Source organism: Armigeres subalbatus, chromosome 2, assembly GCF_024139115.2.
Source record: "Armigeres subalbatus isolate Guangzhou_Male chromosome 2, GZ_Asu_2, whole genome shotgun sequence".
NCBI lineage: Eukaryota > Metazoa > Arthropoda > Insecta > Diptera > Culicidae > Armigeres > Armigeres subalbatus.
This window is the reverse complement of record NC_085140.1, coordinates 220,060,020-220,185,943: the sequence shown is the minus strand read 5'-3', so window position 1 is coordinate 220,185,943 and position 125,924 is coordinate 220,060,020. Positions and strand designations below refer to the sequence as shown.

The 125,924-nt window shown below is 39.8% G+C and overlaps 1 protein-coding gene across 1 annotated transcript; it reads left to right on the top strand.

The window, feature by feature from the left end:
* Positions 1 to 22,648: 22,648 nt before the first annotated feature.
* LOC134211687 (homeobox protein araucan) lies at positions 22,649 to 77,243 on the top strand. Its single transcript, XM_062688816.1, has 5 exons — positions 22,649 to 22,747; positions 46,114 to 46,433; positions 65,041 to 66,214; positions 66,320 to 66,582; positions 75,303 to 77,243. The coding sequence occupies exons 1-4, from the start codon at positions 22,671 to 22,673 to the stop codon at positions 66,357 to 66,359; spliced, it is 1,611 nt and encodes a 536-aa protein (XP_062544800.1). The 5' UTR covers positions 22,649 to 22,670; the 3' UTR covers positions 66,360 to 66,582; positions 75,303 to 77,243.
* The last annotated feature ends 48,681 nt before the right edge of the window (positions 77,244 to 125,924 follow it).

Sequence of the window (125,924 nt, the reverse complement as noted above, 5' to 3'; positions counted from 1 at the left end):
AGAAGTTACGTATTGCTAACCACCTACCGGTATAGCAAAACTCAAAGGCTTGGAATATGTGAGTGCTTCCTTAGAATGGTTCCGTACATACATGAAGCTGGATGCCGGTCTGTCGGTCTCCGTCAGCAAATGCATGACGATTACCCGGCTAATCAGGAATACCTACACGGCAGAGCTCTCCTAGGACTGCTGATTTTCTTATTATGCTTCAAATGGCGTAGACTTTCGAATTAAATTCTTAAAGACTTCCCACGCTGACGATTTGAAGATGTTCCTCGGATCAACTGATAAACGATGGTCGCTTTTGCAGAATCAACTACCTATTATTTTCTGGCTGGTGTTCTATCAACCGAATGGTGGGTAACCCGATAAATACTCTGTGATTACGTTCACCCGGAAAAAGAACCAATTTCATTTCGATTTATAAGCTACTTGACTTCACACGATCAAATGGAGGACGTAGGTGAAAGATTTAGCGTCACTCGACTTCCAACGGTACAAGCTGGCAGCATCTCATATAGCCGAAAAGGCTTCCAGAGTCGTTGGGAGTTTTTCTTTCCACTATCTAAAGGACTTTTCGATATTTATTGTCTGAAGTCGTTGCACTCCTCTTGCTGGTACGTTCTATACTGGAAATATGGCTCCTGCATTTGGGAACGAAACAACGTTCTGAATAGAACTCGAGTCGCAATGCCGATTCCATGACGTTTGCAATTGGCTAAGCTTCATGGGGAGGGATCCTAGCATCTGTAAGCTATGAATCGCGATGCTGCAGTTAATACATTTGCACGCTTCGACACCGTAGGGAACAAACTCAGGCCTTCTTATTGCCTGACATCTTGTACAGGCCGATGTGAGTCTTAAGCCTATCCGATCACTAGCATCAACGTCCGCCCAGGCACGCTCAAATCGGCGCAGCTAGAATGCCTTTCAGCCAAATCCAACTACAAGCATGCACTGGTGCTATCAGCGGGTTGCAGAGAATCTTCAATCGTGTCTCAGCCTTGTTGACTTAACATTTCCCGACAGACGCTGGCCACCATTTCTACCAGTTCTTTTCAGCACAGTAGACTACGCATAAGACTGATATGTTTTTGTGTAAATTGTTTAAATGTATAACTTGGTTTTGTTATGCTTCCCTCAAAGATTTTTTTATCACACCATCATGCGGACATATTGAATCATTTGTTTGAGAAACGTGCATAGAATCATTTTACACTATTTCCAGAAAACAACAAAACTGTTTTGTTACAAATTTCACCAATCTTTGATTTCGATACAGATCAAGTTTTGACAAAACCAACACCCTGGGCACTCCAGTTAAAAAACTAAGCAGTACTCCACAATTGATCTCAAGAGCTAGTGGACATATGTAGTTTCTCAAAAACGAAAAAAATTCTACATTCCTGCACAAAATTTTTTCGTATTTTTTTCAGAATACTATTTTTGGACGAGATTCGATATAACCAGAAACTTATTTTGGCCAAAAATGTAACATATGCAGTTTTTCAAACAAACGGTTCAATTAGTCTCTGTTGATGTAGCGTTATTATTACAAAGTGATTGGTGGCTCCGGTGACGAACGAAAAGTTACTTGCGGTGGCCGAATCCCTGGTAACGACCAAAGCTCCAGGGCTTGATGGAGTTCCGAACAGCGCTCAATCGCAGCAATCAGCGAACGAACATGTTCAGGCTAGCTATGCAGAGATGCCCAGATGAGCTAGATTCGCCCGAAAGTTAAAAGGTCGAAAATTAGTAATGATATGGAAACTAATATCATCTTCCAAACTTGGACGATACATGTTCAAGATAGCATTAGAGGCGAAAAAAAAGCTAAGCAAATTGACTAGGTTCGAATTAGGATAGCTAAGGCATGAAGAATGTTTTTTATGAAGTCGATTTGAAAGGAGCGGAGGGCAATATCTGCGATGGCACTTCTGCCTCATTTCCTTCTTACAACTCCCATATGAAGGGATGAAGAATATCAGTGTGGAAGCTAGTATATCTCCACTGGCTGATGTAATTTCAGGTGTTTGTTTGCGAACAAAGCCTACATATTTATCGATTTTTCTAAACAGAGATAATTTTAAGCTAATTTCTGGAAGGAAATCAAACCTGTCCGAAACGTTCATGGGACTCTTATGCGAATCCTGGCATTAGTGTGTTACCTTCACAACCTCGTTGTCTGCAGGTCTCCTGACAAACACTTATTGTTATTGGTCAAGGCAAAATTAGTTTATGTTGTATAGACTAGTAGTTTCAACTTGCACCCTGATACGCGGGGCAACGAAACGATGTATAAAAAATTTAAATATACAAAAATATTTACAATAAAGTTTTGTCAAGGTTGCTTATATTTTATGATAGTACATTCTTCGGACCAGAATTGCAAACATCGTACAAACGATTCCAAATATATCAAAGGGTGATTTTTTACAGCACTTTGAATTTCAACTTTGAAAACAGTCAACTTACCCCGGTGTACCAGGCACACGACGCAAGTTAGCATCCTCCACTGGCCGACCCTGCTCCAGAGCGACGAACGGCCTGTCGGCTAATCAGGTCGGATTTTCGCAAGGAGCGTCCACGTTGGCGCTATTAACTCGGTGGTAAAACCGCCGAGACAGCGATCCAACAGAAAAGGCGAGGTATTCGATACCGTGCTTAAGTTCCACGTATTCAACAGCGTACAAACTGATGATTCATCGCGTCTCGTTACACTGGCTGTACCGGATTGTGGAAAGCATTTCCAGAACCGTAGTGCTATTATGACGGACTCGATGCCTATCAGAGAAGCGTTCCTATTACGCAGGATTCCGCAAAGGTTCAATACTGGGCCCGGATTATGGGACCTTTATGTGTGACGAACAGGGTTCACAAGCTAAAGTTCTCCGGTGCGGTGATCGTCGGCTTTGTCGCTGACGTAACCGGGAACGATGCCGGGGTGTTTCCGAAGTAGGCAATGCGAAGACACGCACTAAGCTATCGGGCGGATTGATGAGCGTTAGAGGTCTGGAGCTCAACTCATCATAAAGGAGGATGGTTATCGTCAACAAACCGCAAGTCAGGACATACAGGATTCACGTGACTAAAGTCGCGTTCGCATCAAAGCGAGGTTTGAAGCTCTTGGGGTCGTAATGACGCAAATTGATTCTTTCCTAACAGACATTATAAATTTACTGCTGGTTATGCAACTCATAGTGACCAGATCCAGTCACAACGTTGTGGTAACCATTTTTGTCTAGCTTGTGTTGCCTGGGTCGCCAGCATATCGACTATTGTGCAAGAGGGAGTTTCTGACTGCTGTTACGGCATTATCGAGGATGATGTCCAGAACCTTCAAGGAATGTGCTAAGAAGTAGCAGGTTACAGCGGCATCGTTGCCGATCCTATTCGGCCTGTCCTGGCGGTAACCAGTTATCCACGAAAGCGAGGAGCACGACCTTGCTTTGATTGTCTCAGAGTGATATCTGCCTGCACCGGATATCATGATGCAACCTGCGTGATTGCGAGCATGATGCCATCAATGGACTGGTCATCCCGGGAAGACGAGGGTTCGAGCTACGTGGACACAAGATGGCCTGAGAAAGCTACATCAGGGTACTTCGTGTCAGATGGCAGCGCGAGTGGAACTCTAAAGGTGGGTGGACCCATCGGCTGATATCAGCATATCGCGTTGCGTGGGGGAGACCCCATGGGAAGTTCACTCTCACAATTCCGTTGTAGGCTATGGCTGTTTCTCTCCGGCAGTACCTTCCATCAGGTTTAGCGGGCACGCGGAAGCCGCGATCTGGCCTGACATGCTCCAGGTGTTGATGAAACTGTTCGGTATAGTACCCCGTTTCCAAATCGAAAGAAGAGCATGCAAGACGCTCATGAGTCGGACACAACCCCGGTCCTTGTCCGAGGATGCTGAAGCGGTGGAGCGGATGGAACGCAGTTCGATGCAACCACTCAGACGCCTTGATCAGGCGATCATCAACAACTAACTTGATGATTGTTAAGTAGCGCAAAACGGCTGACGCGGGGGAAGTGAATGAGAGGGTTTGCTAGCACTGTAAGTAAAGGTGTCAGCTGGATGGCAACCTCAGTCGCCACGAGGCATGGCAGAAAGTGAGGGCATGGGTGTAGTATGGACTGCTATGCCAGTGGTAGAAGGTCGTAGCGTAAACGTTTACTATCGCTATCGACGCGTCGAGGCATGGCAGCAGAGTCAGGGTGTGCCAGAAGGTATAGCCAGAAGACCCAAGTAAGCCTCCTCATATGGAATGGAGTGCCTGCGTGAGCGTGAATGAGCGAGGACGTTACAATGTACCCATCCCTGGTGATAATTTCAGGTGTTTGTTTGCAGATTTGCCTTCATCCCTCTATAAAAAAAAACACACAAAATGGTAAATTTTGGAGCCCTAAAGGTTGCCCGGAAATTTGCTGAAAATTTTACCAGCACTGGATATAACTTAAATTTACCATACCTAAGCTTCTACGCAATGATTACAGGGTGAAAATATTGCGGTAAACCAAAATGATTTCCCTGACAAAAAAATATTTTCAAATATCTTGAAAACTCAACTTCATACTTTTGTTTTGTCAAATAATGCATTTTGCTGAACATTTCATCAGTCTACAACCTATAGAATTATCTTGAAAAAATACAATGTATGGAAATGCTATCTCTTACTTAGACGCTCATGTTCAGATAGAATTAGAGGTGAAAATATGATTGATAGTTCCATCAGGATACGGCAGGCACGAAGATATGTTTATGGAAGTGATTTGAAAGCGAGCGGAGGGAATATTTGAGATGGTATAAATCTCGACCATCCTTCTGAAACTCCCACTGAAGAGGAAGAGTATCGCGGAAGCTGATATCTCCACTGGCAATGGAAGGTGATTTGATTCCATCATATGCCATCGGTGCGAAAAGAAAACAGAACTCCAATGTGCCTCCATTCGACTAGATCTGTGTTTATTAGTAATTAGAGTCACCTCCGATAGAAACACTTTCCGCATGCGATCGGAGCTTGCAGAAATAAGGTCGTGAAAATAATGCCTCTCGCTCGCTTTAAAATCCACTTCATAAAACCGCCGAATAATGTCTGCAGCACTTGCTAAATACTCCGAAAGCTTCCGATCAGCCTCCTTACGGTCATACTTCATGGACATATAAAACCACCGAAAGAATCAGAGTCAGATCCAGAGCCAGCCAAAGAGGCTGAAAGTCTCGCTAATAAAGACATTCTTGAAATATACCCTGCCGTCGTATTCTTCCAGCTTTAGCTACTTGGTACTGGGTTCGCCGTAGAGCTGGGCAAGCTCTTGTTTCATCCTTCGCTGCCACAGCACCATTCTCTTGCACAACGTCAAAAATGGCCCTAAGCACGCTTTGCCGTTATTAGAACCATAAATATTTACAACTAACTTATCTTATCTTAAGTATGTTTTGTATGGCTAACTACTCTGAGTTAAATATAAGTGTTGTTTCCATAAACAGAATGAGAAGTAAAATAAATTTAATTTAGTGTTTATGTTCATAATGAGAAGCAGACCAGAGTTCGTGTAGAATAATAGCAGTTAGAAGCTGATATACTCATCACAGCACTTATTAACCGATCTTTACTGCCAAATCTTGTCGAAGTTCTAATGATATTGAAAAAGCGTGGTTGATTCTCAGCCCATGCCAACCTTTAACCCTGGCGTTGGTCGCCAGATTGTCAGCCCAATAACCCGAATCCGCAGCCCTACGGTGGCGTTTGGCCTTACCGTTACGGCTACCGATGACGACTGACAACTGTTCTTCTCGAGGCATTCTCAACGTTACCCGGATTAGGCAAACGTGAACAATGCAACGATCATTGAATACAACATGGACAAACGGACACAATGGACTCACGATGAGATGGACTGGCAACGACAATAATAATGGTATGGAAATCTGTAATAGATTCTGTGGACTTGCAGAGAATACCACAGATCTCAACGTAGCATGGCTTAATAACACAGCGTGCCTAACAAATGAATAAAGGAATATAAAAAAAAAACCTATTCCGGTACCTCTACAGGACTCTGAAACATGATAATCAGATATGGTACTAGTGTTAATGGAAGCATCGGTTTTCCAGCTGCTAGCAAAACCATCAATTGCTTCCTCTAAAACCACTTTAATAAAGTATTTAAAAAAAATTGCTTCCTTAAAACCATGTTCGAGTTTCAATGAGCTATATCTTGCGTACACTTTTTTGAAATTATTCAAAACCTGTGATTGAAATATTAATTAGAAAATTTAATGTTTAAGCAGAGTAACTCTACCGTGACGTAATCCGAAGATCGGACTGTATGAACTCTATGCAATTGTTGATGCCTCATCCCCTAGCGCCACACATGTTTCACACAGGTTACAGTAACTCATATGTAACCAGATTTAGAATAAAGATGTTGCTGCAACCATTTTTGTCTGACTTGAGCTCTCGGACTGACTTGGTTTACCTATAAATTTACTCAGCATGGCGCTTCTCGAGCAGCTTTAAATCATTATTAATAATTCCGAACTAGATGCAGTGGCGGAGATAAAGAGTTCATTTGTATTTATGTTTTTAAAAGTTCAAAGAATATTTATCTTCGTCAAAAACCCAAAAATATGCACAAATCTCTTTCTGTATTTTCTGATGTTTTCTCTTGGTTCTCGAGATCTCATTCTATCCGAGATCACCTTTTGAAAATCTAGCTTTTCCTTACCCCATCTTTGAGTCATTACCAGTCGATGATCTTTTGTGGGAAAATCTCAAATTTGATAAAGCTCCGTCAATTCAATTGTTACAGCATCTGACGAAGATCTAACCATATATAATGCTAAACAACTACCTAATTTAAATAAATCTTTTAAGTGTTGGATTTTTTAATCAATCTTCCGTATCTCAATCTTTACTTCTAAAGCTTGAATACATTTGTGAATACAATAAAAATAAACTTTAATCTGAAATGGCATTCAACAAAGAATCTGCACCTGTACGGAATTCATGAATGGTTCTGAACGAGAGGTAGCATTCTTGAAGATAGATGTTTAAGCTTTACAAAAACATACCTAAGTCAGTTTGGTGAGTTTAATCAGTTGTAAAAAATATAATTTAATACAGGCAACAAATGCAAACTGCTGGAAAACAACTTGACCACTTTTGACGGCTTTGGAGGTATTTGGGGATATCTGAGATTAAAATATAGAATCTTTTGAATTTCTTAATTAAAACTTCAAATTAAAATTTCTAGGATTCAAAAAATTGGTCCGAGGTGCAGAATTACCACAGGAATGAGCCCTGTACCTGGTTTGATGAACATTTATTTTATAATAACGGTCTATCTGGCGCACCGTGCTAATTTCTTAATTCTAATAGAGGTGTCATGATGTTTATATATCTGCCCATCCATTCTCTGTAGAATCGTTAAGGATGAAAGGCATGCTACAAAATCTCTGAAATTTCATGCAACCCTTCATTTGATCCGTTGTTGATTGGCCCTCACAGACTCACTTGGTATTCGCGACGGTTGACCTTCAAACGGTCTTAATTCCTGCCGCCTATATATCAGAACATAATCTAAGTGGACGCAAGTTACCATTGGTCTCCAGGTGTGTTTGCAGCGAGAAATTTACTACAGTAGGGCGTTGTCATTGGTTTGGTAACGGAGAGAATCGTTCTCCCTACCATTAGCTATTATGGATCTCACCCTACTCGCTTCATCTAGTTGTAGACGACTCTTATTTTGTCGACGAATATTAGTTATTCAGCTTCTATGAGCTTCTATGGAAAATTAAGCAAAATCCATTAATTTTATTTAAATTTCACGATTTGATTCTTTCATCACCTGTTAGATAAAAAGTTCATTTTCGGACTGAAAATGATAGCCTTTATTGGTAAAATTTTGTGGTAATAGAGAAAGGAAAAAGGAAAGAAAACAGTCATTATTGAAGTTCAAAATATGATTTATGAGTTATTCTACGCTAATTACCGTATTCATTCACTCAAGTGTATCGTATTTAAAAATGTCCACTACTGTTAACTGAAACAGTGAAAGAAACAATTGAAACTATGAAAGATACCAGCATTCATCAACATCTCTGCTGCATCATGCAATTTTGAACCCTTCAACACTCTTTATGGTAGGTAGGCACAGTATGAATGGTCCATTGCGTTGTTTGTAGTTACATTCAGTAAGACAATAAAAGCAAGACATTGTCTTCGCTATGGACAGTTATGATTGTTGTTCTTGCGAAAAGCGATGGTGATATTATTGCGCACAAAATCTCTACCTAAAATGCATTGACCATTGGACTGGTGAAAATAATAAAAAAAAAACAAACAGCGATGTATGCGGCCTTCTTTCCATATTTATGGAAGTTATACAATTACGATGTGTTCATGGTGAAACTGCCATCAATAAGTACCATTATTTTTCTCCGCTCTGGCTCCAAAAATGACAAGTACAAAAAACTGCCTTTATTGAAAGTTGGACTGTTGAAATAGATCACGGCAAGTGTAAATGTACGCAAGAGTGGAATGTGGCTCATTACTCGAATGAGGGAATTGTATATTCACCAGAGGTCGCAATGTCTTAATCTATATCATTGCATTAGTGAGGATATTTAATGATGTTTTTTGAAGTCCTTTTTGGTCGTTTATTCGCATATTACGCTTTTAAATTAATAACGTTTGATGAGGCTCACGAAAACGTTGAGTAGTTATCAGAAAGACGGGTTGATGATCTCAAAAGGATGAATAACTCAAAGCTAGGAGAAGAAGATTTAGAAAGAGATATTTATGTTTAGAAAAAGGATTGATAAAATCTGTTGCGAGCGTTATTATTGTATCGTTGGTCAGGAGAATAACTTTCTTCATTTCAGTACTTGTTAATAGACGCTAATGACTTCTATCTTCATCATTCAACACAATAGCGACCACATAGCTAACGAAGCATACGAGTCCTTTTAATGGTGTACTAACTGAAATGGTGTTCGATCGGAAAGATTGCATCATGGACGTTGAAGCCGTATTGGACCTACGATGATGTAGAGACAAACTAGGATTAGTCGAAGCCCAAACAATTGACACTTTTGTGTAAATAAAACGGCATCAGATTCATGAAGTGTCAATCAAACTGCAGTTTGTGTTGAGATAGGAAGCGGAGATCCGGTCCACTAATTAAATTCATCTCTACGCAACTTCGGTGGCTAGTGGATTTATAGACCATAAATCATAAAACATAAAATAAGATCTCATAAATCGGCAACAAACTGGAAAAAGCTTCTAGGATGAAACCTTTCCGCTGTTTGGGAGGCACAGACCAATTGGTGGTCAAAGGTTGAATGGAAAACCGTCTCTCGGTGCCAAGAAGAACGCTCAATTTATTACACAAATTTCTCTCCTTTACTCCGTGCCGCAATGAAGCGAATTCTAGTTCAAATCAAACTGCATGTTTGCGTGTGGCTCAAGACGATGAATGGGAAATTAATTACGTGTTTTGAGTTTTGCCCTCCTGCCAAACGATTTTTATTGTGGAAGCTGGAAGACGACCGGAAATATTTAGATAATGAAATTTAAACATCACCGGAATGAAGGAAATCCTATAATCCAAAGTAAATGGGCTTTTTCTGCTTTGTGCAAATGAAGGAAAAGTTACATCGTAGCAAAAAGCAACAAAACCACAAAACTTCATCTGAACAAATATTTGCATTACACAATCTTGTTCCTCAGACCATATCCCAATCTTAACACGTTTGGGATTTATTTTGGCTGTCGATGATCCTTTTCGGGTGAGGTCCTCACAGGATTTCAACGGAGCGACAAAGGAGATAAACGTCCTTAACTTTTGTCTCTCCCTCTATTTACTCGAGCCACGTAACACTGGGCTTTCAAGGTTTTAGTTACCTGACCTTTTTTTGCTTGCTTTGCTGGACACTGTCTTGATGCATTCTATTTCACCGCTTCGGATGTCTCATTTTTTGCTGACTGGCTGGCTGTCTGTCTGGTTCGGAAACCGGATTTCTTATCTTAATCCCATAAAAATTTTGAGTTATGACTGATCTGGGGTTAGATTTCATTGAGCATTTGATGTTACAATACTAGCTAAAAAATTGAAGAAAATCATGACAAATAGGAAAAAATACATGAATTTTATATGTAATATGTTTGTTTAATAGCTGATAATTTTCATTTCAAAACGTAATCGTTATTTTCAAAATAAATAAATAAATAAATAAATACAAAATAAATATACTATATGACCGTTCCTTCAACAAAAAATATAACAGTGGGACCATCCTGTTCAGAATTATCGATTTTCTTGGATCATTTGTGGCATTTACTAAAGATTTAATTATCGCCGATTGCTTATTATGTAAATCTGTCAAGATTCTATTTATGGAAGTTTAAACTTGGTATAATAGAACACATTTTCATGACGAAACGAAAATCGTACATTTTTTGTTGGTTTTTGAAATGTGATATTCTCTGCGTCATTAGTAAGTGAATTGTTTAATAGCCATGACTAAAATTTTGCTAACAATTACAACTATTGCTTCATGGCTTCGGTTTGGTAACATGAAAACTGAGTTGTTTGTATAAACTGATTTTTTTGGGCTACAGGCAAATTCGGAAACAAATCTTCTTCTTCTTATTGGCATTACATCCCACACTGGGACAGAGCCTCGCACTTAGTGTCTATTAAGCACTTCAGTTATAACTGCGAGGTTTCTAACAGGTTACCATTTTGCATTCGTATATCATAGGCTACATGATGTCCAGGAAAGTCGAGAAATTTCAATCGAAATTGCCAGACCGGCACCGAATCGAACCAGCCACCCTCAGCATGGTCTTGCTTGTAGCGCGCGTCTTACGCATGCTAAGGAGGCCCCAACAATATCAACTCCGTGGTACTTATGAGGTGCTGGGTCGGACCTTCTTTCGAAGCCAGAAGGTATTCCTCGTTGGACATAAAGAGTCCAAGTTATGTCTAAATTCCAAGAATAAATTGAAGGACTGGAATTTAAAATTCACAAACATAAAAAAAGCAAGAACGATTGTATGACAATTATCGAAAAACCTCGTCAATTTCCCAAAGAGCAAGTAATATAAATATTTAGTTTAGCAGAGTTTCACAGAGCTTATACGTTATGAAGGATAAGTTTATATGGTCCATTCATTTATGACTGACAATTGAACAATATTATGCCAAAAAACATTGTGTCATTTTGAGTAATTTGTTTTCGGAAAAATGTTATTTTCGGAGAATTGTGTATCTCAAAAACCTGTATGATATAACAGTTGGGAAATTTTAATTATGCATAACTTCCATTACATGCCTTTTACTTATTTAAAAAAAAATAGTTGTTCATATGTATGGCGAAACTTAGTACCCACCTATCATACATACTGGTACATACATTGAACTTTTTTATTAATTCGTAATCTGATGAGAATCCACTAGAATACTGCTAGAATGATCAAGTTAAAAGTAGGATAGAAATGAAATGGTCAATTTCCTGCTCTATAGCTGGAACGTGGAAAATTTAGGAAAGATACAAGTAGAAGAATGTAACGGGCCTGGGATTGTATCCGCGGCCTCCTGCGTATTAGAGATATTTAGCCAAACAGGTTGTCCAATAAAGTATCGCTCAGCGGATACATTCCAACTAGTTTTCCAGTATATGTGTTGGTTTCGTATCCCAACGGCTGTGTAGAGGGCAACTTCATTAATATCACATATCCGGAGATATAGCCAAACTGGTGATCGACTGCATTAGCATCACTTGTGGATAACTCTAAACTAAATAGTTTCTCAACATATTGGATTCCGATCCCCGAACAACTTTGTAGAGGATGGCAACTTCTAAATCTCATAGATCCCGAGATATCGAATCAAACTGATCTCTTATATCACTACAGCCCTGGGGATGAATTTAGAACTAAACAATTTCTCAACATATTGGTTTTCAATTTCAGATCAACTTTGCAGAAGTCGGCAACTTTCTAAATACCACAGATCCCGAGGTATCGAACAAAACTCATTTCTCATATACACTGAATACGGATGAATTCTAACATGATTTTTTAGGGATTTCGACTGGATTAGTTAAATTGAGGATTTCGACTGGATTAGGAATTTCAGGATTTTCGGTTTCAATTACATGGAAATGTTGATGATTTGAAATTATCAACATTTTCATGTGACTGAAAGCCGAAAATCCTGAATATTCTAACATTAATAGTTTTTAAACATATTGGATTCCAAACCCCCGAACGACTTTGTAACTCCTACAACTTTCTAAATCCTACAGATCCCAAGATATCTAACCAAGCTGAATTCTCGTATACAGTAGCACCGCCTTGAGGACGAATTCCAAATTAATTAGTTTCTCAACATATTGGTTTCCAACCCTCGAACAACTTTGAAGAAGACGGCAACTTCCTTAATCCCAAAGATCTCAAAGTATCGAACCAAACTGATAGTTTATATACACTAGCGCGCCAAGTGGAAGTTATAAATCAATTATTTTCTTGACTAACAGGGCGGCATGGGATCATTCTGGATTAAGCATTCGTTATAGAGAAGGTCGCGCCGTTTATTAAGAAAATTGACTATTTTCACCGGTATTACGTTAGTTCCGTGATCTTGTGGACGACCAGCATAAGATTCAATGGACTTAAAAATATTCTCAATTTATTTCCTTCATTATTTTCGAAAATTTACCTGGATATCATTTCAATTGGTTTATTTGATAATATTGTTTGATTAAATCATGGCTTCGTGGCGTGCGGTTATGACGTCCATCGTCTAGAAGCATATGCTAAAGGTGGGTTCGATTCTCACCCGGTAAAGGCAGCTCACACCTCGAATTTGTCCACGATTTTCCCCATCTCTCGCTTAGTTTCTATACAGTTACGCTCCTATGAAACTAAGCGCGAGCCAGAGCGTTTTACATATGCGATATTTTCGGATTTTGACGGAAATCAAAATCTCAGCCAAAATACACGGGTCTCAATATCCGGCGGAAAGTTTTTACAATGGGTGAGGCTACCTTTCAGGCCCATTTGTTCTAAGCGGTATTACGCAGTAAATTTGATATGTTCCATTTGTTTTCGTGATTTATAATGGAGAACAAAACAAGTTGAAAAAATTTTTCGGATGTACAGATCATCAAACTGTCCTTGAGTCCGGAACTTGCGATCTACAGTTAAATGAGCTTTTCGTCACTCAAGCTTGGATATGTATTAAACCATTCAAAACATATTACTAAAGATCAAAAGATGATTTGGGACATCCTGGGTTATTCAAACCTCAACTATCGATCTACAGCCCCCATTTTATTTTTCCGTTGCTTGATTTATATTTTTCGTGGCCCAAGCTTGGATATGTATTCAACCATATTTATAACATGTTCGTGAATATCAGGAAACATGGTTAAATATTTTTGTGATATCCTGGGTCATCTAAACTGTCCTTGAGTTCCGAACTTGCGATCTACAGTTACCACAGTAGCTTTTCTCGTCACTAGAAACTTGAATATGTGCAAAAGCATGTGCATAACATATTACAGGAGACCAGGAAAACATGGAAGTTGGTTTGGGACATCCTGGGTTATCAAATCGCTCTTGAGTTCAGAACTTGGATCTACTGCCACCGCTCTAGCTTTTTCGTCGCTTTAAGTTTGGTTATGTATTCATTCATATCCATAATAAATTCCTGAAAATCAAGGGACATGTTTAGATGGTTTTGGGATATCCTGGGTCAAAAGGCAAGTATTCGTTAGTTTCTGATAATTCTGCTTCTGATGGATTTTTTTGCGCACTTTTCGAAGCTGATCGAAATTGTCATCCTCTAGTTGGAAAGCAGGACGCACGGACAAAAGCACCATGAAGCTCTCACTGCTCCGACACAGTCGAGCCGTTAAGTCCCACTACACGCCTGTTTGCTCCTGCCATCTGCCGCCCTAGTCCTGTGGTCGAGATAGGTGTGAGAGTCTTCCGCCGTGCTCTCAGGCAAGTACTCGACGTTGGCTCCAATTCTTCTCCTGATCGTCCTTCGCTTTATAGCACGCTCGTCGCCAGTGAAGGATATCTAACATGGATCGCTTACCTTCTTCATCTGAAACAGTTCAACATGCTCAACAAGTTTCATCTGTATGTGTTGGATTTGCTAATACCTCTCCTTTTCCGAATGTAAGACCTCCGGTGCGCCAATTCGTCATCAGCAACTAATTCGAATTGCACATATATTATCAGAATGTAAGAGGGTCTCCGAAAAATTGATTCGTTTTTCCTAGCGCCAGCTGATTCAAATTACGATGTAATTGTGCTTACTGAAACTTGGCTCGATGATAGTATCCTCTCAACTCAATTGTTCGACAATCATACACCGTTTTTAGAACAGACCGTAACGTCAGAAATAGTCGAAGACGCGTGGCGGAGGAGTATATGATTGCGTTTCCTCAAGATTTTGCTCTTTGTTGATCCGACTCCCGTAAGCGATTTACTGGAACAGTTGTGGGTGAGACTGAAAATCATCAATCGTTTGGTCAGCATGGTGTTATTTATCTACCGCCTGATCGTAGAGCGATCTGATGCTTATCCAGAAAACATGTAGAATCTGTGGATTCCATCATGTCTACTGAACCAACACGACGTAGTCCTTCAATTTGGCGATTACAATCAACCAGAATGTACAATGGATTCCGCTGAGGATGGCGGACTTAAAATTGACCGAGCAATTTCTCTTAACTCCAGCAGGTTGCCTTTGCAAGATGATCTTAGTTTCATGGTTCACCCAAGTTAACTCAATTAAGAACTCCAACTCCGTATTCTGGATCTAATTCTAGTAAATGATGCACATTATCCGTGCAATACATGCACTGGGTCATGAGTCATCCTCGTCAGTGACACTGCTCATCCTGCTATAGATGTAGCTGTTACTTTGTCTTTGCCACCAAGCTTTGAAGAACTTGGTTCGTCAGGTACGTTTCGGCGTGCTGACTACGATCTGTATAGTGAAGCACTATCGGCGGCCGATTGGGGTTTTGAACTCTCATCAAAATGTTGTTATGGTGCAACATTTCAATAATGAAATGCGAGTGGTTCAAGAACATGTTCCGGTCCAACGTGCCTGCGAAACCACCTTGGAGTAACGGCCTCCTACGCAACTTAAACGTCGGACGATCTGCGCTTCGTCTTACAGGCGTAACCGCTTTCTACATCTGATGTGCTGCTTTGTATTAGCCAGCAATAAGTATAAACGTACAACCGTCTTTGTATAATCGATACATTGAACGTACACAAAGGAATCTTCGATTGCACCCTAAACGATTCGGTCGTTCGTTCGAACGAAACGACAGGATGGATTGCCGTCATCTGTATCTTGGAGACATCTCGTCGATGACTCTTGCTCGAAATGTGAACTGTTTGCTGATCACTGAACGTTCCTTCTCCTTGCGCAAGCACATCATCTCAGACAGAAGCAGCAATTGGCGATACTCCGCGATAGTTTCGAGTTCAAATATTTGATATCACTGACGATCATATAGAAAATGCGCTGCGCAAACTCAAATATTCGTATCGCCTGGCCGGATGGGATTCCGTCGACTTTGCTGAAGAAATGTCTACTTTACTGAATCCATTGAAAAAACTGTTCAATTTGTCGTTGCAACAGAGAACCTTTCCTGCCGCATGAAATCATCTCTCTTTGCAACATCTCTAACAACCGAGTATTTACTTCGTTGAGTGCTTGCTCAAAACTTTTGAAATCATCATAAACACCGCACTTTTGAAAAATGCAAAACTATATCTCAACGGCGCAGCACGATTCTTTCGAAACGTTCCGTACCAAATCTAGTCGAATTCATCGCTTTGCACGATCAATGGATGCTGGATTTCAAGTGGATTGATATACGGATTTCAAGGCCGCCTTCGATCGCGTTGATCTAGGATACTTGCTGTAAACTCGAAACTCAGTGTATCTATTGGACTCATCAATTGGTTTGAATCGTACTTGACGGGAAGATCGATGAAAGTAAGGTTAGGTGCAGCGCAATCCAGCACTTTCGCACACGTCAGGTGTTCCAAGAGTAATTTGAAGGGTATGCGATAACACACTTTTCCTAACGAACAGAAACGACGAAATTTAAAATGTCTATGTTGATTCGGATCGAAACGAAACGAAATATAGATTTCTTTTCGAGACTTCGAAACGATACTAAATCAAAGTTCATATAATTCGAAATTTTCGAAACGAAACGAAATTTTGATTTTTTTTCCCGAATTTTATTTTAATTTTTTGTCATTATGTACGCAATTTGATTTCACTTTTGAAGTCAACTGTTTTGATGCAAAAGAGTTATAATAATCTGAAGAGGCAATCTATGATAGTTCACATTCTCGCCGCATATTACCATTAGCGATAAGGCAATACCCCAGTTGCTTTCGAATCAATTCATCGTGAGCGTGTGTCGAATCTGATCAATTTTATATCAGTGTTATATCAGTAAGCATAAAATAAATAAAGAAATTGTGGGATTTTTTCATATATGGATTAAATTTTGTTTAAACTTAGTTCACCTAAGAATATGTAATTATGCTGAAGCATACTTCATATTGTCTTTTCAGCTGCTTTACAGATTGACTTTATCAAAATTTAAAAGAATTCTTAGATATTTTTTATTTGGTAGGATATAATTAGTATCCACTTATGCCAGGCGTATAGCAGATATAGAATTGATATTAATAGATCAACATTTGAAAAGGGCGTATATGTCAAAATTTATTCCTTCTTATTCTTCGTCACATAATTTGCTCACTAGAAGAATCTTACTTCTCTAAAATGCACAAGATATGTATTTCAGATTGAATTTGGCAGGGCGCTACATATACAGATGTGCTCATTGGGTTAGTGAGCATAGTCTTATATACAATCAGCTGACAAACTGAGCTATTGTGTGTGTCCTTGCATATAAGAACAGCTGTTATGGTCAGTATGTGCTGAAAGCAATCATATAAAAATTCTCAGCAATTTTAATGATCTTTCAACCCGCTCTGATTTGTTTTTTTTTGAAATTTCATGCGAAGATCTAGAAATGCCCACAAATCTGCAATGTGCCTCACATATTGAAAAGTCAAAGAAAAGCTTATTATTATTGTACATCATAGATTGCTAATCATGATTGGCGAGAACACAAATATGACAGCTCACCAATTAAATAATATTCTTGGGATACAAAAAGTTATTGTACTTGCTTGAGGTTTCCAATTCTTGACCAATAACGATGCTGGTCAGTGCTTATATTCAAATAAGATTAGGAGAGGAAAATTAGTTTAACACTCATTGTTTTAAGAGACCGAGGGTGATCTGCATCTCTGTGAGCGCTACGAAGAAATCGTTAGTTAGTTGAAGGTAATTATGAAGCCCTTGATAAGCGACAAAATATTTGTTGTGAACAAGTTATGTTGAAAACATGAAGAAACTATGTTTCAAATGAATCAACGCAAGATCAATGTGCTTCGTTTAATAATCTCTACAAACGATCGATTCCGCACTAAAATTTTGTACTCTTGATCCCACACTAGCTGGCGTGATCAGCATCAACACGATCGATTGCCACTGGTTAACAAATTTCTCACGCGAGGTGATTTTTTCACTTCATGTTCTACACTAGCTGCCGCCCATCAGCAACACGATCCATTCCATTCATATTAAATAAGAAAACAAAAATATCACAAAATTTGAATCAGCATTGAAGACGGTTTATAGAAGAAAACTACTTACGTATTTGTCGACTAAGACCCCATGGGGTTATGTAAAAGCGTTGATGAAAAAATGTATAACCTAAAGTTTGAAAACAACTAATGATTTTGTTCAGCGGCGCAGCCAAAATTTTATAATGTAAAGTATGGGTTGGTTTCAATTCTTTCGAAATTCGCGAATTCCGTTAAATTTCGTTAGAAGCTAGTTTTTCTAGCGAAATTGTAATTTTTACGAAACGAAACGAAATTAAGAAATCAGATTTCGCCATTCTCAAATTCGCTGAATTGAATTCGTTTTGTTCACCTGAAACGAAATTTTTCGAAATACCGACATGCTTGATTGGGTCCTCTCTTTTTCCTGTTCACTCAACGATGCTGCTCTTTATGAGGAAACGCATCTTCTACGCTGATGATTGAAATTTATTCCATCAAAAACATTGAAGATTGTCTGGTACAGAATCTGTTGACCTTATTTGAAGAATGGAGCAAGCGAAACCTTCTCGAGCTTTGTGTGGCCAAATGTAGATATAATCGTATACCAGGAAAAGACAGCTATTCTATTCAATTGTGCTTGGTCGGACATAGCTTTGAAACGCCGCATAGTTAAAGATCTCGGAGTTTAGTTGGATTCTGAACTATCGTTCCGCCCTCATTATGAAGATGTGATAGCTGCGCAAATAGACAGCTTGTTTTATCCTGAGCTGATGGGTTTCGTGACCCGCTGTGTTTGAAATCCCTCTATTGAATGCCTCTTCGCTCATTGTCAGCAGTGCTTGTCTGGTGCCCTTAACAATGGATTGACGTTTGAAGCAATTCAACGAAATTTGTCCACAATGCTCTTCGAGGCCTTCCTGAGACGTTTAGAACCTATTTACGATGCACTTTTTATCAAACACTAGAAAGAGAAGGTCAAATATAAGCCGTTTTCTTAGATCCTAGAATGAGATTGATGCCCCTGTGCTCAATGAATTGAATTATAAGTAGAGCGATCACGATGCGCGTCAGTCTCTTTCAATTATGGCAGGAGCAGTCGTTATGGACAATTTGAGCGATAAGATTCATGATGTCGACTTTTAACTTTCTTCGACCGCTACGACTTTGATATCAATGCAGCTGATTTCGGACTGATTAAACCAAAATCCGTGAATAATAATTGTAAATTATATAGTTTTAAGATTGGATACTTCTTGAATGTGTTTTATTTTTTAACTAATTATTTTTGTTATTTTCATTTGTAACACTGTATGCTAAAAAAAGATGGTTTTTATGCCAATTTTGGCTTTTCCTCAGAGTACCAAGAGAAATAGTCAAATGAAGATATACAAGAAAATAAATAAATAAAAACCGTCAACCGTCAAAACTGTCGGGTATCCGTCATCAAACCCGTCTTTGAATTCAGAACATGCGATCTACATGCATGGCAGTAGTTGAAAGCGTCTATAACGCTGTCACAGTGCAAAGATGCTTTTTCCTGGCTTAAAGAGCCTGGCTTATAAATATTTATATTGCCGAAAGGCAAATGTGCTAATGTTTTTGGGTACGTCACCAAACCTCTATATATCGGCACCATATTCAAAGTTACTATATGGATTATTATAAGGTACCTCAGAAGTGGACCTAAAAAAACGCAACAGTATTAACTGCATACTTAGAAAACAGGTTATTTCAGAACAAACCACATCTACCATTATATGTCCATTGTTGAAGTGTAGAGGTGTTAGACCAATTACAAAAATATTGGTTGTACAGAAATAAATTTTTTATGACCCACTCTCCTCAAGGGGACAAGTGGGACCTATTCATTTTCATGAACGAAATTAATTTAAATGAAGATATACTAACGTATATTTAGTATTAGTATTTTCAGATCATGGATGGAGATTAGGTTGCATGTCGGACTTTATTTTTGCAACAAGAGGGATTATGGTATAGATAGCATATGAAAACAAGACAACAGCCAGATTTACTGTTTATTTGCTGTTGTCTTGTTTCCATCATCTTATTTTGTACCAAATGTTTTAGTGGCAAGGATAAGCAAATTTTTATTCACTTTTCAATAAATATTTTCTTTTAAACACAAATTTTAATAAAACAATACTGAAAAACGTTTTATTCAGTGATGCGCAGATTATACATTGTTGATTTCATCAAACCTGTATGAAGGGCAAAATGGGTATCTATACAAAACACTTATGCTGAACTGATTGAATAGAGAATTTCCAGAAGAAAGTTCAAAGTACAATAAATAATATAATCTCAGCCCTCTTATCAGATTGACCTCAATAGATTGGGGAGAAGAGCCTGTTTCCTTTATCCACAGATGTTACAAGACGAAGTTGGCATCTCACCTTCATCCAACGCAATTTAAACGAAATTAAGCTTTGAGTACTGAAAAGAGCTCTATGCAACTGTAGATCATATTCCGAACGCAAGGAAGTTTGGATTGCCCAGATTTTCTAAACTATCCATCATATCCGTTGACCTCGGAGGTATAATGGATATATGAACAAATATTGAAACTTTGATACGTAAATCGCTTCTAGGCAACTCGAGTTCTCAAATCCCAAACTCAAGGAATGTTTGGATGGTTCTAGGACGTCCATAGGAACTTAAAAAATAGTAAATTGTACAACACAGTAACTCTACCGCAACGTTTGAATAAAAATCTTATTTTGGTATCTCAGAGTCGTAGTCTTGATCGCCCATGCCTGATATTTTTCCCTGACAGGGAGTTAATTTCACAATTTTGCTGAAGAGAGTGTTCACTTTTATCCATCGTGATTTTAATATCCATTTTCTGTTAGGGCCATATTACCCTGAGGGCCTGAAAGTTAGGAGGAACCTTCGTGATTGAAAAATTCTCCATTCACTGGTGTTATATGTCCGTCCATTATCCATGCTAGGTGTTAGTGTTCAGTCTGACATGACCTCTGGTCGAAGACGTCTGGCACTTTAATTTTTAATTGTTTTTACAACGGATTTTGTGACTATGTAATTTTTCAATGATTGCGTTCTGAAAATCAAGTCGCTTTGAAGGTTAAAAGTGGCCTACAAACATAAATAAACAGAATGCGGAGACTAAACCTGAGATGGCGAGTATCCGTCTGTCAAAGGATACATTTTGAGTAAAACAAATTATTCATATGCGATTGTAAACAATTTTATTTGAGGTTTGCTTATTCATTTACGGCTAATCCTATCAAATTGCGATTAACAATCCTCAACGTTCAATTGTATAATCCGAAAAGACAAATTTCGTCCCTTGTTCTGGCCGTTACTTGCCATTTGTATACCAACAATACCGATCTTTGCGTCACTGTAATGTGTCTTCATTTCTGCGACGGAGATTTGTCTAAACATTCTGCATCCCCAACAGTCATCCCCAACCGACAGCGACGCACAGATGGAACCGCGGAGGTTAATTTTCCCTCAAGCATCGCCCATTTTTCTGGAATTTTTTCTTCATTCCACTTTCCTTCCAAACGACCGAGTGGTTTCACACTCAGCTGTGCAATTTCATCCCGCAGCTCAGATCGGAGTTGGAAAGGGAAAACCAGAGATCTGTTTCAGTGACATGGAACAACACTTACCTAGAGTGCCCTCGCTGCATTGTTTCAGTGGATGCTTGTCTCAAATTTCATTTTGACTACTCACATCATGACTGCTCGTTAACAGTCTATCATGAGAGGAGCTACTGTGATTATTTACTTTTAGATTATTTTTACTTAGGATTCTGGGTATTGTTCAACGCTGTAATGATGGCTCTTGTTTTAAATATATCTTTTGAATTCAAGCATTCAAAATATGAAAAATATCTACCCAGACAGAACTAAATAAAACGTCATATGTAATTATTTTGTATTATCTTAAAATGAATAAAACGTAGCAACTTGTTTGCCACTGAAAAAAATGGGTCGTTGCTCAGTTATTATCAATAGCTAAGCCAGATATGTTTGTTTCTCCAGAACTCACTATCTTATTTTAATGTCAAGATCATGGATAGTTTTCATTAGGCTATATTCGTCAGGTTTCATACATTCGTACGTTTTCCTTCTCCCTAAAATGTGGTGGGTTGAAGACCTTAATGTTCAATCTGATTTGCATAATAATCTTGTTTCCACTAGTCTCGTCTCGCCTATCAGTACATCTCTTAACAACAGCTGCGAAAAAGTACACTTGTCGCATCGTTCTATGTGGAATACGCACGTGAATTTAGCACTCAATCTCCAGCCTGTTTCTCCACTCTACAACTTGGAACCTATAGTCATGGGCTACAATTCAGTTACGCGTTTATATCGCTTTATCCGGCCTCAACGTCAAGGGGTTGTTGGCGCGTGTCCACCTCTGAGTTCAAACACGGTTGCATCCGATGCAAAATTTGATTCACTAGCAACACGTACTACGGTGCAATCAAAGGCGTTTATGCACTTGCGAATTCAATGCTGAAGGCATTAAATGCACGAATAGTGACCGATGATATGGGTGAGTCATTGCATCAATTATTGCTCTGGTCGATGGGTGATACTGCAATGAAAACGAAAAGATTCGCTACCAGCAACCGAAAGACAATTTTCTTCCGCAAATCGTTTCACTTATGCTAAACTTAAATCATCATCTATTATCTCGAGGAAGATGATCTCTAAATACTATGAGGTGTTAGCCGCATAATAAGCGAATACGAAATAGCGCCTACCAATTTTATAAGTTTAAATGTTTGTTAGTAGTTAAAGCATTCCTTCAGTACGATCTACCAATATTTGTGGATGGGACCTGGTAATCTTACTGTTTTCCAGAAAAGTGTTACAAGGTATACAAGGAGTAGGTACATGATTTTGACGCCAAAATACCTACACTTGTTTTCGAGAAGATTATATACCAAGTGGACCAACTAGTGATATGACCGCGTGGACATCCGCTGGCCTGCAGCCCACGACCGGATACTACCCGTACGATCCCACACTGGCGGCCTATGGGTAAGTTCTTGCCACCAACAGCGACAACAAAAACCTACAGCAGCGAGACCAAAAAAAAGCCTTCGCACCCTTTTATTATCGTGACCAACCGCACCCGGATATGACGGCGGTGGCTCGAAACTGCGAAAAGTCACGCCGTTCCGGAGCTTCCGGGTTACCGAATAAATGCCAAAACACACTCCCATCTTCACTATTCGGAAACCATTGGCAATTGGCCCCGAAACGTACTGCGAAGTAGTTACTTCCTTCCTTCCTTCTCTTTTATGGCTGTTGCTCTCTCGGCTTTTGTGTATTTTTATCATATTTTATTACGAATGCTCAAACAAGCAATCCCTTTGCCGCCTCTTCCTTATGAAGTGTGTTAACCGTTCAGTAAGTTGGGCAGACACAGAGGAAAATCTGCGGTCTACAATAATTCATAAAAAGTATATGTTTATTGTGGGGGTGGTGGTTGCCATTATCGTTGGTTTTCTTGCGTTGCAATTTTCTTCCACTCGATGCCGGGGTAGTTTTGGTCTTTGGTGAGTATGAAGTAGCTGGGAGGGGTCATATGATGGCGTGACCTTTTACAATTTTTCGACTATTGACGCCTCTTTGTGACCAATAATCAAGAACGTAAATAACTCTGGGATTAACTTTCCCGTGCATTATACGTAGGACCACGACATATAAGTTGGAAAAAAAAGTTTATATTTACCCAACCAGCGGATGGCAGATTTAATTACAGTTCTGAATAAAAGTGTTACAAAATCTGTATAGAACTTTGGCATATAAAAATTTGGAAGATTTTAATACAACCATTTTATTGAAATATTACATTTTCAGGTCGGTCCTTTGCACCACCGGAGGAGTACTGGACCCATAAGTAAAGTAAATTACAAGGTTGTATTATTTAATTTACATTATTTAAAAAAAGCTTACTTTTTTTGTATTAAAACCTTATAGAATTGTATACGTCAAATTTTTTTACAAGCATTGTGAGACACCCAGACGGTGTTCAAATTACCGGAAATATTATTCCAAATGCCACTTCGAATTTGGTTAATAAAATTGCAACAGTTTATGTCAACCATGTAGATTAGATCAAAGATTGTAAATTATCAAAACGTTATATGAAAATGATTGATTTTAGGAAACTGATATATTCTGTCTAAAAAAACTCCAAATAATCGAAATATCATTCACTGAAACTGATCTCACTACCTTTTAATAATACGACACATCGCCATATTGCTTCATCGGGATCTCATCATTTATGTATATCGGCGTTTCCTCCAGGCGATAATAAAATATCATTCAATAAACGACTGGAAATGAAGAGAAAATTGAAAAACGATTTAAGTGCCCATAAAAAATTCAAAAACTTCTACCTTTCCTCAGCAATGGAGAACCTTCGACCTCCTGAGTGCTTTTTTTTAGTGAAAAAAAAACTGGAAGCAACCAGTGCTTTTGCCAAGGGGAAAACGCAAAGAGTGTGAGATCATTTCCGATTCAATAAAAACCGGAATAGAACCTATCAATATAGTCTTGCCGAACACGCTGTTCTCAGCCCAATGCGATGCCTTTGGCCATTATTGGCCTCGTTCTGTCGCATGCAGTGCGCATTCTACCTATGGCTGGGTGTGCTTGTTCATGTGAGTGAACTTCAAGGAGAAAGTGCCTCGTGTATTCGATGACAACAACGGCGGACATTTCCTTGGAAAAAAGTTCTGCTTTGCAAAACTACTAAAACTTTCGGAAGTAAAAAATGCATCTATTGACAAGGGGACAATAGTGTGAGATGCGCCTTTTCTATCCAGCCAATCTGGAGTTATTAGTGTTCTTGTTCACAATTTAAAACATACAATTTAAGAGAAATGAAGATTAGAGAATTTGACAACTTTTTCTATCAGTACTAGTACAGCCATCTATTCAAAACAACGTGAAACAATGTCCAAAATTCTAAGAGTTAATCGAATGTTCAACTATTATTCAAATTTTCTTATATTATTATGCCAAAAAAAGCTATGGAAATCCCACGACGCCTTCGGTTTTATTTTGTCGCATCATCCCCAAGACGAGAATGATTCACTTCTGTCGGTTTCGCACCAGAGAATGAAATCCACCTGGAAAATGTAAGGAATCTGACAAATTATCAATGCTCGCTGGGAAAATCTGGTAGAGCATGCGATGATGGATGGCTGGAACAGCCTGGCTGGCAGTAGCGAAGGTACCAACCTACCTACTCGCTAGGGGATTCGATTCCTTTTGTGAGTGAGCCATTTTTTTCCACTCCGTCTCTCGAGTGTGATTGCAAAAAAATGAATGAATGCGAATCGTTCGGTTGTTGGCACGCATAATACATAAAAGTTGATAAATTTCACATTTCTCCATCGCCACCCACCCTCACGGATTCTCTGGGTAGTTGGGAAGTTTAGCGAGGATACCAAAACAGGAGGAATCAACATTTACACCCCGCACCGAAGGAAAACCTTCTGCTGCGGTAGACGATGATTGGAATCGAAATTGATGGTGCTCCCCTTCTTCGTCGTTTGTCGTTTCGTGATTTAATACGTGAAATGGTACTCGTAAATGGGCTTGTTTATTCTGCTGCTCGCTTTGAGGGTGAAATCCTAAGGCTGACAATTCACTTGAAGCGGGAACGACCCAATCCGGTGGTGGATGGTTAACTCAATCGAATTTCGGGTGAACTTTAGATGTGGAAAAAATAGACTCCAGGAGTGATAAATCAGTTTTGGGTATTTCGTTAGGAAACATTGACTTCCTTTTTTGCAGCAGACTGAGAATTGCGGTGTTTAGTCTATCAAGCAAGATTATGTTGTTAATGGAGCATATTTCTTATCGAGTTATTTGAAGATCAATTAGCATAATTAAAACTGTTGAGGTATATATTGATTATTGAACAACTTTTAGCCAACTACATTTTTCTTTTAGCTTTTTATTTGAAAACCGTCGCTTTGGTCTAGCGGATAGCAAGTGATGAGCTTCCAGCTTTCAATCCATTCCCTAAAGCTTCCCGTACCGTATCAGTACAGTATGAGGTGGACAATGTGCCTCAGGTGGGATTGTGACATCGCTCTCACAAACATTATGTATGTCAGAATACTAAATCGTTCAAAACGGCTTCTCATATTTTTGTTTTCCTGTTCTAAGAGAAACATTGATTCCATTATACAGCCGTTGTGAATTGTTAAAGAAAAGGTCCATTTTCACCCAAAATAAAAAATCCATTTTCATCCATTTTGCCCATTGTAGCAGTATTTTCACATTTAGCCACTGTGAGCCAAGTTCTACCCATGCTTTCGTATGCAATTTGATTAACAAGAATGCTCTTATGTCGATTAAACTCGAGAAAACATTTTACCCGGAAATTTCCCAGGCCAAGCCAGGATTCCAACCCTGCTATGTTCTGGGAGTCGTGCCTAAGGACCTTTCACCTGGGCTTACCTTGTAGCCGTACATCTTACATAAATATACAGCCCTAAAAAATTAAAATCGCAACTGCTGGAATTGATTGGTTAGAAAATCATTCTGAGCTTTTAGTGGAATGTCTTTACTTGTCATAAGACGAGTTCGTACAACTCCATTTAATTCCACCACTTGACTTGATTGTAAGAAACGCAATATTCCGGAAAGCATGATCGAATTTAATTAACGCATCGGAACATGTTCATCAAATGTTCGAAAATAATGAACGACACCCATCTCTCCATCCATTTCTTTGCACCTTCATTATTCTACTGCATATGTGAGCCTGCTCATGGCCAAACAGTATGACGGCAAGCCTGACATTTAAACAAAGCGCTCGCGTTTAATAAAATGTAAGCAGGTGCGAAATTTTTTGCACTCTTTCTTGCCCCACTGACTGCCGAGTGTGTGCGCCCGAAGCTGCTGCATTTAATCTAAGAAGCATTTTCACTTTCGAACCTAATTTTGCGATCAAACGCAAAAGCGCAATGGCCAATTAATCTGTTCAGTTGCCGCCGTGAGCCTTATCTCATTTGTACTGCAGTTGATATGCCTCTTAATGCTTTTGCTTTTTCGCGCGATTTCGTTTGGCCAGCTAATTAATGTGCGATAAATGGATATTACGCTGCATTCACGCGTATCAATGTTTCTACGTTTTCGTTAAGGTCAATCAAGTCAGAACCCAAAACAGCTGCTACAGAGTTGTGACGGACTGCGATTTTTGATAACACACATCTCAATTTTTAAACGTCCTTGCGTACGGGGTTTATGCATAATTTTTAAATTGGATTTATACCCGTTTCATCTTAACATAGTAATATTTAGTTTGCTTAAGTCAAAGTCAAATTCTCACTTTTTGTCAAAGTAATTCATTTTCATAGATTAAAGTTCAGCTGTTTTAGCATATATAAATCGAACGCTCAGTGCTATAGAATAACCCATAAAGTATCAGGCAATGTTCAACACCCTTGCTTCCAGAAATTAACAAACTTCATACAGTTGCTATTCTATTGTAGAAACAATTCAATGGTTATTATTATCTTAATCATGAGGTTTCCAGCCCTTGGTTTGCCTTTTACAATTGAATTGTGTCAGTGATTTCGAATGCAAAACTGAGTTCTGACGCAGTCTTAAAAGTTTCCCTAGAAAACATTACTTGCAGGCATTTGATTGACATATCACCACCTGCAGTGGGCCTTCTAATCACTTCATAAACACAAGTTTCCTTGATCACACAACGACTGGTACATCCACCCTACCACTCTCATCAGCGTCTAGACAGGCGCGTAAGCTTGCGAATAGCGCCGGATCAAGTCAGCCATGACTTGCCGTTGATGGGTTAATGCGTGCGTGCGTGCGCGGCTGCGTACACTACATTGTCTGCCGTGGCATAGCATTGGGCCGGGTGGCGTAGACGAAGGCGTACTTGACGCAGATTGACCGGGGAAAAATGCGCAAAGGGTAACAATTCAAATGCTTCACTAGAAACTGGTGAAAATATTCAATGGCGAAATTGTTTGTACAATTTTCAATAACATGCTTGCAGATTGAGGCGATTGTGTAAGCGTTCAGGGTGAAACATACGCACGATACAACATGCGTTTTATGAGGCTGCTGACAGGAGAGGCAATGTCAATTTCCACCTAACAAGGTTGAATGCGATTTCTCATCATTACCTGGTTGGAATAGTTTGTTATCAATTTTGTACATATTAAGATAACAGTCTATTATAAGTCGATGTGAGGCTCAAACTAAAATACATCATTTCAAATTACCTGCCAAAATGTGAATACGCGAATTTTATACCTATTTGACTCTAGAAGCACGCAAACAGAACTTAAATAAAATGCCAATAACTTAGCCAGATTAAGTTAAATCCTCTGCAGCTTTTGGTTTAAAATTTGGCATACAATCTTGTAAAAGCAGGATGGAATCGAATGAATTACTCCAACTCTCATTAATTACTGAATTTTGCTTCCACTTTAACCAATTTGTATAACAATGAGCCACGACATTTCAGTGCTTCATAAATGTACTATTTAACATAAAAATCCATTATTACTCGATGAATTAAACAGTAAAAACATGCAAACCACTCCTAATCTCAATTCATACATTGTAGTTGGGAATATTACCACTGGGCTAAGAAAGTCTCTAAAAAATATGTCTACGAATAATAGACACCCTGGCAGACGTCGTCGTCCAAAATGCGACAAGCAAACACGTTCACAACGTATAATTAAACATTATTTATAAATTTGCCTGCGTGAACATGCATTTCTCATGTTTCGATTATTAGCATATAAATACAAACATTTCGCTGATGGGGCCTTGCGTCGTCATTGTCGTCGGCCGGATCATAGGTGTCCTCATGAATACTCATAAATTGGCAAATAGAGTTCCAGAGAATTAAGAGACTGCTTGATTGTAGTACGTAGGCAGCAGTATAGACGAGTAAACATAATCAGCGAAATTATGTATGATATGCGGCACATTCTGCTTCCGACCGATGCATGCGATGCTATCTATGGGCGTGGGTGGTGGATGTCTGTAGCGAAAAGAGTGGCGATGAAGCTAATTGTATGCACTTTTAGTGTTTAATTATATGGTGATGATCCACAGTTTGCTCTTCTAGTTTCTCTCTATCAACCGAACGCACTTTGCCGGCACTGATCTCTCATCCTGAACCCCACAATGCTTTCGAGTCGGTCTCTATTTGACTAACATGCAAAACAATTAGCGTACAGGGCCAAATTCTCTTATGCCACTGAAGGGCATAGGCAATCGCCAGTCCCAGGCTGCATCCCTGGAACGTCGTATCCGAACGCTATCATTTGTTTTGCACATACTTTTGCCTGCCACTTGTCTGATGTCTATCCAACTACATCACAGTTTTGCACCAGCTTCTGTGACCGCCACTAATAACAGTCATAGATGCACTGCACTGGAGCCACCTCAGAACAATGTGAGTATCGTTATCATTGCGCCTCCGGGAAATGCACATGGGAGGAAAACAATGCGGTGAAAAGTGGGAGATCATGTCTGTGTCCACCCCGTACCTAGCAATTATTATTATTCCAGGCAGTCTGGATGCAAGTGCACAACCGGTTTGGTCACATAGGTATGAGCAGTACTAATGAATTGCTGGCCCACAATTCGGCAATCGACCTACTGACCACCGTGGCTGCCATGCCAGTTGCCGCACATTACAGGTTGATTCAAACATTATATCGATTCTCCAAATTCTAGCAAGAACGAAAACATGGATGTTTACTGTCAAAATATGTGACACATACGGACTGAAAGTCTCATTCAAAGAATATACAAAAATGCGACACATACAGATGCTGTCGGAAATTTTCTAACTGAGCTTGGATAATCATTGTTCTTAATAATAAATACGCATGAATAACACCAACCACTCATCTCGGTCTAATTTAACACCGACCATATCAACTGAGATAAAAATCTCATTTTTCCGAGTTACCTTCTGTACAATAGTCTGTCTCTGTAAGCGCATTGTGATGGGATCATTCTCCGACGGGTCGTCGTTGGTGGCATGGACGTAAAAATTTTCAGCGCCTCATAACATGCGTTTGATTTGCCTGTTTAAACGCAGCACGGTTAAGTCATAAAATAAACTATCATAAATCTACCGCGCATTCTGCTCTGGCTTGTTCCACGTGGCGGATCTAGTTTCCAGTTTGTGGCGTTGTGGCCCAACACTACTAGCGTGTGACATCCTGCCTGCGCTCGTGTGGTCGTGCGACAAAGATTTTTTTTCTGTTCGACCAGACTGGAACTGGAAGTGGCGCGGGGAGGTGGATTCATATCTCTGACATGCAACCGCTCGTGATGCGTCCGTATCAGTCACACCGCTCTGCGGGGACGCAAAACAGTGGCCAGAATTACCACCACAAATCATACAGTCAGTAAAGTTTTATTGGTGGAAAAACAGTGGTTTATTGCTGGGTACATGATATGAATATATTAGCACTAACAATTCAATAAATCACAGGAAGGTTGAAAAAAGTTAGCAAACCTACCTGAGGAAGCAGTTTCGATATGCGAGGGACCTTCATCGGATCCCAGCAATCCAATCAATGCAAATAGTTCCTCAAGTGAGTTTCTCGTTTTGCATACGTCCCGGGGATGACCGAAATGTCTTGATTTTACTCATGCTCACTCCATGGTTCCTTTGTCATGCACTGAAATGGATCACATTATCCTCCGGAACAGGTGCAGGTTGTGTGAACAAAGCAATCGACAAGCACTCCTCTGGCAGCCGTAAAATAAAATGTTACAAAGTTTCCGTAAATGTCCGCAAACGACCGCTTAGCGCCACCGTCCATTAAAATTTATTACATTACCCGGATCGTCAATTTAATTCTCGTTTTTCTTCGTCAACTGCATCTCGCCTGCTGCCGCCTTTCGGTTGGTTGGTTGGTTGCGTCGATGCGAAAAACGCAGCTCTTAAACAAGATTAATTGATTTTTGATTTGTGCTTAACTTTGCCAGGTAAAACAAATTTATGTAAAAACTTTTCGTCTTTACTTCTGTCAAGTCAGGGGCTCGTACTCATAGATTAATCTGGCGCGATTACGTTTTCCACCCCACGAAAACAAGTTTCTTGTTCATTTTTCTTGTCTTGGCTCCGGCATGCGAAGAGTATACCTGAAAATCAACTGTGGTATTGCATGAGCTTGTATTTACGATTATTCGATAAGTTTTTGTTTCACTTTCCGTCCACGGCACATACCGTTCCACCTCAGCCCGACACCGGTCACAGTTCTGGCTGAGAATTGCCAAAGCAGAACTAATTTATGCATGAGCAAAATTCAATCCTCCCGGCGATGCGGCAAAGGGTAACGGGACAGAAACGCAACAGAGTGTATAACGTAAACGCATTTGCCAGAATGGCCAGTTTGGCGCGACATCGATAACGACATCGATGGCGACACTGTTGGACGGGCTGACCAAAACTAGGAACACTGAGTGTCTTACCTGATTCGGTTCGGTTCGGTTGGTCCTTCTTCCACGCTGCTTGCTTCAGGTTGTTGATGGGAAAGTCCGGGATGTCCACACACATTTATCATTTCGGTCTCTTCGGCCGCCCGGCGCAAGTAAGTATAATGTTATTCAGCATTATCATAAAATTTAATCGATTAGGCGCCGCCATTTTGTTTCACATGTTTAAATTGAATAAATTTAAAGTGATACCGGGCGCAACGTTGGTGACGGCAAAGTAGTAGCTTGCCATGCATGTGCAAAGGGAAGCCCAGGAGGCAGCAGCATAGGCCGTGAGATAAAATTGCGCTGATGAAAACGTTCCATGTGCAGAACTGGCAGTAACGATATGTGTATGTGTGTTTGACTATAGAAACTAGGGTGAATGCGTGAGTAATGGATGTACAAGTACGTAAGAGTTTTTGAATTTATAGTTTTGATATTGGAGTCGACTGGAAAGAGTTTTCATGAACTATTTGACCATTTAATGATTTTAAGAAACTGCGAAAGCCACAATGAATTTTCCTATGGATAGATTTTCATGATTATAACCATTTTACCTACACGTGAACATGAATATGCAGTTCAAGATCATGGCATATAAAAGAATTATGTAAGACTCATCTGCAGTTAATTGGTTTTGATTTTTTTAATATTCTTAATTCAATATTAAAAATTATTGATCGTAATCGTTGTGTTGTCAATATAAATTTGATTGCGCAATTGCCAATTCCAATCCAAATCCAATCCAAATGTAATCCAAATCCAATCCAAATGCAATCCAATTCCAATTCAAATTCAATAAAAATGTAATCCAAAGCCAAATTTAATCCAATTTCAATCCAAATTAATCCAAATCAATCCAAATCAATCCAAACCAATCCAAATCAATCCAAACCAATCCAAATCCAATCCAATCCAATCAAATCCAATCAAATCAATCCAAACCAATCCAAACCAATCCAAATCAATCAAATCAATCCAAATCCAATCCAAATCAATCCAAATCAATCCAAATCAAGTCAAACCAATCCAAATCCAATCCAAATCAATCCAAATCAATCAAACCAATCCAAATCAATCAAATCAATCCAAATCAATCCAAATCAATCCAAATCAATCCAAATCAATCAAATTCAATCCAAATTCAATCCAAATCAATCCAAATCCAAATCAATCAAATCAATCCAAATCAATCCAAATCAATCAATCCAAATCCAATCCAAATCAATCCAATCAAATCTAATCCAAACCAGCAAATCCAGTCAAATCCAATCAATCCAAATTCAATCCAACTCCAATCCAAACACAACCCAACTCCACTCCAACCCAACCCAATCCAAATCCAATCCAATCCAAATCTAATCCAATCCAAATCCAATCCAAATTCAATCCAAACCAATCAAACACAATCCAAATCCAATCCAAATTCAATCCAAATCAATCCAAATACAATCCAAATCAATCCAATCCAAATTTAATCCAAATCAATCCAAATCAATCCAAATCAATCAAACCAATCCAAACCAATCCAAATCAATCCAAATCAATCCAAATCAAGTCCAAACCAATCCAAATCAATCCAAATCAATCCAAATCAATCCAAATCAATCCAAATCAATCAAACCAATCAAATCAATCCAAATCAATCCAAACCAATCAAATCAATCCAAACCAGTCAAATCAATCAAATCAATCAAATTCAATCCAAATCAATCCAAACCAATCCAAACCAATCCAAACCAATCCAAATCAATCAAATCAATCCAAACCAATCAAATCCAGTCAAATCAATCCAAATTCAATCCAAATCCAATCCAAATCCAATCCAAATCCAATCCAAATCCAATCCAGATCCAATCCAAAACCAATCCAAATCCAATACAAATGCAATCCAAATCCAATCCAAATTTAATCCAAATCCAATCCAAATTCAATCCAAATCCAATCCAAATCCAATCCAAATGCAATCCAAATTCAATCCAAATACAATCCAAATCCAATTCAAATTCATTCCAAATCTAATCCAAATCCAATCCAAATCCAATCCAAATCCAATCCAAATCCAATCCAAATCCAATCCAAATCCAATCCGAATTCAATCCAAATTCAATCCAAATCCAATCCAAATCCAATCCAAAACCAATCCAAATCCAATCCAAATCCAATCCAAATTTAATCCAAATCCAAATTCAATCCAAATTCAATCCAAATTCAATCCAAATCCAATCCAAATCCAATCCAAATCCAATCCAAATCCAAATCCAATCCAAATCCAATCCAAATCCAAATCCAATCCAAATCCAATCCAAATTCAATCCAAATCCAAATTCAATCCAAATCCAATCCAAATCCAATCCAAATCCAATCCAAATCCAATCCAAATCCAATCCAAATCCAATCCAAATCCAATCCATATCCAATTCAAATCCAATTGGAAATTGAATCGAAACCATTTTTATTGCAAAACCATTGTTTTATGGCAGTTCCGGCACAAATCTAATTATGTATAAAAATTCCAGCAATATACCCGAAAACATCCTGTACAGGACCGAGAATCGAGAACTCATCATCTTCGGATTGGCAATCCTATGGCAGTGTTCGCTAAACTGACTGGAGATCCCTAGTATACGAGGAAGGCAAAAATGTGTTGTTTTTATTTTACCAATTCTAAAGCCTTTCGTTGCCTACCTTAAAACAGCCGAATTATATAAAAAGGCATCAAAAATATGCTCCAAAATACTATGAAGACGTCAGGTTTTTCAATGAAAACAAACTAATTAATATCACGATCTAGTACCTAGTTAGTTCTTATCCATAGCGAAATGTGTTATTTTAATTACATTTCGGTGCCAATGTTTAAATTGTTGCATATTGCTACAGCTCTAATCTTAAACAAGTTCATATCATGGTTCGTTTTTTAGTGTTTTACTTCTGTTCGACAAAGCAAAGTTTAAGCACAGCATAAAGCGTTCTATATTTTACACCTTACATATCTATTAGATCACTTACCCTAGATATTCTAAAGCCTTCTTCTTCCACATTTAATATTGGGAACAATGTTGGAGACGTGCAAAAACAACATACAGTCTTACTCCCGATTGGCTCAGTCTTAGGTTGGCATAGCATGTTTGATGGAAATTTTCTGGCTATTTCAGCGTTTCTCAAGTGCTCCCACCATTTTGCTTCGATATGCAGGATTGTATATTGTTATCGGTATTGCCGCTTTAAAATTAAATTAGTGATTGTTTGTGTTTCAAATAAGTGAAATGTGCACACTACCAACGCTACCAACAGTCAAATTGGGATATTATTTCACCGACTTACCAATTAAGAAACACCCATCATAGGTGATTAATCTAAATATCATTAAATGTCTCCAAAATCGAAATATTCAAACACGCATTGTTTCAACTTCATAAAATGTATTAATGATTTCTTTTTTGAGTGAAATTGAGTTAGAAGCAGAACCCTTCAGTGACAATGACCAATCGAAAATGATTAGTTTGGTGGAAATGGCAAGCTGTCTACAACTTCAAATAATATATTCCAAAATTATTTTATTCGTTCATAAATCTTATTTTCTTATCAGCAATGAGTGAAGCACTTTTTCCCAATGGAGACGCTTTAATTGAGAATCACTGGCCTATCTGTTGTTCACCCCAAACTGCCTCATCGTAGTGATTCCTTGAAACCTCACGACAAAGTGAGAAAAGGGCAGACTCTCAGAAGGGAAAATTTAAATTTTGTTGTTCCACCACTTCTTACGATATGCTTTTTTTCGGTTTTGTAGAACACACTCCATTTGCTGCCATACCCGGCCGTCCATGTATACTTTGTGTACCCTCGTAGCACTTAGCACTTAGTACCGATCAACAGCGCTACCGATGACAACCATCAACACTGGAAAACGGGCGCTACCGGTACAGCTCTTGGGGCCCTTCCATAAATTACATAACGCTTTAGGCGGCAGGGTATCTGTCAGAGTGTTGTGGTTCATATAAATTTTTGAACTCTTCCTTACAAAAATGTGGTACGAGGGGGTACGCGGGGGTCAATTTTGGCGTTATGTAATTTGCGAGTGAGCAGTAATGCTATTCTCTTGTGTGAGTCTGGTCCCCGTCTCACGTGTGTCGTGTCTGGGATCTATGCTGTTCGGAATATCCAATTGAACAATATTCAGAACATAAATGCGCATGACTATTTCCTATCCAGTTTTATGCTGCCGCTGTCTCGTTTCTGCTCATGTCTGACTACCGGTTCGCATCTGATTTCCCTCCCGAATGGCCAATATAGAACGGAGAATGGCTTGTCACTTACTTACTAACTCTCTCCTTGCGTTTCGGAGACACACCAAATTTTCAATGGCCCCACACCGATGTCTATGTGGATCGTTTTGGCACGGGCTATGAATGTTATCCCGGGTGAAGTAAATACGTGCAAAAAGTGAATGAAAATGTTTTACCTATATCGGTAACAGCAAGGAAAAATAAAAAAACAGATCGTTCTATAGCAAGTGCAAACGAGATAAACATCGTTGTAAGCAAATGTTTAAATGACGTTAGATAAAATTCAACTGCCCTGACAACACCGACAGCATTTGCCCTTCTCGGCTCGTCCCGGGAATGCGGGGCAATCTCGTGCTCTGCGTTATATCTAGGCCAATTTGCATGACAGGCGCTTTTGAATGATAATCACATTATCAAGTGACCTTCGCTAGATATTTTACACTTTCTATCTGTAGTTGTTGTGTTTTATTATGAAAACTTTTCATTGAGATAAATCAAAATTATATATCACAATATATTTTAATTTGACTATTGTCTAGGGTACTGAGGGTCGTGGGTTCGAGTCCCATCGAAGGGAAAATGGTTATCTCCAATACATTTTTCAAATCAATATCTTCCACATAATGTACATATTCACATATAAGTTTTCACAACATAATAAATTAATGTCCAAGTCAGGACGGCTGATCCCCGGAATATAGACAATTAACTTTGATTGAAACTAAGAGAATTGTTCACACTGCAGTTTGGAACGTTTCCATTACGATTTGACATTACTTGTCCAGTACCGCGTAATAAAAACAAAAAATCTGCTCTCGCTGTTCTTCTATTCACCCTGAGAAAATTGCTTTGAATTTCAATGAGAAATCCTTTTAAAATGAATTTCCCACAACTACCTAGATGATTTTTCCTGCAAACCCTTGCAGAACCAAAGAAATCGGTTTCGATCATTCTGTCCAACCTCTGACGAAGAACTGCTCTAGATTTGTGTTTCATCTTCAGCTAGAAAAAAAAAACGCTTTGACTCTTTTTAGGTTTAAAACATCTAGGATGAGCCTTTGCAGGACTCATGAACTGCCCGTACCTGGATTACTTAAATATTGTCGTGACCAGAATGAGGTTTCAAGACTTGACCCATATTTGAGCGGCACACGGTCGCTTTGGTGGATAAATGCAGCTTTTTGCCTTTCTCGTACAACAAAGTTGTACCAGAAGGCTATAATTTCACTCCAAAAGCTAAATTTTGATAGAAGGCTCGGAGACCCATAGTGTTATATACCAATCGACTCAGCTCGAAAAACTGAGTAAATCTCGCTTAACTTTTCAAAAGGACCTAAGTAACATTTTTTTCATGAATTAGTTTGAATACTAGAATCAAAAGCTTTCATGTTGTTCTGTTGATTGCGCTATTCAAATTAATTCATGAAAAAAATGTTACTTAGGTCCTTTTGAAAAGTTAAGCGAGAAATGTCCGTTTGTGCGTGGGTTTGTATTAGAAATACTAGAATAAGAGATCGGCGAAGACGCCATCTTGTTTCCAATCGATCCGTCAAAAGCGGTTCCATTTCGACTTGTTTACTTTTTGCACCCATAAGACGCAAGCAAAAAGTTCAAGTGCTGCCATTATCATTATCACGATATCATGCATTTTCATACGTTGCCATTTCGACAGTTTTTCACTCCGCCGGTCTCTGGTTATAGGGTTGCTAGTTTGTATGTGTGTAGCCCCGAATTTTTTTTTGCTAAACACGTTTCATATAGGACTCGACCGATTTTAGTGCAACTAGTTTCATTCGACGGAGAAACTTTCCTATATGGACACTATTGGTTTTATTTGCTAATAACTCATGCGGTTTGAATGATATTTCTATTTTTCTTTAAGCAAATACGCTGTTTACATGCACACTTTAAGTCATTAATCAATTTAGCCGTGACGCAATCCATTACTCTCATAGTTGAGTAATTCTTAAGTAGCGTGATATAACCGCATCGAAGCTTTTAACCGCCAAAATGTAGGCAATTTACGTTGCATTTACCATACTAATTCGAATTCAACACATTTAATCGAGAAAGGCATAATCACCACTGGGGGATAAATTTGGTTTTTTTTATAGAAGTTTAACAGAGCCCTCTGTAAAACGCCACCACATTCTTGCTGTTAAGGTGATTATACAATCAAGCATTGTGGTGAATTTTAAATTCACCACACGGTTTTCTACTCCTATCATCAAAAGTTCAAATCAATTAAAGTCAATTGTTTAGCATAAGTAAGCAAACTATCTACGGATGTTTCTTCCCCATGGGCGTTGTGATTATCTTAATTCGTGCTCTTGAAAAAATACTAGAAAAAGCACGTGGTTTCCAAGATGGCCGATTTGTGGCTTTGTTGTATAACCACCTTAATTACTCTCAGTCAAACACCAGAAATCTATATCCTGAAAATAATTAAAAGCAGTAGTGAGTGGTGTCCTTACCAATGCGCGTAAATCGGCTGCGTTGAGATGTTGTGCCGCCATTTTGATATTCTGCGTCAACCAAGATTCTGCAAAAAAAGTTTATTGAAGCCAAATATAGAGATGAGTGACGTTTTGCGCTCGCACACTAATGTGCAATTCATCATGTGTAAATACATGTTTGTTTTCCTTCTGCTCATAACTTCAAAAATGATCGGGTCATCACAATGATTTCAAAAGAGTCAAAAAATATATGAAAATATACTCATTTTTACCCAATCTTTGCTGAGTTGCACCATCTAGGAGTGTTTGTTTTCCTTTTATCGCCACTCACACATTCGGACGTGAGAATCTCACATTGAGGATTTTCTCACTCACTTTTGCCTTGTTTTGAAGTTGATGCTTCAGGGACCTTTCGTTTTGGTGGCATTTTGAAATTAGTTTTTGGATTTATAAAAGTATATTTTTCACACTGTGAGATAAAAAGAAAAACCTGCTGCTTGGAAAAACTGTTTGCTGGCGACAACGCAACACTCAATCAAAAGGTAATGCTCTGAGCTCTTCTGCTACAGCGAAAGTATGCACTCATACTAAAGCACTGTGCCATTTGTCAATCGAGGTAATACACTGTACAGGACGATTGTCGCTGTGGTTCCCTTTGTTATCGTTCCCAAACATGTTGGGTACACAACTGTCAAAACGTACTGATTCTTCCTTGTTTTCATTTAGCGCCCTATCCTCGCCAGCAAAAGATGTTTCGCCAGGGACGACAGCGACCATCTTCCTCTATAACTTATTACCTCTAGATAGCTTATTCTATTTTATAGCTATTCATGTGTCATACTGTCGAATATTAGTTTTTTCTTTAGATTTTTGTTTTTGATTTTAGTTTTGTTGGAACCTTTCGGATGACAAAATTAAGTCAAATACCTAGATGTAAGAATGTGGAGTTGATGAGAAAAACAAATCGAAGGCTTACAGATACGTGCTACCTTTCTCTGTAGTAGGTTTTAATTCTTATGTTTACGTCTTACGAGAATATCGTACTTTCCCATCTTTCAAAAAAAAAATCTTATTTTTACATGTTTTAATCGCTATGCGAGTGCGTACCTATCATACCTGAAACTGAAATATATGCTATTGTGTTTGATTCCCAACCCAATTGAAAATTTTACATCCACATTCATGTAGATACATTACGTCCGTCATGTCCAGTCGTTGTAAATCGAGGAAAGCGATCTGATAACAAAGTGAAACGATAAACAGAGGAAAAATATTTGTTCCTAATAATATACAATCAAATACACGAAAGCTAGTGGCGCTTTTCCCGCTTCATTCTGTCGTGCGTCTATGTCGCATACCGGGAGCTTAGCTCTATGATTTTCCATTATGCAGCTTCAGGTGCCAGAAGAGGCCAGAAGGAACTATGAGACGCGTGATAATAATGTGTCGCATGCTTCCCATATTTTTTTTTCGGTGAGCAGGGTTGTAGCGGATGGCACGCAAGCAATTCTCGTCGCCGATTGAACATGCCGATTTTAGCCCTGCATTCGTAACACTCGCTATTGTGGAGGAAATCTATCGTCATTTATTGTAGTGCTGCAATTAAGCCCTAGTCTGGTATGTGCGCAATTAATTGCTAATAAAGTATGATAATTTGCATGTAGCTGGATCTGGAAAATCAGCGCCGATACAGAAAAAGGCAAACAATCAGGATGGAAAAGAGCTTTTCGATGTCCATCACGTAGCTATAAATGCAGTGCTAACGTGATCGCTTGTCGACTGTAAATAGCGTTTGCAACACCACCCCACATTGAGCCACAACCTGCCTCATGAGCAAAAAAAGGAAAAAAGCAAGCAACCGATGGGATCATCGTTCGGGGGGATTCAGCAGGGACCAAACGCAGACATATAGAACCGGAGAAAAAGTGACAAAAGGAAAATAAATCCTTTCTGGAAGTGGGAAATCGTTACGATTGTGTTCAACATGCTGTTCGTAGCTATGGGACAATCGAGGAAAAACGATAAACCGAAGACATATTTTCCCCAAGTGTATCGATGTTCAGACTCTGGCGAAGCATTGACTGGCTTTCCTTGAAGAAATAGATAAGGATTATGGCTCGAATGGATATCCCAAAATTCATTTGCGGATCGGCATTGCGATTCATTTGCACTGCTTCAACTCTGTGGAGTGTCCTACTTCATTCGTTGTTTGTAAGAAAACAAGATAAACATGGTGTTTTTAATACATGTTCACAATTAGGAAAACAGGTTTGGGATATAAATCTTGTCGAAATATTGAAAGTTCTAACTTGATTACATGCCATTTGGTGTAATTTGATTAGAACAAGTTGTCGCACTGATGTCGCTGTGCTCATGCAGTGTAGCACGTCTGAAAGACATTTCTCACTAGCCATCCATTGAATGAGTAGAAAAACTAGTACTCAGGTTCAGCAAAGGTTTGTTATCCAACAATTATATAATTATCGAAATTGCTAATTAACAACTCTAATAACACTACCAGATAATGATTGTCGCTGAGCTCTAGCTGCTAGCAGCTAATTTGTGAGCTGGAGATAGTAAACTTTTTACGAATACGACTGCAACCAAGGCCGGCGTATTGGCTCGAGTGCATGCATATGAAGCGCGCGCGTACTCCGACTTCCATTGCAGAAAAAAAGCCTAATAAAAACACATATCGCGCGTACACACCATTAACATGCATGTTCATAGAATTATAATCGCAAATGAATATCATTTCGTTTCTACGTGTGCGCAATGGCTTGCGGTCAGTCGTTCGTTGCTGTCGTCTGCGAGTGCTTAGAAGGCACATGCAACCGAAATCTCACTGCACCCTTTGCCTACTGTTACAGCGTGAGAGAAGCAGCGGGCGACAAAGTGACCGTACGGGATCGTCGGATAATTTATTGCCCAAACGCACTCTCAGTATTTTTACGGTTGAATATATTGCGGTATTTCTAACTGGTATCAAAAGCTTATTTCAAAAAGTTCCAATCTTGTTAAATTAGGTTCAATTTGTGTCGGTAAAATAATTTAGGTATTTGTTAATATTTTCGCTATCTTTCATTAGTAAAAATAGAATAATAGTGAATTCCAAAGAACCTAATGGGAAAATACACACAAACAGATATGTGGATATCGTTCCAGTTCATCACTTTTTGTCAATCCTGATTCAAATAATTTAATGTTCTTCTCTCCAATAAAATCTGCTATAAAATCAGCAGTCTGAAATTTTTCAAGTTCCACTGTAAACAATCCGCCCAAGTTTACCTTTAATGCAAACACTTTACCAACTCATGTCCTTAATGCTATTGATTATTCAAACTCCATTGAAGGCAAGACAGAAATCGGAGCGAGTGCCCGAGAGACAGGCAAATGCACACGGAACAAGAATTTCATCTAAAAGTTTCTTGTTGGACCAATTTTCCCTACAGAACAGGAATCCACTCGTTCGCTGCTCTGCTCGGGATGTCTCCCCATGCAACAACCGCCAATGGTTGTTTCAGACAACCCCAATCCAATCCCCTACTCGAGCCATCTCCCGCCATCGAGGGAAATTTTAAAACAAGAAGCGAAGCGAGCACGGAACTAAATTCATTTTCCGGAGGAGTAAAAGTTTTCCTTTCGCACAGGAAAAGTCACTTCCTGTCTCCTCCGAGTGCTCCTATCAGAACTAGTAACAAACAGCTTCCTTAATAAATTCTATCTCCGTCTCGCTTCCGAACCGTCAACTGGGTAGAGCAGCCAGTGCAAAAGCAAGCATACTCTCGGGCCGTAAAAATGAATGTGAAACAATAGATTTAATAGTGATTCTACAGCTACTTCTACAAGAAAAACTTTCTCCGTTGTTCTCGTCGCGGCGACGACCAAGATGACGACGATTCCGTCGTCGACAGCGAATCCGACGGAACGGCTATGGGGAGCTTTTGACATTTTCTATAAATTTCAATTAAGCTCTACACATGTATCATCCCTGCACGATAGTTCTATCCCGTTTTGCCTGCTCTCGACTGTGTGGCGGGAGTTCGCACGCGCGCACTTTAAATTCCAACATGGCTCATATCACACATCGGTTCTCGTGTTGAACAACTCCGCCGGGGACAGTAAAAAAATCAGCATGCCGTCACAGCAAACCATGGCGGCGACGCGACGTATAGTCACATCTCGGCATACTGCGATGAGTTTGATTTTATTTCTGAGCAACCGGGGAAAATGTCTGCTGAAGTGCATCGGTCGATCAGTAGATTGGTTTTAATTTTAGATAAAACTATGTCATCGTTTTTTTTTATCGGTGTCGATCACGTTCGGTTTTCATCAGCGTGACGACGACCTGCAGCGCGCTGTGATCTGATATGCACTGGCAGAGTGCAATTGAGCGCGAAAATTCGCCTGACCTGATTGGCGGATGTGTGCTGTTACGGTCACAAATCTGTTAGTGGTACATCTAAACAAGCTAAATTTTTCACCCCTGTTGTTATGCAAGCTACAAACTATGAGCGGATTTTCCTGCGGCTGACCGAACTGCTACGGAAAGTCAGCGGTCGCTTGTTTAGCAAAGCTGATAATCACATTTTTGGCAGCGCCGTGAAGCATCATAGAGAGTCTGGGCAAATCGGTGCCGTGAAGTACATCGTGTTGCTATTTTAGAATGCTTTATATGCCGTGTGCATACCGGAAGCGATTTTTATTTTGGGATTCTGCGATTCTGTGAATCTCCGAACATGTTTTATTTTGTTTCTATTTATTTAAAAGTAATCATAGAACGGAATGTTTGCATGCGCTCGGCGTAGAGTAATGTAAAAGATACACAATTGTATATAGGCGTATCTATCTAATATGAACTATATTAACCTCTTTTGTATTATCTTTCTTGTTTCAAATGTTTCACAACCTAGAGTATTTGATCCATTATTAATAACATGCTCCTAAATCAATAACATTCGCAAAACATACAATTTGTGTCGTTTTTTGTTGTTATCTGCTGAATGCCGAAAAAATAACAAAAATGAGAAACAAAACAATTTGCGCTCCAATTCTTTGTTTTCGAATGTTATTGATTTGGGTACATGGAATGAATTCAAGGAGCAGTTCCCCATATTTGGCGTTTAAATCATACCAGAGAGAAAACCTCAAAAAACCAATAGTGATACTGCCTTTATCGTTTCAATACAAGACATTAACCTTCAAAATTATTTACACCAGAAATTTTGAGCATTACACGTTTAAAATTTGAAACTTTACTGCTCTATCTATGGCTGCAGATCTATAGATAGATATATAACAATCAACAAAAGTAGGCAGCAAGGGATCGAGAATACTGACCTGGCGATGATTCGATGACGCTAGCGATGATTCGTGTGCATCGGAGCTCTCTCCACTGGTTGGAATGTCCTCGCCGACAGATAATTGTTGATGGTTTTCGCCAGGTAGCTGGGAAGATTGTAGCGATGTAGTTTGTACGCCAGGACATCATGCCATACATTGTTGAATGCTTTCTCGACATCGTATAAGGCCATGGCAGAGAGAAGGTTAATGGGGCGATAACTTTTCGGATGAAGGATCCTTCCAAGCATCTGGATGGGGATGACTTTGGCTGACTTCCAGGACGAAGGGAACTAGCTGAAACGTAGACACTGCTCGAAGAACGAAGAACTCATATGTTTGAGTTGGAGATTCAGGATGCTGTCGCAGCCTGAGGCCTTCGTGTATTTCAATTATTTGATATAGGCCTTCAATTCACCTCCTGAGATCTTCAACTTCTCCGAGAAGTTGTTGAAAGTAAAATAGAAGTGAGTAATGAGACGTCTCACTACTCACTACGCGCTAGTCACTTTATAAAATAAAAATAAGAAGTAAGAAGTGAGATGTCTCACTTCTCACTCCTCATTTCTCACTTCTCACTGTAAAAAAGAGTAGCGCGAAGTGAGTAGTGAGACGTCTACTCACTTTGCGCTTCTCACTTTTTACAGCGAGAAGTGATAAATGAGGAGTGAGAAGGAGACGTCTCTCTTCTCATTCCTAATGACCCTTTCTCCCTAATGACCCATTCGGTCACTCTTCCGGCCTATTGACCCTTTCGGCCAAATGATCCTTTCGGCTAAATGACCCTTTCGGCCAAACGACCCTTTCGAACGAACGATCTTTTCGGAAAAAATGACCCTTTCGGACAAATTACTCTATCTAACAAATGACCCATTCGGCCAGATGGGTTTCGGCTTAATGGTTTGTTCGGCCTAGTGGCATTCGGCTGAATGGGTTTCGGCCAAACGACCCATCCCCTTTTGCATTCGTATATCATGAGGCCAACACGATTATACTTTTATGCCCAGAGAAGTCGAGAAAATTTCCAACTAGAAAGTTTTACTATATCGGACAGGGAATCGAACCCAGCCACCTTCAGCATGGTCTAGCTCTGTAGTCGCGCATCTTAGCGGCTAAGGAAAGCTTCCAGTTTATTCACAACACTGCAAAATAAATTAATTCGAAGTACAATGACCGATCGTATTAGAAAAATTTGATAGAACATTTTGCGATCAATCGTACCAAAAGAATTGAAAAGATTGTCAAGAATATTTTGTACATGAATTTAAGCTGGATCACATATCTTAAATTTCGAAATAACTCGAATCAGTTAACTTAATTCAAGCTGAGACCCAACTTCGTGTAGCACGTGAGTTTGTCCGATCACTTTTCATTTGCTGTCTTGACGAATGATCTTGATTTCCCGCAAGGTCGTGCGACAAAGATTATCCCGCGTACCAGCTCCCACCCAAGGCACCATTGCACGGGCTTAATTAATTGTGGCTCATTATTGTTATTAATCTGCTTTTTGTGCATAATCGACACACGAATTGTGGACCCGATGCCACCCGATACGAACGGTAGCTGGCCGACTGGCTCCGCGGTGGGTAGACCTGACGGTCGCCGTGCCTGTTGTTCTCGTCTTTCGACTTGTTTGGCGTCAGCGTGTGCGCGCAGAAAGATGTGAAAGAAGAGTCCTGCCAGAGCGGAGCACTTTCTTAAAGAGTTTGTCCTTATCTCTGATTGGGGCCACTGTGAAGTCTACAGAAACTGAGACCCCTTTCAATCGAGAGCAGGCAGCGGCAGCAGCAGTAGCTGCCCAGATTTCATGAATACAATCGAGATAACATCTGTATTTAGTCATGAATTGATACTCATTTGGTTAATCATACAAATATAATGTTCAGGGTTTGAACGAGGAGCACAGCACGAATCCGAGTGCGCACAAAAAAGGCAAAATCTCCCATGGTGGTCCGGACGAGCCATTGAAAGAGCAAATTTTCACTTTCAAATCACAAGACTCAAATCCAGCTACCGGGCTTTAACCGGGCAACAAGATTGCTTCATTTGTCTTCCACATTCTTTGGACACTCGAAACCCGTTGTTAAGAGATTATAGGGGATCTCCTCAAACAAATTATGATTGAGTAATCTCTAAGATCTTCTGTGGCTACTAGATTTATGCATATTTCTGTCCAACTAGAGCAGAGCGAGCTTCATAGGCCACTGTGATCCAGCGAAGGAACGTCCAGTTCCCTTCGAGCGATGAAGATTATCGTTTCTATAGCTCAGTAGTTTCCAAGGCCAGTGGGAAGAAATGGAGGAGAGAGAAATATTGTAATCATTTGTTAAATGATGATGAATTTATTAGTCACGAGTTGACCTAAAAGAAATATTTCAAATAGAATAAATTACTCAGTTCTGGTGATATTTCATTCCTGGCTGAAAAAAAAGCATTCGTGTATATTTAGAGAGGCAAAACAGAGCCCGTCGCGAGGAGAGCAAACAAATAAATAATTATTGTTGTTGTTATTTATGAGGTCTCTCTGTGTCGCGCCAACTCCCGAAAGTCGCGCTCCGTGTTGGGACGATCTGTAAAGGCTCGCCTTTTGGGCTACAAGCGGAGAAAAGACATATTACTCTTATGATTTATTACAATGAATATTCAAAAAAGCACAGTAAGAGGAATATAAAGCATTTATTCCGCGATTCGCTTTAGAGCTTTACCACCTATACAAAAGCATCCTCTTAGTGAACAGCAACAATTTGTCATTTTAATGATATTTACACTTCTCATGTCTTCTTCTTTCGACTTTTATCTTGTCTAGATATGGCGCTGGTTATGATTTAGCGGCACGCAGAAAGAATGCAACCCGCGAGTCCACCGCGACGCTGAAGGCGTGGCTCAACGAGCACAAGAAGAACCCCTACCCGACCAAGGGTGAGAAAATTATGCTAGCCATCATTACCAAGATGACACTGACGCAGGTGTCCACCTGGTTTGCCAATGCCCGGCGGCGGCTGAAAAAGGAGAACAAGATGACGTGGGAGCCCAAGAATAAGACAGACGACGACGATGATGCGATGGTGTCAGACGACGAGAAGGATAAGGACGACATGGATCCGGACAAGAGTCGTGATCATAAAGGTAAGAGTTGATTTGCTTTCCCAAGACTGGTACACGAGGAGGTATCCAACCGTGAAAGTGGCCGCAAACCACCAACCAATTTTTCTTCTCCACTTGATCTATTGCAAAAATTACTATTTTCTCACGGGAAAACCTTCACATCCACCCTCGCGTCATTCGCTCTGCTTTGCTGTGTTTACATTTCTTCTTATAACGACATTTCCTTCCTTCCATCCATCCAGTCTATTCTCATCGAAATGTGGCCTTGGGTCGGAGGCACACTTTTCCTTCCCACTTAATTGTATCAATGGCACAAAGCCGTGAAATGATTGCAATAATCATGAGCATCCTTATCATCAACATCATCTCGTCGGGTGATCCCTTCTGACTTTTCGTTTGCACCGAGATCAAACATTATCATAGACTGCAGAGAGCCGGAGTCACCCCCTGCTGGCCGTACGCCGCTGATTCGTTCCGTTCCGTTGTGTTTACTTTGCGGATAGGAGTGCACACTTCTACATAAGTCACGGATCCTGTTTCCCATTACTTACTGTGGTTCGTCGTTTGACGCCGTGGTATAATTTACGAGCGTTGCTGCTGGAAGCATACGTTTCTAATCCCAATATGTACGATTTATTGCTGTGTACTTCATCGGCATGTTACTGAGCGTCTTTTTCAATTGCAACTCTAGGATTTATCCACCTACTGCCGGCGATATTTCATTCGGGTCTTATTGTTGCAACAACTTTTAAAACGAAATTTTAACTGTAGCTGTGTGTACCAAGGTACATCAAAACATAGATCAAACGGGCACATATTATTTCTGTGTAAATCTACGAGGAATTTGTTGCAACGAAAAATATCCTTAACTACGAAATGAATAATTTTAGATGTAAGTTTAGAAGCACCTTGAGATGTTAGCAGAGTTTCACATCAACAACAACAACATCAGATAAAATATTGCATCCTTTCTTCAACGCCAAAAGGAATATCAAATGTATACCAAAGTTCACTTGGCTCACCTTGCTGGATATTATAGTAACGACTCTTTGGAATTTGGATCGGCAAAATTTAAATGTTAAAACCGAACTCCGTATATTGTTCTATTCAATTTTCAGTGTCTCTCGAAGGCATATACCGTATGTGTTTTGTATATTCTGTCTGGTTGGCCATCGCATACCGTTCCGAGTCGGTGTTAAATGTGATGAAATATTTGTGTTTGCTTCGGCTGTCACGTTACTGTCTCAATACTCCAATCTCCGCTTGTAAGGAAAATCGTTTACTCAATCATTAGGTGACAATGGATCTAATAAGAGGACAATGGTATCAAAACTAAAAAATCTCTTGACGCAATTTAACGAGAAGAAATTTTTGACGGGAAAGGGTACAAGTAATTCTGAGCTTTATTTCAGACAGATTTTATATGACTTTCACACATAATATACATTTAATTAATTGAATTTTACATGGAAAAATATCCATACAAAATTTATGAAAAGTAAAAAAAATATAAATCATAGACATGTCATTCATACAAAATATAACTATATTGATTGTTCCTACGGATCGGATCGTTTCACACCCCACATGTTTGATTTAAAGCATTCTCCCTTATACAACAATAACAATTCAACATGAAGTCAGCCGACGTCTCACTTAATGCATACATCGACTTTGTCACTTTCTCTTTCTGTGCGAATAAGCACAAGGACACTCTGAAAATCCCGGATCTCAAGTAGGTATCTTGAGAGATCCGGAAAGTGCGCGGGAAAGGGTCATTTTCATCCCGCGTTGTCTTGGAAAATCGTTTTTGCCGTATTCCGACGGTCGGTCCCATTCTGTGGCTTCGTCCCGGGCGGTATGAACAAGCGAGTGCCGCGGTAGTGGGCTTTTCGGTCCGATTTCCCTGGCTGTCTACATATGTGGAAAAAGGGTCGATGGCGCTTCATGTCTAGTAGGTCGCATCTTCACACGTTTCCTTCCGGTTGCGTTGGCTGCCCGTTCGGTTGACTGACTGGTGGTTGCCGTGCGAGTCCACATGGTTTATTTGGGGAGCGTGGAAACGAAAACTTCACTTTGAAGAAGATAAAGCGGTCCGATGTAATCTTATTCTCGTTTACGGAAAGATTGATTTGGTATCGATTTTCCGTTCCCACTGGAAAGCGGGAGGTTGTCAAGCTGTTGTGTACGCTGCGCCGTTTGCAATCTTTTCAATCAGAGCGTGATAAATTGTGCTGCCAGACTTCAATTGTTTTAAATCCGTGAAATTTTTTCACCAAATTGATTGAAGTTTAAATTGAAAATGGGGGTTTCTTTGTCTTGTCCGCTGTTTTACGAGAATACTGAGGATGATAAAGAAAAAAATCGACAAAATTCTATTCACACATTGATTGAGAAAAACTATCAAAGTATTAGGTAGTGTTGATCAACTTTATTAGAATTTATTTAATTAATACGTATTATTTAACTTAATTATCACAATTATAAGGCTACATTTTTTTTCTATATTATGTATCTAGTAGAAGTAAATGAAAGCAGATTTTTTTCTCCAAATTTACCCAATATGCTATTTATTCTATTAATTTCAAAATAGTGAGCCCAAATACACGTTGAGCTCATTCAAATAGCATTGAATAATAATAATAAAATCTCATCCCTTTCAAGCATCCCTTTTCCTGCTAAAGCCCATTGTGTGAGCTCTTAATTTAATTTGAATATTATAAAATCCAAAAAGGACAATTTGCGGCGGTCGTCACATATTTCTCAATGGATTCTGATGTTTGATCGGCAGCGGTTGGCTACCGTACCCATTCTGGCCATGGGCTGTGCCAGGCTGGCTGGAATATTTAATTAATTGATGAAATCGGTCTGATTTTAATTAGTGATGAGTTTCAAATTGAGATGAATGTCCCATACTTGAGGGGACCAAAGATGGAGAAGTTTGATGTCCTCTCTTTCAGCTATTCGTTCATCACCGGGTCTGCTCTTGGCGGAGAATGTCCCGATGCTTTCGGTATGGAAATTTTAAAGGAAACAGCTGCTAATAGCGAGACTAATCCCCTGATGGTTGATGGCAAAGCACGAGGACCTGCCTGTCAAAAATGTCAATCCCTTTGCCGTTTGGGATCTCTTCTCTGAAGTTGATGGAAAATCTAACGAATTGAAAGCGAAAACTATACCTCCCTGAGGTGTCAAAACGTTTCACTAATCCTGACACTTTGCCATTCCTCTTGATTGAGGATGTAGGGAGAACGGGGAAAATTAAAACTGTCCTACGCTGCGCCTTAAATAGCTCGGAAAATGGACCATTCTGAGGCAATGCTGGAAATTAAATCATTAGGCAATGCATAAATATATAAACGCGATAATAGAGCTACGGATTCTGGGTGTTGAACATAGGAGGGAATCCGGATATCTGTATCATCTGTTCGCTTTTCCATTCCAATTGCACGATTGCCTCCCTTCGGTAGCGAAAGATGTCCAGAGTGGTTTCCCTCGATTCACTCCGGGCCATCCGAGGGGTGAGAATTTGAAAAATAACACTCCGGCAGGCCTGTTTTGCAGTCGAAAAACTTGACTGACTCGTCGGGCAGTTTTGTTTTCTGGGGTGGAGAAACTGTAAATGCGCACAGATTCCCTGCGGGCTTATGAAAGCCTCTTTATCAGGTTTACAGCCTTGGTGAAACCCCCTCTCCCAGCGTTTGGCCCATTTGGCAAGAAGCTGCTGCTTCGAGGCCATGAATGTCTAAATAACAAGTGGCATTTTCACTTAACTTAATCGGATAATGGATATATTATCACGCACAGTCATCAAGGCTCGAGTTTTCCTGCTTGCTTGGCAGGGGCCGTTTAGTGCAACAGCAGGGGAGGAAAATCGCGAAGCAGAAAGGGAAATCATCCCTGCAGAGACGCTCTCGCGTGCATATTGGTGTGGCTTAGCTTGTTAGGGCCAAACTAGACGTTAATTGAATGATAGGATTTATTAGTGCTCATATGGCTGGCGGTATCGATTTGAATATCGATTCGAGAGATCGCAGCTGCAAATTGTTCTTTTTAATTCGCATGGTAGAATCTTCTTCCAAAACTAATGAAATTGCTACTTGCATGTTTTTAAAAACTGCTTTAAAGCAGTCAAGTCGGAAACAGTAGACTAGAGCTTTGGGCTGTTTTGTCGAATGAACATTTGATTGAAAGTGAATTGTATCAAAGCCAGTCATGGGATATTTGGTCGAGAGGGTGTTTGATCAAAGCTTATCAAATGTAGTTTTAATAATTGGCGTTTTAATAATTACCTACCGTCGCAACTTTTATTTTTTTCATTAGAATCATGCTTCATGTTTATACAAGAGCATTAAATAATCGATATTTTTTTCTGAAGCCCATCGGCCTTCTTTGTCACTTCACTTCACTTCTCAGGATATTCATATTCGGCTCTTCACTGTCAATTTTCCAATGAATATGGGTCAGTAACTAAATAGATATTTTACAAATTTTAAAATAACCATAAAACTGAACATATTTTTGATGATTTAAATAAATGCACTCGTATACATAATAACGACGCCAATTGAGAGGCACTTTTCGCGAAAAATGTCGATATAATCAGGCTGATTACGTTTTTTGGCACGCAGTTACCATGGTCGGTGGTAAACAAATGAGTGACTCTATGAAGAAGAAAACTGCGTAAGTTATTCTATGTTTTGAATAATCAAAACACGAATGTCAAAACTCGAATCGAATGTACTTCATGAAGGTGAATATTGTATGCTCTGATGACGAATTTGCTCTAAAGAATTCGACCCAATTTCATTTCGCTTACTATTTGACGTTTTGTACTCTCGATCGACCTCAAGACAACATTCGGACGTTGGGATAACTAATCACTCTTTTCGATTAAAAAAAATAATCTCTAAGTTTTTAGCTTGAGATCATTATTACTGTCTAACAATAAAACCCATCGAATTTATACTAAAAATTGTACCCAAAAAATATATAATAAATATATAATACATACACCCAGGTTTTTTTTTACACGGTTTGGATTTGGTCGTTTAAGACCTTCAGCGTCGATGAAGCAATGAGTTAACCCCATGAAAAAAATCACAAAAAATCAAAGAAAATTCAGGGGGTATTTAAAAAGCTGTGAAAGTTTAGGATAACCGAGAAATTAATGAATTCCAACCGCGTAAAAAAAAACCTGGGTGTAATATAATTCACAAAAATTATCATTAAAAATTTATTCTAAGTCGAATATTTTTGGAACTCTCAGGGAATAATTAGCTACACATATAAGCTCTGTTTTTGCTAACCTCTTCTCTAAGCAGAATGCCCGCTTTTTGGACGTAATGTTGCTCATCAAAACCTGTGCAACACTTTCGCCGCCTTTCTTTTAATCCTTGTAGTTTTTGTAGACCATTACTGTTTCCGGAGCTACATAATCTCCCAAAATGTTTCTATTGGGCGAAGCTCTGGCGAGTTTGGCGGATTTGCTTCCTTAGGCACACAAACAACATCGTTGGCTTCGTACAACTCCATCACCGGTTTTGCGTAATGGTATGAAGATCCGGCAAAGCAGAGTGTCACCTTCGTGGGTCCGGAGGAAGGGCAGCAGGGGCTTCGAGCGGCATTCTTCTTTTGATATTTGACCGTTGATGTCGTCTGTACGGCTTGCTGAATTTGCAGTACCCACGCCTGCCACAACAAGTTATTGGAAAATTTGTCGACCTTTTTCTTCCGGAACATCTCCGGAACATCCAGGCGGACTTACCGACGCAAAACTCCAGGCTGGGTATATGCTTGGCTCCTGTTTCATTGCGATTCTCCTCCCCCATTACGATGCATTTCGGCTGCAACAAACACTTGCGGTACAGCTTCTTGGCGTGAGATTTTGCTCATGTTTTCTGTTTATCTGTTTGGTTTGGCGCCTTCCTTTGCCGTAAACACATGAAGCCTGGCCTATTTCATTGCCTACTGAACGCCCCAGAAAGAAGAATTGACCTTCTTGACCATGTCCCGAATCAAATGATCTGAATTGCGCTTGAAGTATAATCTCTCATCATTCTTTTGTTTTAAGGGTACACCCAACCAGCGGATGGCAGATTTTAATACAGTTCTGCATAAGAACCTTACAGAAACTGTATTGGGCATATACAATTTCGGTAGATTTTAATACAATTGTTGTATTGAAATAATACAGATTTGTTTTATTTTAATACAATATTTGTATAAAAAGCTTACAAAATTGTATATGCCCAGATTTTATACAATAATTGTCAGATTTGTTTTTTGGGTGTAGGTTGTTTTCACTTTCCTTTTGCTGCCAGCTGGCCGCTGGTCGTCTTAGTGGTCTTGCACGATGTTGTGGCGGCACGGGACACGGTCTTCTTCTTGGCTTCTTACTTGGAAGACATCTCAATAACCGTTTGACAGATTGTGACGAAATTTCGCACATGTAAACTTTATAGTCTAAACTAGTATTTAAAATTCCCTAAAATTCTGCCAATTATTACACATGCAATAAGAACTTGTACACAAAAAAGAGTGTTGGTACGTGTTTGATGCTGTTGCTGCCGAAATTTGAGACAATTTGCACAACGTGCTCAATATTAGAGACGAAATTGATTGCATAAAAACACTAATTCGAATTATAATCAATGAAATAGCGCTATTAATTGCTTATATAAAACACCTTTCTTTTCGCTTTTGCGTCGACGGAGTGGCCTTTCGGGAGCGTACAGATTCATCTGAGTTAGCAAAGTAGGACAGTCGATGTCTCCCAGTAAGCGGCTTTCTAGCAAAAGCGGCCTGATCTATTGTCTACCCAACCTCAAGTGATTCTGTTTGCAGAAGGCGACACCGTTCCACGTACGGTGAAAGGTTCTTTGGGTCGCGCCACATGTGGAACCGAAGTGCATTCATGAAGAATTTTTTAAATAGTTTCCATTCGGGCGATTCACCTGGTGGGCAATTGGGCATAGCCAGGATTTCGTACAGGGAAGGGGCAACTTTTTAAGATCTTCGGAATCGTATTTTCAGCAAACTTTACAAAAAATATTTCATGTCTTGAATCTTCTTTAATACTCATGAATACAGTACGTTAACACCGTGCGTAATCGACAACCGGTAGTAAATGACCAACTCAGCACACAAGAGATTCTTCCGCGATCCCAGACTCGGCTATTTACTGTGTAATGGAAGCAGTCTTGCAAAATGTCGTGACCATCACCAGATGATCAGATATGAAAACAAAAACCACCACGCTTTTAAACGATGTTCTTTACTGACAATCACTGCAAGCGCATCGTGACATGTAGAAGCTGACACGTGAATACCTTCGGTAAGCGTGACACCCAGATTGACAACCACAAGCTGAGCGCCATAAAGAGCATCAGGTCGGTCAGCTGTCAAAAGTGCAGGTGAGCACCGTTATTGATTGATTTTGTTGTCGTTTGATTGGACTGACGTCGTTTTTAATTGATAAATTGGATAAATCAATAGTTAAATTAAGGGTTCATTCACAAATTACATAACGCTAAAATGGACCTGGGGCTGAAAGCCCCACCCACCCTCTCGTAGCGTATTTTGTATGGGAGGGTTCTGAAATTTGTATGGGCCGTATTTGAGAATGGCTCTAACTAAGTTTTACCAATTTGATCCAGACTATCTTTTGAAAAAGGCCAAATTTTTTATTGATTTTTCAAATGGATACAATTAAAAACGACGCATCCTACAAAAAAATGTTGTATGGGTGACTATCATAAAATCAGTCAAAGTTTCTAATAAAGATATCGGAAACAATTCAAATTGAGCCCTACACTGAAAAAAATCAGTTTCAACAGTTTCAAAATTAAAACTCGATTTGCGAAAAAACGCTTTTTTGATTTGAATGATATTGTGTCTCAAGATAGGTGTTTATGTTCTCTACCAACCGTCCATACATCGCAAGCTTGACACTTTTAAGGGAAAAAAGTATTTCTAACAAAACTTTTTCTTGTCGAAATTATTTTCAGTGTATTTTTATCCGTTGCGATTAGTTACGACCTAAATATTGTACTCTGCTTGACTGTACAGGAATATTTAAATATATGTATGTATATGTTAAATCCACTGGCACTCCTTGACACTGAGAAAAAGTCAATTCCGACAAAAAAAATTTTTGTTAGAAAAACTTTTTCCTTAAAAGTGTCAAGCTTGCGATGTATGGACGATTGGTAGGAACATAATCACCTATCTTGAGACACAATTTCATACAAATCAAAAAAGCGTTTTTCGCAAATCGAGTTTTAATTTTTGAAACTGTTGAAATTGATTTTTTCAGTGTAGGGCTCAATTTGAATTGTTTCCAATATCTGTACTAGAAACTTTGACTGATTTTGCGATAGTCACCCATACAAAATTTTTTTGTAGGATGCGTCGTTTTTAATTGTATCCATTTGAAAAATCAATAAAAATTTGGCCTTTTTCAAAAGATAGTCTGGATCAAATTTGGAAAAACTATGTATGTACTTTTCTTTTAACAGCACCTCTTAAAATATTGCACAAAAAGTCAATATAAACGATAAGAACACTTAAATGTTCCCAAAAGTTCTATTTTGGCTTCATGCATTTTTATCACAATCCATTAATTCCGCTAAGTGGATTATTCCATTGCTGTCGAGCGTTGATTTCGAACCAAACACCGCATAGGTCAAGTGATCATCACGATAGTCAAGATGACATGGATATGACAACCACAACATCAGGAAAGTTTTCCTATCATTCATGCTGGTGATCACAGGCAGAAGAAGTGAAGACATGGTGAGTGACCAAGCGCTAGTTGCTAAAATGTCACTTTCATGGTGATCGTTACACCAAGCATGTGAGATCCACATTGAGCATCACAATTGAGTACTTGACACATGACCTGGATTTTGTTATTGTCACGCTTTGCGTGACTTGTACGGTGACACTTTGCAGCACTGAATGGAAGGTTTCTTGCGACAATAAAAAACTAACGACCGGGAGCTTACACTTTGCTCATGGGACTGTTGGACGCCGCTTCTCGATGGTATATGCAAGCAGGTGGCCGACAGCGATTCCTGTTTAGTTGTGGGTTCAGAAATTTCGCCGGAATATCAAGGAGAGTGTGTTACTAGACGGTACCACTCGTCTTGCTTTCTTGAAACATTCGGATGGCCATGGCACAGCCACCTTGGGCGTCCGAGAGGGGAAACCTTCCTTGGCGATTGAGGCCATCGACCTGTGGATTCGTACAATGATGGACAACAGAATCCTTTACGGTTCAGTCCCTGGCGGTGGATCTAGCCCACTTCGAAAACTACGATTTCCAGATGATCCCTTCAGCACTCGGTTTAGCCATTATTCACATCTCGCCTCGATAGCGATAGCGATTGACTAGTCCCCGGTGGCGGATCTATCCTACTCTGATGAAAAGTTCCCCAACAGCGGTAGCTCCCCCGCAACCGACGACCGTGGCACCACGCTTTGCGTTAATGAATAAAGCTTCCAATGAATGATTAAATTTCTTATGATTAAACCATTCGACTCTATGATTAAAGATTATGATTAATGATTTATCCATTTTTGACAATGATTAATGATTATGATTAACGATTAAAATAATTTTTGACAATGATTAACGATTATGATTAAAGAATAAAACGATTGAAGCATGATTAACGATTACCGATCGTGATTAAATGTTGACACAATATGTGTATGATTAATGATTAACGATCGATATGATTAATGAATAATGATTATGAATAAATAAATTGATCGATTTGCATAGTGATCAATAATAAAGTAACCTTTCTACCAAATTATGTTATTAAAGGTTTAAAAATTGTATGATTATGATTAAAGAATAATGAATAAAAGCAATGTATGCAATGATTAAAATTGATGATTAATGAATAAACTCAAAACAATCATGAATACGATTAGTGATTAATGATTAAATGCAAAAATATATGAATAACGATTAGTGATTAATGATTAAATCGTATTTTTTGTATGATTATGATTAATGAATAATGATTAAATAACCCATTATTCATTAATCATGATTAAATCTATGATTAATCATTAATGCTTTGCGGCTACGAGCTCACCGCAAGCTGAAGATAGTTGCGACGATGGTAGCTGTCACTCATACCTCTGTTCATTATTGACATCTATCCTCCGCGGAGAAGCACACTGACACTCATGGTCCGCCTCTTTCAATGGTGGCCTGCTGCTGCTACGTGCTTCAATCTAGTTGTAGGATGTCAGCAATGCTGTTCGTCTCTCTTGCGACAGCACTCTACTGCTTCTGCGTTCCGGTACATTCTTTCGACGATTGGTGGCGGCGTCCATTCCACACGCACTCCTCCCTGCTTTGGACACACTGCACCGATATCCGTAACGGGCGACTACCAACTCCTGTTCATGATGCTCAGTGCCGCTTGCGTTCGATGGCGACCTTGGCAGTTTCAACTAGCGATTTAATGGTGCTGGGTGTTTCATGTATTGTGAGTCGTAAATTTCTTTGGTTTTTGGTAATATTTTGAATTTTAATCGACTATTTCTGTACATGATTGAATCCCAAATCAGCTCTCGTGTATAATACTTTGGGAACTTATTTATCTCTTTTATTTCAAACTTCCCCCCATTTTGGAAATTGCCACGGCCCTTTTCTGTCCCCCTCTGGCTACGTCCTTGTATGACTTGACTCCAAAATTGACCGAACCAACGAACAACAGATGGTTATTGGACATAATGAATCACGGAACTCGTCATTATTTACTCAGAATAAGGCCGGAGTGGCCTTTGCAGTGCATAAAAGTCTTCTCCATTCAGTTCGTTCCTTGACTGTACGTCGCCAACCACATAGTCAACGGAAGGTCCTCAAATCGTCTTCCAGCTGATCGCTGTGCACATCGCCTTCTCATGTCCGTCGGATTGTTGTCCGGCTATGTGTCCGGCCCACCGCAGTGGCCCTTTGTCTAGCCAGTGCACGTTGGTGACACTGTAGATGAAAAACGGCCTTTATCCTCAACTTGCAGATTCTCACGCTGCCACCAAATCATATTGACGTATCTTTCACAGCACAGAATGCACTGAATAACAGAAATTAAAAAAGTAATGGGTAATGCTTTAAACATAACCGCAAGTAGACGTAGGACTTGTATAAACGTAACGTATTTACATTAAACTTTTAAATTTGTGGGGTTTGATTATAGGTATTAATATTGGAAACGACAACTTTCATACTGTGTAGAATTATTAACGATTTGTTGTTTTCAAAACTTCTGGAAATCTGGGCTAATTTTATTATTCTTCATCCACCACCGCTGTCCTCGCAGCCTCAGCCATCATCGGCCTCTAGCCGTGAACTCCGAGCGATGCGATGGGCGATCGCATTGATTGGAACCGACACCACCGCATCCGACCATCATCAAGCAGAGTGACAACAAAATGTTTCCTCTTCTTTCATGCATATTCGCAGACCCACCGACAGCTTTCCCACTGGCGACTGCATGCTGTGTAGGTAAACACAGCGAACGAACGAGAAAAAAATGCGCGAGCGAAACACACGTCAGTACGCACTGCTGTCACAAACTGTAATGATTCGCACACGGCAGGCACTGCTTCTTTTATACACAAAGTAAATCTTGCGGTGGACCCGAAGGCTCGTGGCTCAGCGCATTCTGATGTCCGTGTTAGAAATGCACGAGATTGGTTACATATGAACATTTTACTAGCTTTGACAAGAATTGGAATTTTCAATAGCTTATCGTTTATAACCTTAAGTTTCAATGAAATTGACAAATTGCTGGAGAGTGTCCGAGTGGATTGATATATAAATCTTCAAAATCCATCCAAAGATAAAGGCGCTAGTAACGTTCGAAATCTTCCCTTCCAGCGTAACGCTCTCGATTTCCAAAAATCTAAATGACACCCAGTATAGTAAAGAAAGACGTAAGTCCTACGTCAAAAAAAGTATACACTCGGCATGGTTTTCTGTAGATCAAGAATAAAATGAGTAAAAAAAACATTAAATTAGACATAATTGAGTTTTGGCTAAGTGGCTAAGACTTCTGACTTTAGTTTAATTCGATACTTTTTCAAAACAATGCGCTTAAAATTCTCAACCTACAGAAACCCTTTCCTATTTGAATCTAATCACCGACACAACCTGACTTAATACAAAATAGTTCGGTGCAATAAACTTTGAAATTCGCCCCTTTTTTTCCATCCCCTAAATCGAGCAACCGGCAATGAGCGGCATTCTCCATTACCGATGCGTCCAGGGAATGAACAATTTCGGGTTGCGAAACCGGTGGCAAGCATACGCAAAAAGCGACAAAGGGGAGAAAGTGCTATGTTTTCAATTGAATGAAAATCACATAATATCACTTATTAAGACTCAATTCATTTTCTCGCCCACCCTCGGCGGGGCGACGTCGTCATTGTCGTCGTCGTCGGTTTAGAAAGCCGCACGCCGGAAAAAGGCTAACGCAGTCGTTCGTTTGCTCGCAAACTAGACATCAGCAGGGGTTGCCGAAACCACTTCGGTCCCAGGCCAGGGCTCTCTCTAGTCCTACGGCGGCGACGGCCAGCGTTGAAGCATAACGAGGCCGTTTCACGTTCGTCGTGCTTGTTTGGATCGGTTACTGGCGAGGGAGGCATATCTAAAGTACCGCACAAACGACCAAGGGTGAGATGCTTAAGTGGTGGTTCTCAGTTTCAGTGCCGAACAACCCCCGTCGCCCGGGACGGAAAAACGACCATAGAGGATCTGCTCGGGAGGCTGCGTGTGTTTACTGTTATTAGATTTAATTCACCATATCGAATTGTTGAAATAAGTTTATTCAGGGTCGATGATTTTTATTAGATTTAATGGAAGAGCATATTTTCGCTCGTGTGTCCAAATTTGATTACACGAGTATTTGGACAGAACAGACAATGCAGCAGTGATTTGGCCATGGGAACGTTTTTCGGGTAACCGCAAAAATTTGTTGCCTTTGTCTCCGTGGTTGGCCACAATATTGGAAAGTAAAGGATGATGAAGTTAAAGTACTGTGACAACCGGAGCTTGCATTCCAAAACCATGTTCTTCTAGGCGAACGAACAACGACCACCGAAAGGGATAGTTTGTGATGTAAGTGCATGGAAGGAGTGTTTTGAAAGGAAAAAGGTCTGCAGAATTGCTATCACACCGGAGTCATACAAGTTTCTATTGAAGCATCTAAGGTCCATACGACCGACATCTGCTGCAACACACTTCCTATCGTGATGGGGTAGGGAAATTTATAACAAAACTGTCACATCCTATTGTGGACCCGCTGCAGCACAACTGCTCGTACCATCCTACGATGATTTGTGGTTTCTCGACCTCATCGGTGAGTACTAACAAATACCTACACTTGCTGGTCTCTCCACAAGGACACACAAGAAAGTTGTGTCCTTGATGTTGTACAATACATTTACAATGGATATAATACTTAATCCTTTCTCTTGTTCGGTGGCGGTTGCCTAACCCAGCAGAGGCGAGATTTATCTTTAGAAGGCCGCATTTACGACAACCATCCTTCAAACATGTCATAGGAAGACGAAGAATCTGTTGCAAATTCATCCCTCTGTCTATTGCCTTAGAATATGATTACTAGGCTGGTTCGTGGAATCGATTTTAGGTACTTCATCTTAAATAAAGGATGGAATATGAAACGCAAGCGTTGCCGACTCACAAAAAGTTGATTTTGAATTTCAATATAAAACTGTTTAAAAATTAAAATACAGAAAAAAAAGTGTTGGCGATGTTGAAGATATTCGGAAAACCAAGAAAAGCTTGAGTTCAAAAGGATTAGTGCAGAAGGGCAGGAACTAAAACGGCCTCAATCCAAAAGTACCAAAACAAAGAAGAAAATGCTTTCGATTGGTGCAAATCAGCCTTATGGAAAGAACTAAAACGCTCTTAGTCCAAAAGGGCTTAACTACAAAAAAAAAAACAAAACCAAGAAAAGGATTAGTGCAAAAAGGATTTATGGCAGGAACTGAAACGGCCGGCAGTAAAAAAACAAGAAAAGCCTTAGTTAGAAAGTATTAATGCAAAAGGGCTTTTTATTCTCTAGTTATTCTCTAATTCATTCCATTAATGATGAAGGAATTGGAAGAAAATGCTTTTCTTATTTGGTTCGATTTTATCTCCACCACACCTAACCCTTTTTTGATTGCCCTGTGGCACTGCATTCGTGAAAAGGGCGAAATTGATTTTTAATTTATACGTTAAGAAGTTGGGTTGTATTGTCTCACCCTTTCAGGAAGACGCAGACCTTTAACCGGCTTTTTTATGAATATTGTTTTCACAATTATTTCTTCCGACACTCGCATCATGTGTTCAGCCCAACGGAGTCTGGCGTATTTTTACGCATCTCAGGATAGTACAAAAAATCAATACAGATGTCAAACATATGGTTATGCGTCTTCTTTACATTTCCCAAATAATTGTAAAGCATAACAATCATTCTGTTCATGTATGGCAATGAACGACATCCGATGTACAAACCTACAATAGACGTTCGGTTATGTGTGCGGTAAATTTTCGCTAACCCAAAGTTTGATGGCTTCAACATGATTGTCCTGCCCTGTTGTGCAGTCTCAAACATATGTTCAGGACTCGAAATCAATCTCCTTCAAATGTTCCAAGCCCGAGCGTGAATTCGAAACCGTGCGCTAGTAGTAGGTAGATATCCTTTTGCATTTTTAAGATCCGAATACGGTGACGAATATGCGCGCAGGGAAAACCGATAAACTATGCATAGCGCTGCAAATCAAACCAGACAGAAATCAATCCATCAAATCAATTGAGAAAATGGAATCACACGAAACGTATAAGTGCAATCGTTTGCAGCAGTGCGCTGCAGTGTGTTCAGTCAATCAATGCGAGACAACGGCACGGCCGGCGCGTAGGATTTTTTGCTGCTGCTGCTCGCTCGGGCTGTCAGCTTCTACTGCCGGCCTAACCAACCTGGGCGGTAAAAACTCGGCACTCGATGAAAGCCACTTTGGAATTGAAATATTTCCCGCGTCCATGCGTCGTTTCCGCCACATTTCGGGACGACAAGTGAAATGCTGCCCGGGGAAAGGGGTTAATGTGCGGCCAAACCACGTGGCTGATGTGCCAAAGAGTGGCGCTAATGGAGACGGATGGATGGATGGTTGGTTGGATGGATGAATGAATGAATTGGCCCAAGGTATATATTTAGGAAGAGCCCTCTTCATGCCTTTCGGTGGTTTGTAGATTGATGCTCGCGAGAAAGGAAAAGGAAAATAAGGAATCCATTAAATTCAGCTGACAATCGGTACCCGCCGCCACGAACTGACTGACAAATCGGTTTTCCATATCGATCGATCTTCTCGTCGTTTTTTTACGTTTGCAGCAGAGGGCTAATGATGTGGGGTGAGGTAGGATCTTTGTGCGTTTTCGTGATGCACTCTCAACGAGCTGAATGTTTAATAGGCTTTTAGGATGGGCGAGTGCAGTGATAGAATGCCTTTGGGCATGATATTCAATGCTGATTGTGGGCGACAAGTTTTTTATTTTTCCATTTATTCTTATCATTCTTCTATTTTTCATTTTCTCATACAAAGAGCTTTATCAAAGAGCAACTATTACAATTCAAAAACGATTTTAGATAGGAAGCTCGTTTCAAAAAATATCATACAGACCTCATTCAATTTAGGCCATATTTAATTATGACAACAAAACCATTCGATTTTGGTAGCACAAGGCGGATACTTACTTGATACTTGATGGGCTACAGCTCTTCGATGAACCTACGCCGAATGGAGTATCCTTCTCCACTGGACTCGATCCTGGACCAATCGCTTCCAATCGCCCTGAACATTGAGCGCCCTCAGGTCCTCTTCAATTGCAAAAAGCCATCGCGTACGCGGCCGTCCACGAAGCCTGCGGGCTCTCTACTAAATGTTATCTACGCTTGACATTCTTCCGGCATACGAACAACATGTCAAGCCCACTGTAGTCTGCCGTGTTGTATAAGCTAAGTAATATCCAGTTCTTTATACACCTGGTACAACTCGTGATTCATGCGACGCCGCCAGATACCGTTCTCCTGTTTACCGCCGAGTATTTTCCGCAGCACCTTACGCTCAAACACCCCGAAAGCCTCCTTTAACGTCACTGATTTATGGCCGTATAAAGCCACCGGAAAAGTCAGAGTAGTATACAGCGCGAATTTTGTCTTCGTTCGCAGACTACGGGACTTAAGCTGGTTACGAAGTTCGTTGCAGCTGCATTACGCCTTTTCACCTCGCGGGTAACATCATTATCGCACGTCACTTATGTTCCAAGATACACAAATTCTTCAACCACTTCAAATTTGTCACTATCCAGCACCATTTCACTACCACCATCACTAATGAAACCACGTTGATTGCCAGCGACCATGTGCTTCGTTTTGCTGGTATTGATCGTGAGTCCAATTCTTGCTGTCTCCCTCCTAAAAGGCGCAAAAGTCTCTTCCACGGCACGGCGATCAATTCCGATAATATCGATATCGTCCGCAAATCCCAGGAGCATATGCGATTTTGTGATAATGGTACCGCTTCTTTGCACACCAGCTCTCATAATCGCTCCCTCGAGCGCTATATTGAACAGTAGATTCGAGAGTGAATTACCTTGCTTTAATCCATCTAAGGTAACAAATGACGTCGATATTTCATCCGCAACCCTTACCCTTGATTTCGATCCGTCCAACGTTATACGAATCAGCCGTATCAGTTTCGCTGGAAAACCATGTTCTAGCATAATTTGCCGTATTTTATTCCGTTTCACTGAATCGTACGCCGCTTTGAAATCAATAAACAGATGATGTGTCTGCAAGTTGTACTCCCGGAATTTATCAAGGATTTGTCTCAGGGTAAACATTTGATCCGTCGTTGATCGGCCCTCACGAAAACCTGTTTGCTATTCGTCGACGAAGGACTCTTTAAGTGGTCTCAATCTGTTGATCAGAATACGGGACATAATTTTGTATGCCGAATTAAGGAGGGTTATTCCTCGGTAAATGACGCACTTCAGTCTGTGCCCGTTCTTAAAGAGAGGGCAAATGAGGCCGTCCAACCAGCTAGCAGGCAATTCCTCGTCTTCCCATATTTTCGACATAATATGGTGCAGAACTTCATAAAACTGCTCACTGCCATGTTTGAGAAGTTCAGCCGGGAGCTGGTCCTTCCCCGCAGCCTTATTGTTTTTCAGCTCTTTAATAGCTTTTCTAACCTCATCTAGTGTACTGCCGTGAATCGCATATCTGTTCCATATGCATAGGAAACCCAGCAAAGATGGGACAGATATGCGATTCACGGCAGTGTAGACGACTCCACAGCTTGTACATCGTCGCTAATATTTATTCTGTTCACCGATGCACCGTCACTTCCACTATTCAACAAAGTCTCGAAGTGTTGCTTCCACCTGGCAGCCACTTCGGTTTTATCTGTCAGCAATGAACTGAACTATCGCCAGTTAGAATGCAAAATAATACAACCCGAGCAAGGTCAGGTGCGTTCAACTAGTATTAAATGAAATATGTCTCCTTCCCCATAAGCACGCGCGGCTACAAAGCAAGACCATGCTGAGGGTGGCTGGGTTCGATTCCCGGTGCCGGTCTAGGCAATTTTCGGATTGGAAATTGTCTCGACTTCCCTGGGCATAAAAGTATCATCGTGCTAGCCTCATGATATACGAATGCAAAAATGGTAACCTGGCTTAGAAACCTCGCAGTTAATAACTGTGGAAGTGCTTAATGAACACTAAGCTGCGAGGTGGCTCTGTCCCAGTGTGGGGATATAATGCCAATAAGAAGAAGAAGAAGATGTCTCCTTCCCAAGTTTTTTTTCCAAAAATAATATTTTGAGGGGCAACAAAAAAATCGTTAAATTTTAAGGATTTTCAAAGCATTCTTCAACAAATCTGAGGAGTTGTTCTGATTTTTTCATTTTAATATTTATATTTTATTACCCCCCTCCCCCACCCTTTCACTCATGAACCTAGCAAATTAATGGTTTAGAACTCAAAACCCCCTCCTTTTTCCTCTCTTCTTTGTAATTTCTAATTTTTGTAATCCTTAATTTTGAATCAGCCGCGAGTACGTCGGTTACCCAAACTTACCATAGTTGTAAGAAGAAGAATTACAAAAATTGCAAAACAAATTGTTAATAAAAAAGCAAAAGTATTCGGCTCCGTAACGCCAAATGGCAAATGAGCCTTCCAAATAATCGCAAGATCCAACATGAAACGTACTTCTTTTTACAGTTTCATTTTCCCTTTAGTTTTCATTTTTATTTCATTTCAGTATTATTTATTTATTAAGGAGGAGGGAGGGGAGACATTTTTTATTAAATATTAGTTATTAAATAACATAGAATATTGCCTAAAAAGGGCAAAACTTCTAATATATTTACATTGTAAAGCCGATTTTACACATTGCTTATTTTATGACGTTTACAATTGCTTCTACCCTTATTTTATGAACATTGTAATTGTACTGTGGCCCGAATCTGGGAGGTCACAGATGCTGAGCTGAAAAGCCTTGCATAATGATTAATATCAGCTTTCTCTTTCTAGACATGCATCACCACGTGAAAGCCGAGCACGACAAGGACGATGACGATGATGATCTCACCGACGACGAACGGAAGCCGGAAAACTTATTAGGGCATCCGGGACATCTGGGGCAGCACCATCCGTACTACCACCATTCGATGCTCGGGGGACACCACCACCATGCAGGACTCAAATCAGAAATGGACCATCCAAAAAACCAAACGGGCAGCGACTGTGGAGTGCCGATTCCAGCCTCAAAGCCGAAAATTTGGAGTCTGGCAGACACAGCCGCTTGCAAAACCCCACCACCACAGGCACTACACAGCTCCTGGATGACCGGCGGCTATCACCCAGGGCAGCACCACCAACAGCAACAGCACCATCAACAGCAACACCATCTGCAGCAGCAACAGCAGCAGCAGCAGCACCTCCAACAGCAGCATCAGCAACAGCACCAACACCAACAGCATACGGGCAGTGGGATGATGATGGGCGGCGGAAGTTCCCCAATGAGTATGAATATGGCAAATACGCCGCACAGCCAAGGTATGGGGACTATGGGCAGTGGTATGATGAACAATTTCGGGAATACCCCTTATTCCCGTTATGGGGGGTTTCTAACAGGAGCTCAACACTACAATACTACCCACAACAACAACAGCAGCAGCAGCAACAGTACCAACAGCAATACGAGTACGGGTCCAGTGACGGATGCTACAACTCCCACTTTGCAACAACAGCAACAGCATCAACAACAGCACCCGCAGCAAGGGATGCATCCACAGCAGCAGCAACCCCAGCAACCTATGAACAGCAACAATTCCCAGTCGATGGGGTTTCCCGAGGTCCAGACAGACACCCCACCTCAAACCCCACCGAATATGAAACTACCCAGCGTGGCGGGGAATCTGCTTACAACCACCTCAGCAACCCCTACGACAGGTACCTGCTATAATGCGGCGGTCAATAATGGTTCTGGCAATAACAATAACAACAACAACCTCACTCCAAACAACAACAATCTAAACCAATCGAATGGTTATGCGTCGTCTCCGGAATCGATGGGACAGGCCAATCAGCAAGGACAGCAAAACAACTACTATCGGATGCAATCAAATTCACCGCAAAAATCCCAGCAAGATTACACTCAGCAAATGCTGCATCAGCAAGATGGTTTCAAACCGTTCTTCAAAAAGTAAGTGGGTTCCTGTTTTCCCGACCAGAAGTCGCTACACGTTGACGACCACGGTGGCGCGTTGGAATGAATAATTTATGAACAATCAATTTTCGTCCATTTTAGCACATCACAAGTTGGCAACGGTTTCGTTTCCCCGGTTTGAACGGCAAAAGCAACAACAGCGTACGCAACATTCAGAAGATTAGAGAAAGAGCTGAGAGATTTGGCGTGAATACCACCGCTCGGCATCCTCAGTTGGTCGCATAATTCCCCGCCACATACAAAACACGAGCTTTTAGGTTTTCCGGTCTCTACACAAGCACACAATACAACTACTGAGGCGTCACACTTTTGGCTGCTATGGACCAGGACAAAAGCATTGAAAGGTAATTTTGGATTTTTGGTTCAGTTCATACTGATGTGTCAAAGTTCAGTCCGCTTCTACAAGCTTTTTCCTTTCAACCTCCCACCGTTGCTCATTCCTTGTAAAAGTCTACGCACTTGTCACCACCACGCAGTCACAGCAGCGCGATGCGAATTTGATAAATGATGCCACTGCCGTCTGAAGGCAAGAACGCAGTCATCCCTCTCATACCCCCGAGCGGATCGACCGAAGGCCCTGACTGCCTTTTAGATCTTTCCCCCGTATATAAATGTTTAGATAAGGCCATCGCTCATCCACGTGACAAAATTAATGTTTGAAACTTTTCGCCCGGGATTAGCATCATCCTTTGTGTATGTGCGTGCGGGGTCTTTGAAAGTCATCGCCGTATCCTACCAATGAATCACGTGCGCCATCCGAATTTAATGTAACCTTCGTTGCTTGTTGTTTGTGCGGATACCTATCATCCCGACCAACAGCCATGAATCTAATCTTGCTTCCTAGCATTCACAGTTCGGGCTTGGATGCCGTATCCGAGTAGGTGTTGCATTTGCATCGAGTCGAAATGAGGGGACTGCAAAGCCAATTCCATCTTCGTTCGATGTTAATTTATATTTGTTGATTTTTGAAGCGTGCCACCATCCAAACACTTGTTTCCCGCTGTTCTTGAGGTTTTTATTTGCCATTCATTGCTATTGATATTTATATCGTGGGACAAGTGTATCAGGCAGTACAAAATAAAATCGATTGGTTAGGAGTTCCCAATTTCTCGACTCTTATCCGTGGCCGACTAAAAAAAAACACCGAAATGTTGGGAATCGTTGCGATAGACGATCACCTCACACATCATTAGCATCTCCTTGGGAATCCAATTAGCGCACCGTTGACCCACGCCTTTATCGAAATATTCCAGGGTCTATTTCCATTTCCGATGCCGTAAAAGACGCGAGACCTAACGCATGCAGTTAGCACAGTGAGGCTTCGAAGACCGCCCGAGATTTATGGTATTGCTCGATCATCGTACATTAATCTTGGCGGCTTCGGAAACCACCGTCAAAAGGCCCACGGAATAAATGTGACTTTTTATTTTGTTCTTTCTCTCGTTGTTTTATCCTCGCATCCGTCTTTTCGTCTGATTAAGATAGACGATGATCGCTCACCACACCCGAATGAAGACGATCTGCCCTGCTTGCCGACCAGTTGCTCTCACTCGCTGTGCAATCATAAGTTCGAAAGTTTATGAATGAATTAATATAAGCACATAAATATTAGTTAACTGGAGTCGGGGTAGATCAGTTCTAGATCTTCCAGCAGATTGCACGCGTGGAACGGTCTATCTCCGATGATATCGTCTCATTAAACGACGTCGATGAAGCCGCGCAGCGTAGACTGGACGGCAGCATATAATTCCTTAAGACATGTTGCCGTGAGGTCGAGAGAGAAATGCAAGCAGTGCCCAAGTTGTTTCTAAAACAAAAGAGCTTTGGAACATTTTTCATTGACGTTATTTTGAGGTAAATAAATCAACCCACGCGGTCGCTCCACTCAGACGGGCAGTCTTCGGTAATACGGTCAATGTAGACAGTGTGGCTATGGGACCGGGTCGGTATTTTTTTTAGGAGCGGCATTTAATATGCGCACCATCGGAATTTGATTTCAGGTTTTCATAAATCAGGGAAAATATCACCGGATTTCTGGGACCAAAGCGAACGGAGATCAAAGTCAACGATCGGCACATTATTCAATGAATGCCTAAACAGGCGAAGGGGTGGGGACTTTTTCAACTTTGTCATTAGGAGCGCAGCTAGAAAGCAGGTCCATAGAGAGGCAGTTGGGTTTATGTCCTAGTCGGACTAGAACATTTTACTTTGAATGGGGAAATACTTATGGAGTAAAAATGAACATTGCATACCCAACCAAAGACTGTTCAATATATTGTTAACATTAAAATCTGGAGATTTTATATTGTTATATATTGTTAACTTAATATATTGTTAACATTAAAATCTGGAGATTTTAAGTTGTTATGCGAACCCAATTTTATCTTTATTTTTGTATGGAACATTTGATAAAATGTATTGGTAATCTAACGTCCTACATGAAATTATAAAAAGTTTGAAAAATTGTTAATAGTCCATTTCGCATTCATTGATAGTCCATAACGTTTTATCTGAATTTGTTAATTAGATACTGCACTGCATGTTTCTCAACTCGCATGACAATGTTTATGTGGAAAACAGCAGTGAATGAGTGTGATACTCTATTCAAACTGGTTGTTTATGTGTCGCCTATAAGGGTGGTTGCAAATCGTTAAAAATAATAAAGATTACTCTCCCTCGTTTGCTGCGTTCGTTCTAAACACAAGCAAAGGAGTTACAGGCATCGCATGCCAAATTTCGTTTAAAGTCTGAAACTTGAGGGTGACTAGTTGTTGCTGCTCAGGAATGAATGGGGATTCGCACTCTTGGCTGCGGTTGATTTATGTAAGGAGTGCTGCCGACGTCTAAATTATACCAGACGGGGTAGGCTTATAAGGGAAGGATTTATGGGTGCTTTTTGTCAGTTGTTGTTGATGCCAACTATTCAACTTGCTGGAAGTGATCATTTTTCAAACTTGTTTGACCGAGGTCTTCTTCACTCTCCTTTGATGCGTAAGTGGGTTCCTTGCTTTTCTAAAAAAAAGGTCTGGCATCAATGGTTGTTTTATGAATTATTTAATTTAATAATTGTTTATTGAAAACGTTTCTCTTTTTTTCTGGGATCTGATATACTACTACTGTTAGAATTGGCTTAAATCGTTAGAATTAATTATAATGTAGTTTTTAACAATCAACTTTTACTTTTGGGGACTTTTACCCAAAAACTGAAACTACAAACAATATTGAACCACACATTCGACAGATTTCATTTCAATCCTGCAACATAGTAATATTTATATCTATCTCCTTTTTTTGCGTAGTAATTAACCCCGACAGTTGTTCCAGAATTCAACATTGAGTGGATTCTCTTCGATCCGACAATTTATTATCATTGATGATCTTAAACAAAATTCTAAAAAATCACCCATAATAAAAAAATAAAAAATCGATGCAATTTGTTCGTCCCTTCAATAACGAAATATAGAGTCAATTAGATGTCGCTGAATGGAATCCATCCTTGATAGAATACCTGGATATCCCTGATTAGCTACAGTGTCGTTCCTTACTCATATGCCTAGCCTATTTCAGAGTTCCATAGTTTTTTCTATATTGGGTGAAATTCCTCAAGATTTCGGAACGTTTAGGGTCTCATGCCTGATTCCGCCGAGTTCAACAAGCGTATTTGTGTTGCCGACTTTATCCGATTTTCTGTTGAATATTGATTTCGCTATTCTTTCTTCCGATATTCGAACTAAGTAACCCATTGGAGTATGTCGTATTTCATACGATTCACAATTTTTTTTCGTACATTTGACACATGCGTTTGCGACTCAAACCACTTCCCAGTTTCCTGTCAAGTGTTGTTCGCAGCACTTTTCACTCGAAACGCCAGAAGTTTTCCAGTCCGTCTCTATTAACCTCCACGATTCATGTCCATTAAGAGCCACTAGTGGAATTAGGGTTTTATACAGAGCACGTTTCCTAGTCCTAGTTTCCTTCCTATTTCAATTTAGGAGAAACGTTATAAGAGCTCAAACTCATCCCAAGCACTACCTCAGCTCTAACACCACTAGGTCCACCTCTGTCTCCACCCGAAGTTATGTCCTTTGTCTTGGTACAGTTGGTGGTTAAGCCTACTCACGCCATCTTCCGTTTCAATGGAATAAAGGATCCCTTGATTTCAACGAGGTCGATGTCGTCCACAAAACCCAGCAACACAGGCTACCGTGTTATAACAGTTCCTCTGCACGCCAGTTCTTCTAATCGCATTTTCGAGTGCAATGTTGAACCGTCACCCCGCTTCAATCCATCTAAGGTGACAAAGAGATTGACACTTCGTCGACAATCCAAATACTTGATTTCGATTCATGAAACGTTACACGTATTAGCATAATCACTTTCGGAAAATCATTCTCATTATCTGAAACAGCTTATGTCTCAAAAGGGCTCAGTTTGTTTAACAATATGGGGGCACAAATCTTCGTACACCCAAAAACTGACATATTTATATTAGCTTCTAGGGAATACAATTCGAATGCAAATAACACACTCAGCAGTCAGCAATCTCTCGGGTGTTTAAGGGAATCCATTTTTAGGATGTAACACTGTATAAAAAGTATGAGTAGTTTGATTATTTATTTAAATAAATCAACACCCTTTGAATCAAAGTCTGTCCGCCATTCAAACATTTTGAATCGAGGGATCGAAATCCGTACAGCTGTTTCTAAGATTTAATATATCAATTTATCCACATTGATTGGCTCAAATAGCATTATAAATCATACAAACATACCTTAAATAGAGGTCCATGCACCTGAAATACCATTGATCAACCGTTTTTCATTGTGGTTTGTCTTTAATTCTTGTCATTTTAATTTCAAGGCCTGGGGTGGCATTGCGCACCTCGACTCGAAACGAGCAAACCATGCAACAAGTCATACGAAAGAGCTGTCGAAAGGAGATGCGCAATGCCCTGCTTTCCATTTCAATGGTCGATAAATATTTCTTGCTCAACTTTTCAAAAGGACCTAAGTAACATTTTTTTCATGAAATAATTTGAATATTGCAATCAACAGACCAATATTGTCTGATTTTCTCAAAATTGCACGCGACGAACCCTTCATGAAAGGTACCGCCCCGCTGTCTGCACCCCGTTTACTTGATTCTTATGGGTGAATTAGAGGCCTTGATATCAAGGCCTCTAATTTAATGCACATATTTAAAACTGAAAAGCGAAAACTTGATCTTCCGATGCTAATTCAAATGTCAAACTGTTGTGATGTCGATAGAACTGATTTACAGTCGACTCTCCACATCTCGATGTGCTATATCTCGATATCTTTCCCTATGTCGATGGTTTCTTCGGTCCCTTCAATATATATACATTTGGGCATTCTACATCTCGATAACCTCCCTACCTCGATTTCTCTTTATCTCGATGTGTTCTAATCATGTTTTGTTCTGGATTCACTCTCCTTATAGACCAATGCAAGATCTTGATCTAACCTCTCTTATTTGACAGTTCACAGAGCTTGTTTACAAGGTGTTAGAAGAAAAATCGATGAGGAGAAAATAAAATTCATATTTTTAGTTTAAAATTGCCGCGATTCGAATATTTCAATGATATTCTTTGCATTCAGCATGAAATCAATCACAAAGGACATCTACATGCGAATAAAATAACGAAACAATTTTATCGGAAGCTTCGCCAGAGGCTAAGTCCCGGTGAAAAAGCTCTGTGAACTGTCAACCTACGTCATCATGCACTGGTCTATGTCGATATGATCAAATTTTTAGGCTACTAGACCATCTTTGGACAATAACAAACACATCAACAACAGGAAACGACATTTGTTTTGTTGTCGTTTTTCATAGCAACGAGCTTTTTTGGATCTAGTAACCATTTCAACTTTCCTTCCATTCCTCGATCTCGAGCCAATTCAAATGTCAAACTGTTATGATGTCGATGAAATAGTATTTTTTGTAGCTTATGAGTTTTCTTCTGTTGTTTTGAACGAAATAAAACTCGGGTAAATTGTGATGCAAATTCGTGCAAAAATACAGCTGAGCAGTATTCCACACACTTAATTTTTTTTTCCGGGATCTCAGCAAAATGTTGAACTTTTACCGAGAATCGCACAGCCGTGCCCCAGCAAACATGTTTTTTGCCGAGATTTCTGTCAAAATTGCTGATAATCAGCAAATAATTTGCCGAAAATCAGCTAACAAACGCTATTTTTGCCGGAATATCAGTTTTTTATTTTGCTGGCGCACGGCTGTGCGGATTTTTGCCGAGCTGCAGAAATTGAAACTGAGTGTGCAGTTATAAATTTCCCGACGAAACTGTTCGAATTTTTAAAACTATAACGTCTGTTGAAGATGGCATTTTTACAGTTTCAATTTCATTTCCTAACTCCCATACAATTTATAACTCTACTAAAAATCCCCTAAACAGTTCTAGTTATACTTTTGCTTGATTTACAGATTTTACAACTGTCAAAGATATAAAACGGGAAATGCACCTATTGAACTGTCAAATCGTCAACCTATCGTAAACGAATGCTTGTTGGTAAGGCGAATGTATTGTTATCGCCTAAGAGTGATTCATTTTCATTCCAAATTTTCGACCACTGTTCTAGTTTGAATCTAGAGCAAAATAGAACAAACTCGCTGGTTTCCCCAGCAGTGTTCCATTCATATTTTTCAAATGTTCAATTAAATGAAATCATTATGTTGCTGCCAAGAAAGACACCGTAACTGCAATGTGGATTGATCCGTGGATAAAATGAAAAATAATTAAATCTCGTGATTCACTCGTGGTTCAAATCTGCAGAAAATAGAACCAAGCGTTATACCAGTTTTATTTTTTTGTCAGTTGACTGAACAGTTGCTGGGAAAATTAATGTTTCAGATTCATATTCAAACTGAAAGCCCCGAACGATTTGAATCACTGTTGATTTTACTCTAATGATTATTATGGTAAATTAAAACACAACAACTAAAATGTATTGGATATAGCATAAAAACACTTCAATTCACCCCCAATAAAGTAGCAACAAGAAATTGAATTGTTTGCACTCTGAAGGTAGGCCTGGTTATTTAATTTGAAAGCTTTCATAAATCAATATTAGTAATTAATAATTACAAAATGTTGTGCAAAAAAAATATTTTTATTAAAAATAAGGCCGATACAAATATTTAAAAACTATTTTGTCTCCCCCCCCCCCTCGGATTTTGCCAAAAAATAAGTTTTTGAGGGGGCAACAAAATAAACTTTGGATAATTTTTAGGATTTTCGAAACAAATCCGAGGAGTTTTATTTTTTATTTTTTTCCTTTTAATATTCTTTATTTTATTTTTACCGATCGGAGACCAGTAGGACAAAATGTTAATTAAATATTTGTAACGGCCTAAATGAAATAATTAATGAAGAGCAATAAAAAATAGGAAAACTTCCATAAAAAGAGAATAAAATTCCCTAAAAAGACAATAAACGCTTTTTGAAGAAGGTGTCATCTATACAAAAAATACTCAATTTTATTGCTTTTTTTGTATTTCTTGATGAAAATTTTCACATTTTTTATCGCTCTTTTTTGATTTTTTGTGGAAAGTTTTCAATTTTTTGTAGAAAAAACACATTTGTGGAAAATCTTGTAATTGTTTATTGCTAATATTGATTTTCTCAGGGATTTTTTATATTTTTTTTTCTTTTAAAAAGCTAATTGTATTCTACTTTTGTGGAAAATTCTAAATTGTTTTTTGGAATTCTTGCATTATTTAGGGAAATTTTGTATTTATTTATTGCTTATACCCGATTTCTTTATTGGCAATTTCCTAATTGTTTATGGAAATTTCTAATTTTTTGGGGGAGTTTTTCTTTTGGACGGATTTCGGTATCTGTCTGACTGTTCAAGCGGTCTCTGTCTTGGCACACTCTAGTCTGTGCTCATTCAAATAGATCGAGCATATGAGGCCATCCAGTGCTTCATTTTCCCATATTTTGACCGTTTTCCCATCCAGCCTTGACCGTCGTTGACTATATCCATTCTGTATCTTAACGATCAAGAAACCATCATACAGTCATTGACAAGGAGTAGGTTACACAACATCCTCCTTAACCGTGCGGTAAGACGCGCGGCTACAAAGCAAGACCATGCTGAGGGTGGCTGGGTTCGATTCCCGGTGCCGGTCTAGGCAATTTCCGGATTGGAAATTGTCTCGACTTCCCTGGGCATAAAAGTATCATCGTGTTAGCCTCATGATATACGAATGCAAAATGGTAACTTGGCTTAGAAACCTCGCAGTTAATAACTGTGGAAGTGCTCAATGAACACTAAGCTGCGAGGCGGCTCTGTCCCAGTGTGGGGATGTAATGCCAATAAGAAGAAGAAGAAGAAGGTTACACAACATATGCATATTTGAGGAAGGTTATGCATTTCGCTATGATCAATGCGTTGTACTACTATTAAAATAACGAAAACTCAACGGTGCAGCTCAATCTAGTTGTACGAAAGTTGTAGGACTACGTTGCTGTATGTAATGGATATTATTTATCATTTTAGTTTGTGTGTTTCTAGCACATTTACCGAAACCGATTGCTAAACTGAACTGAAATTTTCAATAATAAGTAATTACAAAACAATATTTCAATATATGTGAAGCGCTGACTCTTTCTTGATCGTATGGTCCAAGAAAATTAAAATTAGGGTATATGGGAGGTATTTTGGACCACCAGTTCGACGGCTCATATTTTGGACCACTGAGTGCAAATTCCTCTTGGTGGTCCAAAATAAGAGCCCCGGTAAGGGTGGTTCAAAATACACCCTTATCTATCATATTTTCGTGATGTTTTCCATTTTTTCCCAATTGCAAAGTGTACCCCAATACTTATTTTGAACTCAGCAGTAAGGCCGTCTTCAGTGTCTCGTACTTGATTCGACTTCATTATCACCTGTAATTGTCAATATCAGTAGAAAAATGTGTTTCTATCCCATAACATTTTCATCAATTATAATTGTTGATTAATGACTTTCATCTCAACTATTTTTAAAACACATGCACTAACCGTTTACGTTTTACGTTTTAGATCGACATTATGCAATGCATTGCTGAGAGGCCCGTATGGATGATGCACCCCCCCACTGAACGACCAACGGAACATTATGGAACCAACCTAAACATTGCACTGGAAAACCACGTGCCCAATGCGACATACCGGTGCTAGTGCAACGTATTTGGATGCAACAACTTTCCATCGCGAAACTGTTTTTGCTTTCGACGGCCACCACCCCTTTTTTTCTCTTCAACTACGCTGGGTGATGGGTCGGTTATGCATCCTCTCACGGCCGGAGCGAAACATTTACTAAAACTATGTGCGAGAACTATTTCCTTCGACTAATGCTGTTTGCTGCTACCACTACCACCTCTAGGAGACGTGACCCGATCGCTGAGAAAAACCCAAATCAGTCGTATACGAGAACGAAAAGCGAATTTTGTGTAAATTGCTGTAGATTAGTATGTCTTTGGACAAAATTAATGAATCGCATTAAGGTTAGCTTTTCTATCCCTGTACTGGAAACTGGGCTATGTGCAACAAAACAATGTGTTAAACGGAAAGCTAGACATTTGTTCCCATTTGATGTATGAAATCACTTTCTGCTGGTAGTGTTTCATTTTACCGGTATCCACCTTAGAATCGAAGAAGAAAATTTTTCTAAATTTAAGTACGAATATTTGTTTTCTCTTATGACGCTACGTGCAATTTTTCTGTATTTTCTGCTTTCGGTTAGGACAGTGCACATTGAATGCACTGATATCGCAAGCTATGTAATGCAAAAGAAGCAAACCTATTGTTTTTAAATTTCGGCCAACCTGTATTATATTTCATCTAAAGTAAAATCGAAACAAAATGTTGAGAAACGCATTTGTAATCTGTGATAACGAAAAAGTATATAAAAATATTAAACATATTTAACACTTTATCTTAAGAACCTTCTGAAAGCTTCTTTTAGTTTGTATTTAGCGAAAAATCTTTCTTTGGCATAATTTTAATTTCTTTCGTGCACTCACTCATGAGTTCCATCTCCTATCAAAATATGTAAGTGAAATCAAACCGTTGGAACCATTTCCGTACAACTTTGTTGATATTTTGTATAAATGTATTGAATATTCGACAGCAGCGCGAAAAGCAGTGAGAAAAGCAATGATTAGTACCTCTCCCTAAGGCACTTCAAAGCAGCATCAGTTCAGCATTACAGCTTTTCCACATGCAATCATTAAAAAACAGCATAATGGAGTACCACATCCATAAGCTTGTATAAATTTTACATAGTTAAAACCATTGACAATGAACAGCAAAGTATTGTACAGAACTTGTTTAAGATCTTTCCACTAGGCAAAATATCATCAGAAGTAGCAGTTGGGTAAGCTATTCACGTGTAACGAAATTTTGTACATAGCCACCCTCACATTGATTATCACCATAATGGTTAAGGAAGTTCGTGAAGACCTAAACTGTCAGAATTATCCATTCATACTTAATTTCCATTTGTGTGAACTTAGCAAATGCAGCACAAAATCAGACAGAAAAAAAAACTTTCGTCTCTATAGCCACATTTTGAGAAAACAAAATCATAATTACAACCATTGTACTACTTGATACACAACAATTATTGACTTGTAAACACGAGAACAAATACAAACACACAAATGTAAATGTATTCCGAAAGGAATAAAATATAATTTCCAGCAATTATCACTATTGGTATGGAAGTGTAGAGAAAATGGTGTTTGCTCGCAAAACATTGGAAAACATAACAAAAAAATGGAATGAATTATCATTATCATTCGCTAGCGATAATAGCAAGAACTGGATGTAGACACTTACATCTTTCAAAATAGTTATGACAACAAAAAGTGGATAAACTTATATAGTGAGGTAAAGCATACAGAAAATCAGAAAACATTATAAATTATATATATTTAAACGAAATCATTAGGAAAATAGAAATAATAATAAAACAATAAATTATGTTTTTGTTTATTTGTTGAGAAATTCGATAAAATGGAGATACTCTGTTGAACAGAAACTGTTTACAACTTTTTGTTAACTAACAATTATATTGTTTTTAAAGAAGAACTTTGCTTTATTGTATTACTTATTTTCAATGTCAAATCAGTAATCAAGAAGGATCTCAGTCCATAAAAAATAACACAGGAAGCAACTGTTAATGTGACTTAACGAGAGATCACCGACTTACCGATACCCTACCACCCGATCTACTGCAGTGTTGAATATAACCCCGTATTATTTTTTACGGAGGAACGATACATTCAAACGGATGCGATTTTAAACACTAAAAATCCACCGCTTACTGCAAACTTGTTTCTTAGTCATCTATTTTGCGTCTATCCTATAATATTAGCGTGAAAATATTGATTATTCAAAATTAGTAATTTTGGCTTCAAACCTTAAATAATGTAACTTCAAAATCATAAGAAAATTCGAATATCAATTGAACCATCACAAAATCACAAGTTAGGTTGTCAAATTGCGTTTTTCAGTAGTAATAGCCCTTCTACATTATTTTTAGCCATTCCTTGTAAGAATAATATGAATATAATGCTCACTTAAGTCATAATCAACGTTGGCTGTCTTGCCTCATATGGCGATCTTGCCCCACTTTCCCCTAACCAACTTCTAACGCACATTTTGAGGGCTAGTTAGGTTGGAGCAAGCCTTATTGCAGTTTCAGCACTCTTTCACATTATAGTGAACCTTGCCTCGAACACATATCGTTAATATTATGCTCGCTGTTGCTACAGTCTTTATTGGCGACCTTGCTCCATATGGAGGTCTTGCCCGGAGAGTCTTGCCCCACTTTCTTAGCCCTTCAAAGTTCTCCAGTAGCCTTGCAAGCAAAAGCGTAGGATTGCTAATCCGGAGATGGGAATTTCGATTCTCGGTCCGGTCTAAGATGTTTTCGGGTTGGAAACTTTCTCGGCACCCTGGGGATAATGTATCCGCAGACAAACAGACGTAACACTAGAGAAACTACCGTCGATCATGACATCAATGATCAATTTGAATTTGATTGATTGAGCGTTCGGAACTAGAGGTGCTAGCGTCGTAAACCATTCGAGTTTGACATTTCACTCCAGCGCCTTCTGGTGACAATGTAATTCGAAACATGATTCGTGTAACATGCTCGCAAAATTGTGGTAGAGGAGTGTGGCGATGAATTTTGCAGAAAAATGATAAAGCTTTTACGTCTGTTTGTCTGTGGTGTATCCATTGTACCTGCCACACAAGATGCATACTCATGCATGGCATAGAAAAGTTTCCAATTAATAACTGTGGAAATGATAATAGAATACTAAGTTTATATGAGCATTTGTCCACGGTGGGGGAGGTGAGTATCTGAAAATGATCCAAATATGTCCTTGGTGTATATGGATAGCCCCCTTTGAACCCTTAATAATTGATGAGTGCTTGGATGCCCATGGCGTTTCTGTGCTCTCAGGAAGTTTTTTGATAACTATGTAGAAAATATTATCATCACCCGGGGCTTTCATATTTTTAAAATTTCTAATAATAGATCTCACTTCATCCAAATTAGTTCCTAACGAAGGGTCAAAAACATTATCTTGATTGAGAATGTCTTCGAAGCTCCGTGTAACCTGATCCTCAATTGGACTAGTGAGACCTAGACTAAAATTATGGGCACTCTCGAACTGCTGAGCCAGTTTTTGAGCCTTTTCGCCATTTGTTAATAAAATTTTATTTCCCTCTTTAATCGCTGGAATAGGCTTTTGAGGTTTTTAAAGAGCTTTCGTTAATTTCCAAAGGGGTTTCGAACTGGGATCCAGCTTTGAGACAGTATTCTCAAAGTTGGTATTTCTCAGAATAGAGAAACGTTTTTAAATTTCATTTTGCAAATCTCGTCAAATACCTTTCAAAGCTGGATCGCTAGTTCTTTGGTATTGCCTTCGCCTCACATTTTTAAGACGGATCAGTAGCTGAAGGAGAGGAATATCAACATAAAAAATCCTATCGATATACGTTTTATATAAATCCCAATCAGCTCTATGATAATTAAAAGTAGAGCGGATTGGATTGTTAATGGCTTCTTCAAACATCACAGGAAGGTGATCAGAGTCACGCTGCTGACTTGAATCAATTGAAACTAAATAAATTGCAGAAAGAAGAAAAACAACTTGTTCCATTGGGATATTGAATAGAATAATATCCCGCAGAACTATCTTCAAATAAAATTTTACCGTTGGAATTGTTTTGAGCATTATTCCATGAACGGTGTTTGGCATTTATTCATTTATTTGTCGTCAAATTAGACGTAGACCAAATTAACAATTTTGCATTATATATTACTTATAGGTATTACTGGATAATGTTGAATGCCTATTTTGCAGCAGTCATTACCTCGAAAATCTAGAGAAGTTTTTTTAGCACATTCCTATTCATTGTTATGTCAACTGATTCACAATAGCTATTATAGCAGGACATCATTCTATTATTAGCCCGGTTTTGGCATAGTTAGTTCTTTGGTTATTATTATAAAACAGATAATGGACGAGTGGGAGCATTAAAATTAAGATTTCCAAGAAAAACTGTACTGTCTACATTTTGTGATACAACATCGTTAATAAAGGCTACCATGGAATATTCTCTTCTTTTCTTGAGACTAAATAAGTAGATCTACATGCATCGATATTCATAAGACGGCAGATGAAAGCACGTCCAACCTAGCTTACAAAAAGCAAAACGTAGAACTGTGTTTGAACAGACTCTATACTCTATATAGTTAGTCGAGACCGACCCTGGTCAGCAGTCGATTGAAGTGTCAGCAGGTGTTCCACAGGGATCGATCCTCGGACCGGTTCTGTGGAATATCATGTATGACGGAGTATTACGCTTAAGTCTACCGGCTGATGTGAAAATTGAAGGCTTTGCGGATGATGTAATGCTAGAGGTCACAGGCGACACGCTCGACGAAGTTGAATTTAAAGCTTCGTACGCGATTAGCAGAGTCGAAGAATGGCTCAACTCAAGGAGGTTGGCGTTAGCACATCACAATACTGAGGTTGTTGTGGTGTATAACAACCATGGGTTACAGCAAGCGAGGATGAACGTAGGGACCTGCACAGTTAACTCCGTGAGGTCAATAAAGCCTCTGGGCGTGATGATCAACGATAAGCTCAATTTTACGAGCCAAGTCGATTATGTATGCCAAAGGGCTTCATTGGCAATAAAATCTTTATCGCGAATGATGTCCAACGGATCGGCGGTGCAAAGTCAGGTGCGTAGGCTTATAGCGGGTGTAGCATTGTCTATTATCCGATGCGGCGTACCAGCATGGTCCAAAGCACTAGAGGCCGGGTGCAATGTTAAGAAATTAATCAGGGTACACCGGCTGATGTGTCCGCGGGTTGCAAGCGCATACCGCACCATGTCTTATGAGGCGGTGTGCGTCATTGCTAGGATGATGCCGATAGGCATACTTCTGGAAGAAGATGTAGAGTGCTTCAACTACAGGGACTCGGTGCAAGTGCGACGTGTCAAGAGAGCAGCCTCGTTGCTCAAATGGCAAAGAGCATGGGACACCGCAGTCAAAGGTCGTTGGACCCACAGGCTGATTTCGGAGGTGTCGAATTGGGTTAGTAGGAAGCATGGTCCGGTCAACTTCCACCTATCACAGGTGTTGTCTGAACATGGCTGCTTTAAAAAGTTCCTGCATAGGTTCGCAGATTCTGCGGAGTGCCCGGAATGTGTAGGTGAGATGTAATCGGCCGAACATGTGATGTTTGCATGCCCGCGATTCGATGTTGAACGCAATGCCATGCTGCTTGTCAGCGGAATGGATACAACCCTGGACAATGTGTCGGGAAGATGTTATATGGAATGCGGTGAACACAGCGCATTTTGTCGGAAACTTCAGCGCTGGTGGCGTCTCGAACAAAACCAAATTCGATTTGCTCAATTTCGTCATGAATCAATTCGAACTGATTGCTCAGTTCGATAGGAGAAGAATTATTTTCAATGCTAGAGTTGGAAGGAATATCAGAAGTCTCCAGCTTACTTCTATTTTCTCCGCGCTTCCGCAGGACGGTCTTGAAACCTTGTTTCTTAGAAGGAAGTGGAGAATTCAGAGACTCCCCCTTAATCTTGTTTTTGTTAATGCTCATTGCTGAGCGTGGAGATGTGACCTTCTAAGGGGCCCCACACACACTCCGACGTGTTGTACAACTTCGACTCCGCCTCCAGGAAATTTGGTTCGGTCGGAGCCAAGTCGGACCGTCTCACAGTGGGGCGGATTGAAAAAAAGACGGTTAAAAGTGCAAATATGGTTTAAAATGAGAACAACTGGGTTTATTATACTTACTGTGATGAAATTTTATAATTTTCAGCTACATTCATAACGATTGTTGTGATTGTAGCATTCGGTACACATACATTAAGGTGGTTAAAAAAATCGATTTTGCTCCACAGTGCTCATCTGATTCTTTACCATGTTCTGAGTGTCCTCTGAAATTTTGAGCTCATTTGGATTAAAACAGATTTAGCACAAGCCGTTTAAAGTTTGCATGCAAATTAGTATGGGGAAATTTATTTTTTCATTATACTGTTAATGACGCTTCCCCATCAAGCGCATGTTAAAAGAAAACCTACACTCAAGGAAAAAAGCCCATCAGATTTATGTGCTGACCCACATGGATTTTTGCAATGGGGTTTGCCCAATAAAAAGTATGTGTAAAGCTCATAAATTTTCTCCAATGTTCAGTTCTATTTAATTCATATTATTGGGATCCATAAAATTGGCACATACTTTTTATAGTCTTTATTAATGAAATACATTCATGCTGCAAATGGTATGAAATACTGCTTTTTTATATTTTTTGTATATTTTCTTTTTTGTATATTTCTATTTTAAGAATAAATGAAAATCATTTAAAGTATGGCAAGCAATTGATACAAATGCATATTTTATTCTTCTATCACAAGATATTTATAACTTCTATTTGATTCCGAAAAGTTTGACTAGCGGAGCTGGATTTTCTCCCATTTCGGCCAAAAACTCAACATTGGAAGCTGTGAGCTGTTCTCATTTAGAAGTTACACCGCTTTTGATGTTGAGTGCGAGAGAAAGCTTCATAATCTCGATCTCGCCGTCGATAGAAGTTGTCTGATACGCTGTCGTGACCTGAGAGTCGTGAATTTTCCGTACTACGGCATTTGCCGGTGGGATCTGAAATACATATGTGGTCGGGGTTCTGCCAAATCACACCAAGCGCCAATGCAAAATTTCAATTCTTTTGCCAAAGCTTTTTTCGAACAGATTCAATTAATCACAAATCGCATCGGACATCGTTCTGCGCCCTAATTGTACAACAAATGTACACATGAATTGACATAAAATACTTCCTGTTTTCTTCTTGTGGACAAAGTCAGAAAAAGCCGCTTGTTGTGGTTTGGCTGAACCCCGACCATGTAGTGCACCGGATCCAGCAATCGATATAATATGTTTTTCTAATTGGTTTTCGCTAGAGCATGGGATTCGGACGATGGATCTGACTCGGGATTTTCCTCCATCAGCTGATATATTTTATTATTATATTGTAAGTTTTATGATTTTATAATAAAAAATACTCACCAACTCAAGTAATTCGAAGCTAAATCTGAAAATGAAACCACGAGCACGAACGCAATGACTTCACAAATTTTCCACGGGTGCCATTTTGACGTAGGACTTACGTCTTTCTTTACTATACTGGGTGTCATTTAGATTTTTTAAAATCGAGAGCGTTACGCTGGAAGGGAAGATTTCGAACGTTACTAGCGCCTTTATCTTTTGATGGATTTTTAAGATTTATATATCAATCGACTCGGACACTCTCCACCATTTTGACTATTTTATTGAAACTTGAGATTATTTACGATAAGCTATTGAAAATTTCCATTCTTGTCAAAGCCAGTAAAAAATTCATATGAAACCAATCCCGTGCGTTCCTAACACGGACATCAGAATGCAGTATGTCACGGGCCTTCGGGTCTACCGGAAGATTTTCTTTGTGTATAAAAGAAGCAGTGCCTGCCGTGTGCGAGTCATTACAATTTGTGACAGCAGCGCATACTGACGTGATTTTTGCTCGGGCATTTTTCGTTTCGCCCGTTCGTTCGCTGTGTTTACCTACACAACGACAGCATGCAGTCACCAGCGGTTGATCTGCCGGTGGGTCTGCGAAATGCATGAAAGAAGTGGGCGCATTTTTTTGTCATTCTGTGCTTGATGATGGTCGGATGCAGTGGTATCGGTTGCGATAGATGCAATCGCCCATCGCATCGCTCGGAGTTCACAGCTATAGGCCGATGATGGCTGAGGCAGCGAGGGAAGCGGTGGTGGATGAAGAAGAATAAAATTAGAGTTTGGTTTCATAATCCACATGATCCCGGGATGGGTACGAGTCATGTCATACGGCTGACCATATGTTAAGTTGTGCTTGGTACTAAACGACACGTACATTAAAACATGGTTATACTATAACAGCTCTGATTCCCTAGCAAAAAAATCAACTACACTGATGAAAATGAAAATTTGATTAAAATAATTACTTTCATTTATTTGCAGAAGACATTAGCAATTAAAGATGCATAATAAGCAATAGTGGTAATTAGAGGGTCTTGTTCGGGAAATCCCGGGATGTAATGCATCCCGAATCCCGGGATTTTTTAGGCAAATCCAGGGATTTCCCGAAAAAAAAAATACATGATAACAAAAATATTTAAGATAAATTAATGAATGTATGTTCTGCATAATTGCACCGATTCTAGTTTGTTAGCCCATTGGCTTTTATTTTCCCGCATGTCTTATGCACACCCATACATACAAACATACACAAACAAGCAATCACAGATATCTTCTCAAATCGTCGAGAGAGTGATGAGTAACAATATAGGTCTCCTAGCCTTCTGACTATTTTGTTTTTGGAGCGAACATACAGCTGATGAAAATAAGGAATCAGCTTTCCAGATTTCACAATAATAGAAGCGCCATCCGATGTGCGATCAACTGCGGCTACGAAATTGTGTTCAATGTCACAACTCGTTAACAGCTGTTCCACGGATTGCTTTATCTTCTCCTCCGGAAACGATCCGTAAAGCCGAAGTTGCCCCAAGTTGTCGCACCTCGCTATTAATGACGTTCTTTATCGAAGTCCCCCAAGTCCAAGACGATTATGTCGGAATAAAAATGTTCAGATAATGATGACGACGATTGTTTCAACGACATCAATGGTAGTGAAAAATCAGATAACGAACTCAATTCGCTCTCATTTGGTAATATCTGAACTTATATTATATTGGTTTTCTTAACCAATTGTTGAATTTAATTCAGATTATATAAAACCGATTTTGGAGAAACTTTCAAACGAATCCGAAACATTGTTCGAATTCCAGAGGAAGGATGAAAACCGGTTTAGGGAACAACTTCAACTCGTTCAGGATGTTCTGAAAACTAGTGAACTGTGAAATCGCTCCATAAGAATAAAAGTACGTACATAATCAAAAATTATCTGGATCTGGTTCAATCGCTATTCGACGCTCCCCAGCCTGTTGGGGTGATATCGGGGCGCTGAAGGGTCGTGACGTAATGTTGTTGACTAGACTTTTTGCTATCTGAACTGAATAGACAGCAAAACCCTTTCACTTCGAATTTGCATGATGCAATTCTAAAACGAGTAGATGAGCGTCGACACATCAAGAGATGAGATGGCTTCAAAGTAAAGAAAGGTAATTTTCGAATTCTGCTGAAAATCTACCAATCACCGGTTGAGCGAGCGGGTGTTCTCTGATTCTAATTCTGAAATAACTAATAAAAATTATTTATCGTCGGATTCAAGCATCAACGCCTTAACATTTATTAAACCGTATTACAAGCAGCCCGGTGGCATCCCGATCTCACACAGTAGGTTTGTTTTACAGCCAACATTGCGCGACCGTATCCCACCGACAGTTTTGTATCCTAAAGAGAATCATATGTGATGTTAGTAAACACATACTATCATGAATTTATCACTTAGATGTTGCAAATATGCAAAAACAAAAAAAAAACATGGCTGCAAAAACATGGCGTCGTGCCACCCACCGGATTGCAAGCGAGTAGACAAGGGGCGAGTCGTTAGTAAATTGACCTGATACATATTTTACCATTCTTAAAAATGTAATAAATATATGAAATTGAAATTATTTTTATTTTTATCCGGGATCCCAGGATATCCAGGATAATGAAAAATTTAATCCCGGATCCCGGGATTTTTATAGTCCGGGAAACAAGACCCTCTAGTGGTAATATCCGTTTTAGATTAGAAAATTTCGCTGTGTTACATGTAAATGTTTGCAAAAAATAATTTCCAGAAGAATATTTAAATAAACTTTATCTTATTCTTTGTTTTAAATTTTCTGAGAAATTGTATTATTAAACTTGACGTAGACTCGGAGTTTGGAATCAAAACATTAAATAATTTTTCGTTGGCGTATTAGCAGCACCTCCTCTATTTTATTAGGGTTATTGCTCCTTGAATTGTTTCTTATTATTGTGAGCAACGAAATTGGTGCTGTATTTCTTTGTTTGGAAAACGGGACAGTTCCTCTAAAATAGCAGATTTTGCCCAAGTCTGAACATTTTACAAATAAAATTTCTAACTTTCAAATACTATCATCAATAAGAAATATATAAATGCCCTACATTTGTTTGAGTAAATAAGGGATTAATAGTTAGAAACAAAGCAATTCTTATTATGTATTTAATTATGAGTTTTATTTCCAGAAGTTTTGAATAAACTACCTAATTGTCAATAATTCTACACAGCATGGAAGTTGTCGTTTCCAATATCAACACTTATAATCAAACTTCATAGATCCGAATGTTAGAAGTTAAATGTAAATACGTTACGTTTATACAAGTCCTACGTCTACTCGCGGTTATGTTGAAAACATTACCCATTGCTCGTTTTTTTTAAACACGTCATGAACTTGATGAGCATATCTGTTGGTCGGTGAATGCTAGGAGGACATTCAATAAGCCATTTAATTCAAGCCTTGGTCAAATACAAGCTATGTGTCGCAAGAATGATTATCATTAGAATCAAATGAAATTGATGAGAATGGGAAATTTAGCAAAGTATGGGTCATTTCACATACTTTTAAGGAGTCAATTTTCTTGCGTGTACATAGCTAGACCATGGGTTCCCAAACTGTGGGTCGTGACCCCAAGGGGGGTCGTGGATCGATCATTGGTGGGTCGCGAAAGACTAATTTTGATTCATACTTTTAATCCTATTTTGTACCACAAATCTATTCAAGAAATTAGATATGGATCTACGGAATTATTTGGTGACTAGAGTACAGCCAATTTGACGAAATCAATGGCCTTTTTTTCGTTATCCGAAAAGATGAAGTTATGAATGCTGGACAGAGGCATACACTCAGAAATAGAATAAAAATTGCAGAGATTTTTGCAAATACAATACAATCAAAATCTTATTTAACTCCAATCCAAATCTTGTCCCATTACAATCCAAACACAAACCAAATCCAACCTCAATCCAATCCAAATCCATTCTAAATCCGATCCAAATTCAGTTCATATCCAATTCAAATCCAATCCAAGTCCAATCGAAATTCATTCCAACACCAATCCAAAACTAAATCAAATTCAAATTCAATCCAAATACATATTCAAATCGGATGTAAATCCAATTCAAATCCAACTTTGTTCCAATCAAAATCCATTCCAAATCCAAAATCAATCCATATCTAATCCAAATTCGATTCAAATTCAATCTAAATCCAAATCGAATGTAAATCAAATTCAATTTCAACCCAAATCAAAATCCATTCCAAATTCAATCTCAATCCAATTCCAACCCAATTCCAAATCCATTCCAAATTTAATCTCAATCCAATCCAAATCTGATCTAAATTCAATCCAAATCTAATCCAAATCCTTCCAAATCCAATTCAAATTCAATCCAAATCGGAATCCAAATCGAATGTAAATCCAATCCAAATCCATTTAAAATTAAATTCAAATCCGATCGTAATCCAATCCAAATCTAATCCAAATCTAATCCAAATCTTATCCAAATCCAATTCAAATCTGATCTAAATCCAATCTTAATCTAATCCAATTCAAATTAGATCCAAAGCCAACTCCAAATCGAATGTAAATCGAATCCAATTCAAATTCAATCCAAAACAAACCCAACTCAAATCCAATTTAAATCTAGTCTGAATAGAATTTAAAATGATTGAGATTTTAGCAAATATGTACAGTACAACAATTTCAGCAATCTAACGCAAATTCAATTTCACTCACTTTCTAAAAATAAAGGCATTTGGTACCTGGTGGGTCGCAAGCAATATGGGATTCTACTAGGTGGGTCGCATATCCTAAAAGTTTGGGAACCTCTGTCCTAGACAGATAATATGGGTTCCAAATTTGGTGGACATCGATAAATGGGTTCAGAAGTCATGCTGAATTCATCGATCACTGAACAATACCCCTCTACCACACCCTCCCCTTTTTAAAATGACATATCCACTAAAATCGCTTCCTTAGGACAGACAATATTTGATACAAATTTGGTTCAAATCGGTCATGAGGCTCAAGATTTACATTGAGTTGATCGATTGCTAAACAATACCCCTCCTTCATACCCTCCCTCTGTTGTAAAGAGCATCCCTAACCTTCTATCGTCGTCTCCTTATGATAATGAATTTGTGTTCCAAATTTGTTTGAAATCGGCCAAGGGGTTCAGAAGTTACACTGAGTTGATCAATAAGTAAGCACTACTCCTCCTACCAACACCCTCTCTCTTTTCCAAAGAGCATCACTAACCCTCCTATCGTCGTCTCCTAAAAATAAAAAAATTGTGTTCCAAATTCGGTTGAAATCGGCCAAGGGGATCAGAATTTACACTGAGTTGATCGATAACTAAGCAATACACCTCCCTCCACGGAGCCTGTGGGGTACCTGGGCACCCTCCACAGTAATTGTCCCTTACCGCGTCATGCTGGGCTCTGGCGTGGTGGACCTCTTTTCCCGAGCAATTCGTGGGACCAAAATGGAAAACCAAGTCAATTCTTCAATTAGTGGTAGTAGTGTAGGCGACAACCCCTTCGCAAGAGGTGGGTTGTTCAGGTCTCCGCCTAGGAGGCCAGAGGCAATAGTCGGCAGCTCAGTGCGCAGCGCCAGCGTGGGTCACTCAACCTTCCTCTCGGCTAGAAAAACGCCGGTAGGGGTTATTGACGGGCCATGGCTTGTGGAGGCGATGAACCGCAAACGCGATGGGCTTTCGGCCTTCGAGGTGGCGACGGAACAGCTGGACGTCATCATCGACTTTGCGTCATCGAAGCATAATATCAGCAAGGACCTCAAGAGGAGCTTGCAGAAACTTCGAAAGTCGATGCTGAACGCCAAGCTGGAGAGGGCGGTAGGGACGGCCAAGTGTAAACCCGTGAAATCGGTGGAGTCGAGGTCTACCCAGACTGAGGCCCAAGGATTCGCGGACTCTGGCAAGGTTCGAATCGACCGAGGGCGTGCCAGCGAAGACGGTGGTACCAAAGTCTACCCAGACTGAGGCTCAAGTATTTGCGGGTACGTCGGGGGTGACTGCTCCAACGGAGCAGACACAAAAACGGGGGAGACAGTCTCCAGGGGGAAATCAAAGACGTGAAGGAACGAAAAGAAGGCCCAGGCGAATGAGGGAAGCAAGAAGTCTAGGGTAGGCGCCAATCGCTCCAGGGGCGATGCTCTAAACATCACGGCCTCAGTCTGGGTAGACCTCGACTCCACCGATTTCACGGGTTTACACTTGGCCGTCCCGACCGCCCTCTCCAGCTTGGCGTCCAGCATCAACTTTCGAAGTTTCTGCAAGCTCCTCTTGAGGTCCTTGCTGATATTATGCTTCGATGACGCAAAGTCGATGATGGCGTCCAGCTGTTCCGTCGCCACCTCGAAGGCCGAAAGCCCATCGCGTTTGCGGTTCATCGCCTCCACAAGCCATGGGCCGTCAATAACCCCTACCGGCGTTTTTTTAGCCGAGAGGAAGGTTGAGTGACCTACGCTGGCGCTGCGCACTGAGCTGCCGACTATTGCCTCTGGCCTCCTAGGCGGAGACCTGAACAACCCACCTCTTGCGAAGGGGTTGTCGCCTACACTACTACCACTAATTGAAGAATTGACTTGGTTTTCCATTTTGGTCCCACGAGTTGCTCGGGAAAAGAGGTCCACCACGCCAGAGCCCAGCATGACGCGGTAAGGGACAATTACTGTGGAGGGTGCCCAGGTACCCCACAGGCTCCGTTAAAGGCCTAGCTTATTATTTCATCCCCCTGGCCATGCATCCCCTCGGCACGGGTCGCTTGACGCCTTGGGATTAGGGGTTAGGGACGATGGTCCCGGTCTAACTCGCAGTGGCCATGGGGAGGGGTCGTCAAGCCCTTGGACAAAGTCCCTGCTGCCCCCTGTGTGTGTGCGTGTGTGTGTGTGTATGTGTGTGTGTGTGCGCACCAAAAGATCAAAAAGTCTAGCTCACTTCTTTTGTACTCACCCTTGATCGATTTATTCGCAACAGGTTGCATTCGACGCAGTATTCTGCGGAATTGTTTCCTATTAAAAGTTGGGCGGATCGGACAATGGGCTTGGAAGTTATGGCGAAAATACTTTTTCTCGTGAAAAAGCGCGTAAAAAAGTCTAGCTCACTTTTTTTGTACTTACCCTTGATCGATTTCTTCGCAACAGGTTGCATTCGACGCAGTATACTGCCCCATTGTTTCCTATTGAAAAATGACCGGATCGGACTATGGGCTTGGGAGTTATGGCCAAAATACTTTTTCGCATAAAAAAAGCGCGTGAAAAAGTCTAGCTTACGTTTAATGCACTTACCCTAAACGGCTTCCCTAACAACAGGCTGCATTCGACGCAGTATCCTACCCCATTGTTTCCTATTGAAAATTGGACGGAGCGGACAATGGGTTTGGTAGTTATGGCCAAAATACTTTTTCTCATAAAAAAGCGCGTTAAAAAGTCTAGCTCACTTTTAATGCACTAACCCTCAACCGATTTCCTCGCAACAGGTTGCATTCGACGCAGAATCTTGTCTCATTATTTCCTATTGAAAATTTGCCGAATCGGACTTTGGGCTCAGAAGTAATGCCCAAAATCTCGCCCAAAATACTATTTTTTTTACCGCACGAGAAAGGCATCATCACCGCTAGGTGGATTAATCTGGGTTTTTAAAAGGGATCTTTCATTAGGTGGCATGATGAAGAGTATAAGTATTTTCGAATGGTTTTTTGCCATAACATATAAGGTTATTTTTTTACGTGTACCTATATGATTTATTCATTGCTGAGTTATCAATTGACTTCTCATACCGAATATTGAAGAAGAAAGCAACAAAAATCGCTTTTTTTTTAATCGCCGGTGAAATATTTTAAAATACCTTGTGCCTTATTTCAAATGACCTTGCCTAACTTTCTGTGGATAAAAATCAGAGGTACATGAAACTTCGATAATAATCCATTTTTTTTACACCGTGCTACGTTTGTTGGAGTTTCGGTTGTATACCAACTGTTGGTCAGACGGTTGAACAAACTGAATTGGTCGTACAAACTTGGGGGCGGAGTCAAAGATGTACAACATGTCGGAGCGTATGTGGGGTCCTTAAGAGGTTTTTTTTTCCAGAGCGGTGTCCTTGCAGGACTACCACCGCTTGTCGGAATTTTACTTCCACAAACGGGTCCAACGTAAAACGAAGGCTGTTGTGTTTTTCTTTCCTTTTCGCAGGTATTCAGTTTCCCATGGCCATGGGGGAGGAACGTGAGAACTAATCTTAGCAAATATTCAACTAATTTGACTAATAATTTATGCCTGGATAAGAATACCAAATGATATATGTATTTGAATGTTGGAATAAAATTTTGAACAAGATCGGCCAAACCCCCGAATGTTAAAAATATGGCTTACGATAAGCTAATCCTATGCGACGAACGATGTCTCATAGACCTATTCGTTTCTTGTTTCATGTTCGATCCCGTATTTGCGTTGCTCAAAGCCAGTTCGGAAGATACTCGTGTGCTTATTGATGTGTGTATTATTTTGTGGAACAAGGCGTTTCAGCTCGATTGCCTTTCTTGTCTTAAATGTATTCTGCTTCTTGGTCTCTCCAATCCAGAGTGATAACATAAAATATTTAAATAATTGGATTTGTGATAATGTGGTTTGTTAGATTTACGTTTTACGACCGTTTTGTTCAAATATAGGATTAAAGTGGACAGCATTAAGCAGAAATTATGTTAAGCCGGGATACTTTCATAGCATTCTGTGTGAAGCGATGCGCCAACAAATTACGTTGATATGCACGTGGTGGCAACGATAACAGGATACAATTGAAATTATTTATAAATCATTGTAACTAGATCAGTTCTAGTAGTTTGCATTCGTGTATGGATGTATTTTTTATCAAGGGGAGAAGGCGGGCGTGAAGCCCCACCCCGACTTATGTGACATCTGGAAATGTAAACAACAGTGGTAATTATCTACCACTATTTTGTAATTGGCGCTTTGATGTTGCATGAAGAAGAAGAAGAAGCAGAAAGATGATAATCGAAAAAAATCTCCACGGGAAACCATACGAAGAAGTTTTTAAAACTCTTTTCAAAAATCCTAAAAGCAATTGAATTAAAAACGGTTAGCAGTACGGGGTTGGACTATTCGATCGGAGCATTTTGCGGAGTCCAAAGTACGTACGATTTCCTGCCATGATACGTCTCCGAATTTCTCTGCTGGTATTGTTATCGGAGGTCACCAGTGAGCCCAAGTACACGAATTCTTCAACCACTTCGATTTCATCACCACCGATACAAACTCGTGCTAGGTGACTTACATTGTCCTCTCTTCAGCCTCTTCCTAGCATGTAATTCGTCTTCGACGTGTTGATGACTAGTACAAACCACTTAGCTTCTTTTTTCAGTCGGATGTAGACTTCCTTCATCTACTCAAAGCTATGTGCCATAATATCAGTCGTCGCGAAACCAAATAGCTGAACGGACTTTGAGAAAATCGTACCACTCGTGTCAATCCCTGACCTTCGTAATACTCCCTTCAAAGCGTATACACGTGTATAAGAACATCACCTTGCCGTAAACCTTTGCGCGTTTTAAAGGGACTCGAATGCTCCTGAAACTCGAACTACGCACATCACCCGATCCATCGGCGCCTTGATCAATCGTATCATTTTATCCGGAAATCCGTGCATTAGCTGCCATAGTTGATCTCTATCGATTATATCATATGCGATTTTGCTGTCAATGAATAAATGATGTGTGGGTACGCTGTATTCGTGGTATTTCTGCAATATCTGGCATACGGCGATCACCTGGTTCGTGGTAGGGCGTTCACCAATAAGTCCCACCCGGTACTGCCCAAGGAACTCTCTTGAAATTGGTGTTAGATAACAGCATTACATTTGGGAGAGTACCTTATAGGCGGCGTTTAGCAATGTGCAAATTGTAGTTGCTATAATCCAGCTTAGGGGTCGTACACTAATTACGTCAGCAATTTTTCTGGGATTTTCTAACCCCCTTCCCTCATGAAAGATTTTTTTCATTCAAATGATTTTTTATTTATTTGGTGCGTAAGAAAACGATAGACCTCCCTTCCCCGCATAAGTGCTTACGTAATATGTGTACGACCCCTTATCGTCCTTTGAGCAATTCATTATTTATTCGTCTTCGATTGGATCGTACAGACTACTCTTATTCTAAGTTCCTTATTGTAGATTTGAAACAATACTTGGGGACACATTAAAATCAAACAAATTACAAACATTATTAAAAGCTAAAGGGATTATTGTATCCGTACGTTGCTCGGTGGGTTGGGACAGCGAGTAAATCAGCGTGACGCAGGCTATGGCTAGGTATACTCAACTGTACATCCACGAGCAAGTCCGGACAGTCTATGTTACTGCTGATGATGCCATACACTACAAGTCTTCTGAAGTTGAGTCGTCTAGTTGAGAGTAGTTCCAGATCGATTAGCCTACATCGGGCTCTATAGTCAGGTAAGTGCATTGGATCGTTCCACGGTAGGTGCCGAAGTGCAAAACGGATGAACTGCTTTTGAACTCGTCCAATGCGAATCACTTGGGTCGTATGGTACGGCGTCAAAATAGGGGTGGCATATTCTAAAATATTCCTCACAAGTGCACAATACAGAGCTTTCAAGGTGTATACATCGGTAAAATGAGCTGCATTCCTACGAAGAAATCCAAAAACTGCCAATGCCTTCGCCGTTATTGCAGAAATATGTTCGTTCAACCGCAATTTAGAGTCCATTGTAATGTCCAAGTCACGAATCGACGGAACACGCTCTAGTGCAGCATCGGCAAAAGTAAAGCTGTACATTATTGGGGATTTGATTCGGCAGAAGGTGATTACTTTACCTTTCGCCATATTCACGCTCATTCCGTTCTCATCGCACCAACGGCGGAGTGGGAAAAGCTGGTAAAATGAACAGGGGTGGTATAATGAACAGTTGGCTATATTGAGATTAAAACACTAATTAGACGTATGTTAACCATGCACAAGTTTTCTTCTAAATAACATAAGGTACCTGAGCTAATATTTTGGTTTTGAGACCGAGCGAGTAGCTATTACTATCCAAAATATCAAACGAAGCCGTCAAAATTTGGTCTGACGTAATTTTCAACCAGTTTTTCGTAAGCTTTAATCTGAGACGAGACCTGCAAAGACGCTGCTTCTTTTCTCTTGTTTTGACACTTGTTCTTCTTTTCATCACAGTTGACCATCGAGTTTCAACTGTTTACTTGACTGTTTCACCTAAGCCCCAGGTGGACCCTTCTGAGCACAATAAAAGTGTATCCAATTCACGAAATAGTAAATTCATTTTCATAAGGATTTTTATACCGGGAACAAAACACAGGTTTATTACTGATAATTAACAAGCTAAACGGATGGTTTGGAATACTCGTTAAAGTAAAAAAGTCTTCGTAAAACAAAAATAATGTGGAATATTTTATTTGGGATACCAATACTTTCACTCAAAAAGCTGCTGGTTGCACCTGACAGTTCGTGACAGCAGTTGACTGGCAGCAGCTGAAGTTACATTTTTTCCTCTTTGCAAGTCCCGTCCCAGGCTTTAATCTATGTACATAAAAATGAATTTCTGTCTGTCTGAACCTTATAGACTCCGAAACTACTGAACCGATTGGCGTGAAAATTTGTATGCAGAGGTTTTTGGGGCCGGGAAGGTTCTTAAGATGGTTCGAGACCCCTCCCCCTTTTGGAAAGGGGGGGTCCCATACAAATGAAACACTAATTTCTTCATAACTCGAGATCTAATCAGAAAATAAATCAATTTTAGGCGAAACGAAGTTCGTCGGGTCTGCTAGTTCTTAATAAATTCATCATAACATTGGTTCAAGCTACAGCGGCAAATAGGACAACCTTCACAAAGATGTGGGTAAATAATAACATTTTTGGTTTGCATCGTTATAGGAAGAGTTATTTATCACATGGCATGTATTGTATCAAACTTGTATCAAACTTGTACAAATTTATCATAAAAGTTGTGCAATTGCTAAGCAGAAGTTCAAGAAACAAACCATATCAAATATTCAAGATAAAACTTTGAATATCTAAATTTAATTTCAAAATAACTGATATTCCAAAACTTTTTTCTTCTTTTTATTATTTTGATAATTAAGAGCTTTTCAAAAGATATACCAGATATTTCAAAAGGCTGTCGTAATCTTAATTGGTTATATTTACGACGGTGCTGGAGTTGAAAAAATAAAAATTAAATGTTACAAAAGGGTTTTAGAATCGATGTTCACTTTACCACCAGCAAGTGTTCATTTTACCCGCACTATTTTTGTACATTCGAAATTTCGATGTTTTTTATTTCGAAGAAAAACTATGTAAAACGATGTTTATTAGCGAAAACAATGTCCAGTGCAATAAGAATATGAGTTAAATTGTTGGTCTAAGTGGTTTAACTAGCAAGTTATTCTAGTTTTATGATTGTAGAGCAACAAAAAAAATTTTACGTGATTTCAATTTTGTATTTTTGATTTCCCTGAAATTTCGCATATACATCCTTTGTGACATAATTTGCATCATTGGTTTGCCATTTTGACTCTAGTCTAACTTTTGACAAGGGCCTAAAAAACACCTTGAACACCTTCAAAAAAATATAACTTGATAACGGCTTGTCTGATCGTTTTGGTGTCTTCGACAATGTTTTAGGTAATCATTGGAACTATGTGAAAAAAAAGGTTATATCATTGAAAATAATACTTTAAAATCAGTTTTCTCAAAAACGAATATATTTTTTACTTTTTGATATGTTGTAGCACATAATATATGTACCTTTTTGCACTATGGGTTGTAATGGAGAAATGATGGACAAAAAAGTTATAATTTTATTAAAAAAGTTGATTTTTCAAAAATGGTCGAAATATTTTTTTACACGTTTTTATCCACTCGATTTTATGAAAGTACGCAAAATTACCAATGTAAAAGTTGTACAGCAATTGTGCAGTGCTACCGTGCTACCGTTTCTCAGATACAGCGATTTTAAGATAAAATATACCGATTTTTGCCTTTCTCGTACAACAAAGTTGTACCGAAAGGCTATCATTTCACTACGAAAACGAACTTTTCATAGAAATCATAGTGTTGTACATCAATCGACTCAGCTTGACGAGCTGAGCAAATGTCTGTCTGTCCGTGCGTATGTATGTGTGTGTATGTCCTCGGAAGGTGGGAAGGGTCGACTTCGCGCCTGCTTCCCTCTGCACGACTGGTATCAAGAATGACGATGCCGCGTGCACCCCAAATTGACCTCTCTGCGACAGGGTCTATTCGCCAATACACAGAGGGACTTGCCGACGCGGTGCCTACGCCTGCCCCAGCCTTGACGAGGACCCCTTTCCGTCCTCGGGCTCGGAACCCGCCCGCCACCTTCTGTGTAGCTTCGAGACGATTTGGGCGATAGCCGATAAAACGGCGTTCCAGCCAACTTCATCTTTACACATCCTCCGAACTAGGTTGTTCGGGGTAGTGTCCAGACCACATGTGGCAAGCATGTGGTCACGCATTGCGCGAAAACGTGAGCACACGAACAACACGTGTTCCGCCGTTTCCTCTAAACCTGCGCACACCAAACACTCGGGCGAGGCCGAGCAAGCCAGCTGCGTTACCTGCACTGTGATTTTGCAGCGCGCTTAAACGCGGGCGCGGGCACTTCGAACCCCCCATGGGGTGCTTGCTGTTCACAGCTTTGCTGGAACAAATCAAACAATTGGAAGGGTTCATGCAGCATTGTGCCTTATGTCCCTCCAATCAGCAGCGTCGGCAGAGATTGCTTCTGTCAGGGCCTTTGCAGTCCCATTGCTTGTGCCCCGGTTCCAGGCACTTGAAGCAAACTTGGGGTTGTCCGTATATGCCCACAGGGCACACTGACCATCCCACCTGGCGCTCCCTAACTTGACTACCTTGGAGGCGTCCGCTGCAGATAGCCGAATTAATACTACCTGCGTCCCTGTCGGACCTTTCCGTAGCCGAACGGCTGCGGTGGGCGTCTCCACTTCACACTGTTGCCGCAGTGCCGTGACGAGCTCTTCGACTTCGGTGATCTCGTCCAGGTCTTTAACCCTGCGATTCACCTCCGTAGTGAGTGCCCTCACCTTGACCGTCTCGCCTAGGACTTCCTCCACCAACTTCTTGTAGGCGGCGCCCTTTTGCGAGACGCCCCGCTTCAGCTCGAGGATCATCTTGCCCATCCGGGTACGTCTTATTCGACGTACGTCGGCGCCGAGTTCACCGAGCTTGACGTCACTCCTCATCGCCTTCAAGACGTCCGAGTACTTGGCCTCGTCCGCCGTGATGACTAGGGCATCTCCCCTGGAGCGATTGGCGCCTACCCTAGACTTCTTGCTACCCTCATTCGCCTGGGCCTTCGTTTCGGCCCTTGACGTCTTCGGTTCCCTCTTGTTCTCAGCCTGCCGTAACCCCATACCACTGTCTTTCCTGAGTGGACGGACCTTTCCAGGTCCTTCCTCCCCCGGTTTTGGAGGTACCTGGCCGGGGTTCAGCATCCCAGCCCCACTACCCTTGTTCGGGGTAGTAACCCTCCGCGTTTTGGAGCGGCTTCCAGGGAGCTCATCCCCTGGAGACTGTCTCCCCCGTTTTTGTGTCTGCTCCGTTGGAGCAGTCACCCCCGACGTGCCCGCGAATACTTGAGCCTCAGTCTGGGTAGACTTTGGCACCACCGTCTTCGCTGGCACGCCCTCGGTCGATTCGACCTTGCCCGAATCCGCGAATCCTTGGGCCTCAGTCTGGGTAGACCTCGACTCCACGGATTTCGCGGGTTTAGACTTGGCCGTCCCGACTGCCCTCTCCAGCTTGGCGTCCAACATCGACTTTCGAAGTTTCAGCAAGCTCCTCTTGAGGTCCTTACTGATATTATGCTTCGATGACGCAAAGTCGATGATGGCGTCCAGCTGTTCCGTCGCCACCTCGAAGGCCGAAAGCCCATCGCGTTTGCGGTTCATCGCCTCCACAAACCATGGGCCGTCAATAACCCCTACCGGCGTTTTTGTAGCCGAGAGGAAGGTTGAGTGACCCACGCTGGCGCTGCGCACCGAACTATTGCCTCTGGCCTCCTAGGCGGAGACCTGAACAACCTACCTCTTGCGAAGGGGTTGTCGCCTACACTACTACCACTTATTGAATCATTTGTTTGAGAAACTGCATAAGTCCATTTTACACTATTTCGAGAATACAACAAAAAACTGTTTTTGAACAAATTGGCACCGAATCTTTCGATTTCTTCGATACAGATCAATAGTTTTTGGCAAAACTCAACACCCTGGGGCACTTTCAGTGCAAAAAATGTAAGCAGTACTCCACAATTGCTCTTCAAAGTACGTGGACATATGTAGTTTCTCAAACAAACGAAAAAAAATTCATACATTCCTGAACAAAAATTTGTTTTTCGTATTTTTTGCCACAATACGTATTTTTGGACGAGGATTCAGAATATATAAAAATCTCATTTTGGCCAAAAATGTTACATATGCAGTTTCTCAAACAAACGGTTCAATTGAAGAATTGACTTGGTTTTCCATTTTGGTCCCACGAGTTGCTCGGGAAAAGAGGTCCACCACGCCCAGCATGACGCGGTAAGGGACAATTACTGTGGAGGGTGCCCAGGTACCCCACAGGCTCCGTTAAAGGCCTAGCTTATTATTTCACCCCCCTGGCCATGCATCCCCTCGGCACGAGTCGCTTGACGCCTTGGGATTAGGGGTTAGGGACGATGGTCCCGGTCTAACTCGCAGTGGCCATGGGGAGGGGTCGTCAAGCCCTTGGACAAAGTCCCTGCTGCCCCCTGTGTGTGTGTATGTGTGTGTATGTGTGTGCACAAAAGCTAATAAAAACATTAGACAACTTTTTGTATAGTAATCATCAACTCGCAACAAGTTTCATTCGATAGGGGGCAAAGCCTAGTTGATCACTATTGAATTTGATAACGATCGGCCGTTGCGTTTAAAAGTTATAAATAAAATGGTACATCGAACTAGAAATACTAGAATGAGAGATCGGCAAAGACGCCATCTTGTTTCCAATCGAACCGTCAAAAGCGGTTCCAAATCGACTTGTTTACTTTTTTCACCCAGAAGAGTCAAGCAAAAAGTTCAAGTGATGCCAATATTATTTCCCCGATATCACACCTTTTCATAGGTTGCCATTTCGACAGTTTTTCACTCCGCCGGTCTCTGGTTATAGGGTTGCTACATCGAACCATATTAGCGCTATATAAGGTTGGTGTCTTGGCTAAAAGCGAGAAAGGCAGTATCACTACTCGGTGAATTAAGTTGGGTTTTTAAATTTGCATTCGTTTTCGAATGTTTTTCGATTTTACTCAACCTAGAATCAAATTTTACGGAGTCTTTGATATTTATTGACAAATGCTAGTAATGGAGCAGTGGTTGGCCATTTTCATGGTATGAGGTTGTGGAAAAAAATCTTTACATAGAAAAGCAAATAATTTGTTTTTCTAAATACAACCTAAAAGTGAACCATCTTGGGAAAGAATGTTTCAACTATACTAATTCTTGATATATGTTATAGCAAAAGATAGTATAAATCGTTGCACAGTAGAGCAAGGTGGGCAAAAATTTAAACTAAAAATAGCCTTTCCGTATACTTAGTATACGAGAAAGGCAAAAATGCAAAAAACGGGTTATCCCCGAAACTGATATATCATATTATGATAAATGATATTTTAATCAAACGCTCTCCTGTTTTAGTTGGTAAGTATAACAGAAATTGCATTTTATTCAAGCGACAACGACACGCGGATTGCAAGCTTAAGATAGTTCAGAAGGTAACAATGAATTTGAAGATGGACTCCTGTTGCAAGGATTAATAAACGTGTTTAACCCTTTTCCGCCCACGACTTTTTTCAAAGATTTCAATAGGAAGAATTCATCTTTGAAAAAAAAAGCTAGAACAAAAGTCAAAATCAAATAAAAAAATAAAAAATATTGAAAAATTCTTTTTGAGAAAATATATTTTTAAGCTTTATTTCCAATGATTGAACAGTTTTTTCTTTCACAGTGTATTTTTTTATATAGCCCCAATGATTACCTAAAACATTGCTGAAGACACCAAAACGATCGGACAAGCCGTTTTCAAGTTAAATTTGTTTGGAAGTGTTCAAGGTGTTTTTTCTTAGGCCCTTGTCAAAAGTTAAGCTAGAGTCAAAATGGCAAACCAATGATGCAAATAGTTATTATCACAAAGAATGTATATGCAAAATTTTAGAGAAATAAAAAAAAATACAAAAATAAATCGAATAATATAAAAAATATTAATATTATTTAAAAATATTAATATTAATAAATAAATATTCTATTTTACAGATAACTGCTCCTTTTGTAGATCCGGGATACATATTGATGTTGAAGTGATATTTTGTTGCAAATTTTTGATATTGTTGCCTGTCAAGCTATCACCGCCATGGCGCATGTCAATGACCCAGCTAGCAAGTCTGCTAGCCTCTATTCTGCGGCCGGCATCACTATTCCCGCCGTGCTATCAGTCGTTTAAGTCTTACCACTTATCAAGCTTCAGCTTTCGCTGCGATACGGGAACTGGGGTAGGACGCCCACGTTAAGGAAAATGCCATTATCAATGAAAACCACCATTTCAGCCAGTTTTCATCAGCGCATACTAAAGAACAGCATATCTGCGACTGACTACCGATGACAGATATCTAATTGTACATTTTATTGCACAGAAATTTGATTTTTAAAAAGCAACCGCAAAAAAATATTTTGAAACCATGCGGGATGAGAGCAATTAACCGAATGGTTCAGCTGTTTCGGTCACACGAAATGAGCATGGGCGTACTGCCCCACACCGACCTCAGAAGTTTGAAGGCCCATCAAATCGTTTTAAGACCAATTTTGACGACGATTTCGTGTGGAACATAAAGAACACGAGTAAGCAGCATGGCTCATGGCTCAATTTTCAATTTACCAATGAATAACAGCGATAGAAAGACTAAATTTCACCGAGCTAGAATTGCATCAAAACACGCAAAAATCATTTTTCGAGTTTTTCATGTGTAACTAGAGAAAAATCATGAAATATATGTATCCAATGGCAATATTTTTCATTGATTCATCGTATAGACTATTTAAAATAATCACAATGGGGATATTTAACCTTATTCAGGGGTGGCGCGTTTTAACCCCTATGGGCGTGTTACCCCCACTTCCCCTACCCGTCGATCCGACCCATCGTTCCATCCTTATTGGACACGCTCCCCTTCAAATCAAGCATTGTTAGTAGCAGCTCCGCTCCGGTCCGCCATTTGGCCGAACTACTTGCCAGTCCAGACAGTGACTACAATGTGGCTTGCACCCAGCCATAGCGGTTAATGACAAGTATGCAATACAAGTTCTAAAAACTAACAGACTGGGGCTCGAGGTCCTAAAAGAGGCCTTCCGTGCCCGCCCCGTTGGCTGCCGTAGGTCAGACCAGTAGCCAGAAGTTTGAACGGATTCCTCTTCTGGGTACCGAACTGAAATCCTCGAGGGCTGAAAGAACTGTACCAGTAGAGAATAACAAAATATTTATGTTGAACAATCATTTTGGTTCAACACCATGGGATCAACAAATACTCCAGGAAAGCTTTTGAATGACAATTTAAGCTTTGAACTCAGTTTCAACTTCCTGCGTCGCTAATTCTTGATAAAAGCACAAAGTAATGTTATACTTCTCGACGTTAGTGATAGTAAATTGGTCGCTTCAGATGATCAGGCCAAACATTTCTATCACGACTGCATCATATGTGGTTTACATCAGTTGAACCATACATTACCGACTGCATGTTTTCTGTATCCGTATCGCGCATTAAAGTTAAATTATTCTCCTTCTTCAATGGCTCTACATTCCAACTGGAACTTGGCCTGCTTTTCAACTTAGCATTCTATTAGCATTTCCTCAGTTAATTGAAAGCTTTTCTATGCCCGCCATTGCATGAGTATGTATCTTGTGTGGCAAATAAATAAATTTCTCACATTGCTGGTTCTTCAGGATGTGCCAGAAATTAAACCCTTACGCGGAAACAGGTTTAATTACCTTAATGCTTTACTTTGGTGAATTAATATTCCGTGTCACATAAGGCTTACCAACGGCAACGCCTTTCTCGATAAAAAAAATCAACCGTTGTCCTATTTTTGCATAACCTTAGAAAAAAGTTCGCCAGCGCTTAATTCGTTCCGTCGCATCAGAAGCAGATGTCGCTCAGTGTGACATGGAATGAAGAGACTGATTTTTATAAATTTATCCATAATTACTGATGCTGTAAACATCCCTACAGTGTACATACATACCAACAAGATACTGCATAGTAGTAGATATGTATGTCATACATATTTGCCAGTAAGGAAAGGCAAAAAATGCCCCCTTCGAGCTCGTTAACCCTCGTTGCTTGTTCGCGAAGAACAGATAATCACTTCCATCTATCCTTTCTCGGCAGTACCTAATTAGAATGTAATTTATCATTTTACATGCAAAAATCGTTTGACACTGTGCATATGATCCATTTCACCAACTCTAAATATAAGCGACACATGGTGATGATCGATTCGTTTGATGCAATGGGGCAGATATGATGGATCCAGTGTTTACGAAGTTTTACTTTATACCAAAAACCAAAACATAGTTTTTTGGGATTGATTTATACAAATTTCTATTTTTATGTGTTTTTGGAGTGTTTTTGCTCTTGACTCATGTTCAGAATGCAGCTCTGATTACAATAGGTTTCACATGTCAGTTGTAGCAGATAGCTAGGATTTTCAGATGACACCTGAACCAACTGCGCCTTTTTGTGTCGAAAAGAGTTTCTTTAGGTAAAAATCAACAAAAAAAATGAAAACCCCGAAAATGTTAGTTTGAAAGGTGGATACTCTCCATAGTAATCAAAATGTATATTTAGTTGTCTCGAATAACTTTGTAAAAGACCCAGAAAGATATTAAATTATTTGTTTGTTGTCGTTGTTTATAGTAACGATCTAAATTAAAATTTATGTTTCGTTTGTATGAGTGCTCCCCTTTCAAGAAGGGGGAGGGGTTTCAAACCACTACAGAACCATATCTTCGTTTCCAAAACCTCCACATACCAGATTTGGTTCCATTTGCTTGATTAGTTCTCGTGTTATGAAGAAATAGTTGTTTCATTTGTGACCCCCCTTTCCAAAGGAGGGAGGGATCTCAAACCATCTTAAGAACCTTCCCCGGCCCCAAAAACCTCTGTATACAATTTTTCAAGTCGATCGGTTCATTAGTTTCCGAATCTATAAGGTTCAGACAGACAGAAATTCATGTTTATGTATACAGAAGATATGTATACAGATTTACTTAGCTGTGAATGATGTTTTTGCAATAGAATATAAGGGCTGTTAAATATCGTAACTATAAAAAATTAAGATTTTTCTATACACTTTTTTCGTCAAACAATACATTGTATGGCAAATATATTGTAGACATAACCGATCAAAATGGTCAAAATACAATAGTTTAAAATTGACGAAGTCGATAACCTGTACATAAAAAAATCTTGGCTCTAACGATAATGAACTGATTCGGGGGGCTAAAACCCATGATAAATTTCTTTTAATAAGCCTGAATTGCGGGAGGAACCGGTTCTGATGATGCATTTCAACTTGTTTTTCACAGCTGTGCGAAAAAATATGGTCCCAACATGAAATGAGCGAAAACTGGGGCCGCCTATCCGAATAATTTTTTTCCAACTTGTATACAAGTGCGATAGTTTTTTTTTGTTTGTGTTGTCAAATTGACGACTGGGACCAATGTCAAGTGCGATAGTTTTGTTTTCATGGCTTGTTATGATTCGAAGAGGTTTCTGCCTCTTTTTTATCGTTGTTCGTTATCTATTGAGAGGGTTTTCTGCAAACCCTGGTGATACCATTTAACAAGTTTTATAAGTCATTGTTTGTTGTTCGGATAATTTCATTCGAATTTTCAGCTTACATTTGCGTCAAGAATAATATTTTAAAAGAGTATAATGCCAAATCAGTAGATTTATGATATATGTTTTGGCCCAGTATATGAGTATTTCAAATATGTAATTTTTCCTTTTTTAACTCTTTACTGAGTGGAGCAAACGCAATCTAATTCAATGTTGACTCAAGGACATACATAATAACATACAGGCATGTGATCAATTATTTGATCCGAATCGATTGCTACATAGTTGTACACCAGTTCCAATATAAAAACAAGTTATAATTAATACCATAAAGTCTAGACGGGCTTATCTATGCTCGGCTAGACGACATGTTTTTGATACATTCTTCACTGTGATCGTGGTCCAGCAGCCTTTTGTATTCTTCTTTCAATTTCATTCCACGATTCCTAATTCATATGAAACGAAAGAAAAGAATAAAAATAAAATGCTTAGGCATCCTAAGCTTTGCAAGCAATTTGAAAAATCACACCACGCTGTTTTGTTTATGGATGATTACCCAACAGCAGTCGTAGTCGCATATGGTTCCATTACATCACAGACAGCCAACGTTGAACAGAATTGTAAATGAAAACATATCGATGTTCATGTTCTCGCTAATGTACCCCAGTGACTTGAAGGGATGGGAAAAGGTCGTCCTTCTTATCGCTTCCGTAAAAAATAAACTCCGATCACTGGCTACACAGTGCAGTCCGCTTTATCCTTCGTCCTGATTCCCATCTGGGTCTATACGTTACGTAGTTTCATAGTTGTTGGGCTGAGATAGACTCCACATATGCCCGAGGACACCGTGGCAGTGGAAGAAAGGATGAATCGCCGACATTTGCCATGTTGTTGTTTCATTTTTTGTCTGCTCGTTCGCCCTCAGCTTGTAAGTGATATTCCAGGTAGAAATCGGACATGGTCCATACACGGATTGGCGCCACGGGATATTTCCGTCCTCGGACACACTGGTCCTCACTCCGTGGGATTGATGATGGAACATATGAAACATAGATGCGACGAGCGCACGGTGTGGATGCGATGGAATAAGCATAACAACTTTGAAACAAAGCAAGGCGAGCATGAAAACCTATGCTATGGAGGATTTTTTTGTGCACTTGTTCGTTTCTCTTGGGACATGGTAATTGATATATTAGTACTGCTTTCCTATGGGTTGCCTAATCCTTTAGTGAGGAGCATGAGTAATGCTACCATGTTCGCTTCTAAATCTTACTTACCATCTCGATAGATGCTCACCAGCAAAATAAATGTCACGGATTCTGATTCATAGAGATTACGATACAGAGCTTTTCGAGATCATATCAGTAACATATTTTGATACAGAAATGCAAGGGTAAAAGCCAATAACATATTTTAATATCATTTGATAGTTGTATTCGATGAAATGCTTAAGCTTTCAAAGCCATATATCTATATAGATATCTTCTTCTTCTATATACATAAAAATTAATTTCTGTCTGTCATACTCTTATAGACTCGGAAATTACTGAACCGATCGACGTGAAAATTTGTATGCAGAGGTTTTTGGGGCCGGTGAAGGTTTTTAGGATGCTTCAAGCCCCTTCCCCCCAAATGAAACATTAATTCTATCAGAACTCAAGAATTAATTAAGCAAATGGGGTCAAATCTGGAATGTGAAGGGTAGATATGTTTCTGTGATTCGGAACCCCTCTCCCTTTTGGAAAAAGGGGTCTCCCATACAAAGAAGCCAGAAGCTCTGCAAAATTCGTGAACTAATCAGAGAATAAATCAATTTTAGGCGAAACGAAGTTCGTCGGGTCTGCTAGTCTTAAATAAAAATGTTTCTCCGTTTAGATCATCACGGTTTAAGTCGCGAATGCTGTATGATGATTCTAATTATAATACTGAAATAAAATGATTCGATATCAATTTTTGAACAAATTTCGATATTTTTGATTGGATATCATCTGAAATAAATTGAAACTAGTTGAGAACTGAATTTTTTTTTGTTCTCAAGGCGTTTAGAAAATAACTAAATGATAACTAATCTAGTTTGTAATTACAAGTTACTGAACAAGATATCAGTATTTTGATATCACTTTATGATCCAAATATCAAAATAATATCAAATTAAAATTCTTTTCTTTGTTTTTGCTTTACACAATTATTATCATAATGAAAACTCATTATGTTAACCAAACGAAAAATGCTGCTTGCGCCTATATCGCAAAACAAAACATGCTGTTTTCGGTAGAATTCCCAGCATGGAACCCTAAAAACCTTACGTTTATTGTAAGGTTGTGCGGTCCCTGAGGAAATGTTGAGATATACATCCACTTTCTGGATTGAACGCCGATTTGGCTTAGTCACGACCTTGATGGCCCGTGACGACCTCACCAAACGGGGCTGACCGAATCTAACAAGGTCCTTGATCAAGGACGCCTCCTGGTAGTTTGAAAAGTAATTGATTTTTTCAATAATATGCAGATACTACTTTTTCTTTGGATTCCTCAGAGAAGAACAAATAAATAAATACATTTTTGAATGAAAAAAAATATATATACATCAATATTATCAATTTGAAAATTAGCCCTTTTGTTACCGACAAAAAAAATAGAAAGGTTATGTAGAAGATATGACCGCACGACGTAAGCGACATAAAAATTGGTGCATTTCAATTTGAAGTGCAATCAGTCTACTATACGGTCAGACTTTTAAATGTGGATATCAACGAATAACGTCGTGTATTTGAGTGTTTTGGGTATGTAACAAGCAGGGAAGATGCAATTTTCTACAAGCGGTAATGGCCGCCAACTTGCCTGCGGATAGTTTCAGATTTGACGTTCGTGGAGGTCAACCGCACACACTGTTCTGAGCATCGTGAACAGTGTGGTAAAAAAGCTGTGGATACAACAGATCCACACTTTCTTATTCGCTGCATTGCTCAGATTGCTCCTTCTCCCTTCTTTCTTCTTGCTTTTGACGTAGAACTACGTCTGTCTTTTCTATATTTGGGTACACTTTACGATTGCAAAAAATCGAAAAACGTCACGAAAATATGATAGACTTTGACTGGTAATATCTCAGCCGATTCTGGATGAATTTTCAATTTTCTTGGACCATTCGAAAAAGGAAGAGTCAACGCTTCATACCCGATGTACACTGAAGTCGTTTTTTACGCGGTTTTTTTACACGAATCACTTTTTATGAGATTTTTTCAATCAAATTTCGGGATTTACGGCGGTTTATTCAAACATATTTTGGGATTTATGTGGCTTTTACGTTGTTTTGATTTACGCGGCCCATATCCTCCGCGTAAAAACCGACTCCAATGTGTTACAATATTTATGTATGATAATATTTACAATTGGAAACTTGCTAGCAATTTAGCAATCGGTTTCGGTGAATCAGTTAATCTAGTAAGTGACTCGCAAGTTTATCCTTCCATAGTACTACATTCCAACTGGAACTTGGCCTGATTTTCAACTAAGTAATCTATTAGCATTTTTTCAGTAAACAGTTTCAGTTTTCTTTGTTCGCCATTTCATTGATATGTTTCTTGTGTAGTAAAAACAATGGATACACTATGCCCAGGGTAATGAAAATGTTTCCCAATCGAAAACATCCTAGATAGGATCGAGAATCGATCTCGCCATCTCCGGATTCTGCGCCTTTGTTCGCAAAGCTAACAGGAGACCTCAAGCCAGCATAGACGTCAAATTAAGGCAACTTACATGCCTGTAGGCTGTGCAGTTCGTTTCTACTAATTTACAAGCGCGTTTTTTCACGAAAGCTTGGGGACATTTGACGGCAGCTACTCGCTTACGTTTATTGATGCCAGTAGAAGGATTCGGAATCTTCTTCGCTGCTGCAGTGGATGCGTTCTGGGAAATTTTCTTTGGCTCGTTTTTGCTGTTCCCTAGGAGTCTGCCGGAGTAAACGCAAAGAAGCAACGCACGTGAAGGAATAAGTATTATCAATACTTCTTTCTCGCACCTACTCTGACTTCCTCCATAGGATGACCACCAAACGCCGTTGACAGCCCAGCTTTCACGATGGGCTTTTCTGTAATGAGGTGCTTAGTCTCTGTTCCAATTTGCGTCGGTGATGGTTGCAGCGGTACACTATCAGCCAGGGTTGTGCTGAATCATTCTCATACGATATTGATTGGAATTATCATTTGATAACTTCTCAGGTGTGAAAAGTAGGCGAGTTGTCATCGGTGATAACTTTTCAAATTTTGGATTCGATTGATAATAAACAAAAATTTTATTGTTATCATCATTTTCAAATGTTGGTCTAAAAATTTTATACATCACCAGTGTTCGTAATGCTCACTCAATCTCAGGAGCACAGGATAAAAAACGAAAACAGATTCATCCTGGACTTGAACACGCTTGCTTTGATCTCATCGAACACAAAAGTCGAAAACCTGTACATTACGTGCAGCTACGTAGTTAAACGTCACCTTTGCGTACAACCCGATTAGGTTGCACCTTTGAGTTTTTCTTTTTCCTCTTTTCCTTTTCCTTCATTTCCCACTTCTTACTTCTCACTTCTCACTCTTCACTTCTCACTTCTTACTTCTCACTATCTCTTCGCAACTTCCCTCTTCTTATTTCTTTCCCTCCACTTCTCACTTTTCCTTTTCCATTTTTACTTTTCACTTCTCATTTCTCACTACTCACTCCTCACTTGTCATTCGGCCTAATGACCATTCAGCCTGAAGACCTAGCATCTGTCCTACTTACTTGGAAAAACATGTTTCCGAAACAATTCCAAGAATTTTGATACTTAGCAAGATTGTGGCCACTTTAGGCCCCACAGGAACCTTTTACAGAATGACCGTTCCGATTGTCATCCATCTTATGGTCTCAACTACTTGGAAAACATGTTTCCGAAACAATTCCAAGATATTTGATACCCATATTGTCAGGGTAGGAGGGAGTTTGTGGCCACTATAGGGCCCACGGGAGCCAATTCCATTATTACCGTTCCGAGACCAAATGATCAGGTGGTCCTTATACGTTGTGAATTCATAAACCTTGAATTTTCTACGAAACTGGTTACTCAGTTTACAAGAAATCATCGCTTGCTTTCTAAAACATCAAATTATCTATTTTTGTGACAAAACAAACCTAGCAAATCCGGAATTAAGGCAACCAGGTAATCCGAATCGGTTCTATGTGGCATGTATCGGATAGAGGACGAATTTCTTAATCGGTAGCAAACGAGATCGTCCAAATCGGTTGAGCATAAATTTTGACTTGAGGATGTTACTGAGTTTCTATTTACAGTGATGTCAAAAACATAAAGGATTAAATTACCTCTACTAGGCTCTTTAGGATGCTAAAAAAGAATGACAAAATTTTCTTCGCATGCTTCCCCGTGCATTTTTTTTTTTGAATATTATCTTTTCTGTTTTGACTTATTCATGCAACATTAAACTGCTACAAGTGTTACAAGAAAAACTAATGAAGACTAAAATCCTTGATTTAATAATTTAATCATTCGACATTGATTTCCATCTCACTAGACCACAGTGACGCAACAAGTCAAGGATACAAAAGCTTGTTGCATGGTCGAGTAGACGAGAGGTGCGCATGTTTTACGAGCTAAGTGTGATGCGTTGGCTGTCTACATTTAGGCGTTGATGTTGAGTCTTTGCGATGTTTTTCAACTGCTTTCTCCTCCATGCGACGGAGTTGTGTAACGGAAGGGTGGCGCGAAGCTCAGTTGGAACGGTTATTGAAGTATGGTCGTGACATTTCCGCCTTTTGTGTTTATTTCAAAAACTGTTGATGACAAATTTCTTCTGAAATAAAAAAAGAAATAACATGAAACTCGTGCCACTCGTAAAGCCTTTCCACCCAAAACATTATTTGAATATTAAATTTACTCGAGCACAGCGAGGAAGCGGTAACGCCACCGTAATTGAGCCACTGTCCGGATATGCCCAATAGATAGGAATCAGCCTACGGCTTTCGATTTCATGATAAATTTTATGAATAACACTACTTATGGGCATTTTCTTGACAATAGCTGCAACATACATACAGATTATCGAGGAGACCACCAAAGCAGCGGCTACAACAACAGAACTCAACACCTTCGAGTCTCTGTCCGGTTTGTTTCAAATCGTGCCACAATCTCGTTGAATAGGTAATTCAATTGCTGCCGGGTCTGCGGAGGATACATCAAAAAGAAACGGAAAGGGCACATGTTGTGGAAAACTCTTTCAAGCCTCGCCGTCATCCATGATTTATGTATCGCGTCGCCAGTCAGCGACCAGTTGAGAACGGTGTTCGCGGCTGTTTTGGATTGGGCCTCAACAGAGGAGGAAATGTACCTTCAACAGATATAAAAAATACAGAGTGGTTGAATGGCAATAATAATTCGGCTTTTTGTTATTGGCCAGCACTTTCGGAAACATGCCCTTCTTTCAGTCTCAGCCGATCTGATTGTTGGGGCTTGTCCGTCCAGTGAAGGGAGTGCAAGAGCGAGAAAAGAACAAACCGCCGCCACTACTGGCGCCCACGTATGGATTTATGATTATTATTTTATCGTCGCAATCGTTATATTTCACCGTTCACGATACGTGTTACTTTTGTGAGTTTAATTGTGGCATTTTGAAAGCACGCTGTTGGAATATATTTCTGTATCACCTAAAGTAGTCGTTTACTAGACGCCTTTTTAAAGTTATGTATTTCAATTTGCTTACGATTGAACTGTTTCGATAGAAAACAAAACTCCCGAAAAGGAAACGTAGATCTAATCTGATGGGTAAAGAATGTTTTTGTGTTCTAAATATCACTGCTGAACCTAAAGAAAGTGATGATTTTTCTTTCTCAAAACTTTTTGGTTTGCTTGTTGTTTTGTATACGCTTTTATTATTGCCAAAAAGACTGTTTGCATAGGTTTGCATTATTTGTCGTCTTTTTGACTCCAGCCTATAATTTCTGGGTTAGGCAGGTTGTCTTGCAAGCAAAGGCATAGGATTGTCATTCCGGAGATGGTGAGATTGAATCTCGGTCCGGTCTATGATAATTTCGGGTGAGAAACATTATTGACACTTTGGGCATAGTGTATCCATTATGCTCGCCACACAAGATACACACTCCAATTAATAACTCAGGAAATATAAATGTTCAGTTGAAAATCATACCAAGTTCTTGTTCGAATGTAGAGCAATTGAAGTAGATGATGAAGAATTCAAAATAGAATATAAAACGATAATTTGCATAACTCTTAGTGACTTCCGGCGCATCTCGCTTTGTTGTATGTACTTCTGGCAATTTTTTTAGAAAATGAATAATAGGAAAAAAAAATGTAGAAACGTTGTAGAGAACAAGCAGTGCACTTAACGTCTATCAAAGCAGGGGTGGCATTGCGCATTTCGAATCGAATCACTCGATTCGAACGTTTTTGCATTCGTTTCGAAAAAAATTGCGGCATTATGTATTTCGTTCGACTTCATTCAGTCGCAGTACAAGCTCAGGCTGTGCACATAATCAGAATTGCTTTGTTTCCTAACTATTAGGCCTTTATTTACTCAGGAAAATGTAGGTCATTTATAGATTTCTTATTGATAATAGATAATACATTTTTTAGACTTGGGCAAAAGGTGCTATTTTAAGGAAACTGTCCCGTTTTCCATTTCATTGAACATATAGGGTTAAGGCAGGTATTTCCGTCTTTTCGTCATATAGTCTCGAAAACCAATAAAAGAGACATTTTTTTGATAAACTCATTCGTATCAAATCTTAAGCTCGTATCTCCGTTCTGCTATAGTGGAGCTCTAGCAAATGGATGTTGCTTTCGATGGTTTTAGCCCCTATGACGATGGACGGAAATACCTGCCGTGTCCCTATTCATCTTATCGCCAAACAAAGAATCACAGCACCAATTTCGTTATTTCTTATTACTGTTCTTACTAATGAAAAAACACCAAAACACAAAAATAAGAAACAAGTCGAGAAGCAGTTCGTGGGCTTCGTGGCCGTGCGGTTAGCGACGTCAATCGCATAAGCGCATATGCTATGGAGTGTGGGTTCGATTCCCACCCTGGTAAGGAGAAAACTTTTCGTGATCGAAAAATTCTCCACTGGTCCACTGGGTGTTATGTGTCCTGTCCGTTGTATCATGCTAGGTGTTAAATATTCAGTCTGTACGACCTCTGGTCGAAGACGGTGTTCCTGTCTTTTTTTTTAAATGTTGTGGCTCTAAACTCCTAGTCTAAGTCAAGTTTAATGATATAATTTCTCAGAATATGAAAACCAAAGAATAAAATAATGTTTACGGCTTTACGGAGAAATTTTCTAATCTAAAAGGGATATTAGTACCATTACTGATTGTGTATCATTTAATTGCCAATGCCTGCATCCGATTATCATCTAGCATAGAATGACAAAAAAGGACGAGACGAGCCAGCCTTGGGCCAAAAGCACAGACAAACAGACGTAACTCTAGAGAAATTACCTTCGACCATGACTTCAACGATCCATTTGAATTTGATTGATTGCGCGTTTCACAACTATACGCTAGTAATCCTTCGAGTTTGACGTTTCACTCCAGCGCCTTCTGGTGACAATGTCTTACGAAACATTGTTTCGTGTAACATGCTCGCAAGATGGTGGTAGAGGAGATGGACGATTAATTTTTCAGAAAAATGTTCAAGCTGTTACGTCTGTTTGTCTGTGCTGATAGTCTCGCTAATAAAGATAAAAAACTCAAAGGTGCAGCCCAATCGGGTTGTACGCAAAGGTGACGTATGACTACGTAGCTATACGAAATGGAGGGTATTTTCATCATAATTTGTGTAAATTTATTAGCATTGTGCAAACTGCTCGGAGGTCAACCGAATCAAGAAACTGAAGGTAGCTCCCAGTTGGATGAACCAGCCGTGGAAAAGGAACGACTCATCGGCCGCATCGTCACTGAAGGCACTCGTCTATCTTTCAGTGGATATCATAAGAATCCTAGAAGACATTATGCTCAAAAATGTCCGGACGAAAGGAAAAAAAGAATCGGAGGTGGCGCGAAACAAAACACAAATATATTAATTTGCAACGTTCGACTTCCGCCCGCGATGGAAGCGTACATGCATCGTTTTCTATAGCGCTGGTGGCAACGTGAGCAGGACTTCAAGAATAAATTACAAACAGTCCTTTTCAGGACTTAAACTATTTATCCAAGAAGAGGTTTTGACCGCTAGGAAAATTGTTTACCCAGACAAACAGACTGTTCGGCTGTTTAAACGACAATGACGATTTTGGAAAGATTTGTTGTTTTTAATAATGCGCCATTTGAAAAACTAAGGCAGCTAAACGACATTTTTCACTAAGGTGGCGTCTTCATCGATTTGGCCGTCGTCGACGGAAAGTGAAATTTTCTGCCAAGATTCTTTGGTTTTGTTTCGTTAGTCATTAGAAATGATATCGATTTTTTCGGGTTACCATCGTTTGGCGACGACAGAAAGTTGCCCTTTGGTAGCACAACCACAAGCGCACTTCGGAGGGAGATGATGCAATGAGTTTGTTCAAATGGATGGCGTCAGTAGCAGTCAAATGGAATTTCCTCACAAGATTTTGATTATGTTTTGTTGTAGTTGAGGATTGAAAAGCTCCATTATTTGAAAAATATCGGTTCTTTACAGTACCATTATTTTACACAAGGGTAGTTTAATCCGGGATGCAAGAATGTTCATCAAAGTCCAAAATTAATAGTTTGGCGTTAACAGAAGGTTTTTCTTCGATAACAGAATGAAAAGCGCGCGTCGATGAGTGACAACGCAACAAATTTGTTCGAATGAATGGAATCGCTTACAGCAACCGAACTATCACGCCAAACGCCAATTCCACCGAAACAGTCCATTTTGCAATCAACCCTTTCTGTTCAGAAGATGCTGGTCCTGAGAAGGACCAATTTTGTGTCCCCAATGCACGTTTCCAATAACTAACTGCAACCCAATGCTTGTCGAAACGTTAGGGTTAGAATTCCACTTCGTGTTGTTATTGTTCGACGACCACTCGATGAGTTTTCGCTAAGACGCCACCATTTGGAATAAATTTTCAGCATCGCCACTGCATCGCACGGGATCGAAACAGACGTCATTTTTGTAATCAACTCTTTCTTCACATAAAATGCTGGTTTGTTGAGGTTGAATGACGACCACCAACGCAGACTTCCACCACCAATTCGATGATTTTCCTTTGAAAATACTATCAGAGCGCCTTCGTGCTGCTGTGTTCGCTCCGCTGCGTCGGCCCTGCGTAAAATCTTATTTAACCGCTCTCTGCGAAATCCCTATCAAAATGGCTCGCGCGCAGAAAGCAGCTTTCTTGTATTCAATAAATTAAGCCCGTTAGCTCCGCCCCTTTGTGGTCTGGTATAGGTGTAAATATAATGTGCACTCATAACGATTAATGAAGGGCGGGGCTAATGAAATTACTTCATTAGATATAAGAAAGCTGGTTATCGACGCGCGTGAGCCATTTTGATCGGGACTCCGCAGACAACGGACCGTTCGGAGGATGTCAAATTTTAAGAATCTTATGAAATTTTCTCGCAAGATTCTGAATTTTGTTATGAGATGTTGTTTATCTAAGATGCGTATTGTTGCGAGGAATGACAACAGAAATTTGACTCAAGACAAAGTTTCTCCATACTACAAAATAGACCTGTGCGCCGAAGTATTTGTGAACGGCGGCGGCGTAAAGCCATTTTTACACCGGCGGCGGCGGCGTCGGCGGCGTCACGCCGTAAGCAATGTTCGGCGGCGGCGGCGGCGGCGTGAATCGGCGTGAAGAATTTTGAGCTGAGAAAAAAAATCACGCAGCAAGGCATTTAATGTTTTTTATGAATTTTAGGTTTTTTGTACAATTGCTGGCCTCAGTCAGACTGATGGGGGGAACATCCTAGCAAAAGTTTACATTACATCCTCCACTAGGACATTTCCGCATCTCAACACATGACTTCATTGCAAAGCACTTCGGATATAAATTCAGAAATTCGTGTGGAAATTCCTCAAGATATTCCTCAGAAAATTCGAGAAAGGATTTCTAAGAATTAATTTAAAATTTCCCTAATGAATTCCTTCAGAACTTCCACCAAGAATTGCCTTGAAAATTTATTAGGGTATTCCTTCGGAAATTCTTTCCAAAATTCCTTCAAAAGTTCCATCAGAAATTTTCTTCTACTTGAGGGATTTCTTCGGAAATTCCTTTACGGAGTCTTTTGGGAATTTCGTCAGTAATTCATTCGAAACTATTTTTAGGGATTCCTTTGAAAATTCCTTTAAGAATTAGATACCCATGGAAAATCCTTTAAGAAGTTCTATTTAGGAATACATTCGAAAATCCATTCGGGAGAAATCCTTAACAAATTTCTAATAGAAAATCTTCCAGTAATTCCTCAAAACATTTCTTCGGAAACTATAGGAAGATTTTTCTGGTATTCTTTAGAAATTTCCCTCTGGAATTCTTCAGGACTTCTTTTCAAATTTCTTATAGGAATCCCTTCGGATATTCCTTTACCAACTCTTCCAGAAATTCCTGTAGACCTTCGAAAATTTCCCTTTAAATAACTTTAAGCACTATTTAGGGAATCTCTTCAGAATGATAAATGTCCAATTTTTTAAAAACGTTTTTAAGTGTTTTTTTTATTTGAAAATAAGTTTAACTCTCAAATACCTTTAGAAATTTCTCCAAATTCGAATTCTTTCCGGAACTATTCCTGCAGTATTTTTGTATGGTTTACTGAAGTAATTTTCTAAAAACTTCCTGGAGAAAGTTCCAAAAGAATTTCTGAAAATATTACAAATGCCTTTCCGGAAGGGTTTCTGAAGGAATCCCTGGATAAATGTCCAAATTAATTCTTGGTGGCTTTTCTAAAGAGATTTTCGAAGAAATTCCTGAAGAAATTTCCGATTCAATTTTTGAAGAAATAACCGAAAAAGAACATGAAAAGATTTTCGAACAGAATTTTAAAATGAGTTTCTGAAGGAATATTCGAAGAAATTCTGAAAGTAATTTACGAAGGAATTTTAAATGGATTTTCCAAACAGCTATTGGAATTTACATAGAAATTCCTATATTTCTCCTGGAATTTCTTCAAAAACCCGGACAGTAGTAAAACAAATTCAGTTTTGACTCTAGAATTAAAATAACATGCCAAGAAAAACTCCCAAAATATCGAGATTGCAGGGCTGGTAGCGATCAATGTCGTTCAAAATAGTGACTTTAGTGACCAATGCTGACGAAAGAAGGGACCAAATAGTGACTTTCAGTTCCAGAAAGAGTGGCAAAATAGTCACTTTCAGTTGACTTTTATGTGGCAATGGTACTCATTTAATTATTTCTCAAACATAGAATTATTTCGAGTCATCAAGTTTATAAGTCGGCGGTCGGAATCTCTGTTGTTATGGAAAATAAAGCAACGTTATGAAGAATTCTAGAAACTAACTTTCTTTATAAAGCATGTAAAAATGCATCCCATTTTAAAGTATATTCATAAAGGGAACTGTTCCCTTTTTATATTTCACTAAACATATATTCATCTCATCGCTAAACAAACAAATCCAGCACAATCTTTATTGTAACTTTTCACAAACATGTATGCTTACTGTTTAAAAAATCACAAGAATATGAAACAAATTGAATTTATTTTTATTGCTTTGTTTTTCGAGGGATGAACACAGGAGCTATTGGATGAAGCCGAAGAGCAGTAAATGTACATTATGAAATCATGAATTTATCAAACATTAATGGACAACTTACTAGTAAGCATTATAAAATGTGTCCGAGGCAAATTTACCAATCCCGATAAAATAAAACTACGCGCGCATGTTTCCTACAAGTTTGCCAGACTAAGTTTACAAAGTTTACGGGAAATACCAATCACCTGCGTAAAAAACGACTCCATTGTACGGAACATGTTAGATAACTGGGTAAACAATTGAGTGGGTTAGAAGCAAAAGGGTGTAAGTGACATTTGGGTGGGTGGGATGTAATTAACTATAGCAAAAAATGCTTTGGTTTTAGAACTTTGCGTCAATACATTGATATACTTTGTACGGTATTTGTAAAAAAATTAAAAAATCCCAGTATATAAGTTATTTTTAAAATCTTCATACGATTTGGATGAAAAAATATTGAAAAACTTGACAGATTTTGTCACTTAACCCCTTTGAGTTTGACCCTCAATTAAGGGATTACCCTCTTATGATTTCAAAAAATATTAAGGAAACTCATGAGCTTCATTACTTCAAGCAAATTCAATGAATCCATGAACGTTCGGAATGTTAAAAAATGTTTATGTTATGCAAAAGAAAAAAGCAAGCAAGAACAAAACTTTTTTATACATTCCAAAAGCTTTGTACGGCAATCGAAATTATAATTTATTTAACAAAAAAAAGAACAATTTTATCCCCGCCACATAAAAACTGTAGTATTTGCGTCGAAATTATATTATTTTAGAATTAGTTACAGCACAGATTCTTGCCAGAGATCAAAGATTCATTTCAAAATCTTTTTTTTGTTAATGACATGTCTGAACAAGCAGTTTGTTCGGAATATCATACGGTGTGTGTCAAATTCAAAATCATCAACAATTTTAAACATTCACCATTTTTTATATATGAGTATCCAAAATTTATGCATTTTCAGTTTCAGATGTATATTATCTAAATGTGTGCGAAACTGTGTGCGAAAATCCCATAAGAACACCAAGTTAAACGGTTGGCCAAGTTTCATAGCGAATATTAAGTCACGAAGAAGTTGAGAGCAACTTTCAGACCAAAAGGCACTTAGCGGTCATTTTTTCCGATCCGTCATTCAATTTCCGCCATGAACTCTAGGAATTGGCCAAAATTAAAATTAGCCGAAAGTTTCAAAAAACTTGAAAATAGTGACTTTAGTGATTCGAGCTCGAAAAAAAGAGACTTTTAGTGACTTGCCCAAAAAAGTGACTAAAAAGTCACTAAAAAGTGACCAGCTACCACGCCTGAGATTGCAAATATTCGAATATTCTCAAGAATTCCTTGGGAACTTACTGCAGGAGCTCTAATTTCTACATATTTTTTTTTCGTAAATACCTTTAATTATTTTTTTAGGAAATTTATTCGGTAAGTCACCAAGAAACTCATCCTAGTACACCTTCAAAAATTCCGTCAGGAATTCGATCGGGAATTTCTCCAGGAATTCCTTCAAAAAACCTCCACAAATGAAACCAATTTTTCTGGAGATTCTTAAAAAAAAAAAACTTTCCTACTATTAATTCTGACAATGAGCGATTTCCAAAGGAACTTCTAAAGGAATTAGCGACATGCTTAAATTTCTTAAAGAATTTCTTTGGACATTCCTCCAAGAATTTCTTAGGAATTTTCTCCAGGGATTCCTTCAGAAAATCTTCCAAACGAAGAAAAATTCCGAAATTCCTCAGGTATTCCTTCAGAACTTCCTCCAGGACTTCCTTTCAAGAAAACCAAGAAATTTCTTTGGGAATTGTTTATCAAAATAAATCGAAACCGTTAATTTTAAAACAATTCCGGCTATTTAAGTACAAGGAGAGTGAATGAAATTTTCAATTTGGTGAGTCACGTGCCCCATCGTGTTCCAGCTTCAGAAGTCAAGTTACCATTATTGCTTTCTGTAGCCATTAATAAGATCTTGGATGATCTAACATTTAACACGCCATTGCGAGTAAAAGTGACAGATATAGAAGCAAACAAATCTGCTAAAGGTATAACAGCTATTAAATTAATGCCTGATAGGTTGCCTTGGTTCGGCAGATGCAAACGATCTGCATATACTGTGATTTTTGTGTTGGCCAATCATCGGCGTGAAATACGAAATTCGGCGGCGTCGAGCCAACCGGCGTATGGCGCGCCGCCGACACCTTGACCGGCGTCGGCGTACGTCAATAAGTGTCGGCGGCGGCGGCGTGGCGCGGCGGCGCACAGGTCTACTACAAAACATTATCTTTCGGCATCTGTCTGTCCGAGCGACGTTCACCGATGGGTGGTTGCTGTGGAAAGTTTCCACTGAGGTGGCGTCTTCATTGATTTTATACAAAAGGCACCATTTTATACAAAAGAAGGTTGATCCGAAATAATATTCCTTTAAAGTGCAAAACACAATCGTAAATAGCGAATTTGATGGCGCGTCGGAGGAGATAATGTAGTGAATTTAAATGGATGGAATCACTAACAGCAACCAAGCTACCACGCCAAACCCGATGCCACGGAATCAGTCCTTTTTCGCAATTAACTCTTTCTTTTCGTAAAATGGTGGTCCTGAGAAGAACCAATTTTCTTTTCCCAATTCCCATTCAAATAACTAACTGCATCCAATCGCTTGTCGACACCTTGCGCTGCAACTGTCCGACAGCCACTTGATGATTTTTCGCTAAGCCTCCAAAGGTTGAAATAAATTTACAGCATTGCAACTTCGTGCTGCTGTGTCCGCTCCGCTGCATCGAATGTCGAACCGCTCTCTGTGGAATCCCGATCTAAATGGCTCGCGCGCCGAACAGCAGCTTTCTTATATTTAATAAATTAAGCCCGTTAGCCCCGCCCTTTGTGAGCTGATATGGTTGTAAATATAATGTGCACTCATAACGATTAATGAAGGGGCGGGGCTAATGAAATTACTTCATTAGATATAAGAAAGCTACTTTTCGAGCGCGCGAGCCATTTCGATCGGGTTTCTAGACAACGGACCGTTCGTAGAATAATAAATTCTAAGAATCCTATGAAACTTTTTCACAAGATTGTTGCGAGGAATGACAACAGAAATTTGACTCAAGACGAAGTTTCGTCATATTACAAAACATTATCTTTCGGCATCTGTTTGTCCGAGCGACGTTCACCGATGGGTGGTTGCTGTAGATAGTTTCCACTGAGGTGGCGTCTTCATTTATTTTATACAAAATAAGGTTGATCCGACTATCCGAAATAAACTTTCTTCAAAAAACTCAATCGTAATTTGATAGCGCGTCGGAGGGAGATGATTTAGTGAATTTTAAAGGATGGAATCACTAACAGCAACCAAACTACCACGCCAAACCCGATGCCACCGAAACAGTCCATTTTCGCAATTAACTCTTTCTTTTCATAAAATGTTGGTCCTGAGAAGAATCAATTTTTTTCCCAATGTTCCTTTCCAACTAACTGACACCACAATTTGTAATAAATTTTCAGCATCGGCACTGGCGGTGCGGGATCGCCACAGTGCTATTTTTATGGTCAACCTTTTCTTCATATGAAATTCTGGTTCGTTGAGGTTGAATGATCTGCAGCAACACATCGAGGACCACCACCAATGCGATTGATTTCCTTTGAAAATGTTATTAGCGCCTCCGTGATGCTGTGTTCGCTCCGCTGCGATCGCTTTGATGCGTCTGCTCTGCGTGAAACCTTGTTCAAACTGAGGATTAGATCCAAATCCGCAAGTGATTGATTTTTGATGTCTGTGCTAGTGATGCATGAACGTGATTGGTTAGTTTACCTATTTCTAAACTTTTCACCAATTATCGATAATAAGTAGTTGAAAATCAGTATTTACAAATAAATACAAAGAAGCGTTGACTCATCCTTGATCGAATGGTCCAAAAAAAATGAAAATCCATCGAGAAACGGCTTAGATATTAAAGTTTAAAGTCTATCATATTTTCGTGACGGTCCCCGATTTTCGCAATCGTAAAGTGTACCCCAATATAGAAAACACAGACGTAGTCCTACGTCAAAATGGGTTCTCTTCTTCCATGCATATTTGCAGACCCATCAGCAGCTCTCCCGCTAGCGACTGCATGCTGTGTGGTACGTAAACACCAAGGAGCTAGATTTTACTAAGGTGGCGCAGATCAGCGCTGCGTGCCACTATTTGTCTCTTTCATTCTCCCGCTAATCTTATGCAACGCAAATAGTGACGTCATTATTTGCGTTGCATAACATCAGCGGGAGAATGAAAGAGACAAATAGTGGCACGCAGCGCTGATCTGTGCCACCTTAGTAAAGTTTAGCTCATTGCGTAAACACAACAAACGAACGAGAAAAACAATGCGCTAGCAAAACGCACGTCAGTACGCGCTGCTGTCACAAATAGAGATGTCGTAAAATCCCGATTAATCGATTAGTTACTAATCGATTACTCTTGATTCTTGTCGATTATTGAATCGTTTAATCATTGTATAGTAATCGATTCAAAATTAATCGATTATCACAACGATGAATCGATTAATCGAAATAATCAATTAATTTTCGACATCCTTATGATGTCGTAAAATTCTGATTAATCGATTAGTAACTAATCGATTACTCACGATTCATCTCGATTATTGAATCGATTAATCGTTGGGTAATAATCGATTCAAAATTAATCGATTATCACAACGACGAATCGATTAATCGAAGTAATCGATTAATTTGCGACATCTCTAGTCACAAACTGGAATGACTCACCGCTTCTTTTATACACAAAAAAATCTTGCGGTGGACTCGAACGCCCGTGATATACAGTATTCTGATGTTCGTGTTAGGATTGAACGGGATTTTTTATATATTAATTTTTAATTGTCTTGGACAAGAATTGAAAATTTCATCGTTAATAATCTTTAGTTTCAATGAAATTAACAAATTGCTATAAAGTGTCCGAGTCGATTGTTATATAAATCTTCAAAATCAATCGAATGATAAAGGCTTGTAACGTTCGAACTATGGGACTATGTCCAAGGGCTTGACGATCCCTCCCAGGCCATCTGCGAGTTATGGGGCTTGCCTAGGATGTGGTGGGGTTTCACAGTGGGCCCTGTTAAACTCCTATAAAAAGCTGCATTTATCCGCAAGTAGGCCCCACCAAAGCGATCGTGTGCCGTTCAAAGCGCACAAGCCCAAGTCCTGGTGTCAGGTAGGACACAAAACAGACCTGACACGACGGCCCTCCGACGAGACAAGAGGTTTGCGCAGGCCCAATAAGCCGCATGGAAAACCAATAATTACGAACAATAAACGACTCGATAAAACGGCTCGATACAATCGGCAAAGACCTAGGTGACGAATAAAGGATCACGATTGGAAGCTTGGAACATGGAACTGCAAGTCGCTAGGCTTCGCAGGTTGCGACAGGATGATCTACGATGAATTACATCCCCGCAACTTCGACGTCGTGGCGCTGCAGGAGATTTGATGGACAGGACAGAAAGTATGGAAAAGCGGGCATCGAGCGGCCACCTTCTACCAAAGCTGTGGCACCACCAACGAGCTGGGAATTGGCTCCATAGTGCTGGGTAAGATGCACCAACGTGTGATTGGGTGGCAGCCAATTAACGCAAGGATGTAGAAGCTGGAGATAAAAGGCCGTTTCTTCAACTATATCATCATCAACGTGCACTGCCCCCACGAAGGGAGACCTGAAGATGAGAAAGAAGTGTGCTACGCACAGCTGGAGCAGACATACGATGGATGCCCACTGCGCGACGTCAAAATCGTCATAGGCGACATGAACGAATCCGACCACTACCTCGTTGCATTGGGCGGCTACAAGACGGTAGACTAGCCCAGGGACACGTGCAGCAGCTGGAAATGGCACTCCCAACGGAGGAGCAGCTAGGCGCAGCGTATCTTGAAGATGGTTGGAGAGATATTTGATCCGCCATTGGTGGCACCGGAACCGCTGCACTTGGCACGGTGCCCCGGATCAGAGAATCGACTGATATCACGACGAATGTGAGCAGTTAGTGGAAGAGAAGAATGAAGCATGGGCGAGATTGCTGCCCGAGGACGAATGAGGCACGGTATAAACGAGCGCGGAACAGACAAAACTCGATTTTCCGGAGGAAAAAGCGCCAGCAGGAAGATCGAGACCGTGAAGAGACGGAGCAACTGTACCGCGCTAATAACACACAAATGTTCTATGAGAAGTTGAACCGTTCACGTAAGGGCCACGGACCACAGCCTGATATGTGTAAGGACATAAACGGGAACCTTCTTACGAACGAGCGTGAGGTGATCCAAAGGTGGTGGCAGCACTACGAAAAAAAAACTTGAATTGCGATGTGGCAGACGAAGATGGCGCAGAACACGCGCAGAACATAATTTTACCGGCTCCGGATCTCCAGGCCAGGAGGAGATTGGCCGGCTGAAGAACAACAAAGCCCCTGGGGTTGACCAACTACCAGGAGAGCTATTTAAACACGGTGGTGAGGCACTGGCTAGAGCGCTGCACTGGGTCAATACCAAGATTTGAGAGGAGGAAGTTTTACCGCAGGAGTGGGTGGAAGGTGACGTGTGTCCTATCTACAAAAAGGGCGATAAGCTGGATTGAAGCAACTGCCGCGCAATCACATTGCTGAACGCCGCCTACAAGGTACATTCCCAAGGTACTAGCACCAATTGCAAGGGAGTTCGTGGGGAGTACCAGGCGGGTTTTATGGGCGAACGCTCCACCACGGACCAGGTGTTCGCCATTCGCCAAGCACTGCAGAAATGCCGCGAATACAACGACTTCAAAGCCGCATATGATACAATCGATCGGAACCAGCTATGGCAGATAATGCACGAACACGGATTTCCGGATAAACTGACACGATTGATCAAAGCGACGATGGATTGGGTTCGATGTGCATAGTTCGAGTTTCAGGGGCATTCTCGAGTCCCTTCGAAATGCACAGAGGGTTACGGCAAGGTGATGGTCTCTCGTGTCTGCTATTCAACATCGCTTTGGAAGGGGTAATACGAAGAGCAGGGATTAACACGAGTGGTACAATTTTCAATAAGTCCGTCCAGCTATTTGGATTCGCCGACGACATAGATATTATGGTACGTAACTTTGCGAAGATGGAGGAAGCCTACATCAGACTGAAAAGGGAAGCTAAGCGGATCGGACTAGTCATCAATACGTCGAAGACGAAGTACATGATAGGAAGGGGTTCAAGAGAAGACAATGTGAGCCACCCACCTCGAGTTTGCAACGGTGGTGACGAAATCGAGGTAGTAGAAGCGTTTGTGTACTTGGGCTCACTGATGACTGCCGAAAATGATACCAGCAGAGAAATTCGGAGACGCATATTGGCTGGAAATCGTACGTACTTTGGACTCCGCAAAACGCTTCGATCGAATAGAGTTCGCCGCCGTACCAAACTGACAATCTACAAAACGCTCATTGACTAGTATGATCTATACTTCATTCAACATTTTCATATCCTAGTTCCTCAGGCCGTATGTTGTTGAATTTTTGGCGGCTTCGAACTGGTGCTGATGGCGTTTGCATGCAAGTTTTTGAAACGGACTTGCATGGAATGATTTGAAATTAAATTCTTCTTCTTCTTATTGGCATTACATCCGCACACTGGGACAGGGCCGCCTCGCAGCTTAGTGTTCATTAAACACTTCCACAGTTATTAACTGCAAGTTTTCTAAGCCAGGTTACCATTTTTGCATTCGTATATCATGAGGCTAACACGATGATACTTTTATGCCCAGGGAAGTCGAGACAATTTCTAATCCGAAAATTGCCTAGACCGGCACCGGGAATCGAACCCAGCCACCCTCAGCATGGTCTTGCTTTGTAGCCGCACGGCTAAGGAGGGCCCAATTAAATTCACTGAACCTAAATTCAAGGAAAACCGAATAGAAAACAATTGTAACGTGCAAAGCCGATGAAAATTCATTAGATCAGATGTGCTTATACCGTTTCGGGTATTGATTGACCTAAAATTATGTTTATATGCTTCATGACTGTTCTTCGAAAAATGCCTATTTCTTCAAATTAGCGGTATTAATTAGCTATATCTCAAAATTTGGACGTGTTAGAGCATATCTAAGGACAGATTCGGATTCAGCGAGCCAAAATCTACTGAAGACACATCAATTGGTTCTGAGGACCAGCAAAAAGTAAAACTTTGTTCCCCTGTGTAATAATTTAGTTGATTGATCTTTATCGCAGCAGTGATTACGTTGAACACAATCAACTTTTGAAATTTGTATTTTCTGGCCTTTCTAAAATATGAACTTTACCCCTGAACATTGAATAAAATCGTTTTTAAATCAAAAAATAAGTTTTCTAAGGAAACATCGGGATCCCGGGATATACGTACAAATTCATCCCGAATCCCGGGACAACAAAAATGGCCGGGAAATGGAAACTCTAGTAGCTGCTGGGAGAACCATCCATCGTTCACACCGCGAAAATCGACGAATCGAAAAGCGGCTGCGGTGGGCCGGGCACGTAGTACGTAGTCGGACAGTAACCCGGTGAAAATGGTTCTCGACAACGATCCGACGGGCACAAGAAGGCGAGGTGCGCAGCGGGCAAGGTGGATCGATTAGGTAGAAGATGACTTGCGGACCCTCCGTAGACTGCGTGGTTGGCTACGTGTAGCCATGGACCGAGCCGAATGGAGAAGACTCTTTTATACCGCACAGGCCACTTCGGCCTTAGTCTGAATAAAAAATAATAATAACGTTCAAAATCTTCCTTTTCAGCGTAAAGCTCTCGATTTTCGAAAATCGAAATGACACCCAGTATACTGCCGTTCTACGTATAATTGTCTCATGTTACCCCTTGATGAAAAAATCCAAACTCGAGTCAATTTGTCCCACTAATTTCAGAATCGATTGGATCTCGAAATTTAACAAATATTTTTGGGATATGATGAGCGTATGCAACACTTTTCTAGGACATCAAACGAATCACTACTTATTTAAACGGTTTTCAGTTTCATTATCATCAAACAACAATTTCATTTTTTCAGTGGGACAAATTGACTCGAGTTTGAGTTTTTTCATCAAATGTAACATGGGACAATTATGCGTAGAGCGGCAGTATAGTAAAGAAAGAAGTCCTACGTCAAAAAGAGACGGCAATACAATTCTACTCAGTATCTGAGTATTTTGAAACGGGCTTGTAGTTAATTGTACCTTCAAATGTGTCCTGCTTCGGCAGTGTCTGCGTATGCTGAGGTAGGAGTATCGTATGAGTTACACACCGCTATTGTCAACTGGATGTACTGCACTAGAGTGTGTTGTGTATGGAATACGCATGCTGAGGCAGGAGTGTCATAGAGTAGTACCTTCCTGCACAGGG

Bases quoted from the DNA above. Each gene is read 5' to 3' on its own strand.
- LOC134211687 (XM_062688816.1), top strand. From the start codon at position 22,671: ATGACCGCGTGGACATCCGCTGGCCTGCAGCCCACGACCGGATACTAC. The intron at 46,434-65,040 runs GTAAGAGTTGAT...TTCTCTTTCTAG, and splicing joins CAAGAGTCGTGATCATAAAG to ACATGCATCACCACGTGAAA. The intron at 66,215-66,319 runs GTAAGTGGGTTC...CGTCCATTTTAG, and splicing joins TTCAAACCGTTCTTCAAAAA to CACATCACAAGTTGGCAACG.